Raw genomic sequence first — 144,179 nt, 5'->3', positions numbered from 1 at the left:
AAGACATAGCAAAAATACGCTGGGGCCAGATAATCGCTATTGTGCAACGTATGCGCAATTTATCGAATACCTTGTGTGAACAAAAAAAATAGTGATCAACTCGGAATGACCCCCTTAGGGGGTAATTCAGAGTTGATCGCAGCAGCAAATTTGTTAGCAGTTGGGCAAAAACATGTGCACTGCAGGTGTGACAGATATAACATTTGCAGAGAGAGTTAGATTTGGCTGGGTTATATTGTTTCTGTGCAGAGTAAATATTGGCTGCTTTATTTTTACACTGCAATTTAGATTTCAGTTTGAACACACCCCACCCAAATCTATCTCTCTCTGCACATGTTACATCTCCCCCTCCTGCAGTGCATATGGGCCCTCATTCCGAGTTGATCGGTCGCAAGGCGAATTTAGCAGAGTTACACACGCTAAGCCGCCGCCTACTGGGAGTGAATCTTAGCTTCTTAAAATTGCGACCGATGTATTCGCAATATTGCGATTACTAACTACTTAGCAGTTTCAGAGTAGCTTCAGACTTACTCTGCCTGTGCGATCAGTTCAGTGCTTGTCGTTCCTGTTTGACGTCACAAACACACCCAGCGTTCGCCCAGGCACTCCCACCGTTTCTCCGGCCACTCCTGCGTTTTTTCCGGAAACGGTAGCGTTTTCAGCCACACGCCCCTGAAACGCCGTGTTTCCGCCCAGTAACACCCATTTCCTGTCAATCACATTACGTTCGCCGGAGCGATGAAAAAGCCGTGAGTAAAATTACTTTCTACATAGCAAAGTTACTTGGCGCAGTCGCAGTGCGAACATTGCGCATGCGTACTAAGCGGATTTTCATTGCGATGCGATGAAAAATACCGAGCGAACAACTCGGAATGAGGGCCATGGTTTTGCCCAACTGCTAACAAATTTCTGCTGCAATCAACTCTGAATTACCCCCTTAGTAGCTCTGTTGTTGCATTCTCACATAGGGGGTCATTCCGACCCGTTTGCAGTCGCAGCGGTTCTTCGCTGCAGTGCGAACGGGTCGGAACTGCTGCTGCGAGGGGCCCGCATTTTGCACGCGCATCGTTGCCCAGGACCGAAGAAAGCGATCGCAGGCCCGATCTCAAGAAGATTGACAGCGGGTAGAGGATAGGGGCGTCTACTCATCGTTTCCCGGGTGTGGTATGGCGAACGCAGGCGTGTCCAGGCGTTTGGAGGGTGGATGTCTGACGTCACAGCCGGGACCTTCATCGCTGGATCCGTCGCACTGGGTAAGTAGGTGCAGGGTTGGTCTTGTTCTGCACAAAACTTTTTTTAGCATAGCAGAGCTGCACAAGCGATCGCAGCCCTGCTATGCTAAAATACACAACCCCATAGGCGGCGTCAAGTTGATCGCATGAGCAGCAAAAAGTTGCTACGTGCGATCAACTCGGAATGACCACCATAATGTCTAACAGAAAGGGCAGTAAATCAGTGGAATCTCCTGTATCAAACAGAGCATGCTCCAGGGATTTACTAGAGGGGGAAGTGTTATATGACAGTCTGTGTACTAAATGTCATACGCCTATCAGTCAGCCAAAAGCTCATGCAATGGAGCACACTGGGCTGCGTTCACCAACCTAATGGGTACACTGGTGAGACGCATAGTGCCCCCTATGGGACCACTTGTGCACTGCACCTCATATTGTCCCTATGGTTAATCCGCCTTGGGCGGAAAAATTGTCTAACCAACTACAGCAATATATCAGTCTTTGGTTAGTCAGAAACCTACACCAGGTCACTCCCGTGTCTCTGGGTCCTCTAAACAGGCTACTTCCTCCTCGCAATCCAAAATCCTCTCTGATGTTTCACCTGAAGAGGAGAGGGAGCATACAGTCCTGTCAGACACTGAATCCTGTGTTACTGATGAGGATTCTCCCTTGCAGATTGATGTCCCTGCATTAGTGTAGCATTTTTTTCAAAGAGGAGGATTCCACTACTGTGGCAAAGAAAATGGCAACGTTTAAACAGCAGAAGGTGGTTAAAACTATATTAACCCATTCTGATCATTTTGTGGACATCATTTAATCCAGGGAGGAAAACTCTGTCAAAAATGGGGCTTGGCTCACTATCGTCTCCCTGCAGAGATATGTATCAATTGGGAATCTCCACCGCTGGTGGATTCTCACGTCACCCGCCTTGTGGTGTCATTTACTCTGCCTGTCACCTCACTGAAAGAACCAACAGATAAGCATGTGGAGGGATGCCTGAAGTCTGTATACTCCCTTACTGGAGTCATTCATAGACTTACTATAGCTGCCTCCTGGGCTGCAATTGAGGCATGGGTTCGGGCATTAGAGGAAGAGCTGCCCAAGGATATATCTGACAATGCCAGACAATACCTGTCTCACAATACCACCGCCACCTGATACGTTCAGGAGGCGTCCTCTGAGGTGGGTGTATTGGCAGCCAGGCGTCGACCACGTCTGTCTTTGATCGTCGCATACTGGCCCTCATTCCGAGTTGATCGCTCGCAAGGCGAATTTAGCAGAGTTGCTCACGCTAAGCCGCCGCCTACTGGGAGTGAATCTTAGCTTCTTAAAATTGCGAACGATGTATTCGCAATATTGCGATTACAAACTACTTAGCAGTTTCAGAGTAGCTTCAGACTTACTCGGCATCTGCGATCAGTTCAGTGCTTGTCGTTCCTGGTTTGACGTCATAAACACACCCAGCGTTCGCCCAGACACTCCTCCATTTCTCCAGCCACTCCCGCGTTTTTTCCGGAAACGGTAGCGTTTTTATCCACACGCCCATAAAACGCCGTGTTTCCGCCCAGTAACACCCATTTCCTGTCAATCACACTACGATCGCCGGAGCGAAGAAAAAGCCGTGAGTAAAAAAACTATCTTCATAGCAAAATTACTTGGCGCAGTCGCAGTGCGAACATTGCGCATGCGTACTAAGCAGAAAAACGCTGCGATGCGAAGAAATTTACCGAGCGAACAACTCGGAATGAGGGCCACTGTGGTTGAGGTCATGGAAAGTGGACCTGAACTCCAAAAGACCTTGGAGGTATTCCCCTTCAATAGGGACATTATGTTTGGGGTAGACCTACATAAAATAGTGTGTAAAATAGCAGGCGCTAAGATGGCTTTTCTCCCCATTACTAATCCTTCTGCACAGGATAGGTACCACTTTCTGTTACTTTCGGACTCAAGGGAATGCAAAAGTTCAGGCATACCCGAGACAATCTCGTGCTCCCAAAACCACAAAGCCAAGGCCAAACAATCCTGGGCAGCCCGTCAGCCTGCTTCAAAACATGACAAGCCTGCTGGATGAAGGGGCGTGCCTCCCTCTGAGAGGCCAACTTCTACAGGTCACCCAGATCTAGTTACAGACCACTTCAGACGCATGGGTACTGGAAGTTGTCTCACACGGGTACTCTGTCTCGTTCAAGAGATGTCCCCCTCGCCAGTTTTGCACTTCGGCCCTCCTTTCGGATCCGTTAAAGGTGCAAACTCTACAAACTGTGGTGAGTTCCCTCCTGAGTACAGGATTGATTGTGCCGGTACCTCAGTCCCAGAGAAGTAAAGGTTATTATTCAACCCTGTTTCTGTCCCGAAACTCAGTGGGTCCTATTAGCCTATACAAAATCTCAAATCTTAGAACAAGTTTGTGAGAGTGTCCAGGTTTCATATGGAAATTCTGGGCTCCATTGTACTGGCTAGGGAACCCGGAGACTATATGGTATCTCTGGATATACAGGATGCATACTTCCATATACCTTTTGCCATATCGCATCAGCAGTTTCTGCGGTTTGCTAATGGCAACCTCCATTCCAATTCCAAGCTCTGCCATTTGGACTGGCTATGGCTCCTCTGATCTTCACAAGGTCATGGCTGTTATGATGGCTCATCTCCGTCACCAGGGAGTCAGCATCCTGCCGTATCTAGACGACCTGATGTTTCTGGCAAATTCCCATGAAGTCCTCCTCTGTCATCTGCAACTGAAGGTAACATTCCTGCAAGACCATGGGTGGCTTATCAAATGGAAGAAGTCCTCGCTGGTCCCAGCTCAGAGCATGGTGCACCTTGGGGGGCACTGTCAGAAGACTGGTTCTGTCTCCAGAAAAAGTCCTGAAGATTCAGGACAGAAAAAGATGCTTCCTCAGTTTTTCTAGAGTGTCTATACAGTCGGCCTTCGACATGGTAGATTACGCTCAATTTCATTCCCGCCCACTATACAGGTTAATCCTGTCCAAGTGGGACGGCCTGCCTCATTGGATCAGACTTCACATGATCTCTTTGACTCCGGAGATTCGCCTATTGCTGACCTGGTGAATCCAGGACCAGCAAGAACAGGGGCCGTACCTTCAGGGGTCCCCGACTGGGTTCTGCTGACAACAAACGCCTGTTTGAGGGGATGGGGAGCAGTGTTGGAGCAATACTCTTGTCAAAGTTGTTGGATCAAGGAGGAATCACTCCTTCCAATAAATATTCTAGAGCTGAGGGCAGTGTTCAATGCACTATTTCTCGCCCTACCTCTAGTATAGAACAGGTCTGTTCAAGTACGATCAGACAACGCCACTACGGTGGCATACAAAAACCATCAGGGTGGCACTTGAGGCCTCATAGCAATGATAGAAGTGTCACAAATCCTTTGTTGGGCGGAACGCCATCTGCCAGCCATATCGCCAGTGTTCATTCCGGGTGTCCTGAACTGGGAAATGGACTATCATCAGTCACCAGGATGTACACGCCGGAGAGTGGAGTCTTCATCCAGAAGTCTTTCGACTCCTAGTGGACAGGTGGTGTCTACCTGACGTAGACCTTATGGTGTCTCGACACAATCACAAGGTTCTGGTCTTCTGATCAAGGACCAGGGATCCTCAAGCAGTGTTCATGGATGCACTGGCAGTTCCATGGAACTTTAGGCTGCCTTACGTGTTCCCTCCAGTGTCTCCTGCCCAGGGTACTACGGAAGTTCAATCAAGAAGGAATACTACTTCTAGTTGCTCCAGTGTGGCCTCAACGGCAATATCGATTAAGCACCCCCTTCTACTTCCTCAGAGCCCGGACCTCCTCACAGGGTCCTTGTCTCTACCCAGACCTGGCCGAACTGGCCTTGACGGTGTGGCTCTTGAAGCATCACTCCTGAGGGCCAAAGGATTTTCGAGGCGGTTATCCAAACTATATGAAGGCCCACAAATCAGCATATGCCTGGATTTAATACAAGGTCTGGAATTCTTATTTCACCTGGTGTGCTGATAAGAATTATGATGTCTCTACATTCAGAACTTCCAGAATCTGGCTTTTCTGCAACGAGGCCTTGACTTAGGTCTCCGTCTGGCCTCCCTCAAGATTCACATATCTGCCTCGGTTGGTTTCAGAGAAAAATTGCGTCTATACCTGACGTTCATACCTTCACCCAGGGCGTACTTAGGATTCAGCCTCCCTATGTCCCTCTTGTGGCTTCATGGGATTGACTGTTGTACTGAAAGCCCTGCAATCTCCAATGAACCTCTTGAGTCAGCAGTCCTTAAATGGCCCACGGCCAAGGTACTGTTCTTGCTGGCCTATTGCCTCTGCAAGATGGGTGTCGGACTTAGGCGCTTTGTCCTGTTGTCCACCCTATTTGATTTTTCACAGTGACTGGGCAGTTCTACAAACTCGACCGGGTTATTTGCTTAAGGTGGTGTCATTTTTTTCACCTTAACCAAGAGATTGTGGTTCCGGCCTTTATCTCTTCAGACTTGTCTTCCAAAGAGTGTTCTTTGGATGTGGTAAGGGTTCTCCATATTTATATGGAGAGGATTTCCTCTATCAGGAGGTCAGATTCCCTTTTTTGTACTGTTTGGTTTCCACAAAAGTGGCTGGCCTGAGAATAAGTCTAAGGTGAATTAGAATGGTGATGCACAAGCTTATGTGCAGGCTGGACTCCCAGTTCCTGCTGCTAGTAAAGCTCATTCTACTCGGTCTGTTGGACCTTTTTGGGCGGCCCACCATGGCGCGTCCGCAGAGCAATGTGCAAGGCGGCTACATGGTCCTCAGGGAACACGTTTATTAGGTTTTATGCCTTTGAGATTTCCGCCTCCCACGATGCTTTCTTTGGACGCCGGGTTCTCATACCCGCTAAGGCGCGTCCCCTCCATTGAGGAACTGCTTTAGGACATTCCCAATGTTTTCCTGTAGAAAACAATGTATCCTGCTGCAGAAAAGGATAGTTATGGAAGACTTAACAATGTTAACTCTCTTTCTGCGAGGTACATTGGTTCCACAGGGCGAACACCTTGACGCACCTTGCTTCTATGGGCTTGTATGGCATTTAGCCGCTGGTACCTTCTCCTGTCGTGAGAATGTGGTTCTATGTGACTAACAACTGCCTTCTCTCTTGCCTGCTCCTGCATTAGACTGGTTAACAAAACTGAGCTCTCAGTGCCTGGAGGCATGGTTTATAGCGGAGGCACCAATGCATTCTGGGACAGCCTAAAGCTTTAGCCTGTTGGTGCCTCTGGATCAAGATCCACTCTACACCCCAATGTTTTCCTGTGGAACCAATGTACCTCGCAGAACGAGAGTTAACAATGGTAAGTCTACCATAACTCTCCTTTTTTTAACCATAACTTTAACCATGAATAAAAAACACAATTTTTTTATAACCATAACTATTATACTATTATAACTATTACACTATATTATACTATACTATATAACTATTATATTATACTATTACAACGTTGTTGTTTTTCATAACTATTTACATGATTTTTAAACTGTAAAACATATACCTACAATTATTTTTTTATTCATTTTTATCATGTAGTTATGTCTCTGGATAAAAACATAGATTTTGCCACGGGCCTAATTGACTTGTACAGGAGTCATGATTGTCTGGAGGGTCACATCCCATGACTACTCCAATAAATTAAAGAGAAGTGCCGCAATAGAGGAGCTCCTAGACTACTGCAGGCCATTCTATGCCTTGGCGACAACAAAGTGGGTCCGGAAGAACTGCTAAATCTCCGGACAGTGGCCCTCATTCCGAGTTGATCGGTCGCAAGGCGAATTTAGCAGAGTTACACACGCTAAGCCTACGCCTACTGGGAGTGTATCTTAGCTTCTTAAAATTGCGACCGATGTATTCGCAATATTGCGATTACAAACTACTTAGCAGTTTCAGAGTAGCTTCAGACTTACTCTGCCTGTGCGATCAGTTCAGTGCTTGTCGTTCCTGGTTTGACGTCACAAACACACCCAGCGTTCGCCCAGACACTCCTCCATTTCTCCAGCCACTCCTGCGTTTTTTCCAGAAACGGTAGCGTTTTCATCCACACGCCCCTAAAACGCCGTGTTTCCGCCCAGTAACACCCATTTCCTGTCAATCACATTACGATCGCCGGAGCGATGAAAAAGCCGAGAGTAAAAATACTATCTTCATTGTTAAATTACTTGGCGCAGTCGCAGTGCGAATATTGCGCATGCGTACTAAGCGGATTTTCATTGCGATGAAAAATACCGACCGATCAACTCGGAATGAGGGCCAGTGTTCATAAAGGAGCACAAAAAAATGGAGAACTCCAAGAAGTCCGGGCAGGCACGTCTGAGATGTACCAGCCCACTCTGAGGTACTTTCCACAACTCATGTTTCTGGTGGAACAGGAACCTTCCAGATCCGGCTTCTCCTCCCACCCGAGAAGTGAAGCAGTGGACCCTGACGTGGCTGAAGTGTGTGAGGCCGCTTCTGTAAGTACATTGTTTTTTTTAATTCAAGGCCATCACTTGCTTTTAAAAAGGTCCGCTAAAGTTTGTATCACAGCCAGGTCAACTGTACAGTTTCTACTCCCCCACTCCACTTTACCTAATGGCCTCCTCCTGCCAGGGGACCACACCTACCCTGATAAAATAGGCCAGGTATTCCTCCCTGACCAATATGGCACAAGCATTCGCCCTGGGGATGGCTAGAGGTGGTTGCACAGAGGACATATGGACAGCCTCCTCCGGTAGCTCGGAGTCTTCTGGTGCTGCTCCTGTGCCCAATGTCCTATGCTTGGTGGCTTTGTGGCGTAAATAGTTATGTAGGACACAACAAGCGGTCACTACCCAGCAGTGGTGCAAGTAGAAAAAATGTCTTACGGGTACTGTGTGCGCGCGCCGAAGGTGCGCGCGTGCAAAAAATGGGTGTGGCCAAATGCCACATGGGGCGTGGCCAATGAAAATGGGGGCGTGATACACATATGGGGGAGGGGCAGATACACGTATGACCCCAATAGTGTCAGATACACGTTGCCCCACAGTGCCAGATATACATTGCCCCACAGTGCCAGATACATATAACCCCACAGTGCCAGATACACATTGCCCCACAGTGCCAGATACACAAATGTCCCCAGAGTGCCAGATACACATTGCCCCACAGTGCCAGATACACATTGCCCCACAGTGCCAGATACAGAAATGCCCCCAGAGTGCCGTATATTGCCTCACAGTGTCAGATACACATTGCCCCACAGTGCTAGATACACAAATGCCCCCACTGTGTCAGATATACATTGCCCCCCGTGCCAGATACAGAAATGCCCCTACAGTGCCAGATATGCCCCCAGTGCCAGGTATACATGCCCCCCTGTGCCAGATATCCCCCAGTGCCAGGTATAAATGCCCCCCTGTGCCAGATATGCCCCCAGTGCCAGATATCCCCCAGTGCCAGGTATATATGCCCCCCTGTGCCAGATATGCCCCCAGTGCCAGATATCCCCCAGTGCCAGGTATACATGCCCCCCCTGTGCCAGATATCCCCCAGTGCCAGGTATATATGCCCCCCTGTGCCAGATATCCCCCAGTGCCAGGTATATATACCCCCCCTGTGCCAGATATGCCCCCAGTGCCAGATATCCCCCAGTGCCAGGTATACATGCCCCCCTGTGCCAGATATCCCCCAGTGCCAGGTATATATGCCCCCCTGTGCCAGATATGCCCCCAGTGCCAGATATCCCCCAGTGCCAGGTATATATGCCCCCCTGTGCCAGATATGCCCCCAGTGCCAGATATCCCCCAGTGCCAGGTATAACATGCCCCCCCAGTGCCAGATATCCCCCAGTGCCAGGTATACATGCCCCCCTGTGCCAGATATCCCCCAGTGCCAGGTATATATACCCCCCCTGTGCCAGATATGCCCCCAGTGCCAGATATCCCCCAGTGCCAGGTATAACATGCCCCCCCAGTGCCAGATATCCCCCAGTGCCAGGTATAACATGCCCCCCTGTGCCAGATATCCCCCAGTGCCAGGTATATATGCCCCCCTGTGCCAGATATGCCCCCAGTGCCAGGTATACATGCCCCCCCAGTGCCAGGTATAACATGCCCCCCCCCAGTGCCAGGTCTAACATGCCCCCCCCAGTGCCAGGTAAACATGCCCCCCTCCCCTACTCACCGCTGCCGCTGCCGTCGCCGTCCTGTCTGTCATGTGAGGGAAGGAGAGCGCAGCCTGCGCCTCTCGTTCCCCTCAGTCTCCGGCGGGTGTCTCAGTTTAATTCAGCGCCGATCCGTGAGCCAATCAGAGCTCACGGGTGCGAGCTCTGATTGGCTCACGGATCGGCGCTGAAGTAAACTGAAACACCCACCGGAGACTGAGGGGAAGGAGAGGCGCAGGCTGCGCTCTCCTTCCCTCACATCAGCGGCGGTGCGGCGGGGACGGCGTGTGCGGCGGGGAGCAGGGGAGGGAGGGAAGGAAGAGGAGCGGCGGCCCGTCGGTGTGGGTACGGCGTACCCACGGCTAAATTCTTACGGGTACGCCGTACCCACCCGTACCCGCCCACTTGCACCACTGCTACCCAGTCAATTTTTCCCACCTGCAGGTTGATTACAGTATGGAAAATGCAGAAGCGATTGGAGAGTATTCCAAAGGCATTTTCAACAATACGGTGTGCCCTGGATAGCTTGTAGTTGACAAACCGCTTATCCTTAGTCAGATGCCTTTGCAGAAAGGCTGCATAATGTTCTCATGTAGTGCAAAGGCCTCAACCGCCATGCTTGGTTGCCGCCCTAATAGACAACTTTAGGGTCTTTGCGGTGAGACTCTCGTAGAATTTCGTATTCTTCACAGAGCCACAATCTGAAGCCCGTCCATTCTTGCCAACATCGATAAAGATGAACTGGTAGTTGGCATTCGCCACCACCATCAGCACGATACTGAAGTACCCCTTGTAACTGTAGTACATAGATCCACTGTTGGCAGGAGGGGTTATGTGGACGTGCTTGTCATCAATCACTCCCCCATGTCAGGACAGGCTGATTTTGTGAATCTGTTGGACTCAGACCAACCGAAGGATTAGATGCTCCTGAATGCAGGAAACAAGGAGGACGGAGATAATTCCTTTTCATATATTTTATTGACGGCAACAGAACTTAATGTGGCTGAAGTAAGTCAGAGGCTAATGAGTTCAGGGTAGAAAAAAGGTAGTGACTGAGTTCACTGGACTCCTGAAGAATGAGGTTGGTGATCGCAGGGAGGATTTGTTTGTTGGAAGACGAGGAGGCGTGGCTGAGGAACTGTGAAGAGTTGGTTACTGGATGGTATGAAAACGTGAAAGAAGAACGGTAAGGAATGTCCACTGAATGATACGAAGACGTGACTAAAGAACTGTGAAGAATTGTTTACTGGATGGTACAAAGACGTGAATGAAGAACTGTGAAGAAGGTTCTCTGGATGGTACAAAGTTGTAAATGAAGAACTGTGAAGATTTGTTTACTGGATGATGCGAAGATGTGACTGAAGAACTGTGAAGAATGTCCACTGGATGATGCGAAGACGTGACTGAAGAACTGAGAAGAATGTCCACTGGATGATGCGAAGACGTGAATGAAGAACTGTGAAGAATGTCCACTGGATGATGCGAAGATGTGGCTGAAGAACGGTGAAGAATGTCCACTGGATGATGTGAAGACGTGAGGGAAGAACTGTGAAGAATGTCCACTGGATGATGCAAAGACGTGAATTAAGAATTGTGAAGAATGTCCACTGGATGATTCGAAGACGTGACTGAAGAACTGTGAAGAATGTCCACTGGATGATGCGAAGATGTGACTGAAGAACTGTGAAGATTGTCCACTGGATGATGCAAAGACATGAATGAAGGACACAGGCAAAGGATGGCAAACCACCACGGGCCTCCGGGGAATCCGAAGGTACCAGCGGGAGAGCGGTTAACCAGGACCGCACTCTGGGGAGCTGACGGGTATTACGCAGCGAGAGGCGGCTGACAACTCGGAGAACAGAGATGGGACCAGAATGCCTGGAGATGCACAGAGCAAACTGCAGGAGCACAGAGCTAGGGTACAGAGTAACAAAAACAAAGCACTGGCACAGAATGTAAAAATCCCAGCCTACTTATAGGCAGCAGGGAAACAGGATTGGCTGACACTCACCCATGATGCTCATTGGTGCTGCACTTGGTCTCCAACATGGCCAATGCTGCAGACACACAGGGATGCTGCAGGCCACTAGGTCCTCCCTCCTGACTCCCAGAATCCGTCACTTCCACCGCTGTCCGCGCCGCGTCCCCATGCGGCCACACGCTGCAATCAGCTGTGCCGGCAGAGGACGAATCCCGGGACCCGCAGCAGTAAGCAATCGCAGCATAACACTCCACAGTTAGGGAATTGCCACCTGTTTTCAAACTCCTCTGCCATGGCTTGCCATTCTTCCATGCTTGCAGGGAGCTAATAAAAAAAAAAAAAAGTAAAATAATCATTAAAACATGTAATGATAGTGGTTTTTTTTAATCAAACAGATTGAAAGTTGTGAAGTGGATGTCCCTAGCACCCTGGATTTAAGTATGCTTGGGGACAACAAGGAATCCATACCCACCCCTGTGACTACACCGACAGTAGAAACTCCCACAACAGCTCCTTCTGCATGGCCACGTACCCAGGCTACAAGAAGGTGCAGCAGGGAGCAAAAAAACACAGAGGAAGAAGAGGGCATTATATTTGACCAACTGAAACGGTCACTAGCAAAACCACCTGACCGTTTTGATCAGCTTGCCGTCTACATGGCAATCTCGATGAGAGACCAGTCCCTCCAGTCTGAAAGGCTAATGTGGGAAACCACACACAATGCACGGCAAGGACTCCTCAGTGGTCACACCACTTTGAACGAAACTCCCACCCAACTCCAACCTGTTCCTCCTACCCAACCCCAACCTATTCCTCCCACCCAACTCCAACCTGTTCCTCCCACCCAACTCCATCCTGTTCCTACTACCCAATCCCAGTCTACCCCACCACCCACCGACTCCACGGCTATTTATAGTGCCATGTTGGCAGAGGAGGAGGACCTGACGATTATTTATCTTGGTAAATGTCAAATAATTCCCCATAAATATGGTTCGATATGGGTATATGATGTGTTGGTTGCAGATTTTTAACGGTTGGATACACACATGCTGTCATGGGGCCAGGACCATTGACTCTGCACTTTACAGAATGTGTGTTTTCACCCATGCAAATCTGTGACCAAAACACTGTATATCCCACCCAGCTTTGGTGTATACATATACTGCACCATTTTTATTGGGAATTATACAACTTTAAAATACAACGTTCTTTAAATTTATATTTAAAGTATTTCATGCCATGTTGGCAATACAATACACATTTGTTAAGAAAAAATTAACACACACTTCCTGTTTGGTGCTGCATGGAGTAGCAGCTCCCTGAGCCACCTCAAGTGCCAGCCACCTATCTACCTTGCTACACTCCGTTTCCAGGCGTCTAAACACCCCCTTACAGCACCCCATACCTGCCTCAGGTTGCCCCCCCTGTGTATGGATTGCTTTCTGGCCGGGATGCCGGGGAAATCAGCCCGTTCGCGACCCGATCCTGATCGCGGGTCCACATCCAAAATGGCACCTGCCATTCAGCCTGATGCCGGGGACCCTGCCTCTGGATCACAAGCTGACAGACCTGCTTCAAAAAGGTCAGGTAAACAGCCTCCCAACGCTGAGCAGCTCCCTGACCTCCCTCTGTCCTACCAAGATATAGTTAAAGCAGTGAGAGAGACAGTGCAGCCCCTGCTCCAGGAGCAAGCTCAAACACATGCTGCAGCTTTGCAACAAGCAGTTACTGATATAAAGAGTCAGTGTAAACAACTTGCTAAACGTATCTCTCATGTTGAACACACTGCTGGGAAAAATTTCCAAGCTATAGCTGAGATGAAGGAGGGAATGATCAAGTTACATGATTCTGATGCAATGGTGAGGGCGAAGTTGGACGATCTCGAGAACAGATCGATGCGAAACAACCTCCGTCTGATTGGCCTTCCGGAAGCCATCAAAGGACCCGCGTTGTATGACTTTCTGCGTAATACCCTGCCTGATTTATTGGGGATACCTGACATTTGTTCCCGTTTAGTTGTGGAAAGGGCCCACAGGACGGGTCCTGCGCGTTTGTCTTCCTCTGCCTCTGCTAGACCCAGACTGGTGCTGTTTCGATGCCTCAACTTCTTACACAAACAAGACCTGTGGTCTGCATCACGCAAGAAGAAGGATCTCATTTGTGAAGAATCTCGGCTCTTCGTGTTCCAAGACTATTCCCCTGAGCTTACCAGGCTGCGTAAAGCTTTTTCCCATACCTGTTCTAAATTGGCCCAAGCGGGGCGTAAGTTCGCCTTGCTATAAACGGCGAGATTGCGGGTATTTGAAGGTGCCTCATTTAAAGATTTCCCAGTTCCTGAGGATGCAGAGGCATATATCTCTGAAGCAATCGTTCCGAGAATGAGGCTGACTATGTTGACCCAGGAATTTCATGGATAATGTGTAATTTTCCAATTTACACATGATAGCTGTTCGTTTCTGCAGTGCCCTTGTCATTTTATTTTTCCCTAATGTTTTGGATGTGGTCTTGCAGTCATGTACACCTTGTCTGACTCTGGACAGGTCTTCAGACAGGGGCAGTCTCCATACTGTTCTCTCCTTTCCTGTGGTCATATATTTATGTTTGGGTAACCAGTACTCCCTTTTTTGATTATGATAGGTGGTGGTGGCTAGGAGTGAGTACCTCCATGCTGCATAGTACAAGGCCTTCCTTGCCTGCAGTGAAGTCTCTTGAAGAGAGAATTCAGAGTTTTCCAAGCAAGGAATTCTCTGAAACTGTTTTTTGTTTTACTGTTAATATGTTTATGTGTTGTTTTGGTGTGGCTGGGTATGTCTGGTTGTCTTGTGTCCCCCCCCCCCCCTTCCTCAGGTTCCCCCCAGTATTTCCTTACTTTTCTGTTCACAAATTGATATTAGTATTACACTGTTTTATATATTGTCTGTCTATCTTTCTCAATATAAGAGGGATTTATGGCTACTCTTAAAGTAGCGACCTGAAACGTCGGAGGTATATACTCACCGATCAAAAGAAAAAAATGTCTTATGTACCTGAATAAATTGAAGCTAGATTTTGTACTCTTGCAGGAAACACATCTCCTCTCCCCCGAAGCCCAAAAATTGGGTACTTTAGGCTGGCGTGTTCTTGCTGATGCCCCCTATTCCACAAAAGCTAGAGGTGTTATGATTCTAGCCAGATCCCGACTCCCGATCCAGATAACAACATCTGTCCCATACCCAGAAGGCCGGTTTATAGTACTGGAAATTGATGTTTATAATATGAGATATGTTTTCTGTGCCGTTTATGCCCCCAATAAGTACTCTAAACAATTTATCCGCCTACTCATTTCAAAACTTCTCCCGTATTCATCTATGCCGTTAATTATAGGCGAGGAATTTCAATATGATATCCTCGAAAATACTGGATACTAATTCTTCCACACACTCGAGATCCCCCCCCCCCCCCCCCCCCAAGCTTGGTATTCCATATATAATGCAACAATTGAAGACTACTGATGTGTGGAGATTCTTTCACCCTTCGGAGAAGGAATTTACATGTCTCTCTGCCGCTCATCATACATTGTCACGTATAGACTTCCTCCTATTGTCCGAGTCTTTAATCCCCAGTTCGGTGCAGACTAGTATAGAACCTATGGCCATCTCTGATCATTCTTTAGTTTGAGTGGAATTTTCAACTTCTCTGGATGTGGGTGCTTTTAGGAGGTGGCGATTTCCTACTGATTTTGCCTACTCTGTTTCCTTTAGGGAAGGACTTTCAAAAGGAAAATGCTGACATGGGAGGACTTTCAAAAGGAAAATGCTGACATGGCTCTAACTGACCCTCAACTTTTTTGGCAGGCAGCAAAAGCTGTTCTTCGAGGTCGTATAATAGAATTTGTATCTCGCCGCAAAAAGCAGTTTGCTACCACTTTTAAATTAGCCCAACAGACATTGACTGAGACTTATACTACTTTTAAGACGAAACCCACATTATCCTCCAGACGTCTCTACCTTGCAGCTAAAACCCACTTTGAGGCCACTTTAAAAACCTTAGGAGATAGACATGCCTTCCATAAAAATCACAGGTTTCACTGTTTTGGAAATAAAACAGGACGACTGTTATCAAATTTATTAAAGGGAGTTTCTCCAGACTCGCTTATACAGGCGCTTAAACGCCCTGATGCTTCCCTTGCTAGAGAATCTAGAGATATAGCGGCTGTGTTTTTTTCAGTTTTTACTCGGATATATATGCAACCCCCCAGATTGATTTGGATTCTAAATCTTTTTTTTGGCAGTCTCTGCAGTTACCGGTTCTTGATTCTTCTCTGGCTAATGGCATCTGTGCTCCAATTACTCTTCCAGAAGTTGAGAAAGCAATAAGGTCTCTGAAGCCAGTTAAGACTCCAGGTCCCGATGGTTTTTCAGGGGAATTTTATAAAATCCTACATTCTCGCATAGTGACAACCCTGACTGACGTGTTCAACGTTATTTTGTGTTCCCATAAAATCCCACGATACTTTAATGATGCCATGATTCGTCTTCTCCCTAAACCGGGGAAAGACCTTAATCTCCCGGGCAGCTATAGGCCCATCTCACTACGTAATGTAGATTACAAATTATTTTCAAAAATTTTAGCAGACAGATTAAAACCCCTTTTACCCTCTTTAATTCATATAGACCAGACTGGATTTATCACTGGGCAGCACTCCCCTAACAATATTCGAAAAGTCCTCGCTGCGGCACACTGGGTGGGGCTCAGTGGGGACCAGAACCCACACTTTATATTGTCTATAGATGCTGAGAAAGCTTTTGATTTAGTCAGTTGGGATCATCTGTTTACTACGTTATCACACTTTGGGTTTCCGCTGGGCCTCTCCAGTGTGCTGCAGACCCTGTATGCTTCCTCGAGCTCACGTATACTCTGCAATGGCTATCTCTCTGAACCAGTGCAATTGCATAGAGGTACCTGACAGGGCTGCCCCCTATCCCCCTTACTGTTCGCCCTAGCTATAGAGCCTCTGGCTGTAGCTTTGAGAGAACTCCCGCAGTTTTCTGGAATTTCTATCGGTCATCAAGAATTGAAATTAAGCCATTTTGCTGACGACATGTTATTGTTTATTACAGACCCCCACAAATTGATACCAACCATAATGTCCTTGCTATTCAAGTTCGGCTCCTTTGCTGGATATAGAATTAACATGTCTAAATCCGAACTTTTACCACTTAACCCCTCCGCATTACACATGGCCTCCTCTCCTGTACTGTCGCAATTTACATTTAACACTTCCACACTTAAATACTTGGGCATCCTTATCCCTATAGAGCTTTCAAATCTTTATTCAGGTAATTTTTCTCCTATCCTGACTAAGGTGTCGCAATCTTTATTTTCTTGGTCTACTCTCCCTATCTCCTTACTAGGTAGAGTAGCTGTACTAAAAAGCATCATATTCCCTAAGATTTCTTATGCTCTTCAATTATTACCTCTTCAACTTAACAAGGCTGATCTTCTTGCTAATGACAGACTATTCACAAAATTTTAATGGAGTGGAAAACGATCCCGCATAGCCCTATCCAAACTCAAGCTTAAGAAACCCAATGGGGTCTAGTGGTACCGGATTTAGCAGCGTTCTCCAGGGCAGTTTCTTTTAGATACCTTTCAGATTGGCTATTAGAGTCTTCCACCTATGCTAACTATGATATTGAACAAGCCCTTGTGGCACCGTATGATCTGCGTGCACTGATACATACCCCCAAAAATCTGTTACCCTTAAGTGTCAAGAACAATATACTATTTTGGGATACTTACCAAGCTTGGGGGACCATAAATTTTGCCTTAGATAGACATCCTGGGCAATCTAGATGTTACGTTCTCTGTGCTTAGAACGTGAGTTATTGAGTTGATAACTCCCAAGCACAGGAACGTGATGCTATAGTTAGGACAAGGAATGACAGTAACCCCTAGGACCCTACCTCTGTTGTTTCACCCGCATGATCAGTTTACACCTGTGAGACTATGTGTTCTTTGGCCTACAGCAGCCGCGTTTGAAGGCCGGATTAGGTCTGCCCAATTCCGATGCCCCCAGGTCTTGATATGAGACAAGGCGTAAACCGAGACGGGATGATAACAAGGGGACCTCTAACTAAAGCAAACTCAGAGCTAGGGGCTACTAAAAAACCTAAAACTAAACGTATGTGCGGCACGCCGCCAAAGGAAAAGGACAACAAATGTACTACTGTCCACACCCTACATGGCACCGTCGTGTACCAGGGAGGACAGTTAGGGCAGAACCCTCCGCAAAACACCAGTAACTAGTATAACTAAAGAATACAGCGGCCTAGGCCGCAAGACGCGGCAGAAGCCGCTACTCACGACATCGGGAGAGTAACCCAAATGAACGAGAATCCCGAGATGACAGGCACTGGTAACAGTCGACTGGAGAACTGGAAAGATTCCCACAACCGGCTTCTGAACACCAGGACTCAGGACCACAGGGAACAGAATCGACCAGATAACAGCACGCTTGGACAGGGAATACTGCAGGGCAGGAACAGCATACAGGAAGCTATCACCGGCGTCTGTGTCAGGCACTAAGGGAGAATATAAAACAGAGTGTCCCCAGCGCAAAAAAGGATAATGGAAACTAAAAAGCTTTGATTGTCCAATGAATGTTTTATTAATAAATAAAATATTGGTATGATTCATGCATTAAAAATAACTATATGTGAACAACCTATTACCGGTAAACATGAACAAAGACAGACTACAAGCAACATGTATTATTGTGTGTAGTAGTGGGCAGAATACCACAGGATACAGTACTAGTGGATATACACACTTTATATGGTAACTACCACAACAAGAAAAGGGGAGAAAGGCACTGTGTAGCGACTTATTTCCTCTCCTATATTATTTTAATCCCAATATTTATTGGGGAATCCACATCAGGTGATCTTCAAGGATATTTATCTAGATCAATGTCCCATATCTGATGATTCCAAAAAAGGGGACTGAGAGTTGTGCACAGTCATAGGTCAATTAGGACCGCAGGGATAATTCCGTAAGTCTTACAGTAGCAACTGTCAATACCTTATAGGGTCTCTCCACAGCAGTTAAAGTGTATGATGTCCGTGCTGATGGTGTCCCAAAGATGGATCTGGTACGGAGTCCGCCGGCGGATACCCTTACACGCCGCTCTTAGCCAATCCTGACGAAGCCTGACCAAGGTGAAACGCGTAGAGTGCAGAACACATCGATCCCTCACAACGCTGCTTAGCGCTAAGAGCGGCGTGTAAGGGTATCCGCCGGCGGACTCCGTACCAGATCCATCTTTGGGACACCATCAGCACGGACATCATACACTTTAACTGCTGTGGAGAGACCCTATAAGGTATTGACAGTTGCTACTGTAAGACTGGCGCGGCGCGGCAGCCGTGATGCACCGGGACCGTTGCCTAGGCAACGGTCGGGCGCCGGCGAGGACCGCCACACCTAACAGTACCCCCCCCCGTTGAGGAGGGGTTAAGGAACCCCTATATCCGGGTTTATGAGGAAACTCCTGAAAGAACAGCCTCTTAAGTCTAGGGGCATGTAAATCCTTGTCCAGGACCCAAGAAAATTTGGAATCTAAGACCTTCTCCACTAGGAATTCTTGCTGACCCTGAACATCCACCAGAGGACTTCCCTGGAAAATTCTCAGAGGAAATCTCCTGGAAAGGACACACGGCTTCAACAGAGAACAATGAAAAGTGTTGCCAATTTTAAGTGACCTTGGCAACCGTAACCGAAAAGCCACTGGATATACTTTTTTGACAATAAGAAATGGTCCAATAAATCTAGGTCCCAATCTAGCCGAGGGTTGTTGGAGCTTAATGTTGCGGGTTGACAACCACACCTTATCCCCTACCTTAAATGTACACGGGCGTCGGAACCTATCAGAAAAAAAATTCTCCTGAAAAGCAGCCTTCTTAAGGGCAAGGTGTACTTTTTTCCAAATAACTCTGAGACGGGAGGTTAAGGACAAAGAAGAAGCCGGATAATGGGAAGTAAAGGAATTGGCTCTAGGGTGAAAGCCCAGGACCAAAAAGAACGGAGACTCCTTGGTGGATGAATGGCAAGCGTTATTGTAAGCGAATTCGGCCAGAGGAAGAAAATCTGACCAATCATTCTGAAGTTTGGCAGTATAAAGACGTAAATATTGTTTTAATAACTGATTTACACATTCAGTCTGCCCGTTAGACTGTGGGTGGTATCCAGACGTTAAACAGAGTTTCATGTTTAATGAGGCACAAAAATGCTTCCAAAAACGGGCAATAAACTGTGGTCCCCGGTCAGAGACTATATTCACGGGTAAACCATGAAGCCTGAAAACATGGCGGAGAAACAGAACTGCCAGAGCTTGGGCGTAGGGCAATCGGGGTAAAGCAATGAAGTGGGCCATTTTGCTAAAACGATCCACAACTACCCAAATTACCTGGAACCCGGATGAAAGAGTGAGATCCACCACGAAATCCATGGAAATGTGTGACCATGGTTTGAGTGGAATAGTAAGAGGCATGAGTTGTATGATTGGCAAGGACCGGGACACCTTGTGTTTAGCACAATCCTGACAGGAAAGGATAAATTCCTTAACGTCCTTGGAAAGATTAGGCCACCACACCGAGCAAGAGATTAATTCCAAGGTTTTAGCAATACCAGGGTGACCAGTAACCTTACTATCATGAAACTCTGCGAGGACACTGCCTCTCAAGCGCTCAGGAACAAAGAGACGACCAACAGGAGTATCACTAGGAGCCTGCTGCTGAACCTGGACAAGTTGTGTGAACAAATCCTGTGTGAGACCGGCCCGGATGACGGATGTTGAGATAATGGGAGTTGCGGAAGTGTGGTTATTGTGAGCAGGTAGAAAGCAAAGAGACAGGGCATCAGCCTTGGTATTCTTAGAACCGGGCCTGTAGGTGATGGTGAACTTGAAACGTGTAAAAAACAACGCCCAACGCGCCTGCCGAGCATTTAGGCATTTAGCTGATTCAATATACTGTAAATTCTTGTGGTCCGTGAACAACGTAATGGTATGCTTTGCCCCTCCAAGCCAGTGCCTCCATTCCTCAAAAGCCCATTTGACTGCCAGCAACTCTCGATTACCAACATCATAGTTGGACTCAGCGGAGGAGAATTTCCTGGACATGAAGGCACAAGGGTGTAACAACAGAGACTTGGGGTCTTCCTGAGAGAGAATGGCTCCCACTCCAACCTCTGAGGCGTCTACCTCAACAATAAAGGGAAGGTCAGGGTTGGGGTGTCGGAGAACTGGAGCAGAGACAAAGGCCTGTTTTAGAGCCCGAAAGGCAGACTCGGCTTGAGGCGACCAGTTGGACGGATCGGCTCCCTTTCTTGTTAATGCCACGATAGGAGCGACTAAATCTGAAAAGGCGTGAATAAAATGCCTATAATAATTTGCAAAACCCAAAAACTGCCTTCAGGTTAGTGGGTTGTGTCCAGCTTAAAATGGCCTGGAGTTTCTTAGGTTCCATATAAAACCCCCTTTGGAGAAATAATATACCCTAAAAAGGATACCTCAGTGATGTGGAAATCACACTTCTACAATTTTGCATACAAATGGTTCTCCCGCAACCTTTGAAGCACTTGCCGCACATGGACAACATGCTGTTCAGGAGACTCAGAGTAAATTAAAATGTCGTTGAGATAAACAACCACGAACTTCCCTAAAAAGTCGCGGAGGACATCGTTTATAAGATCCTTAATACCGCAGGAGCGTTAGACAGCCCGAACGGCATCATAAGATATTCGTAATGTCCGGACTGAGTACTGAAATCCGTCTTCCACTCATCCCCAGATCTTATTCGGATGAGGTTGTAGGCTCCCCTGAGATCGATTTTGGAGAAAATAACCGCAGTGCGGAGTTGATCAAACAACACCAAAATCAATGGCAAGGGGTAGGTGTTTTTAATAGAAATCTTATTCAAAGCCTGATAGTCTATGCACGGTTTTAGGGATCCGTCTTTTTTCTCAACAAAAAAAAACCCTGCACTTAACGGAGATTTCGAGGGCCTAATAAACCCCTTCTTCAGGCTTTCCTGTACATACTCATCCATGGCCTTAGTCTCGGGGCCAGATAATGCATATAGTCTCCCTTTAGGCAGAGTGGCACCAGGAACAAGGTCAATAGCACAGTCGTATGAGCGGTGGGGTTGCAGGATATCAGCGTTATCCTTAGAGAAAACATCAGCAAAATCTTGATATACTGAGGGTATGAGTTCCGGACCCGGACTGGACGAGAAATACATTCTCTAACACAGAAGGAATCCCTGCGGGAAATCTCCCCAGACCGCCAATCTATAGTGGGATTATGAAGGGCAAGCCAGGGGTGACCTAAGACGACCGGCACAGTCGGACAATGAGTGAGATAGAACTAAATTTTTTCAGAATGTAAAGCCCCCACTGTCAGTTGTACTGGAGGGGTCTGGAGAATAATTACACCATTAGAGAGTGGACCACCGTCTAATCCGTGCATAGTGATAGATCTGTCTAATTGGAGCTGCGGAACTCCCAAAGCTTGAGCCCAAGCAACATCCATAAAGTTCCCGGCAGCTCCGCTGTCAATGAAGACTGAAACAAATGAACAAAGACTTCCAAAAGAAATTTTAACAGGAATTAACAAGGAATCATTTGAGGAAATTAACTGCAGACCCAAGTGAACCCCCTCACAATTCACTTGGACTGAGCGTTTCCCTGTTTATTTGGGCAGTTACGCGCAACATGTCCCTAGCCACTACAATATAGGCAGAGCCCCGAATTTAGCCTTCTGGCTCTTTCCTCTGGAGACAGCCGGGAGAGACCCACTTGCATGGGCTCCTCGACATCCTCAGGGAAAGCATACACACATGGACTAGACCTGAAATTAGCTCCTCTTTCAGCCCTCCGTTCTCGGAGACGACGATCAATTTTAATAGCAAGCTCCATGAGTTTATCTAAAGTCTCCGGAACTGGGTACTGAAGGAGACTATCTTTGATTACTTCAGATAGACCGAGGCGAAACTGACTGCGCAGGGCAGGATCATTTCAGCCACAGTCGTTCGACTAACGGCGAAATTCAGTACAGTATGCCTTCGCGGGATTTTTACCTTGTTTAAGTGCACGCAGGTGGCTCTCAGCTGACGCTTCCCTATCTGGGTCATCATACAAAAGGCCTAAAGACTTAAAGAAGGCATCTACTGTTAGCAAGGCTGCGTCGTCGGATTTAACCCAAAAGCCCAGGTTTGTGGATCACCTTGAAGCAAAGACGTCACAATGCCCACCCGCTGAGACTCAGTACCTGAGGAACGGGGCCTTAAACGAAAATAAAGCTTGCAAGCTTCCTTGAAATTAAAGAAATCCTTTCGGTTACCCGAAAAGCGGTCAGGAAGATGTATTTTTGGTTCAGGAATCATACACGGGGAGGCTCGTAAAAGATCTTCCTGCGATCTCACCCGAAGGGTAAGATCCCGAACCATCTGAGTGAGTTGCTGAATCTGATTGGCCAAAAGCTGGCTGGGATTCGGTCCTAGTACTGCCGGTTTCATGAGGACCGAATTTCAAGGCCACACAAAAACAAAATTAACTTTTTTGTGTGTGTGTTGTGGCTGGTGATAATGTTACGTTCTCTGTGCTTAGAACGTGAGTTATTGAGTTGATAAGTCCCAAGCACAGGAATGTGATGCTATAGTTAGGACAAGGAATGACAGTAACCCCTAGAACCCTACCCCGCGTGATCAGTTTACGCCTGCGAGACTATGGGGGTCATTCCGAGTTGTTCGCTCGTTGCCGATTTTCGCAACGGAGCAATTAAGGCTAAAATGCGCATGCGTATTTTACCACAAAACTTAGTAGATTTACTCACGTCCGAACGAAGAATTTTCATCGTTGAAGTGATCGGAGTGTGATTGACAGGAAGTGGGTGTTTCTGGGCGGAAACTGGCATTTTCTGGGAGTGTGCGGAAAAACGCAGGCGTGTCAGGGAAAAACGCGAGAGTGTCTGGAGAAACGGGGGAATGACTGGCCGAACGCAGGGCGTGTTTGTGACGTCAAACCAGGAATGAAACGGCCTGAGCTGATCGCAATCTGTGAGTAGGTCTGGAGCTACTCAGAAACTGCTAAGAAATTTCTATTCGCAATTCTGCTAATCTTTCGTTCGCTATTCTGCTAAGCTAAAATACACTCCCAGAGGGCGGCGGCCTAGCGTGTGCAATACTGCTAAAATCTGCTAGCGAGCGAACAACTCGGAATGACCCCCTATGTGTTCTTGGGCCTACGGCAGCCGCGTTTGAAGGGCGGATTAGGTCTGCCCAACTCTCACAGAGGTGGAGTGTTGATTTTTCCCGGGATGTAGCTTGGACAGATACCTTTAAAGTTGTACCAAATGTATTTAAAGAGTTACACTCTTCCCAACTGCAGGAAACTCATTACAAGTTTTTACACAAGAGCCTATATATCGCTGGGAAGGCGGAAACATATGGTTCCTGCGGAATCAGGCAGGTGCCCCAAGTGTAAGGCACCAGATGCCTCCTTTATGCATAATTTCTGGCATTGCCCCAAGATAATGAAGTTTTGGCACAAGGTACAATGGTACATAAGCCACACTTTTGGTATTAACATCCCCCTGACTCCGGATTCCTTTCTGGGCATGTTTGTTTCGACCTGGAACTTACCTCGCTCTCACTCAAATTTTATTCCCCTATTATGGGTGATTCTTACAGTTGGGAAGAAACTGATTTTAACTCAATGGATCTTTGCGTCCCCCCCAAGGTTGGAAGTTTTGAAATCCTCTTTGATAACACTATTATACTTTGAGAGGCAATCCACCTTGCCAGATTTAGGTACCAAAGTAACCCACTTTTATAAGAAATGGGGCCCCCTGGTGGAATCCTTAGCTCCTTTGCAGCGCACTCATATATTACAACTGTTTGATGGCCTTTCGTTGATATCTTACAAAACTGTGTCTGATGACTGATCAATTTGTCTATTTGTTCTGTTATTGCCCCAATATATGTTTATAAATAATAAAAAAAAAATTACTCTCTTTTTGACTACTGGTAGGGGAGTCCTGATCTCCCCCCCCCCCTTCCTTTTTTTTCCGTCTGTGTGTATTGTGGTATGAATGTGTGGTTGAATGTTCTTTCGAATCTGTTTATTTTATTGGTTTGTGTATTACCATTCTTTATATCTCTGGGGAGTTGTTTGAAGAATACGTTTTTGAGATGACGGTTTATGATCCCCTCCATCTTGTCACATTCTGATTTGTACAATTCTTATGCTACATGGCTTTTTGATACCGATTGTATGTTTGTATTCATTATTGAAAAATTGTCAATAAAAACATTTTCCAAAGAAAAAAATAACACTTTTACTTTATATAAACAGTTTTACTATTTAACTAAACAGGTGTGACGTGTATTTGCCTTTAAAAATTGTTTCTGCAGCACCTTAACGATAACCTTGCAGGTGTCAGGGGTGATACGCCCCAAAGCCTGAGCAGAGATGAAAGCCTTGAACTTCAGATCTCAGTGACCGCCCTCTTGGGATGCCCCTATGCAGCTTGGTATCTTGCCTCTCTATGTACAGAGTCACCATTCGCAGGTAGTTGCGAAATCCCCTCGGGGTTGTTCTCCCTAATTTTGGTCAGGAGCGACATATGAGAGAGAGTCCCTCTCTTCAGCAGCCACTCCTTGGTCCAGCAGGACCTCACCCTCTTCCGTTGCTGATCCCTCTAACGTCTCAACTTCAGAAAGCCATAGGCTTGCAGAAGGTGATAGCAATAAGGATCCATCACAGAACAGGATAAAGAGCACTTTGTTCAGAGAAACCAAACAAAGCAAATCACGGTAGAAATGTGGAACGCTCAGCAGGTATAAACCAGCCTCACTAATCACAGAGCAGAGTGTGCACAGAGTTAAAATGGCGCCTGCTTTATATAGCACTGTTTAGGCCACCCCCCTAGCATCCTGAAGGCCATCCCAGCAGATATATTGCATGTGTATGCACTGAAATGGCACATCAAGTACCAAATTGGATAGAAGCACTCCTGGGGAGCTGCCGGGGGAGTTCAAGGGAAATCGGATCAGACTTGTGCCTCAGACAAGTCACAGTAACGTATGTGTGCCTTTACTCTCTGAGTTTTGAAATACCAAAGTCAATATAAATTCCAGATCCACTTTCAGATTTCTATTCCATTATCAATGTTGGTGGATCGGATCCACAAAACTCCTCCAGTTTCCTCCTCCCTATTTCACTCACAGAGGTAATATGTAGACATGAAGGACAAGGCTGTAACTAGGTGTGGGCGGATGGTGCTTTGCACCATCCGCCCAAATCCCTATATCAGTACATAGCAGCAGCCACTCACCCCCATCACAGTGCCGTGGCAAGTGGTATCCCCCCCTCCCTAGATCACACACTCAGCGCGCGGCAGTTCTTTCTCCCTCCTCCCAGCCTTCACACAGCACAGGTCCCAGCAGACTGTCAGCGCATTTGTTGAAGTGTGACAGCTGCCGGGTTACGGGTGCCTGCTCGACTTCCAGCTCTCTGCTCTCCAGTCCACTGTGCATGACTGCGTGAGCGAGGAGGAGCCGCCGAGCAGGTGCTGCGGTGCGCAGCCCGCTGCCGCCCCACTCCTGAGTCCTGACAGCACACGTAGTATGTTGAGTTAAGTATGCGCTATCTTCACTCACCGGCCTCTGGGGGGATGGGAGGGGGTGGTTGGCGAACAGCGCTTGCCCTATACAGTATATATATATATTTTTTTATATGCTATTTTTTACTTAGATTACCTAAGTAACCAGGGAATGGATTATCCAAAACTGTCATTTTTATTATTTCTCCATTTATTTTAATAAATTAAGGTTTATGAACTAACTAAACAAACATTACTGTTTTGATACATTCACTTCCAGAAGTTCCAGTACAGTTCTCTTATAATAGATCACACCTGCCTTTTTTAGCGGGCAAATGTGTACAAGCTGCACGCTGATACTCTAAACTGCCATCATCTTTAATGTAAGGAGCAGGTATTTAGGAGCACCTCTATCTTCTCATGAGCATTGCTGTCTTGCATGTGTGGGATTCCGGCACTTGGTATACCGTTGCCGGAATTCCGACACTGCTTGGAATACCGACGCCGGATGCCAACATGGATCGCAATGCAGGTGCCGGAATACTGAACAGGATCCCAAATGTAAGGGATGAGGGTCAGGCTGCGCGGGGGTTTAGTTTTAGGCTGCAGGGGGATGGGTTAGGGTTAGGCTGCAGGGAGGGGGGGGGTCAGGGTTAGGCACCACTGGGGAGCCTTAGGCTATGGGGAGAGGGAGTTAGGCACCACTTGGGAGGATTAGGGTTAGGCTGCGGGGGAGGGTTGGGCTGCGGTGAGTAAGGGTTAGGGTTATGCTGTAGGGTCGGGTGGGTTAGATTTAGGCTGCGGGGGGGGGGGGAGTTGGGGTTAGGCAGCACCTGGAAGGGTTAGACTGGGGGGGTTAAGATTAGGCTGGGGGAGTGGGGAGGGTTAGGGGAGTTGGGTATTAGGGTACTTATCTAACAGGTGTTGGGATCTTGCGCGTCAAGATGCCACAGTCAGTGTTAGTACTGCAGGCATCCCAAGCGCTGAGATCCCAATACCATCCCGCATGTGTGATACTCCAGCAGATTTTTTTTGGTTGCTGTGGGGACAGTCACCAACATTCACCTGCCACTAGAATGTGATGTGTGCATATGGTGCAGATCTATTATACAATTATCCACTAGTCCTGACAGCACACTGATCCATCCCCCTATAACCACTTACAGCACTCTGACCCATTCCTGTATAGCACCACATGGCACACTCACCTATGACCCCTTATAGTGCACTAGCATACAAACACATCCTTCCCTAACCCCTCATAGCACCCCTATAGTACACTGCTCCATCTTTCTGTACCCACTTATAGTATACTGACCCTATCCCTCTTACAGCACAGGGACATCCCCATGCCACCACCATGGCTGTCTGCACTCCAGCCATAATCACATAGGTACCGCTGTGTGTCTTCCCCCTCTATCTCTCTCCTCTCCTCCTCCCACCACTCTCTCTCTGTCACTCTACCTGTCACCTTTCTTTCTCTCTCCCTCCCTCCCTCTCTCTCGTAACTCTACCTGCCGTAATGTGTAACAGGGGACTCTACCTCCCATAATGTGTAAAAGGGAACTCTTCCTGCCTTAATGTGTAAAAGGGGGCTCTACCTGCCGTACTGTGTAAAAGGGGACGCAACCTGCCGTACTGTGTAAAAGGGGACTATACTTGCTGTACTGTGTAAAATGGAGCTCTGTCTGCCGTAATGTGTAAAAGCTGCCGTACTGTGTAAAAGGGAACTCTACCTGCCGTACTGTGTAAAAGGGGACTATACTTGCCGTACTATGTAAAAGGGGATTCTACATGCTGTACTGTGTAAAAGAGAGCTCTACCTGCCGTACTGTGTAAAAGGGGACTCTACCTGCCGTACTGTGTAAAATGGAGCTCTGTCTGCCGTAATGTGTAAAAGCTGCCGTACTGTGTAAAAGGGAACTCTATCTGCTGTAATGTGTAATGTGTAAAAGGGAGCTCTGTCTGCTGTACTGTGTAAAAGGGGGCTCTACCTGCCGTACTGTGTAAAAGGGGACGCTACCTGCCGTACTGTGTAAAAGGGGACTATACTTGCCGTACTGTGTAAAATGGAGCTCTGTCTGCCGTAATGTGTAAAAGCTGCCGTACTGTGTAAAAGGGAACTCTACCTGCCGTACTGTGTAAAAGGGGACTATACTTGCCGTACTATGTAAAAGGGGATTCTACATGCTGTACTGTGTAAAAGGGAGCTCTACCTGCCGTACTGTGTAAAAGGGGACTCTACCTGCCGTACTGTGTAAAATGGAGCTCTGTCTACCGTAATGTGTAAAAGCTGCCGTACTGTGTAAAAGGGAACTCTATCTGCCGTAATGTGTAATGTGTAAAAGGGAGCTCTGTCTGCTGTACTCTGTAAAAGGGGACTCTACCTGCCGTAATGTGTAAAAGGGAGCTCTGCTTGCCGCAATGTGTTTAAGTGGGGCTACTGTGCAGCGTAATATGAATTTGTATTATTTTGTGGTCACGCACCTTCCCCATGAAGCCATGACCCTATATTTTTTGCATGCACCTTCAGCATGCACTGGCCCTATTTTAAATGTGGAGGGTGGGGCCCCGATACTGTTTCTTGCACACAGCGCTAAAATGTCTAGTTACGGCACTGATGAAGGAGAACAAGATAAAGCAATACCTTTTGATAAAGGATACACTTTTTATTCACAACAATGCACTCACATTTAAAAAAAAAAGAAAACAGGCATATCTACCACACAAAGGTGGCGTTCTCCTTAGGTATTAAGGTGCTGGTATAAACTCCCTCCTGGGCCAGAGGGTATTGGTCCACTGCAGAACACAAAAAGATCCCTGAAACCTTTTCATACTGCCAAAGAGAAAGTCCCATAAACATCAGGACTCCTTCACCAAATATTGGTCAGCTGCTTAATGCATTTCAAACCAAGTAGGTCCTTCATCAGAAGCATGATGAATGACCTACTCGGTTTGAAACGGGACTTCCTCTTTGGCAGTAAGATTAGGATTCCAGGACCTGTGTGTGGTAGATATGCCTGTTTTTTTTTTTTTTTAATGTGAGTGCATTGTTGTGACTAAAAAGTTTGATACATGATATACACCTAAAAGTAGGCTTACCACATACCTCGCAACTGTTCCACCCGCGTGCTGCAGTACTCAGCTAAGAGGCCGGGCTGACTGACAAGGCACTTGGTGGGCGGAACTGAGGGGGCGGCAGAGTGTTCTCAGGGGGTCATTCCGACCTGATCGCACACTAGGTTTTTTTTCTGCGCTGCGATCAGATCAGAACTGCGCATGCGCATGCACTGCAATGCACAGGCGCGTCGCACGGCCACAAAGCGGATCATTGCTGTGCAATGGGATTTATGAAGAATCCATTTGCACGGATGATCGCATAGAGATTGACAAAAAGAAGGCGTTTGAGGGGGTGTCAACTGACCGTTTTCTGGGAGTGTTTGAAAAAATGCAGGCGTGTCCAAGCATTTGCAGGGCGGGTGTCTGACGTCAATTCTGGCCCCGGACAGGCTGAAATGATTGCAAGGGCTGAGTAAGTTCAGAGCTTCTCAGAAACGGCACAATATGTTTTTGCACAGCTCGGCTGCACATGCGATCGCACACTTGCAAGGCTAAAATACACTCCCCTGTGTGCGGCGACTATGCGTTCGCACAGCTGTTAAAAACAGCTCGCAAGCGATCAACTCGGAATGACCCCCTCAGTCAGCCGGCTGTGCTTCTGCGAGGCCGGCCTGACTGAGGAGGCAATCCGGAGAGAGGCAGTATTAATTTGCAGTGCAGACTCAGGGGGTAAGGTGGGAAGTACCACTGACAGAGACGCCTGCTGGTGCTGGTGGCTGTAGCTTGCTTCTCACTCACAGACAATGTAAGAAACAGCTCAGTATCATCAGCGCCAGTATCATCTGTCAGTCGGTTTCTCGGAAACCGAACACACCCGAACTTCACCCTTTTTACACGGGTCCGAGGCAGGTTCGAACCTTCCCGCCTTGCTCGGCTAACCCGAGCGCGCCCGAACGTCATCATCCCGCTGTCGGATTCTCGCGAGATTCGGATTCTATATAAGCAGCCGCGCGTCGCCGCCATTTTCACTCGTGCATTGGAGATGATAGGGAGAGGACGTGGCTGGCGTCCTCTCCGTTTATTGTTGAAGTTGATTGGTTTATTGCTTAATTGTGGGGAGGACTGGGGAGCAGCTGTTAGGAGGAGTACAGTGCAGAGTTTTGCTGATAAGTGACCACCAGTTTTTATCCGTTCTCTGCCTGAAAAAAACGCTCCATACCATATCTGTGCTCAGTGTGCTGCATGATATATCTGTGCTGAGTGCTCACACTGCTTAATTGTGGGGACTGGGGAGCAGCTGTACTATATAGCAGGAGTACAGTGCAGAGTTTTGCTGACAGTGACCACCAGTATACGTTGTCTGCCTGAAAAACACTCCATATCTGTGCTCAGTGTGCTGCTTTATTGTGGGGACTGGGGACCACCAGTATAATTAATATTATATAGGAGGAGTACAGTGCAGAGTGCACTGCTGTACCTACCTCTGTGTCGTCATCCATTAAGTATACTATCCATCTACATTCTATACCTGTGGTGCATTTTAGTTTTGCAGTTTGCTGACACAGTGTCCACCAGTATACTATATATAGCAGTACGGTATGGAAGGCCACTGCTGTACCTACCTCTGTGTCGTCATCCATTAAGTATACTATCCATCTACATTCTATACCTGTGGTGCATTTTAGTTTTGCAGTTTGCTGACACAGTGACCACCAGTATACTATATATAGCAGTACGGTAGGCCACTGCTGTACCTACCTCTGTGTCGTCATCCATTAAGTGTACTATCCATCTACATTCTATACCTGTGGTGCATTTTAGTTTTGCAGTTTGCTGACACAGTGACCACCAGTATACTATATATAGCAGTATGGTAGGCCACTGCTGTACCTACCTCTGTGTCGTCATCCATTAAGTATACTATCCATCTACATTCTATACCTGTGGTGCATTTTAGTTTTGCAGTTTGCTGACACAGTGACCACCAGTATACTATATATAGCAGTACGGTAGGCCACTGCTGTACCTACCTCTGTGTCGTCATCCATTAAGTATACTATCCATCTACATTCTATACCTGTGGTGCATTTTAGTTTTGCAGTTTGCTGACACAGTGACCACCAGTATACTATATATAGCAGTACGGTAGGCCACTGCTGTACCTACCTCTGGGTCGTCATCCATTAGGTATACTATCCATCTACATTCTATACCTGTGGTGCATTTTAGTTTTGCAGTTTGCTGACACAGTGACCACCAGTATACTATATATAGCAGTACGGTAGGCCACGGCTGTACCTACCTCTGTGTCGTCATCCATTAAGTATACTATCTATCTACATTCTATACCTGTGGTGCATTTTAGTTTTGCAGTTTGCTGACACAGTGACCACCAGTATACTATATATAGCAGTACGGTAGGCCACTGCTGTACCTACCTCTGTGTCGTCAAGTATACTATCCATCCATACCTGTGGTGCATTTCAGTTGTGCGCAATAAATATAGTAGTAGGCCATTGCTATTGATACTGGCATATAATTCCACACATTAAAAAATGGAGAACAAAAATGTGGAGGTTAAAATAGGGAAAGAGCAAGATCCACTTCCACCTCGTGCTGAAGCTGCTGCCACTAGTCATGGCCGAGACGATGAAATGCCATCAACGTCGTCTGCCAAGGCCGATGCCCAATGTCATAGTAGAGAGCATGTAAAATCCAAAACACAAAAGTTCAGTAAAATGACCCAAAAATCAAAATTAAAAGCGTCTGAGGAGATGCGTAAACTTGCCAATATGCCATTTACGACACGGAGTGGCAAGGAACGGCTGAGGCCCTGGCCTATGTTCATGGCTAGTGGTTCAGCTTCACATGAGGATGGAAGCACTCATCCTCTCGCTAGAAAAAAGCAAAGACTTAAGCTGGCAAAAGCACAGCAAAGAACTGTGCGTTCTTCTAAATCACAAATCCCCAAGGAGAGTCCAATTGTGTCGGTTGCGATGCCTGACCTTCCCAACACTGGACGGGAAGAGCTTGCGCCTTCCACCATTTGCATGCCCCCTGCAAGTGCTGGAAGGAGCACCCGCAGTCCAGTTCCTGATAGTCAAATTGAAGATGTCACTGTTGAAGTACACCAGGATGAGGATATTGGTGTTGCTGGCGCTGGGGAGGAAATTGACAAGGAGGATTCTGATGGTGAGGTGGTTTGTTTAAGTCAGGCACCCGGGGAGACACCTGTTGTCCGTGGGACGAATATGGCCATTGACATGCCTGGTCAAAATACAAAAAAAAATCAGCTCTTCGGTGTGGAATTATTTCAACACAAATGCGGACAACAGGTGTCAAGCCGTGTGTTGCCTTTGTCAAGCTGTAATAAGTAGGGGTAAGGACGTTAACCACCTTGGAACATCCTCCCTTATACGTCACCTGCAGCGCATACATCATAAGTCAGTGACAAGTTCAAAAACTTTGGGTGACAGCGGAAGCAGTCCACTGACCACTAAATCCCTTCCTCTTGTAACCAAGCTCCTGCAAACCACACCACCAACTCCCTCAGTGTCAATTTCCTCCTTACCCAGGAAAGCCAACAGTCCTGCAGGCCATGTCACTGTCAAGTCTGACGAGTCCTCTCCTGCCTGGGATTCCTCCGATGCATCCTTGAGTGTAACGCCTACTGCTGCTGGCGCTGCTGTTGTTGCTGCTGGGAGTCGATCGTCATCCAAGAGGGGAAGTCAGAAGACCACTTGTACTACTTCCAGTAAGCAATTGACTGTCCAACAGTCCTTTGCGAGGAAGATTAAATATCACAGCAGTCATCCTGCTGCAAAGCAGATAACTCAGGCCTTGGCAGCCTGGGCGGTGAGAAACGTGGTTCCGTTATCCATCGTTAATTCAGAGGCAACTATAGACTTGATTGAGGTACTGTGTCCCCGGTACCAAATACCATCTAGGTTCCATTTCTCTAGGCAGGCGATACCGAAAATGTACACAGACCTCAGAAAAAGACTCACCAGTGTCCTAAAAAATGCAGTTGTACCCAATGTCCACTTAACCACGGACATGTGGACAAGTGGAGCAGGGCAGACTCAGGACTATATGACTGTGACAGCCCACTGGGTAGATGTATTGCCTCTCGCAGCAAGAACAGCAGCGGCGGCACCAGTAGCAGCATCTCGCAAACGCCAAGTCGTTCCTAGGCAGGCTACGCTTTGTATCACCGCTTTCCATAAGAGGCACACAGCTGACAACCTCTTACGGGAACTGAGGAAGATCATCGCAGAATGGCTTACCCCAATTGGACTCTCCTGGGGATTTGTGACATCGGACAACGCCAGCAATATTGTGCGTGCATTACATCTGGGCAAATTCCAGCACGTCCCATGTTTTGCACATACATTGAATTTGGTGGTGCAGAATTATTTAAAAAACGACAGGGGCGTGCAAGAGATGCTGTCGGTGGCCCGAAGAATTGCGGGCCACTTTCGGCATTCAGGCACCGCGTACAGAAGACTGGAGCACCACCAAACATTCCTGAACCTGCCCTGCCATCATCTGAAGCAAGAGGTGGTAACGAGGTGGAATTCAACCCTCTATATGCTTCAGAGGATGGAGGAGCAGCAAAAGGCCATTCAAGCCTATACATCTGCCCATGATATAGGCAAAGGAGGGGGAATGCACCTGACTCAAGCGCAGTGGAGAATGATTTCAACGTTGTGCAAGGTTCTGCAACCCTTTGAACTTGCCACACGTGAAGTCAGTTCAGACACTGCCAGCCTGTGTCAGGTCATTCCCCTCATCAGGCTTTTGCAGAAGAAGCTGGAGACATTGAAGGAGGAGCTAAAACAGAGCGATTCCGCTAGGCATGTGGGACTTGTGGATGGAGCCCTTAATTAGCTTAACCAGGATTCACGGGTGGTCAATCTGTTGAAATCAGAGCACTACATTTTGGCCACCGTGCTCGATCCTAGATGTAAAACCTACGTTGTATCTCTCTTTCCGGCAGACACAAGTCTGCAGAGGTTCAAATACCTGCTGGTGAGAAAATTGTCAAGTCAAGCGGAACGTAACCCGTCAACATCTCCTCCTTCACATTCTCCCGCATCTGGGGGTGCGAGGAAAAGGCTAAGAATTCCGAGCCCACCCGCTGGCGGTGATGCAGGGCAGTCTGGAGCGAGTGCTGACATCTGGTCCGGACTGAAGGACCTGCCAATGATTACTGACATGTCGTCTACTGTCACTGCATATGATTCTCTCACCATGGAAAGAATGGTGGAGGATTATATGAGTGACCGCATCCAAGTAGGCACGTCAGACAGTCCGTACGTATACTGGCAGGAAAAAGAGGCAATTTGGAGGCCCTTGCACAAACTGGCTTTATTCTACATAAGTTGCCCTCCCTCCAGTGTGTACTCCGAAAGAGTGTTTAGTGCAGCCGCTCACCTTGTCAGCAATCGGCGTACGAGGTTACTTCCAGAAAATGTGGAGAAGATGATGTTCATCAAAATGAATTATAATCAATTCATCCGTGGAGACATTCACCAGCAGCAATTGCCTCCAGAAAGTACACGGGGACCTGAGATGGTGGATTCCAGTGGGGACGAATTAATAATCTGTGAGGAGGGGGATGTACACAGTGAAAGGGGTGAGGAATCGGAGGATGATGATGAGGTGGACATCTTGCCTCTGTAGAGCCAGTTTGTGCAAGGAGAGATTGATTGCTTCTTTTTTGGTGGGGGCACAAACCAACCAGTCATTTCAGTCACAGTCGTGTGGCAGACCCTGTCGCTGAAATCATGGGTTCGTTAAAGTGTGCATGTCCAGTTTATACAACATAAGGGTGGGTGTGAGGGCACAAGGACAATTCCATCTTGCACCTCTTTTTCTTTCATTTTTATTTGCATCATGTGCTGTTTGGGGACAAATTTTTGGAAGTGCCATCCAGCCTGACACTGCAGTGCCACTCCTAGATGGGCTAGGTGTTTGTGTCGGCCACTTGTGTCGCTTAGCTTAGTCAAACAGCGACCTTGGTGCGCCTCTTTTTTTCTTTGCATCATGTGCTGTTTGGGGACAATTTTTTGGAAGTGCCATCCTGTCTTGATTGACACTGCAGTGCCACTCCTAGATGGGCTAGGTGTTTGTGTCGGCCACTTGTGTCGCTTAGCTTAGTCACACAGCGACCTTGGTGCGCCTCTTTTTTTCTTTGCATCATGTGCTGTTTGGGGACAATTTTTTGGAAGTGCCATCCTGCCTGACACTGCAGTGCCACTCCTAGATGGGCCAGGTGTTTGTGTCGGCCACTTGTGTCGCTTAGCTTAGTTAAACAGCCACCTTGGTGCGCCTCTTTTTTTCTTTGCATCATGTGCTGTTTGGGGACAATTTTTTGGAAGTGCCATCCTGCCTGACACTGCAGTGCCACTCCTAGATGGGCCAGGTGTTTGTGTCGGCCACTTGTGTCGCTTAGCTTAGTCAAACAGCGACATTGGTGCGCCTCTTTTTTTCTTTGCATCATGTGCTGTTTGGGGACAATTTTTTGGATGTGCCATCCTGTCTTGATTGACACTGCAGTGCCACTTCTAGATGGGCCAGGTGTTTGTGTCGGCCACTTGTGTCGCTTAGGTTAGTCACACAGCGACCTTGGTGCGCCTCTGTTTTTCTTTGCATCATGTGCTGTTTGGGGACAATTTTTTGGAAGTGCCATCCTGCCTGACATTGCAGTGCCACTCCTAGATGGGCCAGGTATTTGTGTCGGCCACTTGTGTCGCTTAGCTTAGTCAAACAGCCACCTTGGTGCGCCTCTTTTTTTCTTTGCATCATGTGCTGTTTGGGGACAATTTTTTTGAAGTGCCATCCTGTCTTGATTGACACTGCAGTGCCACTCCTAGATGGGCCAGGTGTTTGTGTCGGCCACTTGTGTCGCTTAGCTTAGTCAAACAGCCACCTTGTTGCGCCTCTTTTTTTCTTTGCATCATGTGCTGTTTGGGGACAATTTTTTGGAAGTGCCATCCTGCCTGACACTGCGGTGCCACTCCTAGATGGGCCAGGTGTTTGTGTCGGCCACTTGTGTCGCTTAGCTTAGTCACACAGCGACCTTGGTGCGCCTCTTTTTTTCTTTGCATCATGTGCTGTTTGGGGACAATTTTTTGGAAGTGCCATCCTGCCTGACACTGCAGTGCCACTCCTAGATGGGCCAGGTGTTTGTGTCGGCCACTTGTGTCGCTTAGCTTAGTCAAACAGCGACCTTGGTGCGCCTATTTTTTTCTTTGCATCATGATCTATTTGGGGACAATTTTTTGGAAGTGCCATCCTGTCTTGATTGACACTGCAGTGCCACTCCTAGATGGGCCAGGTGTTTGTGTCGGCCACTTGTGTCGCTTAGCTTAGTCACACAGCGACCTTGGTGCGCCTCTTTTTTTCTTTGCATCATGTGCTGTTTGGGGACAATTTTTTGGAAGTGCCATCCTGTCTTGATTGACACTGCAGTGCCACTCCTAGATGGGCCAGGTGTTTGTGTCGGCCACTTGTGTCGCTTAGCTTAGTCAAACAGCCACCTTGGTGCGCCTCTTTTTTTCTTTGCATCATGTGCTGTTTGGGGACAATTTTTTGGAAGTGCCATCCTGCCTGACACTGCGGTGCCACTCCTAGATGGGCCAGGTGTTTGTGTCGGCCACTTGTGTCGCTTAGCTTAGTCACACAGCGACCTTGGTGCGCCTCTTTTTTTCTTTGCATCATGTGCTGTTTGGGGACAATTTTTGGGAAGTGCCATCCTGCCTGACACTGCAGTGCCACTCCTAGATGGGCCAGGTGTTTGTGTCGGCTACTTGTGTCGCTTAGCTTAGTCAAACAGCGACCTTGGTGCGCCTCTTTTTTTCTTTGCATCATGTGCTGTTTGGGGACAATTTTTTGGAAGTGCCATCCTGTCTTGATTGACACTGCAGTGCCACTCCTAGATGGGCCAGGTGTTTGTGTCAGCCACTTGTGTCGCTTAGCTTAGTCACACAGCGATCTTGGTGCGCCTTTTCTTCTTTGCATCATGTGCTGTTTGGGGACAATTTTTTGGAAGTGCCATCCTGTCTTGATTGACACTGCAGTGCCACTCCTAGATGGGCCAGGTGTTTGTGTCGGCCACTTGTGTCGCTTAGCTTAGTCACACAGCGTCCTTGGTGCGCCTCTTTTTTTCTTTGCATCATGTGCTGTTTGGGGACAATTTTTTGGAAGTGCCATCCTGCCTGACACTGCAATGCCACTCCTAGATGGGCCAGGTGTTTGTGTCGGCCACTTGTGTCGCTTAGCTTAGTCAAACAGCCACCTTGGTGCGCCTCTTTTTTTCTTTGCATCATGTGCTGTTTGGGGACAATTTTTTTGAAGTGCCATCCTGTCTTGATTGACACTGCAGTGCCACTCCTAGATGGGCCAGGTGTTTGTGTCGGCCACTTGTGTCGCTTAGCTTAGTCACACAGCGACCTTGGTGCGCCTCTTTTTTTCTTTGCATCATGTGCTGTTTGGGGACAATTTTTTGGAAGTGCCATCCTGCCTGACACTGCAGTGCCACTCCTAGATGGGCCAGGTGTTTGTGTCGGCCACTTGTGTCGCTTAGCTTAGTCAAACAGCGACCTTGGTGCGCCTATTTTTTTCTTTGCATCATGTGCTATTTGGGGACAATTTTTTGGAAGTGCCATCCTGTCTTGATTGACACTGCAGTGCCACTCCTAGATGGGCCAGGTGTTTGTGTCGGCCACTTGTGTCGGTTAGCTTAGTCACACAGCGACCTTGGTGCGCCTCTTTTTTTCTTTGCATCATGTGCTGTTTGGGGACAATTTTTTGGAAGTGCCATCCTGTCTTGATTGACACTGCAGTGCCACTCCTAGATGGGCCAGGTGTTTGTGTCGGCCACTTGTGTCGCTTAGCTTAGTCAAACAGCCACCTTGGTGCGCCTCTTTTTTTCTTTGCATCATGTGCTGTTTGGGGACAATTTTTTGGAAGTGCCATCCTGCCTGACACTGCGGTGCCACTCCTAGATGGGCCAGGTGTTTGTGTCGGCCACTTGTGTCGCTTAGCTTAGTCACACAGCGACCTTGGTGCGCCTCTTTTTTTCTTTGCATCATGTGCTGTTTGGGGACAATTTTTTGGAAGTGCCATCCTGCCTGACACTGCAGTGCCACTCCTAGATGGGCCAGGTGTTTGTGTCGGCCACTTGTGTCGCTTAGCTTAGTCACACAGCGACCTTGGTGCGCCTTTTTTTCTTTGCATCATGTGCTGTTTGGGGACAATTTTTTGGAAGTGCCATCCTGTCTTGATTGACACTGCAGTGCCACTCCTAGATGGGCCAGGTGTTTGTGTCGGCCACTTGTGTCGCTTAGCTTAGTCACACAGCGTCCTTGGTGCGCCTCTTTTTTTCTTTGCATCATGTGCTGTTTGGGGACAATTTTTTGGAAGTGCCATCCTGCCTGACACTGCAATGCCACTCCTAGATGGGCCAGGTGTTTGTGTCGGCCACTTGTGTCGCTTAGCTTAGTCAAACAGCCACCTTGGTGCGCCTCTTTTTTTCTTTGCATCATCTGCTGTTTGGTGACAATTTTTTTGAAGTGCCATCCTGTCTTGATTGACACTGCAGTGCCACTCCTAGATGGGCCAGGTGTTTGTGTCGGCCACTTGTGTCGCTTAGCTTAGCCATCCAGCGACCTCGGTGCAAATTGTAGGACTAAAAATAATATTGTGAGGTGTGAGGTGTTCAGAATAGACTGGAAATGAGTGGAAATTATGGTAATTGAGGTTAATAATACTATGGGATCAAAATGACCCCCAAATTCTATGATTTAAGCTGTTTTTTAGGGTTTTTTGAAAAAAACACCCGAATCCAAAACACACCCGAATCCGACAAAAAATTTTCGGTGAGGTTTTGCCAAAACGCGTCCGAATCCAAAACACGGCCGCGGAACCGAATCCAAAACCAAAACACAAAACCCGAAAAAACTTTCGGTGCACATCACTAGTAAAAAGGTGGCTTGGAGTAGTTCTGCTTCCTCTCCTGACTTCTTATGTTGCCACATCCCAAAGTCCCTGACAGCTCCTTCCTTATCCCTTGCCTTCTGCTTCCCCTGACTGGGCTGGATGGCATGCAGTTACAATGCTGTTAGGATTGCGGAGGTCAGGATACCAATGCCGAAATCCCGACAGCCAGAATCCCAGCGCACCAGAATCACTCGTGAATGTCCACAACACCCGCAGGGGCTGATGTATTAAGCCTAGAGACGGCATAAGGAAGTGATAAACCAGTGATAAATGCAAGGTGATAAACGCACCAACCAATCAGCTCCTAACTGTTAATTCACATATTGGAGCTGATTCGCTGGTGCCAATCAAGACAGACATGTACTAAGCAGTGATAAAAGTGGAGAAGTGAGCCAGTGGAGAAGTGGCCCATGGCAACCAATCAGCTGCTCTGTATACTTTTATAGTATGCAAATTATAAATGTTACATCAATGCTGATTGGTTGCCATGGGCCACTTCTCCACTGGCTCATTTCTCTACTTTTATCACTGCTTAGTACATGTCCCCCACAGACAGACACCTGTCAGCTGATTGGTCAGCACGGCAGGATCCCCCACAGGGGCAAATGCAGGATTTAGTCAGGGGGGTTTCCGTGGGGTCTACTGCGGCATACCGGCGCTCGGAATCCCGGCGGCTGGCATACCGGCGTCGGTATCCCGACCGCTGGTATGCCGGCAGCGGGGCGAGCGCAAAAGAGCCCCTTGTGGGCTCCCTCCACTTGCCACGCTGTGGGCACGGTGGCGCGCTACATGCGCCACGCTATTTATTCTCCCTCCAGGGATATTGTGGACACCCCAAGAGGGAAAATAGTTGCTGGTATTCCGGGATTCCAGCGCCAGTATGCTGAGCGCCGGGATCCCGACAGCCGGCATATGAAGCGCCACCCGTTTCCGTGTGTGTATGTACGTATATATGTAAACTGTATGTTTTTATATATAGAGCAAGTGAAAACAGCCCGGCACTCCACTCCTAATAGTCACAACTGCTGAGGTGCCTTCCCAGTGGGGATGCATGCAATCCCAGATAGATAATGTGGATATTATGGGCGGCACTCATGCAGACTCCACAGCGTGTGAAGAAGAAGATACTTTAATCATTTATAGATAGATAATTATATATACATATATATTATATATACAAATATATAGCACATAAATTCATACATACACACATACATACATACATACAGACATAAACAAGCACACAAACACACATACTTAAATACATACCTACAAATACATACAAACACGCAAACTTCATATACAGTATACATACTGTATATGTTATACATACCAGGCACCAGGGTCTGGGAGGCAGGAGCACACTAGCGGCAGTCACTGTGAGGACGGAGGGAGCACATGCTCAGCCAGCAGCTCCCCCCCCGTCCCCCCCCCCCCCCCCCCCGGACATTCTCTATGCAGAGAGATACTGTACGTAGCTCTCTGCTGCAGGAGCAGTTCCGTGGTCGCGATTGCGGCTTTTACTGAGACGGAGACAGCAGTGTCACGTCTCAGAAATAGAAAGTTTTGCCCATCGGAGGGGGGGGGGGGGGGAGGGGGTTCCAGGTACTCGGACCCCCCCCCCGCGTGCACCACTGCCTCATCCTGTGGTTGCAGACAATAGCTGCGACGGGGGAAATGTAAACTAACGCCTCCCCCTAATGTGTACCTTGTGGCTGTGAATGAAAGTAGCGATGGTCGAGATGTCTCCGATGGTGCCAACTGGTGTTTCGATGTTTGGAAAAATGTGTTTTTACAAATATAAAAATTAATATTCTTTCCTTTTTTATAAAAAAATACAATCATTTTGGATAAGTTTAAATACATGTTCTTCACCTAATTCACGCATTAAGTACACAGAGCCGGCCATATGCATAGGCAAACTAGGCAATTGCCTAGGTCATTTGATATGCCTAGGGGCATCAGCAGCTTCTGCTGATTAAAATGATATGCGGCATGCCTATATTCTGTGTGTAGCATTTCATATGCAGATACAGCCACAGTCTCACAAAGTATATAGGCATGCTGCATATCATTTTAATCAGCAGAAGCTGCTTGTGCATCCTAGCCACATAGCAATGCAAATAAGATGCATTTTCATCAAAAAAAGGTGCCAGATGTTAGCATTGAGGCAAGATTTATAAGGACACATCTGTATCTGTATCCAAGCAGAGGCAGAGGTCAGTGTTAGAGGCAGTGTGAGTGCTGTGTGTGTGTGTGTGTGTGTGTGTGTGTGTGTGTGTGTGTGTGTGTGTGTGTGTGTGTGTGTGGGTTGGTTGTGCAGTAGTGTTCGGAATATGTGTAAGGAGCATTATGTGTGTCATGTAAAAATGCATTAATAATGTGCAACATATGTGTAAGGGGCAACTATGTGTGTCATTATGTGTATAAGGGCATTAATAATGTGTGGCATATGTGTAACAGGGTACTACTGTATGTGTGTCATTATGTGTATAGGGGCACTAATAATGTGCAGCAAATGTGTAGGGTGCACAATGTGTGTCATTATGTGTATAAGGGCATTAATAATGTGCGGCATATGTGTAATTGACATTATGTGTAAAAGGGCATTAATAAAGGTTGTCATAATCTGTAAGGCGCATTATGTTTATAAGGACATTAATAATGTGTGTCATATGTGTAAGGTGCATTACGTGTGGAATCATGTGTATAAATGCATTACTAATGTGTGGCATTATGTGCATAAGGTGCTCTACTATGTGGCATTGCGTATAGAAAGGGCACTACTGTGTCGTCTAATGTGAATAAAGAGCAATAGGGTGTGGTGTAATTTGAATATGGAGCAATTCAGTGTGATGTAATGTGAATAAGGGGCTCTACTGTGAGGAGTAACGTTTATAAGGTAAAGTGATACTACTGTGGGATGTAATGTGAGTTATGGACACTATCGCATGATCAAATGTGAATAAAGTTGCAGTACTGTGTGGCGTAATTGGAATTGGGGTTACTGTTGTGTGGCCATGCCCCTTCCCAGCAAAAACACACACCTTTTTAGGCTGTGCGCCGAATGTGTGAACTGTTCCTATTTAAAATATAGGGGGTACAAACACCAAAATAAGGACTGCTATGGGTGAGGGGTGATGGTGCTGGGAAAGAGGTGCAGGGTCAGAGGCGGAACCAGCGGTGGTGCTAGGGGGCACCAGCCAAAATCTTGCCTAGGGCATCATATTGGTTAGGGCCGACTCTGTAAGAACATGAAAATTTTTGAGCATTTTTCAGCCAGCCACAGAACCTGTGTAATAACTTCAGCCTTGTTGTAATTCATGAATGTCCCAGTTTAAAGGGGTCTACTACAGTATGCCGGAGCTCGGGATCCCAGCGCCCAGCATACCGGCGCCGGGATCCCAACCGCTGGTATACCGGCAGAGGGGCAAGCGCAAAAGCGCCCCTTGCGTGCTCGCTGCGCTCGCCACGATGCAGTGCGCCACGCTATTTCGTTTTTTTTTTAATTTATTTATTTATTTATTTGTCGGTATGCCGGCTGTCGGGATTCCAGCGCCGGTATGCTGAGCGCCGGGATCCCGACAGCCGGCATATCAAGTGCCATCCAGTTTAAAGCGATAGTATAGTAAGCCTGCCTATAAGCAGTGTTAAGTGGATGAGCCGCCCTAATAATTTTTGCGCTGTACTTGTTCTTGGTAGCGACCAGGGAATCGTGCTACTGCTCAGTGACTGCTAGGCAGGTAAGCTTACATTTGTAGTCACACATCGGACTTTCTGTCCTGGAGTGTAGTGTAGGTTCAGCCCATACATATGTGTCAGTGCTGGCGTGACTCCTGTATGTGTAATGCTGCTTAGCATTTAATTGAAAATGGGAATATAAATGATGGTGACTCTATCTATAATGTGTCAGCTGTGTTACAGCCCGTCTCCTCTTACAGACCGGACAGCACCAGGAACAGGAAACTAGTAGATTACACTGACACGTGGAAAAACAGATTCTCGGTGGTGTGGAAGGGAGAAACCTTAATCCCTCCCCTTCATCCTGCAAAGTACGGGTCTGACTCTAGCACATAGCAGGACGTGGGGCCGGCCTGGAGGAGTAAAGATCCCCAGCAGCAGGGAGTCAGACTGTCTGCATGCCTGTGTAAAATGTCTCAGTTTGCCAGCCTGGTTTAGGCAAGTCCCCATCTGTTACTGAATGGCCTCTGTTGGGGGCAAACATGTGTACAGGAGTGACTTGGTGCGCCTACTGCAACAAGATGATAACCTACAGCCCCAACTCAAGACCCCCCAACATGTGGATCGAATGAAGAGGAGTGGTGACCCTTACTGGTCCAGGTCAGATAAGTGACTGTTCTATTTCTGTAGCCTAATTTACACTGCACATATCTTTCTTCTGTGCTAGATCTGTGGCAGGGCTCTCAGCATGCCTTGTCTGTCTTTAACTAGCATGGTATGCTGGGTCTTGCAGTTCCACAAAAGTGGGCACCCCACAGGATGCCTCAGCTTGTTCATTGTAATGTTTATGTCATTTTACATCTTTGACAGTTTTGTATTGGAAATGTACATTAACCTCAAAACTTAGGAATGTTGACTGAAACTTTGACAACTGCTGCAAAATCCAAATGCAGTCTGCTTTTTCTAAAAATATCTTGGGCCATTCAAAAAAAAAAAAAATATTTACAAAATCTCTTTATCACCGCCTCATATGCTGACTGTTGGGAGATTTTGTAAATTGGCTGTGATGTAGACAATGCTACGTATTAATTCTGAAATATATATATATATATATATATATATATATATATATATATATATATTTTAAAGTACAAACAAAAAAATGTTGCAAAAAACGTATCTGCAAACTACATTGTACACAGGCTCAGTGGCGAAAAAATAGTTTTTATAGCTTATTGGAGAAGCGTCCCGGTATCTGAACAGTGATGCATTGCTCCATACTGCATAGATTATCGCTGCTAATAGTGTCAACAAGAGATGTTAGTTACTAGGGAACATTATTTAAGGTCCAAAGGGAATATCATATAGGGCAGTGTTTTTCAACCACTGTGCCGTGGCACACTAGTGTGCCCTGAGCAGTCTCCAGGTGTGCTGCCATAGAAGCACAGCCAGGCCCGTCAGTATTTTGCCGCTAATGAGGCCCTGGAACAATCAATACTGGTGGGTTTACTGGTTGCAGAGCTAGTTCTAATTTTGGGCCCGGGCAGTGTTGGACTCTTCTGGCTTTCTCAGATGTGGCTCAGGTGTTACCTATGGAGAAGCTGTGACATGACATCCTAGGACACACAACTGCACCATGCATCACTATTATATATGAGTGTGCCTTGCAATATTTAAATCTTGTTCAGTGTGCCGCGAGTTGTAAAAGGTTGAAAATCTCTGATATAGGGTCTTAAGTACACAATATACTTTATGTCTAGTGTTTCATATTTTTTTATTTAATAAGTCTCACCAATATTTCTGCTCCTGCAGTTTCTGGAATAGGTGCTGGTAATTTTTAGATGTTATTTATCTACACCACATGGGACACAATGGTTTGACCCTATTTATCACACATTTTTCCAATTTAGAGTAATGCTGGATGAAAGAATTAATTTTAAAGTATTTTAAGAATTAGCATTAGTGAATTATGACGGTTACTAAACAAAAACCAAAACTTAAAATTCGATGGAGCCGATTCTTTTTTTTACCCCGCAGCTGCCTCCAGGGGGCGCAGAAGTGTGTGTTGTAGTTTTTCAGTTGCATACGTTCTTTGTTCGTCTGTCATGGCAAAAAAAACATTTTGTTTTTCCTTGGTCTCTTCACCTTAGCTACCCACTGGAAGGATTAGATAAATATGCTGAAAAGCTCTGATTGCGGTTATATGCCTGATTGCTGGCCATTGGAAATACCCAGACTATCCTTACCGCCAACAGCTCCTGAATAAAATTTGGTACGCGGCATACATGGAGAAAATCTCTGCTTATTTCCATATTGCCTCCAGTTCCTATGGAATTGGTGTGATTGATTTATGTGTAATAGCTCTGTGCCCTACAGAGCACTGCCAGGTTTTCAGACCTCTTCCTTTAATTTAGGGCTTCTCTCTACCGCTACTTTCTTTGAAAAAAGCTCTTTCATTCTTCGCTGTTGCATACTAGGGTCTCTGATTAGGCCTTCTTTCCTCTACACCCACCCACCTTTCCTTCTACTTACCTCTTCCTTCTCTGTATCTTGTTACACATTTGTTGTTTTCATTACTTTTACCCTTCATGACATGGGTCACGTATACGGAATGCTTATTCATGTCCTCATGTCGGCTATTGTTTATTTCCGCAGTGTGAGTGTTCTCTTACGTTTGTGTAGCTATATTTGTTATTTTATCTTTTTGATTATGGTGCGCCTTGTGCCCTTCCACGTATTTTTGTGTATAAACAAACAAACTTTAAATATGTTAAAAAAAACGTGTTTTCTAAGTAGATGTCACAAATCAAAATGGCAACAATTGGTAAATGACAGCTGCTAGCCACATCAAGGGAACCTTCCATCTTTTATATTACTGCTAGCGCTAGAGGTGGGGTTAATGGCTTCTTTATTCCCACTACTATCAACCCTCTTAACGTCAGTTTTTTAATAATACATTATCTGTAATCTTTGTGGTGATATATATATATATATATATATATATATTATTACTACTACTATTTATTATTATTTTTTTTTTAATATATGGTCTCTAGTTTCCCATACATGCAGTGTTTTGAAACATATTTCGGCAAAGGACTAGCTGTTAAATTATTTTTGAGTAGTGTGATACTAAATATGCGGGAATGATTGAAGTCAAAAGTTCCCTGTTTGCATTCCATTATCCAGGACATCCTGTAATGTAATGTATGTGTTTGTCGGGTGTGTCTGAGATATCTAATGTTGTCTCAGTAAACATGTCCTTGTTTAAATTAAGACAAATACTGGTTATTATAATATACATACAAATCATTGCACTGATATATGCTAACGACACATAGAGCTGTCAGCTAGGGTGATTTTCATTGCATTCCTTTTTGTTTGGCTAATACTAACTGTGGCTCTGTCTGTACCTCCTGATGTTTAACCCGTAATGGAACTACTGCTGGAGAAGGCCGTGTCAATGCTTAGCCTAGTGGTTTCCAAACTTTTTTGAATCACGGCGCCCTAGAATATAAAAAAAAAATTCACGGCACCCCTAGGCCAAAAATTTCTTATTGAGAAATCTAGAAATACATATTACATTAAGTAGATCGCGTTTATATGTCATCCTTAGGGTCAGTTGTGTGGTGAGGGACAAGATTTGCTTCTGTTTGGCCACATATTTTATGACTGGCAGCCACCAGCACTGGTTTTGCCCATTATATTGACCATGAATAATTTGAATTGGTCCTGGACCACCAACCCAGGGCACCCCTGCAAGTATCCCGAGGCACCCCAGGGAGCCGCGGCACACAGTTTGGGAACCTCTGGCTTAGGGGCACAGCAATGGAGACCCCAGTTCTGGTATTCTCTACATGTGTGGTTGCTGATACATGCACAGTGAACCCCAAACTTGGACTTTCAGTTCCTGATCTAAAAGCTCACATGGAGCTTATCTTGAATTTGAGGATGCTGAAGATAGTGTTTCTGAACAGAAGGGTCGGGAAGTTCTAGCTATGGTGCACGTTGAGTCAAGAAGCCTAGACACGTGACTTTGCATAGTTAGTAAATGCTAAAGTCATGTTACCCATTTTGTACAAAATGGGTTCCAATGTATACGTCAAAAGGGCGACCCCATGTGGTCAAAAAGCCAACCGGTAAAAGGTAGACAGTGCTTAAGGTCGACATGCCAATAGTCAACACAAGTCTTTTGGTTTTTTTTCCAACTTTTGCCTAATTTACTATCCAAGTGGACTACAACTGGGAATAGTAACCTGTGGCATGTGCAGCGGCAGCAAAGCGACCCACCTAGCCCAAAGCCTGGCGAGTGAAGTAAGCCTATGATAGTACATGTTTCCACACTAATTGTGCTTGGATATGGTTAAAAATACAAAAGGACGGCAAAAAAAACAACTTGTCTCGCCCCTTTGTACATGTCAAACTTACCCACTGTCAACCTTTTGACCCTGTCGGCCATATGTGGTTGAGCTAAAATATAAGCTACTGTAATTTATGGGGACATTTACTAAGCAGTGATAAGAGCGGTAAAGTGAGCCATTGGAGAAATTGCCCCATCAACCAATCAGCAACTCTGTATAATTCTATAGTATGCAAATTATAGATGTTACTTCAGTGCTGATTGGTTGCCATGGGCATTTCTCCACTGGCTCACTTCTCCGCTCTTATCACTGCTTAGTAAATGTCCCCCTAAGTATCCTATACGTGTATTTGTACAGTGTTATTAATGCCAAAGTCACACAAACTGGAAATCTTAACTACCACGGTCTGTATGCAAATATCAATGAAGTTAAATAAGTAATGTGAATAGATATCAGCAACTTCATATAATAGAGCCGCTTCACTATTGACTTATATACAGTGGGGAGGTGTCCATTCGCAATCAGAAGTGGCTGCCATTCGTTATCATAATCTGTGCACAATTTGCACCAGGGTTTGAGCAACTGCAAAACACAGGCACATAAGCATCCAGGTCTACCTCAGTTGTATTTTACATGAACGCTGTTCTCTGCAGGTGTGGATCATTAGGTTGACCAGAATTGGGTTGACAGTCAGTAGATCGACCCCTTATGGTCAACACACGCAAAAAGTCAATGTGGAAATGGACACAAAATAGGTCCACTCAAGTTGGTGGTTTTTTTTGGTGTCCTTTTTGTATGTCTGACCATGTGTGACCTCAATTAGTGTACCATGTGGCTCGCTTTGCTTGCCGCTGACTACTGCGGGGGTGCACAAAAAGAGCATACTTACTAATGTTGATGAGGTATTTTTCCAATCTGCGGTGGAACGATATATCGCTAAGTGTGTACTCAGCTAAAGATGAATCTGAATCTACATAAAGATGCAAGCTTAGGGGTTGTTCCTTTTTTTTTAGGGGGGGGGGGGGGGGGAGGAGAGCATGTGTGGCACTTGACTGATTATTTTAATAATTATTAACCCACCCCCCAAAAAAAAAACAACGTACATACACTCTGTTGGTTTGGTTAAAAAAAAAAATTACTAATTATGCAAAGCAGACTCCTGGTGGTGGATTATAACGCATTATGACAAATAGCATATGTAAGATAGCAGAGGTAACTGTGGAGAAGGGGAGGAGAAGAATGGAGAAAGGAAAAAATGTGCATGTTGTAAAATATAATGGGGTCATGGAGCCTCATTTGGAATTTGCAGAAGAGCCACAACATGGTATTGAATAATTTTTTGATTACCTCACATGTGTTTGCTCATGTGCTCCTAGATTTCTACCAAATTGCATGGGTTTGCGGAACAGTATGACCAGCATGTGTATTTTGTAGAAGCAGGTCGTTACTTCCATCTGGGAGCTAATGGCGATTGTAGGATTATGCACAGAAAGTATCCCTGTGATTAAATGAACACATGCACATTCTGGGGTTCTCCAAGAAGATGTCTTGAAGCTTTGGAACAAACATATGGACATTCTGGATTAGTCTATGTTTCTGTCTGGCTGGGTCACACTTTGCTAAACTGGTGGATGTTGGCAGAAAAACTAAGCAAGCGAGTTCCCTATATACAAGGGATAGTAAAACAGATGGCCGCAGTCAGAAATGGGGAACACACATGTAAAGAATAATATATCAATAACAATGGAAAAATAATCAGAAAAATACAAACCAGAAAATCTCTCTTCAAATTATAGAGATCAGCCTGAATTACGTTCCTCTTAGTCCTTTAAGGTCTGCATTAATGGCTTGTACCATGCCACTGTGCAGTTTTACATCTCGGCAAGCAATGTAAAAGTTGTAATTCATTTAGGGAGTGAATTAAAGTGTATAATAAAGTAGATCTAGGAATTGCTGTCGCTGTGCACCAAATTTTTGTGCAAAGTGCACTAGTGCGAGTCAGAATACACACTCGTGACCGGCAGTAGGGATGCCGGCGGTCAGAAGACCGACTGCGGCATCCCGAAGGTGAGAATCCTTATGACGGGTTTGGTAAGTATACTTACCCTACCCCCCACAGCCTAACCCGAAGCCTTCCTGGTGGTGCCTAAACCTAACCCACCCTCCGCAGCCTAACCCTACCTGGTGGTGCTTAACACTAGTCCCCTTCCCCAGTGCCTATACCTAACCCGACATACTTGCGATCGGGATGCTGACTGTCGTGATATAGTGTTGGCATGTTGACTGATGTCGGGATTCCATGGCTGTTCTTCTGGTTATGTGTCGGTATTCTGGCGCCAGGATTGCGACTGCCGGCATCTTGAACACATCCCTGTGAGTCGTGTCCTCATTCTACAATAGAGTTGGGTGATTATATATGAAAAAAAAACCTAGAGCCTCAAAAAGATTGTTCTTTTACGTCCTAGAGGATACTGGGGTCCACATTAGTACCATGGGGTATAGACAGGTCCACTAGGAGCCATGGGCATGTTAAGAAATTGATAGTGTGGGCTGGCTCCTCCCTCTATGCCCCGCCTACCAGACTCAGTTTAGAAAATGTGCCCGGAGGAGCCGGTCACGCTTGGGAAGCTCCTGAAGAGTTTTCTGCATTTGTTGTTTTCAGGCAGGTCTGGTTGGCACTACACTGCCTGCTTCGTGGGACTTAGGGGCGGGAACGGCACAACCTCCCTAGGGTTAATGGTCCCGTTCTCCGCTGAAAGGACACTGAGCTCCTGAGGTCCTATTCGCAAGAACCACCACGGCGAGTGTACAGACCCGCAGCACGCCGCCACCCCTAACAAAGCCAGAAGACTGAAGAGTGGTGAGTAAGTAGCTAGCGTCCCGGTTAGTGGATCGCCGGCGGTAATGGCGGCACAAGGGTAGGAGCGCAGCGTGCATACAGGCTTCAGGCACACTGTGAAACCGCTTTGAGGGGCGAGCTGAAGCCACTTCTATTACCCACACTGGCACTACACTACAGGGGTTTTAACCCACTGTAGACTACATTATTCACCTTAGCCAGTATAAAAAAATGGGAAGACCACGCGCCATTAAGGGGGCAGGGCTTCACTATTAGCGGATCCAGCAGCTCACCAGCGCCATTTTCCCTATGTAACTTGACTCAGGCAGACTGGCAGGGAAGAGCAGCTCCTCCACAAGGACTCCAGAGCACCTCAGCGGTACCAGTGGGTCATAGCAAAGGGGAGGGGGGGTAGCAATATATTGGTGTACTAAATCCTACTAAGGGTACTTAGTTTGCGACCCAGCTAAACTTGCACTTTAGCTATAGGGGCGCTGTGTGGCTGGCTCCATTTTACTCTGTGTCTCCCTAGAAGGACTCTGTGTGGGTTAACTGTGTTTTAACCTATTCCTGTGTGTGTGTGTGTGTGTGTGTGTGTGTTCTCTCACATTTTACTATGTCGAAGGAGTGTGTATCTTGCACAGCACAGTGTTTTTCTGAATCTGGGTGCTCACTGCCGTATACTCAGGATAGTATACATTCTCAGGCTAGTGGATCTGAACCAGTATGGTTAGATTCATTAAAAGGAATGATTTCAAATATTTCTAATAAATTATCCCAAAATGAGAAGGAGATGCAATATTTAAGGCAATCTGTTGATGACCTGATGAATAGAGATTCAGTGGTGATAATGTCGATTATCTTACAGGAAAGAAAGCTATACCTTATACACACTTAGAATACACTTTACCATGGAGCCGCTGCGGCCACTAAACTTAGTACACACGCTACGTACTTTATACACTGTTTGCGTACGGAGTCCCGTATCACTGTACAGACTTAGCGTACAAACGCCGCGCTGGGGGTACAAAGTACACACAGCGCGCACACACCCAGAGATACACTTTAAACCTTTACAGTAATGCAATGCAATGCAATGCTATTACACTTTAAACCTTATGCAGCAATGCAGTGTGATGCTATTACACTTTAAACCTTATGCAGCAATGCAGTGTGATGCTATTACACTTTAAACCTTCACAGTAATGCAATGCAATGATAAAACACTTTAAACCTTAGCAGGGCAATGAAGACACGACACCAATTGTGATTTAACCGCTGGGTTCCGACACCACAGTGGATTATTGCTGAAAGGGGGTTACAATACAAATAATACAATACAATATAACAGAGTAAATGGCTACAGTCAATGTTACATACATGAGTGGATTCGCTTGCGCTACCCGGTCCGGTCCTCCGCCATTTGATAGATAACGTTGTGAGCCTTGTGTCTGACCAGGCTAGAAGCAGGCTCTCTTTATACACTTCTTCCAAAAGCAATACAATAGATACTGTAATCCCTTTGTCCACTGGACACAGGAATGCACTTTTACAGTACAGGAGAGGTCATAGGTCTGTTTGAATAGGTGGGCGATGTCTATTTTCACTGCTCTTGTGGGTGGTCTCCTCTGGATTCCCGCCGCATACATAATGTACAGTAAATACAGTTTATATCTATAGTCTGCTCCTGCACATAACTATCCGCAGGAACATGCGATCTACCGCGAACCAACACTGGAATGTTTCCCTTAAAATACCCTACAGCTGGATACCAAACATCTCCTTATGACCTTGTTCTGTCCCCTCAATTCTGTAAACCATGTTCTGAAACCATGTTCTGAAACCATTTAAACTGTTGTTATTTTCTGGTGTGGTGCAGGAGGACTATGTGTACATTATGCACTATTTGGATTAAATATGTAATGTGTTTTGATAGCTCTCCATGTGTTCACAACTCTACCGTAAATACCCATACCACGCACTGATGCGCACGACCGCGGGAGCGACCATACGCAAATTACGAATATGTGCACGCACAGCAGAACAAGTACACGCGCGGAGGCCATCTGTGTGTAGTTCGTACGTGATGTGTGTACTGCAATATTTTTCGACTTTGACAGTGGTCATTCCAGTGTCTCAGACCCCTGCCGTTTGTCCACAGAAGCGTACTGTGGCCCAAATCATGCAGGCTGATACCGATGATACATCATCAGGAGGGTTAGGTGGACTCGGGAGGGGGGAAGCAGCTTTGTCACAGGGAATACAGGCCCTATTAGAAACGTCCTGCACATTCCTGATAAGGTGTCCGAGGACGAGGAGGAATCTTATTTTAATGTGAAATAGAAATCCTCAACTACTTTCCCTGCATCTAAGGAATTCAATTCCCTATTTGAAGCAACTTTGGTTAATCCTGACAAGAAGTTTCAGGTCCTAAAACGGTTACTTACATCCTTCCTGTTCTCTCAGGATGATAGGAAAAAATGGGAAAACCCACCAATGGTTGACGCATCGGTTTCTAGGCTGTCTCGTAAGATAGTTTTACCTGTTCCTGGGGCAGCTTCCTTGACGGATGCTGTAGATCACAAGATTGAGACCACTTTCAAATCTCTGTACACAGCTGCGGGGGTGGCGATGACCCAGAGACCCACTATAGTTTGTACATTGATCTCTAGGGCCATTGCAAAATGGTCAGGTAATCTAATTGACGGGTTAGATTCCTTATCCAGGGGGGAGATAATTTTACTCCTACAGCATATATAGGATTCTGCTGACTTTATGGTAGAGGCCATAAAGGAAATTGGATTACTCAATGCACGCACCACTGCCATGGCAGTGTCCACACGCAGGAGCTTGTGGCTACGCCAGTGGACTGCGGATTCCAGGAAAGGCGTGGAAAATCTACCTTTTGCAGGTGAAGCCCTTTTTGGAGATGAACTGGATACGTGGATATCCAAGGTTACGGCGGGTAAGTCTACATACCTTCCTTCTGCAGCTCCCCCGGCTACAAAATCCTACACTGCTCCAACTCTGCAGTCCTTTCGGACAGTGAAGTTTAAAAACAAAACCAAAGGTTCTTCTACGGCCTTCAAAGGCAATAGAGGTAAACCCAGAAACTGCAGGTTCACAGGAACAGAACCCCGGTTCTTCTTCCTCTAAGCCTTCAGCATGACGGGGGCCGCACTGCCTGGAAAACAGGCATGTGGGAGCCCGTTTGCATTTCTTCAGACACATATGGGCAACGTCATGCCAGGATCCCTGGGTCAAAGATCTTATAGCCCAGGGCTACAGACTGGAATTTCAGGATCTCCCACTTCACAGATTCTTCAAATCAGGCTTACCAGCTTCTCAAGAAGCAAGTATGACTTTACAGGAAGGAATTCAAAACTGGTACAAACTCGGGTCATTGTTCCAGTTCCACTTCAGCTGCAAAACAAGGGTTATTATTCCAACCTGTTTGTAGTTCCGAAACCGGACGGTTCGGTAAGACCCATTTTAAATCTCAAGTCGTTGAACCCGTACTTACAGGTGTTTAAGATGGAGTATCTGAGAGTGGTGATCTCAGGTCTAGAGGCGGGGGAATTCTTGGTGTCTCTGGATATCAAGGATGCGTACCTTCATATTCCGATTTGGCCGCCTCATCAGGCTTATCTAAGGTTTGCCTTACAGGACTATCACTACCCGTTCCAGGCCCTGCCATTTGGCCTCTCTACGGCACTGAGGATGTTCACCAAGGTAATGGCAGAAATTATGTTTCTCCTCCGCAAACAGGGAGTAAACATAATACGGTACTTGGACAATCTGCTGATAAAAGCACCTTCCAGGGAGAGGTTGTTAGTCAACATTGCCCTCTCCGTTCCTGAGGATGATACTGGATACGGAGGCACAGAAAGTGTTCCTTCCGTTGAAAAAGGCATTGGTGATCCAGTCGATGGTGCGGGATGTTCTAGGACAAACCCGGATATCTGTGCATCTATGCATTCGCCTTCTGGGAAAGCGGTAGCCGCTTACGAGGCGCTGCAGTATGGAAGGTTTCATGCAAAACCCTTCCAGCTGGATCTGTTGGACAAATGGTCCGGATTGCATCTTCACATGCACCAGAGGATCCGTCTGTTGCCAAAAGCCAGGATTTCTCTACTGTGGGGGCTTCAGACTTCTCACCTGATCGAAGGACGGAGGTTCGGGATTCAAAATTGGATTTTGCCAACCACAGACGCAAGCCTCAGAGGTTGGGGAGCAGTCACCCAGGGGGAACAGTTCCAAGGAAAATGGTCAAGTCAGGAAGCCATTCTTCCGATCAACATTCTGGACCTAAGGGCCATATACAACGCCCTTCTACAGGCATTGCATCTTCTTCAAGATTGAGCCATTCAGGTTCAGTCGGACAATGTGACGGCGGTAACATACATACAACGACAAGGCGGAATGAAGAGCAGAGCAGCAGTGTCATAGGTAACAAGGATTCTCCTCTGGGCAGAAAGACACACTGTGGCATTGTCCACGATCTTCATTCCGGGAGTAGACAACTGGGAAGCGGACTTCCTCAACCAACACGACCTACACCCAGGAGAGTGGGGCCTTCACCCGGAAGTGTTCGGTGCTTGACACGTCGGTGGGGAATTCCACAAATCGACATGATGGACTCTCTTAACAAGAAGCTCAGGCGGTATTGTTCCAGGTCGAGGGACCCACAAGCAGTGGTGGTGGACGCTCTGGTGACTCCATGGGTTTACCAGATGGTGTATGTGTTTCCACCACTCCCATTAATCCCAAAGATACTCAAAAGAATAAAAAGGGAAAATGTTCAAGCAATTCTCATTGCTCTGGACTGGCCAAGAAGGGCCTGGTATGCGGATCTACTGGAGATGCTCCTAGGGGATCCGTGGTCTCTACCTCTTCGTGAGGACCTTCTTCAACAGGGGCCGTTCGTCTATCAAGACTTACCATGGCTACATTTGACGGCATGGAGGCTGAGCGTCAAATTCTAGCCCGGAAAGGTATCCCAAATAAGGTTATTCCAACCCTGAACCAAGCCAGAACGGGGGTAACGTCTAAACATTACCACCGTATTTGGAAAAAATACGTCTCTTGGGGCGAGAACAGGAAATTTCCTGAGGTGGAATTGCAATTGGGATGTTTTTTCTCCTTTTTCTGCAATCAGGTTTGGATGTGGGCCTATGTTTGGCCTGCATAAAAGTCCAGATTTCGGCCTTATCCATTTTCTTCCAGAAACAATTGGCTTCTCTCCCTGAGCTTCAGACATTTTTGAAGGGGGTTCTGCACATCCAGCCGCCCTTTGTGCCTCCTACGTCACCTTGGGATCTCAACGTGGTGTTGCAGTTCCTGCAATCGGTATGGTTTGAGCCTTTACAGGACGTTGACGTCAAGTTTCTTACGTTGAAGGCCGTCACACTGTTGGCCTTGGCTTCTGCAAGGTGTATGTCGGAGCTGGGGGCGTTGTCTCACAAAAGCCCCAATCAGTTCTGCAGGAACCTCGGCACTCTCCCACCCGGTTTGGGAGCTTTGGTGCATTCCCATGGTACTAATGTGGACCCCAGTATCCTCTAGGACGTAAGAGAAAATAAGATTTTAATTACCTACCGGTAAATCCTTTTCTCGTAGTCCGTAGAGGATACTGGGCGCCCACCCAGTGCTTCGTTTCTTCCTGCACTGTTACTTGGTTAAGTATTGTTGGTTCAGTGGTTGCTGTTCCTGGTTTAAAGTTGAGTTAGCTTGGCTTTACTCTACTTTGTGTGTGCTGGTTCAGAATCTCGCCACTATCCTTTTTATAACTTCCTCTCAAAGTATGTCTGTCTCCTCGGGCACAGTTTTTCCTAGACTGAGTCTGGTAGGAAGGGCATAGAGGGAGGAGCCAGCCCACACTAGCAATTTCTTAAAGTGCCCATGGCTCTTAGTGTACCCATCTATACCCCATGGTACTAATGTGGACCCCAGTATCCTCTATGGACTACGAGAAAAGGATTTACCGGTAGGTAATTAAAATCCTATTTTTTTATTTATTTATTTATTTTTCCAGGGAAGGGTAGGAGCAGAGGACCATTTATAGTTGCCTACTTTGGGGCAGTTAATGCTCATTTCTGCCAGCACCCTCCAAAGATGAGCAGGGCTGGTTTATATGTCATGTAGGCCGGGGGCTGAAAATTATCAAGAGCCTATTGTAACAAGGGGAGGAGCTGTGTGGGTGTGGCCAGTGCTACGTGGGCATGTTCACCCCCTACACTATCAGCGCCAATGTCTACCTAAATAGGTAAAAGCAAAACTTGCATAATTTTAATAGAAAAACAGAAATACAATTTTAATACTTGTGATTCATGGCCAACCATGTGGCTAGCCATCATTATACTGTCATAATGGGCTTGTTTTTGGGATCCGGTCTGAAGATCGACAGTGTCTAGGTCGACAATGTTTAGGTCGACCACTATAGGTCGACAGTCACTAGGTCGACATGGATGGATGGTCGACAGGGTTTCTAGGTCGACATGTGCTAGGTCGACAGGTCTAAAGGTCGACATGAGTTTTTCACATTTTTTTTTATTTTTTCATACTTAACTATCCACGTGGACTACGACTGGAACGGTAAAGTGTGCCGAGCGAAGCGAAGGCACCATGCCCGAAGCTCGCGAGCCATGCGAGTGGACGCGGTGCACTAATTTGGGATCCCGGTCACTTTACGAAGAAAACGACACACCAAAAAAAAAAAAAAATCCTCATGTCGACCTTTAGACCTGTCGACCTAGAAACCCTGTCGACCCTCCATCCATATCGACCTAGTGACTGTCGACCTAGATACTGTCGATAAAACGAACCACACCCCTTGTTTTTATGTGGTAGCCTGAAGCAGTAGTCCCACACATCCCTGGAGGCCAAGTTGTGCTTTAGCATTGAAGCTATTTTCTGGATGCACTTTGCACAGTATGAAAGAGTGCTTAAAATACTAAAGTGCCATAGGTTACCAAGACAGTCCCAGCATCCCCTCACTCTCATGTCCCATTGCTTGTTTTTGTAACTGCATTTCATAAGATGTCCTAGTCTCGAGACAATTTTAATTGCCATTTCTGTGTTTAAAGATTGGATTCCCGTGTCTGGATAGTGACACTCCTGGTGGGAACATGTCTCTTGTATTGTGCCCGCGCCAGTATGCCGATCTGTGCCATGTCATTGAGCGAACACTTTGGCTGGGACAAGAGGGACTCTGGAATCGTCCTGAGCAGTTTCTTTTGGGGGTATTGCTTGACACAGGTAATCGGTGGACATCTGAGTGACAAGTGAGTACGCCAAGGGGACACCTGAGTGACACACGTGATATTGCCCCTGCTGTGCAAAACATCACCATGAAAACTAACAGGAGAAATAGTTTCTACACATGAAGTATAACTTTGTCCTGCCTTGTGAGTGATAGCCTGGAGCCATTAAAGTTTCTTTATGAGAAGGGGGTGGGGTAGGGGTGGCGCGAGCTAGTCACGTAGTGCTCGAGTACACTTCTCATGCCGTCCGGCAGAATAATATGACCTGTTGTACTACTCTTAGTATGGTGCTGCTGTTCTGTTGCGGGACTACATCAGACATGCTCCTGCTCCTCTTCTCTCCATGGGTCGCCTTTCACACTGGGATTTGGATTTGCACTAGTACATGATAAATAAATGTCATTAGAGTTATAATTCAAAGAAAAATGGCTTTATTCATCACTATGTATTAGGTATTAGTTGCCTCCCATTGGTGTAATTTAATTTTCTTTTTTTCTCTAGGGTGGGTGGAGAGAAGGTTCTTCTCCTGTCAGCTCTGTCATGGGGTTTTATCACAGCAGTGACCCCTCTGGCTGCCCACATAACCACAGCCCCCCTCCTCCTGATCAGTCTTCTGCGCTTCCTGATGGGACTTCTGCAAGGTAACTCTGGGGGTGGGGGTGCATAGAGCTGCTACATATATATATATAATATATATGTATATAAAAAATATCTATCTATATCTATCTATCTATATATATATATATCTATCCGCCGTATTTTTCGGACCATAAGACGCACCTGACCATAAGACGCACCTAGTTTTTAGAGTAGGAAAACTGGAAAAAAAATATTCTGAACCATTTCTGCTTTATCATCCTTGCGCTGCCTCCCTAGTTTTCACCAACCTCTAAGAGATATTTCTGTGTGATTTCTCAGACTCCTACAAGGATTCTGCACAGTGCAGCCTTCTGTCAGAGCCAGCATACAGAGACACACACACATCAGAGCCAGCACACACACACACACACACACACACACACACACACACACACACACACACACACACACACTGACAGTACCAGTGGTTCCCCGCGTCCAGGCTCTCAACTAACGCTGCCCGCGGTGCACTCCTGAGGAGGGAGGAGGTGGGGGGGGGGAGCGGGGGAGTCACATGATGCCGGCTCTGCTGCTGAGATGCGGGCGCTCTGCTGATGACGGCGCAGCATCCAGGAGCCGCCGGTGCTACCCGCAAACAAGTCTTATTCGCTCCATAAGACGCACATACTTTCCCCCCCACATTTTTGGGGAGAAAAAGTGCGTCTTATGGTCCGAAATATATAATATAGGAATGTGCATTATATTTAATATATAACTTACCCTGAAGTGACCATCAGAACTTGCTGTTTATTAACATCCACAGAGTTATAGTTGTAGCAATGAGACTGTTAGATAATATGCTACAGTTTAGAGAAAATCTTTTCATGGTCTAATAGATGCTGGTATAATTAAATTGGAACTAAATATCAGGATACATACATTATATATTTATTCTAAAACTGCATTTCAGAGACCTCTGTTGCTATAGGCAATTTTTTTTATTTTTTTATTATTTGTAGTATCTCACTACTGTAGGTAAGAAAATGTACCAACCAATGCTTTCCGAGTGTCCATGATTATTGTAGTGTATTCTACCATGGTATCCTTTTGGATGGTCGACCATGTTACGGTCGATAGTCATTAGGTCGACCACTATTGGTCGACATTGACATGGACACATAGTCGACACGTGAAAATGGTCAACACATGAAAGGTCGACATGAGTTTAAAAAAAATTTTATTTTGGGGAACTTTTCCATACTTTACGATCCACGTGGACTACGATTGGGAACGATAATCTGTGCCGAGCGCAGCGGTAGCGGAGCGAGGCACCTTTTCCGAAGCATGGCGAGCGAAGTGGTGCACTAATTGGGGTTCCCCATCACTTTACACAGAAAACTACACCAAAAAAAGTAAAAAAAACTCATGTCGACCTATCGTGTTGACAATTTTCATGGGTCGACCATTTGTCCATGTCGACCATGCCAATGTCGACCAATAGTGGTCGACCTAATGACTGTCGACCATAACATGGTCGACCATTCATACCGGAACCTTCTACTATATAATAGGTGCAGATCAATTGAGATGACAGATGCCTATAAAGAATGTCATTTGTATGTGTATCTGTGTCTAAGATCCAAAGGTAGAAATTAAATCTTACTGCTGAAAGGTACTTTATGGATCACAAAGTATGTATGAGTGTAATATGGGTCAGGGACTGCTGCGATTGCTAAGTTAATTATGCATGGTGTATATATAAACAATAATAATTGTAGAGATGCACTTAATTGTCCAATGCTTACATAAAAATGAGCACGCCCTCATTACAGGTACAGTATTAGACCTGCAACCATAGAAACGCTGTGTTTTTTGCTGGGACCACCTTGAGATGTGTATGGTAGAGACAGTAAAAATAAGAATTTACTCACCGGTAATTCTATTTCTCGTAGTCCGTAGTGGATGCTGGGTACTCCGTAAGGACCATGGGGTATAGACGGGCTCTTCAGGAGACTGGGCACTCTTAAAAGAAAGATTAGGTACTATATCTGGTGTGCACTGGCTCCTCCCTCTATGCCCCTCCTCCAGACCTCAGTTAGGGAAACTGTGCCCGGAAGAGCTGACATTACTAGGAAAGGATTTGGAATCCAGGGTAAGACTCATACCAGCCACACCAATCACACCGTACAACTCGTGATAACTATACCCTGTTAACAGTATGAACAATAACTGAGCCTCTCTCAACAGATGGCTCATACAATAACCCTTTAGTTAAGCAATAACTATATACATGTATTGCAGTGAGTCCGCACTTGGGACGGGCTCCCAGCATCCACTACGGACTACGAGAAATAGAATTACCGGTGAGTAAATTCTTATTTTCTCTGACGTCCTAGTGGATGCTGGGTACTCCGTAAGGACCATGGGGATTATACCAAAGCTCCTAAATGGGCGGGAGAGTGCGGATGACTCTGCAGCACCGAATGAGCAAACTCAAAGTCCTCCTCAGCAAGGGTATCAAACTTGTAGAATTTTGCAAAAGTGTTTGAACCCGACCAAGTAGCAGCTCGGCAAAGTTGTAAAGCCGAGACCCCTCGGGCAGCCGCCCAAGAAGAGCCCACCTTCCTCGTGGAATGGGCTTTTACTGATTTAGGATGCGGCAGTCCAGCCGCAGAATGTGCAAGCTGAATGGTGCTACAGATCCAGCGAGCAATAGTCTGCTTTGAAGCAGGAGCACCCAGCTTGTTGGGTGCATGCAGGATAAATAGCGAGTCAGTTTTTCTGACTCTAGCCGTCCTGGAAACATAAAGTTTCAGGGCCCGGACTACGTCCAGCAACTTGGAATCCTCCAAGTCCCTAGTAGCCGCAGGCGCCACAATAGGTTGGTTCAAATGAAACGATGATACCACCTTAGGGAGAAATTGGGGACGAGTCCTCCATTCTGCCCTTTCCATATGGAAGATCAGATATGGGCTTTTACATGACAAAGCCGCCAATTCTGACACAAGCCTAGTCCAAGCTAAGGCCAAAAGCATGACCACTTTCCACTTGAGATATTTTAGCTCCACGGTCTTAAGTGGCTCAAACCAGTGGGATTTTAGGAATCCAACACACGTTAAGATCCCAAGGTGCCACTGGAGGCACAAAAGGGGCTGAATATGCAGCACCCCTGTAACAACGTCCGAACTTCAGGCAGTGAAGCCAGTTCTTTTTGAGAGAAAAAGGGATAGGGCCGAAATCTTGGCCTTTATGGATCCTAATTTTAGGCCCATAGTCACTCCTGACTGTAGGAAGTGCAGGAATCGACCCCCCTGGAATTCCTTTGTAGGGCCTTCCCGGCCACACACCAAGCAACCTATTTTCGCCATATACAGTGAAAGAGTCTTGCTGTCACGTCTTTCCTAGCCTTTATCAGCGTAGGAATAACTGCATCCGGAATGCCCTTTTCCGCTAGGATCCGGCGTTCAACCGCCATGCCGTCCAACGCTGCCGCGGTAAGTCTTGGATCAGACAGGGTCCCTGTTGCAACATGTCCTGACTGAGAGGCAGAGGCCATGGGTCCTCTGAGAGCATTTCTTGCAGTTCCGGGTACCGAGTCCTTCTTGGCCAATCCGGAGCAAAGAATATTGTTCACACTCCTCCGTTTATTACAATTCTCAGCCCTTGGGTCTGAGAGGAAGAGGAGGGAATATATAGACCGACCGGTGTTACTAGTGCGACCACAGCTATCGCCTGAGAGTCCCTTGACCCAGCGTAAAACCTTTTTTATCTTTTTATTGAGGTGGGACGCCATGTAGTCAACCTGAGGCAGTTTCCATCAATTTGCAAAACTGCGTGAAGACTTCCTGATTAAGTCACCACTTTCCCGGGTGGAGGTCGTGTCCACTCCCGGAATGAAAACTGCTGACAGTGCGCTTACTTGATTCTCCGCCCAGCGAAGAATTCTGGTGGCTTCTACCCTCTCCACCCTGCTCCATGTGCCGCCCTGGCGGTTTACATGAGCCCCTGCGGTCTGACTGGATCAGAACCGGTTGGTCGCGAAGCAGGAACTCCGCTTGACTTAGGGCGTTGTATATGGCCCTTAGTTCCAGGATATTGATGTGAAGGCAAGTCTGTTGGCTTGACCACAAACCTTGGAATTTTCTTCCCTGTGTAACTGCCCCCCACCCTCGGAGGCTTGCATCCGTGGTCACCAGGACCTAGTCCTGAATGCCGAATCTGCGGCCCTCGAGAAGGTGAGCACTCCGCAGCCACCACAGGAGAGACACCCTGGCCCTGGGGGATAGGGTGATTAACCGATGCATCTGAAGATGTGATCCGGACCACTTGTCCAGTAAGTTCCATTGTCCTTGCATGGAACCAGCCGAAGGGGATGGCCTCGTATGATGCCATCATCCTTCCCAGGACTCGAGTGCTGTGATGCACTGACACCTGTTTTGGTTTTCAATGGATTCCTAACCAGTGTCATGAGCTCCTGAGCTCTCTCTATCGGGAGATAAACCCTCTTCTGGTCTGTGTCTAGGATCATGCCTAGGCGAGGCAGATGAGCTGTAGGAACCAACTGCGACTTTGGAATATATAGAATCCAGTCGTGTTGCCGTTTCACTTCCAGAGAAGGTGATACACTGTCCAGCAACTGCTCTCTTGATCTCGCTTTTATGAGGAGATCATCCAAGTATGTGATAATAGTGACACCTTGCTTCCGCAGGAGCACCATCATATCCGCCATTACCTTGGTGAAATTGGTAATGACAATCCCGTACCGCAATTCTGAGGTACGCCTGATGAGGTGGATAAATGGGGACACGAAGGTATGCATCCCTTATGTCCCGATTAATTTCAGGCATGCAATGACCGCTCTTAGCGATTCCATCTTGAACCTGAACCTTTTCAGGTATATGTTCAGGGATTTTAATTCAATATGGGTCTAACCGAACCGTCTGGTTTCGGGATTATAACATGGTCGAATAATAACACCCTCTTGTTGAAGGAGGGGACCCTTGACCACCACCTGTTGAAGATACAATTTACGAATTGCAGTTAACACTGGCTCCCTCTCTTGGGGGGAAGCCCGCCGGGTCCTCGGTGAGGGGGCATCTTCTCACAGTCCAGCCTGTATCCCTGCGATACAATTTCTATTGCCCAGGGATCTAACAGGGAGTGAACCCACTTGTGGCTGAACTTACGAAGGCGTGTCCCCACCGGGCCTAGCTCCGCCTGTGGAGCCCCAGCGACATGCGGTGGATTTTTGTAGAGGCCGGGGAGGACTTCTGTTCCTGGGGACTAGCTGTGTTGTACAGCTTCTTTCCTCTGCCCCCGGCTCTGACAAGAAAGGACGCACCTCAGACTTTCTTGTTTCTTTATTTGAAAAGCTGCATTTAATAATGTCGTGCTTTCCTAGGCTGTGCAGGAATATAAGGCAAAATATCAGAATTACCAGCTATAACTGTGGAGACCAGGCCCGAGAACCTTTCTCCACACAATCCTCAGCCTTCCATATGCCTCTTAAGTCTGCATCATCTGTCCAATGTATATTCTACAGGACACGTCAAGCAGAAATCGACATAGCTTTTGTCTCTAGGACCCAGTATACTCATGTCCCTTTGGGCATGCTTTATAATTATATATCTATCACTTAAGACAGCATCTTAAAATATTTATATGCATACTAGGGTCTCAATCTCTGCTGATAAGGTACCTGTCCACGCTGCCACAGCGCTATAAACCCATGCCGACACAATCGCCGGACTGGGTAGTATACTAGAATGTGCACGCTATCTGCAGGATCCCTGAGAATAGCTAGTGCAAACAGGACACCCAAGGGGAAGATTCTCAACACATCCTGGCCCTAGTGGGGAAAGGATACAGCCTGAGAATTCTCTTGTGGGAAGCTGCCGTCTCTTGTCTGGAGATTCCCGCTCTTTTTCCTCATGAGAGGAGGGAAATTTACCTCCGCATTCTTCCCCATAACATGTGTACTCTCGTATCAGGGACAGATGAGTCATCAGTGATATGCAAATCATCTTTTATTCCAATAATCATATATTGAATATCTTTTAGCCCTCTTGGCTGTAACTTTGCATTATCGTAGTCGACAGTGGAGTTAAACTCCGTGTCGATACTTTGTTATTTTGGATAGTGAACATAGAGAGACTCTGAAGGTCTCTGTGACATAGAGACAGACCAGGGTAGATTTCCTTTCTGTTCCCTAACCTTTTGTGCAATAATTTTACCTCAGCACTTACACATATCCAAACAGGTGTCGGCGTTGTTGACGGAGACACCCTCCCACACACTTATCCGCTCTATCACCTCCTTAGAGGAGCCTTTTACCTCAGACATGTCGACACACGCGTACCGACAAACCACACACACAGGGGATGCTCTATTTGAAGACCGTTCCCCCACCAGGCCCTTTGGAGAGACAGAGAGAGAGTATGCCAGCACACACCACAGCGCTATATAATACAGGGATGTACACTATACTGAGTGATTTTTCCCCTATAGCAGCTTATATACACAGTTTTGCGCGTAAATTTATGTGCCCCCCTCTCTTTTTTACCCTTTGTGTACCAGGATACTGCAGGGGAGAGCCTGGGGAGCTTCCTTCCAGCTGAGCTGTGAAAAGAAAATGGCGCCGGTGTGCTGAGGAAGAAGGCCCGGCCCCCTCAGCGGCGGGCTTCTGTCCTTTTATGTACTTTAATGGCGGGGGTTAATGCACATATACAGTTTATCAGACTGTATTATGTGCTTTTCGCCAAGTAAGGTAATCTAATTGCTGCCCAGGGCGCCCCCCCCCCCCAGCGCCCTGCACCCATCAGTGACCGGAGTGTGTGGTGTGCTAAGGGAGCAATGGCGCACAGCTGCAGTGCTGTGCGCTACCTTAATGAAGACCGGAGTCTTCAGCCGCCGATTTTCAACTTCTCTTCGTTCTTCTGGCTCTGCAAGGGGGACAGCGGCGCGGCTCCGGGAACGGACGACCGAGGACTGGGCCTGTGTTCGATCCCTCTGGAGCTAATGGTGTCCAGTAGCCTTAGAAGCCCAAGCTAGCTGCAAGCAGGTAGGTTCGCTTCTCTCCCCTCAGTCCCACGTAGCAGTGAGTCTGTTGCCAGCAGATCTCACTGAAAATAAAAAACCTAACGAATACTTTCTTTTCTAGGAAGCTCAGGAGAGCCCCTAGGGTGCATCCAGCTCTGGCTGGGCACAGATACTAACTGAGGTCTGGAGGAGGGGCATAGAGGGAGGAGCCAGTGCACACCAGATATAGTACCTAATCTTTCTTTTAAGAGTGCCCAGTCTCCTGCGGAGCCCGTCTATACCCCATGGTCCTTACGGAGTACCCAGCATCCACTAGGACGTCAGAGAAAGGATCATTACAAAGTCTACGTGCAGTCACTTTATCTCCATCCAGATTATCTCTCTCCAAGGCTTAGTACATAGATCTCTAAATGTTGTATTCTCTCCTCCCTGCAGTGGGTTAGGGGGTGTTAGGGTAGCATGCCTACCCGACCCCCGTCGGAATTGTAACTGGCGGATGTCGCTGCATTTCAGTCCCAACCAACTGTAAATGTTGCTGTTTTCCCAACTCCACCCACTTAACACAAAAACTGGAACATATGCGCACACACAGGGAGATAAGATCAAGCAGATATTAATAAAGTTACATCTAATCAATTTCTGTCAATATACAGGTTGTGGGGCAGATGTACTTAGCCTTGGAGAGTGATAAAGTACCTGACAGTCAGCTTCTAACTTTCATTTTTCAAACACATCCTGTGACATGGCAGATAGGAGTTGGTTGGCTGGTACTTTGGGGTAGATGTATTAGATTGTGCCAGTATAGCTCTTCCTGCTCGTCTCTACGGAGGCGAAGCAGGAAGCACAAACAACGTGATGTATGAATATCTCATTTGGGGGAGTGAAAACTCGCCCCTCTGGCAATCCCAGCTTGACCACCCACAAGGTCGGCAGTCCCCTGCCCTCCCGGCCAGCTGCAGTGTGTATACGCAAGATCACACAGCCTGGAACCCGGCAGACGACAGTGGCTGTAAATGGGCAATGACACCTGCAGGTGTCTAAACGGTCAGTGTCTTTGACCATTCATACATTGCACCTGCAGCGAGTATAATCGCCCCTGTCATTTAGCTCAGACCGGCACAGTAATATATGGGGGAGAAGCAGTTTCAGTGCACATAATGGGAGTAATTCAAATGTTTGAAAAGTCAGTTGGGTGTCGGTTTTTTCCTGTCTATTAGATAGGAAAAAAGACACCCAACTGACTTTTCAAACAATTGAATATCCCCCAATGTGTGCTGATACCACCTCTCCGCCATAACCGCAGATAATACATCTGCCCCTTTTATCTCTCTCCACTTTATCATTCCCCAAGGCTTAGTACATCTCCCCCGTGTTTAACGAATAACAGATGCTGCCTGGTTGGTAGTTTGTCTCTCCGAGGTTTGATATATCACCCCCACAAACAGGCTGAAACACTGCTTACAGTGTGGAAGGAGTATTGTTGCATTTTTCTACATTTATTCCAGAATAGTTAGCTCCATCACAAACACTATAAATTAATTATTATGGCTGTACATTAGTCTTGTGTAGTTGGTTGGAACCTGACTGTGAAGTTTCTGCTTTATAGCCTCTAGTCTGCTATGGTTCTTAAGTAGTGTGATCTGTGTGCACTCAGTGTATACTTTATACATCATCCCCTTTATCTCCATATTAGGTGTACACTTTCCTGCTTTGGCCAGTCTGTTTTCCCAGCGTGTACGTGACAACGAGCGAGCGTTCACATGTAGCGTTGTCGGATGTGGATCTCAGCTTGGGTATGAGAAACACTGTTTATTAATGTACTGTAGCTGTACAATTTGTCATTAGCTGCTCCTTTTCTTTTGCTTTTATATTGTGCAGAGTGTTCATTTGCAGGTCAGTCAGTATAATGGGCCTTATTCAGATGTGGAAGTAGTGCCATCCGGCGTTGCAAAGTACAAATTATCGGTACTCTGCGCAGGATGCACAAACTGGTCCTGTGACGCAGGACAGTAGTAGACTGTCGGTGACTGACAGTCTGTTGCCCTTTTGTGGGGCAGGGACGGCCTCCATTTGTGAAAATAGAAGCATGTTGCCGCCGTTTGGGGGGAGGGTTGAGGCCAGCGATCCCCGCCACAAGCTGCCCGATGGTGCTGGGGAAGATCCAATACTGCTTCCTTGTACGCAGATCAGTATATTAGTGATGTCGCTGCTGCTTCTATATAAACAGCAGCGATAGCACATCCAACCACATCTGAATTAGCCCCAATGTACTGTATGGTAAACTTTTATAATATAAGTGCCGCATTGCGCTGTACATCTTTCCTTGTGGCTGTAAGGTACTATGGTTTTATAATTTCTTTTCTTATTCTTTTAAAATTTTTATATATACTTAAACAAATTCAGATTTAAAATATATACATTGCTTTACACAATAGAAGCAATTACTTTTATGAAAATGCAATGGATCCTTTGACATCAGTAAGGTAAAATGCATGAATATTCATAAGACTGCCGTCTAACCATTTATTAGCAGCTAGTGACCTCATTGTGCCTCACACCCCTATGCTGTCGCTAGTTCATTATGCATTGATAGACTGGATTCTTGTGATTAATGGCTCTGCCCTAAAATAAACTAGATTCCTCCATGTTGTGGCTCAGTGATATTAATGGTTCCAATAGAATTCATGGCATGCATTCTCTTGTACCTTGTAACAATGTAGAAAAAAGGTGACTGTATGGAGGCGACTGGTACACTTTAATATTACACAACCTAAAAAATGCTCCTTTAATTAGGGTATTTCTTTAAGGGTCTTACTTTGTCCTTTTATTGATCTGTTCCAGGACATTGCTGATTGGAGGGGTTGGTTCTCTATTGCTGGAGTGGTATGGGTGGGAGACTGTATTCTATTTTGCTGGATCTCTTACTCTGGTCTGGGGATACTGTTTGAGCACTTACCTACTAAAGGAGAGAGGTAAGTTACCACTGTTTGTTGTTTGCTGGTGTTCACCACCTCCAGGTTTCTCTAGCTGCAGAAGGCAATGGCGCAGAGTGTAGTTTGAATTACAAGTGATTGGACATGGCTTCCCTACCTACCACACTTCCTTTTGTATATGGGTTTGTTTATTGCTTTTGCGCTGTCTCCATGATATATGGGTACACAGTGCCCAGGGCTGGTCATTGTGTAGTGTGCTCAGTGGAGCATAAATGAAAGTTACACTGAGTCACCTACAGTATTTCTCAGTCCTGACAATGCAGATAAATTAGTCATAATAATGTTAATCTAAGTAAAGTTAAGACTAAAGGAATATGAAAATCTTCTTAAGGATGTCTTTGCAAATACACATTTGAAACCAAAGTTTATCAAGAAAGTAATTATACATAATGTTGTTATGCTGTCTTTGTTTTAACAGTCGAGATTCGGGAACTGTAATGAGGTGCACCGATTTCTGTGTAACAGTCGGGAACCATTGTGAGTGGTTCCTGACCTGCAAATTACTCTCTGCACAGCATCCAAACACTGTGCAAGGGAGTTGGACAGATTTGACTTATACTGTGTGTGTATATGTATATGTATATGTATGTATGTATGTGTGTATATGTATATGTATGTATGTATGTATGTATGTGTGTATATATATATATATATATATATATATATATATATATATATATATATATATATATATATATTATATGTGTGTGTGTGTATATATATATATATATATATATATATATATATATATTAGTACTTTTGCACAGTACTAATATATACAGTACTCAAACGTTTTAGGCAGGTGTGGAATAATGCTACATAGTAAGAATGGTTTCAAAAATAGTAGTGTTAATAGTTTTTTTTTTTTTTTATCAATTAACAAAATGCAAAGTGAATGAACAGAATAGAAATCCAAGAGATCCAAATCAAATCAATATTTGGTGTGACCACCCTTTGCCTTCAAAACAGCATCAATTCTTCTAGGTACACTTGCACACAGTTTTTGAAGGAACTCGACAGGGAGGTTGTTCCAAAAAATCTTTGAGAACTAGCCGCAGATCTTCTGTGGATGTCGGCTTTCTCAAATCCTTCTGTCTCTTCATGTAATCCCAGACAGACTCAATGATGTTCAGATCAGGGCTCTATCATCATTCCAGGACTCCTTGTACTTCTTTACACTGAAGATAGTTCTTAATGACATTGGCTGTATGTTTAGCTCCACTGTCCTGCTGCAGAATACGTTTGGACCCAATCAGACGCCCTCCTGATGGTATTGCATGATGGATAAGTATCTGCATGTATTTCTCAGCATTGAGGACACCATTAATCCTGACCAACTCCCCTACTCCATTTATTGAAATGCAGCCAGAAATTTGCAAGGAACCTCCACCATGCTTCACTGTTGCCTGCAGACACTCATTATTGGACCGCTCTCCAGCCTTTCAGCAAACAAACTGCCTTGTGTTACAGCCAGATATTTACAATTTTGACTCATTAGTCCAGAGCTCCTGCTGCCATTTTTGTTGCTATGTTTTCATGCATAGTTGAGTCGCTTGGCCTTGTTTCGACTCAACTATGCACAAAAACATGTTGGCATGCGTCATATAATTTTAAGAGTCTGCTTGTGCGTCCCATTTGCATAGTGATGTGAATAAGACACATTTTTAGCAAGAAAAGATGCCCAACGCTAATGTAGTTGCACGAGACTTGTCAGCTCAATCACGCCAGACATGATTAATAAAAATGGACAGATGGAGACAAAAAATGTGAACTCCAGGTGCCTTAATAAAAGTGTTATATAATCCATGGCCTAGACTGCACTTACGGAGAAAGAAGCGATTTAAGTGCCGTCTATTCCATATGTAAGTCGCTTTAGTCGGCTATTTCGCACAGGTGCTCATAAATGAATATGCATGGGTGCGGTTCTGTCTCTTTATGGCAATGAGCTGACAGCCTTCAACCCAGAAAAAAGGTGTTCTAAAACCTGTGGCAAATGATACAGTCAGTGTAGTGACTCGCCTGAAAGGGGAGAACGTGATGTGGTTGGCCAGCTTGTATAAAGAACTCGCCAGCACTCCACTGTAGACTAATCACACGACATCCTTTGTATTAAAGTCCCATGACCGCTACCTGCTTATTTTGGATATACTTTAGTATGGATTATACCTGGTGGGGGGAACCCGGTATAATCCATAAAAATGTGTGTTTGAGTGAGTATATGTATTTTTGTTCTCATGCACATGCATTTCCACACTGAAACAAAAAATGCTAGAGCCTACTACTGTAAGTGACTTGGCATTTGATTGTCATACTGTTCTGCAGCTTCAATGTTTTGTATTTGACAGAAAGAATCTTGACTTTTGAAGATCTGGGAAAAGGTTTCTCACTCTCTGCCCAGACCAATGTGCCCTGGAAACGGTTATTTAGGAAGGCTCCTGTGTGGTAAGTATGTTTTTAATGATTGCGAAAGGGTCATTTGCAAACACATAAAATTGCATCACTCGTAAGTGCATTATATTGTACCTTTGCAAACATTGTGTATTTTTTTTATTATTATTATTTTTTTCTACAATAAAGAATTATGTATAAATGATAGTAGATAGAACTTGGTACTTTTATGCCTGTGATTAACTGCAAGCCCAGTCATTACTCAAATTAAGCTAACTGCATCCTGTTAAGGCCCATATAGACGGGCCGATGTGGGAGAGATGTGTGCTGAGCGAACCGCTCAGCACACATCTCTCCCGCCGCTCAGCACAGCGCGATCTGTGCTGAGCGTGCGGGGGAGACAGGGGGGCCGCTCATTTCACCCACTGCAGGCCAATCTAGCAGCAGCGATATCGATGCGCGGGGCTGCGCATCGCTATCGCTGTAGGGGGTACACACGGAGCGATAATGCTCAAATTCTAAGCAATCTAGTCAGATTGCTTAGAATATCGCTCCGTGAGTACCCCCCTTAAGTGTCATTTATGCAAAAACAAAAAACTTTTTTTTTTCTTTCTCAGGGTTTATAAATGACCACTTCCCAGGGACCGTAACAAATAATGTACACTGACACTGATAGCGGGAAAATGTTTCACTTTACACCTGAATGATATTTAAACACAAATTGTGCATTTTTATAAATGTCCAGAGCTGTAAGTAGACTTTTTGGTGCCCTTTGCCAGAAAGAGAATTGCAGTGCCCCCTATTTTTCCAATTGGCGCACGCCTCGTGGACAAGGGGCATGACAAAAATAATCTCAGAGAAAGCCCATTCTATGATGCCTATATATCTCTGTCTGTCTATCTATCTATCTATCTATCTATCTATCTATCTATCTATCTATCTATCTATCTATCTATCTATCTATCTATCTGTGAACTGACTCGGCTAGTCTTTTACTCGCCTGCATAAAGTCCTGTGAGTGCCGCCTTTCAAATATTGGCTGTACTGGGGATCACTAGACCTGGGAGGGCACCAGGGCAAGTAAGATTTTCTAGCAAGGGAGTGCTGGCACCTGTATCCAAGTGTGTGTGTGTGTGTATATTTTATAGAGGAAACCGACAGCGGCACTCCGGGTCATGTAAGTGATGAAAAAGCTGTATTCAAATAAGTCACGTCAAATATAAACCAACGTTTCGGGGCTCGTAGCCCCTTTGTCCTCACCTTCGCAAAACGTTGGTTTACTTTATATATGACGTGACATATTTGAATACAGCTTTTTCATCACTTACAAGACCCGGAGTGATGCTGTCTGTTTCCTACATATTAACCTGTATTACGAATGGCACCTGGGCATTATTGACAGGTACAGAGGAGTGCCGGGCTACTCACAACAAACAAAATAAATATAAATACATACACACTTATTGGATACAAATTCTCTTTATATCGCATTCATGCACTCAACCCGATAAACAGCCACAAAACCCCTCACTAAATAACACATTTCAATATACTGCCACACCCAGGACTCAAACCCACAACCTGCTGCATCCCAGCCAAACACCCACCCACCGAGCCACTTGATCCTGCATGAAAACTGAGATTTATAACTATATGTAGCTACCTGTACCCTATAAAAACAAAAAACAAAAACCCAACACCATAATCTGAGATCCATGCAATGTGCAGCCACACATCCAATCCCTTGCAGCCACACAATGCATAGATTTACCCAACCGCAGCGCTAATCGCGCCTTTACAAAATGCAAGGTAAGCTTCAAATAGTTAAAACTCTCCAGCTTGAAATTCTCTAGCTTTCTATGCAAGGGCAGATAGCTCAATGAATAGAGTGTCTGACTGCAATATCATATGCAACGGGTTCGATTCCTGGGTACATTTGCATCCCGAAATGTAATAAAGGGCAGTGCAACTGAACAACAAAGAGCTATCAAGTCAAGTCCATAAATGCTGTATACGTATTAGCGACAAAAGGGGTGGGGGTAGGCGACAGGGACGGTCAGGAGATGCTGAGCTTCAAAAAGGGGGGAAGCTGCAAATGAAAGTAATTAGATAATTCATAATTGACAAAAGCTGCCAACAGTGCCCCCTACCCTGTAGCACTATGCGTAGAGCACACTCCGCACACACCTAGTTACAGCACTGTAAATGTAACTTACATTTTACTTGCACAATTCTCTGCTGACATGTAGACTAAACTGTATGGTGCCACTTGTCACATCTTTTAACCATAACTGCTTTGGTAACTGTTGATCTGCATTTGCTGAAAAAAGTTTGAAGTAGTGGATGATGTACTAAAATTATATATTTTGGTATTTGGGTTTCCAATTTATTTATTTTTGCATTAGTGTTTCTATGTTTTCTTTGTTTTGATAAATAGCACTAAAGTGTCACTGATAGGTTGTGATGTAACAGTGGAAAAAGCACAGTGTAAACAGGCAACTATCATTTTCTATCTGATTTGACAATTCTAGGTGCAACAGTATTTAAATGTGTGTATTCAGCTTGTAGAATAACTGCTTAAATCCTATGTCTGATACACAACTTATCCAGTCATATGTTAACACATATAATTATAGGGCAGTGATTATCGCCCAGCTTAGTGTTGCCAGCACAGCATTCACCCTCTTCTCCTGGCTGCCAACATATTTTAAAGAAAAATTCCCAGATGCCAAGGTAAGAAGTTCAACGCTATTACACACAATATCATTTTGTTGTGCTCTGAAAATTATTTCTTCCTATGATCACATCGTGCCACCTACTGGCAAAATAGGAAAACTGTTTATCTCTGATGCAGATGTGTGACATGGCATTCATTACTGTTACAGTTTATGTAGCACCACCATATTATAAAGCACTGTACAGCATCTGTAAGGCTGATGTCAGATGGACTCAATTGCTATTATGATGAAATATTGAAAGCTTGTATTCCATGAGACTGAAGAAACACGACGGTATACCGTTGTTACTGGTTCATAATGGATTAAAAGCTGCCTAGATATTGGTTCTGACTTATATATTTTACATGGGGTGTTCAGCTTCTGTGATCTGTTTCTCTCAAGTGTATATTCACATACTAATATGTGGCGTTTCACAAAAATTAACAAGTGTGTTCTCACAGTAACCCTAAAATGCATTCACAGCATGCAAAGGTCATAAATATGCTGTAACCCATGGCAAACAATTATATAGCTGCTTTTAGCAGTATAGTGTCAGAGCTCATATCTCATTAGTTATGGCAGTCCAGTGCCGTTTCTTGCGGCGGGCGAGCCGTGCAACCGCACGGGGCGCCCGCCGCGGCACTTCTTCAAACTTTGAAACCCCCTTCTCCCTCCTCCCGAGTGCCCAGCTCGGGGGGCGGGGTTTCGCGGAATGACGCGATTGCGTCGTGACGTCACGACGCAAACGCGTCATTCCGCGAAACCCCGCCCCCCGAGCTGGGCACTCGGGAGGAGGGAGAAGGGGGAGCCGCGCAGACGAGGAGGGAGAGGCGGCTGAAGAGCGGCGAGAACCGCTACAAATGTAAGTCAGCCCCTCTCCCTCTCTCTCCCTTTCTCCCTCCCCACCACCTGCAGTAATGTGTAAAATGGGGACCTGTCTGCCTTAATGTGTAAAATGGGGACCTGTCTGCCTTAATGTGTAAAATGGGGACCTGTCTGCCTTAATGTGTAAAATGGGGACACCTGTCTGCCGCAGTGTGTAAAATGGGGACACTTGCCTGCGTACTGTGTAAAATGGGGGCACGTGTCTGCCGCAGTGTGTAAAAATAAGAATTTACTTACCGATAATTCTATTTCTCGTAGTCCGTAGTGGATGCTGGGGACTCCGTCAGGACCATGGGGAATAGCGGCTCCGCAGGAGACAGGGCACAAAAATAAAGCTTTAGGATTAGGTGGTGTGTACTGGCTCCTCCCCCTATGACCCTCCTCCAAGCCTCAGTTAGGATACTGTGCCCGGACGAGCGTACACAATAAGGAAGGATATTGAATCCCGGGTAAGACTCATACCAGCCACACCAATCACACCGTATAACTTGTGATCTGAACCCAGTTAACAGTATGACAAACGTAGGAGCCTCTGAACAGACGGCTTACAACAATAACAACCCGAATTTGTTTGTAACAATAACTATGTACAAGTATTGCAGACAATCCGCACTTGGGATGGGCGCCCAGCATCCACTACGGACTACGAGAAATAGAATTATCGGTAAGTAAATTCTTATTTTCTCTAACGTCCTAAGTGGATGCTGGGGACTCCGTCAGGACCATGGGGATTATACCAAAGCTCCCAAACGGGCGGGAGAGTGCGGATGACTCTGCAGCACCGAATGAGAGAACTCAAGGTCCTCCTCAGCCAGGGTATCAAATTTGTAGAATTTTGCAAACGTGTTTGCCCCTGACCAAGTATCAGCTCGGCAGAGTTGTAATGCCGAGACCCCCCGGGCAGCCGCCCAGGATGAGCCCACTTTCCTTGTGGAATGGGCCTTGACAGATTTAGGTTGTGGCAAGCCTGCCACAGAATGTGCAAGTTGAATTGTGCTACAAATCCAACGAGCAATCGTCTGCTTAGAAGCAGGAGCACCCATCTTGTTGGGTGCATACAATATAAACAGTGAGTCAGACTTTCTGACTCCCGCCGTTCTTGAAATATATATTTTCAATGCCCGGACCACGTCCAACAACTTGGAATCCTCCAAATCGTTAGTAGCCGCAGGCACCACAATAGGCTGGTTCAGGTGAAACGCTGACACCACCTTAGGCAGAAAATGAGGACGCGTCCGCAGTTCTGCCCTGTCCGTATGGAAAATCAGATATGGGCTCTTATATGATAAAGCCGCCAATTCTGATACTCTCCTGGCTGAAGCCAGGGCCAGTAGCATGGTTACTTTCCATGTAAGATACTTCAACTCCACCGATTTGAGCGGCTCAAACCAATGGGATTTGAGAAAATCCAAGACTACATTAAGATCCCACGGTGCCACTGGGGGCACAACCGGGGGCTGTATATGTAGTACTCCTTTTACAAAAGTCTGGACTTCAGGAACTGAAGCCAATTCTTTCTGGAAGAAAATCGACAGGGCCGAAATTTGAACCTTAATGGACCCCAATTTGAGGCCCATAGACAATCCTGTTTGCAGGAAATGTAGGAATCGACCCAGTTGAAATTACTCCGTGGGGGCCTTCCTGGCCTCACACCACGCAACATATTTTCTCCAAATGCGGTGATAATGTTGTGCAGTCACCTCCTTCCTGGCTTTTACCAGTGTAGGAATGACCTCTTCCGGAATGCCTTTTTCCCTTAGAATTCGGCGTTCAACCACCATGCCGTCAAACGCAGCCGCGGTAAGTCTTGGAATAGACACGGTCCCTGCTGAAGCAGGTCCCGTCTTAGAGGTAGAGGCCACGGATCCTCCGTGAGCATCTCTTGAAGTTCCGGGTACCAAGTTCTTCTTGGCCAATCCGGAGCCACTAGTATCGTTCTTACTCCCTTTTGCCGTATAATTCTCAGTACTTTTGGTATGAGAGGCAGAGGAGGGAACACATACACTGACTGGAACACCCACGGTGTTACCAGAGCGTCCACAGCTATTGCCTGAGGGTCTCTTGACCTGGCGCAATACCTGTCCAGTTTTTTGTTGAGGCGGGACGCCATCATATCCACCATTGGTTTTTCCCAACGGTTCACAATCATGTGGAAGACTTCTGGATGAAGTCCCCACTCTCCCGGGTGTAGATCGTGTCTGCTGAGGAAGTCTGCTTCCCAGTTGTCCACTCCCGGAATGAATACTGCTGACAGTGCTATCACATGATCTTCCGCCAGCGAAGAATCCTTGCAGCTTCTGCCATTGCTGTCCTGCTTCTTGTGCCGCCCTGTCTGTTTACGTGGGCGACTGCCGTGATGTTGTCCGACTGGATCAACACCGGCTGACCCTGAAGCAGGGGTTTTGCCAGACTTAGAGCATTGTAAATCGCTCTTAGCTCCAGTATATTTATGTGAAGAGACATCTCCAGGCTTGACCATACTCCCTGGAAGTTTCTTCCCTGTGTGACCGCTCCCCAGCCTCTCAGACTGGCATCCGTGGTCACCAGGACCCAGTCCTGTATGCCGAATCTGCGGCCCTCTAACAGATGAGCACTCTGCAACCACCACAGAAGAGACACCCTTGTCCGTGGCGATAAGGTTATCCGCTGATGCATCTGCAGATGTGATCCGGACCATTTGTCCAGCAGATCCCACTGAAAAGTTCGTGCGTGGAATCTGCCGAATGGAATCGCTTCGTAAGAAGCCACCATCTTTCCCAGGACTCTTGTGCATTGATGCACAGACACTTTCCCTGGTTTTAGGAGGTTCCTGACAAGTTCGGATAACTCCCTGGCTTTCTCCTCCGGAAGAAACACCTTTTTCTGAACCGTGTCCAGAATCATTCCCAGGAACAGCAGACGTGTCGTCGGGGTCAACTGAGATTTTGGAAAATTCAGAATCCACCCGTGTTGTTGCAGCACTAGTCGGGTTAGTGCTACTCCGTCCTCCAGCTGTTCTCTGGACCTTGCCCTTATCAGGAGATCGTCCAAGTAAGGGATAATTAATACGCCTCTTCTTCGCAGAAGAATCATCATTTCGGCCATTACCTTGGTAAAGACCCGAGGTGCCGTGGACAATCCAAACGGCAGCGTCTGAAACTGATAATGACAGTTTTGCACCACGAACCTGAGGTACCCTTGATGTGAAGGGCAAATTGGGACATGCAGGTAAGCATCCTTTATGTCCAGGGACACCATAAAGTCCCCTTCTTCCAGATTCGCTATCACTGCTCTGAGTGACTCCATCTTGAACTTGAATTTTTGTATGTACAGGTTCAAAGATTTCAGATTTAGAATAGGTCTTACCGAGCCGTCCGGCTTCGGTACCACAAATAGCGTGGAGTAATACCCCTTTCCCTGTTGTAGGAGGGGTACCTTGACTATCACCTGCTGAGAAAACAGCTTGTGAATGGCTTCCAATACCGTCGCCCTGTCTGAGGGAGACGTTGGCAAAGCAGACTTTAGGAACCTGCGAGGGGGAGACTTCTCGAATTCCAACCTGTAACCCTGAGATACTACCTGCAGGATCCAGGGGTCCACCTGTGAGCAAGCCCACTGTGCGCTGAAATTCTTGAGTCGACCCCCCACCGCTCCTGAGTCCGCTTGTAAGGCCCCAGCGTCATGCTGAGGGCTTTGCAGAACCCTGAGAGGGCTTCTGTTCCTGGGCAGGGGCTGCATTGCTGCCCTCTCTTACCCCTTCCTCTGCCCCGAGGCAGATATGACTGTCCTTTTGTCCGCTTGTTCTTATAGGACCGAAAGGACTGCGGCTGAAAAGACGGTGTCTTTTTCTGTTGGGAGGGGGTCTGAGGTAAAAAGGTGGATTTTCCGGCAGTTGCCGTGGCCACCAGATCCGATAGACCGACGCCAAATAATTCCTCCCCTTTATACGGCAATACTTCCATATGTCGTTTGGAATCCGCATCACCTGACCACTGTCGCGTCCATAAACTCCTTCTGGCAGATATGGACATCGCATTTACTCTCGATGCCAGAGTGCAAATATCTCTCTGAGCATCTCGCATATAAAGGAAAGCATCCTTTAATTGCTCTATAGTCAATAAAATACTGTCCCTATCCAGGGTATCAATATTTTCAGTCAGGGAATCCAACCAGACGACCCCAGCACTGCACATCCAGGCTGAGGCGATGGCTGGTCGCAGTATAACACCAGTATGTGTGTATATACTTTTTAGGGTAGTTTCCAGTCTCCTATCAGCTGGATCCCTGAGGGCGGCCGTATCAGGAGACGGTAACGCCACTTGTTTTGATAAGCGTGTGAGCGCCTTATCCACCCTAGGGGGTGTTTCCCAGCGCGCCCTAACCTCTGGCGGGAAAGGGTATAATGCTAATAACTTTTTTGAAATTAGCACTTTTCTATCTGGGTTAACCCACGCTTCATCACATACATCATTTAATTCCTCTGATTCAGGAAAAACTACAGGTAGTTTTTTCACCCCCCACATAATACCCCTTTTTGTGGTACTTGCAGTATCAGAGATATGCAAAGCCTCCTTCATTGCCGTGATCATATAACGTGTGGCCCTACTTGAAAATACGTTTGTTTCATCACCGTCGACACTAGATTCAGTGTCTGTGTCTGGGTCTGTGTCGACCGACTGAGGTAAAGGGCGCTTTACAGCCCCTGACGGTGTCTGAGACGCCTGGGCAGGTACTAACTGGTTTGCCGGCCGTCTCATGTCGTCAACTGATTTTTGTAATGTGCTGACATTATCACGTAATTCCATAAACAAAGCCATCCATTCCGGTGTCGACTCCCTGGGGGGTGACATCACCATTATCGGCAATTGCTCTGCCTCCACACCAGCATCGTCCTCATACATGTCGACACACACGTACCGACACACAGCAGACACACAGGGAATGCTCTTATCGAAGACAGGACCCCACTAGCCCTTTGGGGAGACAGAGGGAGAGTTTGCCAGCACACACCCAAGCGCTATAATATATATATGGGAACAACCTTATATAAGTGTTGTTCCTTATAGCAGCTTAAATATATCAAAATATCGCCCAAAAATGCCCCCCCTCTCTGTTTTACCCTGTTTCTGTAGTGCAGTGCAGGGGAGAGTCCTGGGAGCCTTCCTCACAGCGGAGCTGAGCAGGAAAATGGCGCTGTGTGCTGAGGAGAATAAGCCCCGCCCCCTATTTCGGCGGGCTTTTCTCCCGGAGTTTTAGATATCTGGCATAGGTTAAATACATACATATAGCCTCAATGGCTATATGTGATGTATTCTTTTGCCATAAAGGTATTAAATATTGCTGCCCAGGGCGCCCCCAGCAGCGCCCTGCACCCTCCGTGACCGCTTGGTGTGAAGTGTGTGACAACAATGGCGCACAGCTGCAGTGCTGTGCGCTACCTTCATGAAGACTGAAGAGCCTTCTGCCGCCTGTTTCCGGACCTTCAATCTTCAGCATCTGTAAGGGGGGTCGGCGGCGCGGCTCCGGGACGAACCCCAGGGTGAGACCTGTGTTCCGACTCCCTCTGGAGCTAATGGTGTCCAGTAGCCTAAGAATCCAATCCATCCTGCACGCAAGTGAGTTGAAATTCTCTCCCCTAAGTCCCTCGATGCAGTGAGCCTGTTGCCAGCAGGACTCACTGAAAATAAAAAACCTAAAAACTTTTTCTAAGCAGCTCTTTAGGAGAGCCACCTAGATTGCACCCTGCTCGGACGGGCACAAAAACCTAACTGAGGCTTGGAGGAGGGTCATAGGGGGAGGAGCCAGTACACACCACCTAATCCTAAAGCTTTATTTTTGTGCCCTGTCTCCTGCGGAGCCGCTATTCCCCATGGTCCTGACGGAGTCCCCAGCATCCACTTAGGACGTTAGAGAAATGGGGACACTTGCCTGCGTACTGTGTAAAATGGGGGCACGTGTCTGCCGCAGTGTGTAAAATGGGGACACTTGCCTGCGTACTGTGTAAAATGGGGGCACGTGTCTGCCGCAGTGTGTAAAATGGGGACACTTGCCTGCGTACTGTGTAAAATGGGGGCACGTGTCTGACGCAGTGTGTAAAATGGGGACACTTGCCTGCGTACTGTGTAAAATGGGGGCACGTGTCTGCCGCAGTGTGTAAAATGGGGACACTTGCCTGCGTACTGTGTAAAATGGGGGCACGTGTCTGCCGCAGTGTGTAAAATGGGGACACTTGCCTGCGTACTGTGTAAAATGGGGGCACGTGTCTGCCGCAATGTGTAAAATGGGGACACCTGTCTGCCGCAATGTGTAAAATGGGGACACCTGTCTGCCGCAATGTGTAAAATGGGGACACTTGCCTGTCGTACTGTGTAAAATGAGGACACTTTTTCCTGCCGCAATGTGTAAAATGGGGGCACGTGCCTGCCACAATGTGTAAAATGGGGACACTTGCCTGCCGTGCTGTGTAAAATGGACACTTTTTCCTGCCGCAATGTGTAAAATGGGGACACTTGCCTGTCGTACTGTGTAAAATGGGGACACTTTTTCCTGCCGCAATGTGTAAAATGGGGGCACGTGCCTGTCGTACTGTGTAAAATGGGGACACTTGCCTGCCGTGCTGTGTAAAATGGGGTAGCGTGCCTGCTGTAATGTGTAAAATGAGGACTTTTTTTTTTTAATATCCTGTGGTGGCCGTGTTGATGAGATCAGATGAGGCCACGCCCATCTTAACAAAACCACGCCCATTTTAATGAGGTCACGCCCCCTTGCCGGGAGCGCGCGCGCCTTCGGCGCGCGCATGCTTTTCCTCTTTATATCTATGGGGGGGGGGGGGGGGCGCATTTTTAAATCTCGCACTGGGAGCCAAATTGGCTAGAAACGGCCTGGCACGTATTCCACGTGCATCATGTCTGTTTGAAAGGGGGTACTCCCCTTTTAAGGATGCCCTCATCTGTCTAGTTGCCATGTTGGGGAGATAGAAGGACTTAAATTCCTCCTCCCTTTTTTTTTTACATTTATTTTATTTTTATTTCACATCCTTTTCCTTATTGGTGGCTGACTGGTCGTTAAGACTGGAGTGGGAAGTAAAAACTTTTTAAGACCATAGATTTTTCTTATTTTGCTTTTACAAGAAAAATGTTTTCAGCTGTATATTATCTGTTTTACATTGCTCATTAGCAAATGTATGTCATCTACTGTCTGGTCGCATCTATTTTTCTCTCATCGCTCTCTTTATTTCTTTCTCTTTCTGTCTTTGTGTGTCGGTGCTTCCTTGCTATGTATATGGTAAGTGATAGTGGTCTATATTTCTCTCTTATGCTGGGGTCTATATTTCTATGGCCAGTCTCTGATTTTTCATGTCTGTTATTTATGGTGTTCTGGATCCTTCTGTTTCTGATGAGCTTTTTGTTTAATAGGGATGGGTATTTAATGTCGTGCCATGGTTTGTAGCTATCCCTGCAGCCATCATGAGTGGGTTACTGTCTGACTACCTCATCACACAAGGTAAGGAACTGGCTAATTATACATGTAGCAATATAATTGACCGATTTTCTTTGAATTCCTCATTTAAAGTGTACCCATGGCCTATGCACACAATGGAGGCCCATTTTATGGGAGAATTTCTATTAATAAGACAGACTATCAATTACATTGCATTCTTGTCAATATTTTTGTAGTTGCAAAAAGTAGCTGCGTCCACCGTGTGTGTGTGTGTGTGTGTGTGTGTGTGTGTGTGTGTGATAGGTCACTAGTACCTTTTTTTTTAATTTTCATTTTCTTTAACAATGACTGAATATAGTAGGTGGTGGTGTTACGGTCTATGAAATGATTCCAATATGGCAGGTGCTGTTCAAAATACAAATAAGGGAAATTGAGTGAGCCCCACACTAAGCTGTGTATGGACATGGAAACCAGCTTGGAGACAGTGATCAGCTGAGCCCTGATATGCACCAGTCTCTGAAATCTTCAGCTGGGATACGTTTAATACACCTATAATTTAAATGTAACGTTGTATACAGTCAACTGGGAAGTGAGTGTCTGTGGTGCTTTTCTTACAAAGGGAACTTAAATAACCCATTTTTTTGTTTGTTTTGTTTCCGTACTATCTCAGGATATAAAGCAGTCTGGGTCAGGAAGCTCATGCAGGTAAGGGAGCATCTTTAGTTGCATTATGTGCGGTGTACTGACTAGGCCTCTATAGATCTCTTTTTACCAATAATCTTATTGCATTATCTCTACAGGTTTTTGGCATGGGGCTCTCCAGCATTTTTGTCCTTTGCCTTGGTCACACAACTAGTTATTGCCAAGCTATTACTTTTGCCTCCGTGTCAGTGGGGCTGCAAACTTTCAACCATAGGTAAGGTTCCTCTCTCTATCTCCCTGATTCTGGGAAGGTTACATGGTTGAAAGGGCAACATACGTTTCAGCACGGCCCACTTGTCTACTATCCAATCCTGTACAGCTGAAGTGAATAGGGGAAAGGAGGCCTCTTCTTCCCTTCCTCAGTGCTTGTACTCTAGCTGCCAGTCAGGCTTCTCATATATAGTTACTCCAGGAAGGAAGCTCACAGTGATCAGTGAGGACCAGTGGCGGCAGCTGCGTTTTGGCTGCAGAACAAACCACAAATTGCACAGGGGTGGGGGAGCGGTTAACACATATACACATACTTGTAATGTTGTATGAGATATGTTCGTGTGGGTGTGTGTGTATGTATGTGTATAGATGTTTGTTTATGCTTTTTTCCACGTTGCACTTTATAGCATAGCACCTTGACAAAAACGCCGGTCGGGCGTTGAAACGTTGGTGGCTTGCACTATGCCTGTTTGAAATATTTTGCACCTTTATCTAATACAGTTTTTTTTTGGTCTTTAATCAAATTCCTGGAGTGCCGCCTGGTTCCTTTCATGCAGCTAGGGGACATGCTGTTATAGCTGAAGGAACCCTCCATTGTTATATATTTGTTCTGACTCCTCTCTCTCTCTCTCTCTCTCTCTCTCTCTCTCTCTATATCTCTATATATATCTATATCTCTATATATATCTATATCTCTATATATATCTATATCTCTATATATATATATCTATATCTCTATATATATATCTATATCTCTATATATATCTATATCTCTATATATATATATCTCTCTCTATATATATATATATATATATATATATATATATCTCTATATATATATCTCTATATATCTCTATATATATATATATATATATATATATATATCTCTATATATATATATATATATATATCTCTATATATATCTCTCTATATATATATATATATGAGTCATCCAACATCGGTACAAACGGCACTCACAGGGTTCTAAATATGCAAAAAACGCTGGTCTATTTATTGTAACGTTTCGGAGCAAAGCTCCTTCCGGTGCTGTCTGGAAGAAGGAGCTTTGCTCCGAAACGTTACAATAAATAGACCAGCGTTTTTTGCATATTTAGAACCCTGTGAGTGCCTTTTGTACCGATGTTGGTTGACTATGTGCTATAGGATTCAGGCACCAGGGGACGTTGCTGCTTTAATTGAGTGCCGACTGATTTGGAGGAATATATATATATATATATATATATATATATATATATATATATATATATATATATATATATATATATATATATATATATATATATAAAATAAATATATATATATATATAATATAATATATATATTTGCAAAAGAATGCTGCGCCACTTGTGATACTACAATTCCCAAATTATTCAATAAACACTCCCAGTTATTTGGGCGTCAGCTGTCCCCTAAAGAAACGGCAATGGTAGGTTGCCGCAAATGAGAGATAGGAATACCAGATAGGGGTTCTAAGCGACCTAAGGTGTTTGCATATGACCGAATAAAGTATGTCAATATATTTAAATATGTCTAAAAATTCGTTTGTAAAAATGTTTTGTTTTTGTTTTTTACATTTTTATCTCACAACACTAAAAAATATATTAAAAAAATACAGTACCAATAAGTATAACACAATAAAAATACAGTTTCTCTAAAAGATGACTGTTTTTTTAAAAAGGGAAATGGATATGAATAAAAATCTCAAGTAAAGTGCAGATAGTCTGTGCAAAATACGCTATTCAAAATGTGAGAAAAGTTTTAAGAGTCTTAACTGATGTAGCAGGAGGTCTCTGGGTAAAGGCCCAACGCGTTTCGTCTCTAGGACTTCTTCATGGAGAAGTCCTAGAGACGAAACGCGTTGGACCTTTACCCAGAGACCTCCTGCTACATCAGTTAAGACTCTTAAAACTTTTCTCACATTTTGAATAGCGTATTTTGCACAGACTATCTGCACTTTACTTGAGATTTTTATTCATATCCATTTCCCTTTTTAAAAAAACAGTCCTCTTTTAGAGAAACTGTATTTTTATTGTGTTATACTTATTGGTACTGTATTTTTTTAATATATTTTTTAGTGTTGTGAGATAAAAATGTAAAAAACAAAAACAAAACATTTTTACAAACGAATTTTTAGACATATTTAAATATATTGACATACTTTATTCGGTCATATGCAAACACCTTAGGTCGCTTAGAACCCCTATCTGATATATATAATATATATATATATATATATATATATAATATATATATATATATATATATATATATATATATATATATATATATATACACTGCCTGACCATGGGATTCCACAGCGCTGCTGTGTGTTTCACAGGGGCTACTGCTGTACTCGGGTTGCAGCCCTCAGCTTGTACTTCCTCTAGAAGCCTGTCTTCCAGACTCCTGTGAAACTAGCCAATGGGAGTCTGGGCGGCAGGCTTATAGTGGAAGGATATGCTGAGTGCTGTGTCCCAAGCACAATCTGTATCTGTTGCAGACCGCAGTGTACTGCAGTCCCATAGAATTCTGGGGCTGCAATATACCCATATGCTTCAAACTCCAGAACCTTGTGCCCATTAGGCAACGCTATCTATAGATGCTGTTGCATATAGAAGTCTATGGGCTGCTTACCACAATGAATCACCTAGAGTGGGATCCTCAGGATACTCTCCTTCCTCCCACGGGTCACACATTTGCTGCCTGAGGGGCATGCATGCGCAATAGAAAACCCGGAAGTCGTTACTTCACGGTACGGCTCTACATCGGAAGAGTTCTCACAGGAAGGAAGAGATCATCATGCATACCGGCTTTAATAAACGCATGCAATAAGGGGAAGGATGTATTATAAAGTATATGTGATACTTGTGTCCCCTGCAGGTTAAAATCACATGGAATGTGACTGAATACATTTTTTGCAAACCACTAACACAAGAATAAAAAAAAAATAGGTTCTAGAGGCATAACAGTATCTGCTTTATTTAGTATGAAGAGTTGAAAAAATTACTTTGCTAACACCTTTTCTCTTGTTCTTTCACAGTGGTATAACGGTCAATGTTCAGGACCTCGCTCCTTCCTGTGCTGGCTTCCTTTTTGGTAAAGCTATAATAATTATAGTACATTTTATCTCGCTTTGGTACTATCTCGCCCAAGTATCACTTCCAAGTATGTTATGATTGTTGGGCACCTTTTACTGGGATGTGAACAACTATTGAATCGGGTTTATTCTCTGTTTCTCTTTTTGCAAATCGCTTTGAAGCAGACTGTACAGTACTAAAACCAACCTGTTTATAGGGCTGGATCAATCTATAGTAAATAAGCGCACTAGAACATGTACAATACTAGACCAATATATTCCAGCCAGAGCTTTATAGTGATTAGTGACTAGATCAGCTTGTATCCAACTGGAGCATTAAAATACTTTCAGAGCTGTAGCAAATTGAGTTTTTAAATGGGATGGTATCATGATCCTGGTGTTTGGGATGCCGGCAGTCAGAATACAGACAACTGCATCCCAATGCGCAGAATGCCAACACATGGTAGGTAAGTAGTCTAACCCTCTATCCCTCTAACCCTCCCTCCCTGCAGCCTAGTCCCAACCCTCCACCCGCAGCCTAACCCTAAACCACCACGGTATACTTACTTTCAGGATGCCTGCAGTCAGGATCTCGCCGTTGGCTTGAAACACTTGCAGCTTAATCATTTAGTAGTAAAGTTAGCATTACAACAAAGGAATATTAGAATGCTAACAGGAGTAACCCAACCTTTTAGCCACTTGGAGCATCAAAAAGGAGATCTATGGTAAGAACTTACCCTTGTTAAATCTTTCTGCGAGGTACACTGGATTCCAGAGGGAATACCATCGGGGTGTAGAGTAGGATCTTGATCCGAGGCACCAACAGGCTAAAAGCTTTGACTGTTCCCAAGATGCTCAGCGCCACCTCCTCTATAACCCCGCCTCCGTGCATAGGAGCTCAGTTTTGTCAACCAGTCCAATGCAGTAGCAGGTAAAAGAGACAACAACAGTTAGTAGCCACAGACACCACGTTCTCACGACAAGAGAAGGTATCAGCGGCTAATGCCATACCAACCCAAAGAAGCTAAGTGCGTCAGGGTGGGCCCTGTGGAATCCAGTGTACCTCGCAGAAAGATTTAACAAGGGTAAGTTCTTACCATAAATCTCCTTCTCTGCAGTGGGGTACACTGGTATTCCACAGGGAATAACATCGGGGATGTCCTAAAGCAGTTCCTTATGGGAGGGGACGCACTGTATTTGGCACAAGAACCCGGCGTCCAAAGGAAGCATCCTGGGAGGCAGAAGTATCGAAGCCATAGAACCTTATGAACATTTTCACTGAGGACCACGTAGCCGCCTTGCACAATTGTTCAAGGGTCGCACCACGGCGGGCCGCCCAAGAAGGTCCAACAGACCGAGTAGAATGGGCCTTGATAGTAGCAGGAGCTGGAAGGCCATCCTGTACATAAACATGTGCAATCACCATTCTACTCCATCTGGCCAAGGTCTGCTTGTGAGCAGGCCAGCCACGTTTGTGAAAACCAAACAGTACAAAGAGAGAATCAGACTTCCTAACGGAGGCTGTCCTCTTCACATAGATACGGAGAGCCCGTACCACATCCAAAGACCGCTCTTTGGAGGATGAATCCGGAGAGACAAAGGCTGGAACCACAATCTCCTAGTTAAGGTGGAAAGAAGACACCACCTTAGGTAGATAACCAGGGCGCGTTCGAAGAACTGCCCGGTCACAGTTAAAAATCAGATAGGGGGACCTATAAGACAAGGCATCCAAATCTGATACCCGTCTAGCAGAGGCAATAGCCAGCAGAAACAAGACCTTGAAGGAAAGCCACCTAAGGTCCGCAAATTCAAGAGGTTCAAACTGAGACTCTTGCAAAGCCTCCAGAACCAACAACAAATCCCAAGAAGCCACAGGTGGGACATTTACTAAGGTGGGAGATTTTTTAGAACTGGTGATGTTGCCCATAGCAACCAATCAGATTATATCTATTATCTGCTAGAAGCAGCTAGATAAATGGTAAGTAGAATCTGATTGGTTGCCATGGGCAACATCAACAGTTTTCAAAATCTCCCACCTTAGTAAATTTACCCCCCTGAGTGAATGTATGAACATCAGGCAGAGTCTCAATTGTTCTCTGAAACCATACCTACAAGGCAGAAATATGAACCTTTCTGCCTTGTAGTCCAGGCCCTGTTGTAGGAAGGCCAAAAGTTTGGCAGTACTAAACTTGTAAACGTCATGATTGTTAGATGCGCACCAAGCAAAGTAAGAATTCCAGACCCTATGGTAAATCCGAGCAGAAGCCGGCTTACGGGCCTTCAACATAGTTTGAATGATCGCCTTAGAAAATCCTTTGGCCCTCAGTACAGAAGCTTCAAGAGCCACTCCGTCAAAGCCAGTCGGGCCAAATCCTGGTAAACACAAGGGCCCTGAACGAGGAGGTCTGGTCGTTGCGGAAGCAGAAGAGGACGCTCTAGCGAGAGACCCTGTAGGTCTTAGAACCAATGCTGTCTGGGCCATGCTGGAGCTATTAGAAGAGGGATTCTTCCTTCTTGCTTGAACTTCCTCACTACCCTGGGCAGGAGTGACACTGGAGGGAACACGTACGGCAGCCAAAAGTTCCATGGAATTGCCAGTGCATCCACGAATGCCGCTTGAGGATCCCTTGTTCTTGCGCCGAAGACCGGAACCTTGTGATTGTGTCGAGACGCCATCAGGTCTACATCTTTAGGCCCCACTTGTCCACTAGGAGTTGAAATACTTCTGGATGAAGGCTCCACACTCCGGCGTGTACGTCCTGACGACTGAGGAAGTCCGCTTCCCAGTTGAGGACCCCCGGAATGAACACTGCCAATATTGCTGGCAGATGGTGTTCCGCCCATTAAAGAATCTTTGACACTTCCATCATTTCCATGCGGCTTTGAGTGCCGCCTTGATGATTTATGTACGCCACCGTGGTGGCGTTGTCTGACTGTACTTGAACAGGCCTGTTCAGTACCAGATGCTGGGACAGTTCCAGAGCATTGAACACTGCCCGCAATTCCAGAATGTTTATCGGGAGGTGAGACTCCTCCCTGGTCCACCGACCCTGAAGAGAGTGTTGCTCCAACACCGCGCCCCAACCCCTCAGACTGACATCCATCGTCAGAAGGACCCAGTTGGAGATCCAGAAGGGACGACCCCTGCTTAATCGTTGGTCCTGCAGCCACCAGGTCAGTGACAGACAGACCTCCGGAGACAAGGAGATAATTTGAGACCTGATCCGGTGAGGCAGGCCCGTCCCACTTGGCAAGAATCAGTTTCTGCAGAGGGCGGGAATGAAATTGAGCATACTCTACCATGTCGAAAGCCGACACCATGAGGCCTAGTACTTGCATCGCTGAGTGTATCGACACGCAGATCAGAGAGGAAGCAACGTATCTTGTCCTGAAGCTTCAGGACTAACTCCTGTGACAAAAACAACCTCTGGTTGTGTGTGTCCAACAATGCTCCCAGATGCACCATGCTCTGGGCAGGGACAAGGGATGATTTCTTCCAGTTGATGAGCTACCCGTGGTCTTGCAGAAACTGGACCGTCAGATCCAAATGACGGAGGAGAACTTCTGGGGAATTGGCCAGGATCAGCAGGTCATCCAGATATGGCAGGATCCGGATGCCCCGACGGCGGTGTGAAGCCGTCATAACTGCCATGACCTTGGTGAAAATTTGCGGAGCCGCGTGGTCAGACCAAACGGTAAGGCCCGGAATTGGTAATGGAGATTGCCAATAGCAAACTGCAGGTATTGCTGATGTGACATGGTAATAGGGATATGCAGGTAAGCATCCTGTATATCCAGGCATACCATATAGTCCCCTGGTTCCAAAGCCTGGACAATAGAGGGAAGGGTCCCCATACGAAACTTGGAGACCCTCACAAACTTGTTCAAAGATTTGAGGTTGCGAATGGGCCGGGATGAACCATTCAGATTGGGGACTAGGAACAGCGTTGAATAGTACCTCTTGCCCCTCTGAGCCAGAGGCACCGGCACTACCACGCCGGTGTCCAGGAGGGATTGTACCACTAAACGGAGAGTTGTTGCCTTCACCTGATCCGAAGGGATGTCCATCAGGCAACAGCGAGGAGGGGGACGTGTCTTGAAGGATATAGCGTATACGTGAGTGATGACTTCCCGTACCCAAGCGTCTGAAGTGGTCTTCAATCATACCTGAGTGAACTGTAGAAGTAGGCCTCCCACCCTGGGATCCCCCAGGGGGAGGCCCGCCCCGTCATACCACAGGCTTGTCAGATTTGGAAGCCGGCTGACGGCAGCCCAGGCACGTTTAGGCTTGGGCTTGGTGGTTTTGGAAGTGCGAGACTGTTTCGGGTACGCCTGACCCTTTGCTTTACCCGGAGGGCGAAAGGAAGTACTCTTAGCCTTCGGGGCCGAAGGAGTAGTACTAGGTAGACATGCAGTCTTAGCAGACAATCTTGTCAGTGACAATCTTGTTGAGATCCTCACCAAAGAGGATGTTTATTTTAAATTGGAGCACCTCCAGGGAAGTCCACCGACCAGGACCGCAACCAGAGAATACGGCGAGCCAAAATGGATGTCATAGCAGCCTTGGCCACCAGAACACCTGCATCTGAAGCTGCTTCTCTAATGTAATGAGATGCCGTGACAATATAAGAGAGACATTGTCTGGCATGTTCAGAAAAATTGGACGGAAACTCAGCCCCTATTTCCTGAGCCCACGCCTTAATGGCTTCTGCGGCCCAAGTAGCCGCAATGGTGGGTCTATGCACAGCCCCTGCATGGGTATAGATAGCTTTTAAGCAGCTCTCCACATGCTTATCCGTCGGCTCCTTGAGAGAAGTGACGGTAGTGACAGGCAGAGCAGATGACACCACCAGCCGAGCGATTTGAGAGTCCACCGGCGGTGGCGTTTCCCAATTTTTACTCAATTCTGCCTCAAGGGGATAGCGGGCTAGCATCTTCTTGTGCGGGGTGAATTTCTTTCCTGGGTTCTCCCAGGATCCCTGACGTGTGTCAACCAAGTGGTCAGAATGAGGTAAAACCAATTTAGTAACCTTCTGACGTTTGAACCTGTCCGGTTTCTTAGATGTAGTAGCAGGCTCAGGATCATCATCAATCTGAAGAATGAGCCTGATAGCCTCTAAGAGATCAGGAACATCCACCTGTGAAACAGATTCCCCATCAGAAACGTTATGATCAGAGTCTGTGGGGTCAGTATACACGCCATCTTCATCGGAAGAGGTATCCGGAACATGCGTGGATTGAGAGGAAATAACAGCCCGCTTAGAGAACTTCTTAGGTTTAGTCTTAGGCGGGCGAGGGTCAGGAATACGTTTATCCAGAGAGTTATTCAAGTTCTGTAACTGAGTGGACACAGCATCTGTCCATGGCGGATTAACCGAAGGGACCATATAAGGCTAATAAGACACAGTATGTCCCATAGGGGGTGCAAATCTAGTTACCAGTGATAAAGCTGAATATTTATCGTATATAAAACACTTTAAGAGGTCTAAGAACACTATACGCTATCTACGTAAGAAGTACCGTAAGGGTACGCAAGTTGCGTAGCGATCGCTCAGCCGTAGTCGAGACGCTCAAGCGTCACGTTCGCTTACGGCCCAGTGATCACAGGCAGGCACGCTATTGGCTGCCGACTAACGTAATGATTCGCTATAGCGTAGCGTACGCTCGGGACCACGAGGAGATCACCAGCGGTGCGGACGCTTACAACGTTAAACCTTTATATCTATACCTTCAACAGTGAGATACACAGTATACCTTAGTGTAGAGACAGAGTGTAAGTGCAACCTGGTGTAACCTGATTAACTACAAAGCTGCTTGAGCGTCACCGACGCTCAGAGAATACTTAACACTAAAAAGAATACACAGATACCTGGGCTTAGGGTCCGAAACCTATTATATGTATTATGACTATTATACTTGCAAAAAGAATCACAGTACAAAGCATACACTACAATATAACATAAACCAACTAACCAGATAACTATACAGGAAATACAATACAATACAATTAAGTCTAATCAAGGGAAAATACGAGAGAAAGAGAAGAGAGGGAGAGAGAGAAATGGCTCACAGTAAGACAATATGATTACGGAGAGAACTTACGCACAAGGGGAACGATCGCATGCGCCTCGATATCCAGCTCCCGATTATCAGCAATGAGAACCGTTGAAGAGAGTGAAGTTGGATATGGTCGGCCTGCTATTTATGCCCCACACACAATACAATTCAATGGTCCCTACAATCTCATTGTTCATTGGACACAGGAATTCGGCTTCGCATTATAACAAAAGGTCATAGGTTGATTCATACAGGTGGGCTGTGACTATTTCCAACTGCTCAGGTGGGAGGGAAACTGGGTTTCCCGCCGCATGGGTAATAAAGTGCAAATAAAGTAAATGTTCATAAACTTCTCATGTCCATAACTATTCGCACGAGCGATTGATCTGCTTCAAACCAACACCGGAATATTTCTAATTAAATATTCTTCCGATGGATACTAGACACCCCTGTGTTACTCCTATCTGACCCTTCATATCAAACAAAGAGGGATTCCTCTGTTCATAAACATTCTATATTAACCAAACTTTCAGAATCTATCAAAGGGACCATGATCTATAAAATACATTATTTGTGAAAAATGTGTAACGATTGAGTCGCACGCTACGACTACACAAACTTTACCGTAAATACGCATACCGTGCACCAGCGGGTGCACGCAACAGCGGGTATGCGCCTTCACGGGAGAGCGCACGCATGCGCAGCGTGGACCAGTGTGAGGTGCAAATATGGCAGTGTGTATAGAGATATTTTTCTGACTTTGACAGTCCACCCTTTGGCAGTCAATAATAACTGCCACCTTCTAAAACATTTCAAAAAGGAGAAAAATATATGTCAGGGGTTAATTCATTTCCATGGTTGGGTGAGGGAGGAGAGAGGAGTAGGTGTGAAGAAGGTATGACCTAGTGTGATAGCAGAAGCATGTGTGTATGAGTCCATGTTTGGGGGGGTCATGTATCATCGTGCCGTACGTGTTGTAAATCAAGCTTCGAGGTATTGCGAAGTATACATTTGAATTCCTTCTTATCCCGTGGTACAGGTCTGTGGATGGGCTGTCAAACTTTACCGAGCTCTTTTCGGATTTTGAACAAAATGGGGAGCACATTTTAGTTGATGATACATGAATGGGGGAATATGTGATTGCTGATATCTGTGCCTGTATTCCCTATACTATGTGTGTCATTACCTGAGGGTTGTAGAAATGAAGAAAAGACATAATTACGGTAAATGCGGTGGTATTCTATGTCAGGTTAATGTACATCTGTCGGTTGAAGTTTTGTTCGGTATCAGTTGAAAGTCGTCTTCTTTGCGCTGTTTTGCTCCTTAAGCGTGAGCAATAAGCTTTGTCAATGCCATTAGATTTACAAAAAATGTTGGGCTAGCGTAATTTTAAGAATTCTAGGGAAACTGGGGATCCATGGCAAAGTTCATCAAGTGTCCATATCTCAAGTGGTCAAAACTTCTTCTTTGGTCTATCCGTTGTCTGTATAGCGTCTCATCAACTTCCTCGTCCAAGGGGGTCTTGTTATCTTGGAGAAAAACCAGAAAAACAGGTGAAAGAAACGGACCGTAGAAATCGCATTTTCATCACATCATTGTTTCTATCGTTGGGTCGTAAATCAAATCCAGATTAATTACAGTTTCCTCACTCCTCAAACTCATCACTCTGGTACTTTGTTTGCACCTCATTAAAGCCTGACCGCATCTAAATATCAAACCGATCGTTATGATAACACCTAAGATACATAGGAGAAACTTCCCAACATCCATTATGACTCCTTGAGCCCAGTCTCCCAAACCGGAGAACCAATTTCGCGGGTTCAACCATGACACCCAACCAGTCAGCTCATTACCTACAGCAGCAAGAGTGAGATTGTATTTTCGGCGAAATTCCCACTTTAATTGGAGAATATCGTCCATCTTTTGGTCTATGACCTCTACCGGATCCTCGGTGCTATTTGTGATATACGTGCAACACTTCACGCCGTACTGTGTTGCCAATGTAACACAATATCCGCCTGTCACTGCTGTGAGGTAATTAAGAACCATTCTATGCTGTACCAGTTCTGTTTTATAAGCTTGAAGTTCTCTTCCAGTGTATCTAAACGTGTCATCATACATTTCAGTGATATTATCTAACAAATTGGCGAGTGCGGAAATGTATCTATAATTCATCACTCCTCGAGCGGTGCGAGTGAAATCTAACGCCACCAGAACCTGAATCCCGGTGGATTCATGGATCAGATCAGAGGCCGGATGCTCTAACCTTTCTGACAGTTGTCTTTTAACGAGGTGCTCGTAATGAGTGTGAGTATAAGGAGCTTGGGCACCACGGTGTATGTCTTTCATTTTATCATGAGTTACAGTCATTACTTCAGGCAATACTCTTCCAATATAACACAATCCTTCAGAGTTTGGGGCAAGCCACTTGTACGCCTTTCTCCCGCATATGAAATATGCATCATCGGGGAGAACATATGGGACGGAGAAGGACATAACCATATTACACACCTTCCAGGTGAAATCTCCTAACCCTAATTCTTCCATCTGCTTAATACACGTATCAGGTTGTACGATATGTGCACAGTATCCTGGTGATACTTCTCCAACTCTCGTAATCCTATTTCCTAAGGTGTACCTATACCGGAAAGATTTTCCTCTACTGGCTATGTGGCGTACAAGCTCTGTATCTGTAGGCATTCTATCTGCTCTATGTGAAAAGGTCATGGTGTGGTTACTCCATGATACTTCCCAATTTCCCGGCTTTCTGGGATTGGAGATGTTAAAACATAATAGGGACCTATCCACGTGGTATTGGTGGAGCTTCAAACTAGGAGGGCTGGAGATATTAAACCTCCGGTCCACCGGTCTCCCACCATTTAACTCAAGTACCTCCCCTATCGTTAAAGGAAATGGTACTAGCCCTGATTTGCTATGACCCTGAGGTACTTGAGAGCATACCCAACAATCTGTTTTGTTTAATACATTACCCACTAAGGAGTGATAATCACTCAATGGATGCCGGTCCATATGGATATTAAAACTGGATTGGCATTTCTTAATGCACCCATCTTCAATGACATTGTTACAGAGCCTACAGATACAATTTTCTTCAGCTAACAATCCGTCACAATTTCTTCTATGGTCAATGCTATCGGATCGTTTTCTGATACTCGCCTTTGCTAGTTGGTTAGGTTGATCTTGGAAAACTACGCCTCCATCTTTATCATCAGAACTCATTCCAGAACCTCTATCGACCTCCATGGTACTCTCGCCGGAACAGACTGCTCTGGTCAACATCATGGTCAACAGGAAAATCCGGATCACAGTCTCTTGGGGCCAGTCCATCTTTGAGGAGGAGACGAAGAAGAATGAGAAGGAGGAAAAATACATTTGAGGGAGAGGGGATGGGAAGTGGAAAAAAAACAATAAAAGGGAGTGGGGAGTCGACAACAGCTCTCGGTCTTCAAGGCTCAGGTGCCGCCTCAGTCCTCCTGGAACAGACACTCCAGTGATACAACCTCTACCGTCTGTTCCTTATCACGGGACTTCTCTGGATCAGCAACCTTCTTGCAGTGGGATGAATGGACCCACGTCTCTCTCTCGGCAACTTGCAATGCTGTAGTGCTAGTCAATAAGACCTGGTATGGTCCTTCCCATCTGTCAATAAGGCAACCTGAGCGTAGAAAATTCCGTATCATTACATAATCCCCAGGTTCAATGTCATGACAATTACTATCAGGTAGATCAGGAATCACCAACTTCAGACTATCATTTTGATTCCTTAACTGTTTACTCATGTTAATCAAGTACTTTACAGTTACTTCATTGTTACATTTCAAATCATCCTGAGGGTTAATCATGACATGCGGTTGTCGACCAAATAAGATTTCAAAGGGGGACAGATTAAGAGGGGACCTGGGAGTGGTTCTGATACTGTACAATACAATGGGTAAAGCTTCTGGCCATGTCAATCCTGTCTCTGCCATCACTTTACTCAATTTATTTTTAATAGTGCTGTTCACTCTTTCGACCTTCGCACTCGCCTGTGGATGGTACGGAGTGTGCAGCTTGCTATCAATTCCCATCAACTTACACATTCCTTGAAAGACATCACCTGTAAAATGGGTACCCCTATCACTTTCGATTATTCTAGGGATACCATATCTACATACAAATTCCTGCACAATTTTCTTAGCTGTAAACATAGCGGTATTTGTAGCTGCAGGAAATGCTTCGACCCAATTCGAGAAAACATCTATACAAACAAGTACATATTTCAAATTCCGACAAGGGGGTAATTGAATGAAGTCAATTTGTATTACCTGGAAAGGGCCGCCGGCAGGTGGGATATGGGATGGTTCTGTAGGTATTGCCTTTCCAATATTCTTTCTCAGACAGGTAAGGCATGACATTGCTCTTTTACTCGCATGAGAGGAGAATCCTGGGGCGCACCAATAGGCTCTTACCAATGTGCACATTCCCTCCTTGCCTAGATGAGTCAGCCCGTGAGCTGCTTCAGCCAGACATGGAAGATATGCTCTGGGGGCCACTGGTTTACCATGTCCATCCGTCCAGAGTCCTGAGGACTCTTGGCCACATCCCTTTGCCTTCCAGACCGCTCTTTCCTGTGTGGAACACAAATTTTGCATTTTACACAACTTCTGTGTGTTGATGGTATTGAATACCATCAGTTGTGTGGTGTCTGTCTGTATGGGGGTAGCAGCTGCTAACTTAGCAGCTTCGTCTGCTCGGCTGTTACCAAGTGATACTGGGTCTTGGCTATATGTATGTGCTTTACATTTGATAACAGCCACTCTGTCGGGTTCCTGTATCGCTGTTAGAAGCCTTTTTATGTGAGCTGCATGCGCTACCGGTGTACCAGCTGCCGTCATGAAATTTCTGAGGCGCCATAGGGCTCCGAAATCATGGACTACCCCGAATGCGTATCTAGAATCGGTGTAGATATTGGCTGACTTACCCTTAGCCAATTCACATGCTCTGGTTAGGGCGACCAGTTCAGCAACCTGGGCTGAGTGAGGTGGGCCTAGCGGTTCCGCTTCTATGGTGTCTTGGTCATCTACGACTGCGTATCCAGTACACAAGTCTCCCGAGTCTGACTGTCTGTGACAACTACCGTCCGTGTAGAACGTGAGTTCTGCATCTTCCAGTGGGTTGTCACTGATGTCAGGCCTTGCGGTAAAATTTTGGGTCAAATATTCCATACAATCATGTGTATCTTCCTTTGTATTAAATCCTCCTTCCCCATCACTCTCACCTTCCACCCTTTGTGCCTGACCAGGCACACCTGGGAGATATGTTGCAGGATTTAATGCACTGCATCTCCTTATGGTGATGTTTACGGGGGCCATTAGTGCTAATTCCCATCTTGTAAACCTCGCTGATGAGACGTGTCTGGTTTGGGCAGAATTCAATAAGGCTGACACTGCATGTGGTGTATGGATTGTGAGGTTGTGGCCTAGCACGACATCTTCGCTTTTTGTCACTAGCAATGCTATCGCAGCAACGCTTCGCAAGCATGTGGGGAGGGATCGCGCTACCGTGTCTAGCTGAGCGCTGTAGTATGCAACTGGCCTGCTGGCATCACCGTGTTTTTGGGTTAGTACTCCTGCCGCGCAACCAGCATTTTCTGTTCCGTATAGTTCAAAGGGTTTCCCATAGTCTGGCATACCTAGTGCTGGTGCCTGCGTTAGGCACTGTTTGAGTCTCTCAAATGCTGTTTCGGACTCGTCTGTATGCGAAATCCTATCAGGTTTGTTTGAGGAGACCATTTCCTGCAAAGGTAACGCTAAAATGGAAAACCCTGGGATCCAATTACGGCAATACCCACACATTCCTAAAAACGTTCTGATCTGTTGCTGGGTTTGTGGCAGGGTCATGTCTCTAATTGCTTGGATTCTATCAGCGGTCAGGTGTCTCAGTCCTTGTGTTAGACAGTGTCCCAAATATTTTACCTTAGTTTGGCATAATTGCAACTTGTCTTTGGACACCTTGTGTCCGGTGTCTGAAAGATGAAACAGGAGCTGTTTCGTATCCTTCAGAGATGCTTCCAGTGAATCTGAACACAGTAATAAATCGTCCACATACTGTATCAATACTGATCCACTGTCTGGTTGGAAAGACTGTAAACAATCATGCAAAGCCTGGGAAAATATACTTGGACTATCTATGAAACCTTGGGGCAATCGAGTCCACGTGTATTGGACTCCTCTGTATGTGAATGCAAACAAATATTGGCTGTCAGGGTGCAGAGGTTCCGAAAAGAAAGCGGAGCAGAGGTCAATAACAGTGAAAAATTTGGCAGTGGGAGGGATTTGCATTAGGATGACAGCTGGATTTGGCACTACGGGGAACTGACTCTCAACTATTTTGTTAATCCCCCTTAGATCCTGCACTAGCCTGTAACCCCTCCCCCCACTCTTCTTAACAGGGAAGATGGGACTATTGGCAGTGCTGGACGTTCTTACCAGAATGCCCTGTTGTAGCAAGCGCTCTATTACTGGGTAAACTCCTAACTCCACCTCCTGGCTTCAGAGGATACTGTGGGATTTTTGGAGCTATCCTACCATCTTTTACTTGTACAACTACTGGAGCTACGTTTGCCATTAATCCAGTGTCCTGTCCGTCTTTTGTCCAAAGTGACTCTGGTATCTGAGATGTCATTTCTTCTACTTGGGATGGATTCCTATTTGTCATAATGGTATGTGACATTAATTTTGATGGGGAGTCTAACATGTCTCGCACTTCCTGAGCGTGATTCTCAGGTATGTCCAAGAATACACCTTCAGGAGTACAATAAATGACGCACCCCATTTTACACAGTAAGTCTCTTCCCAGGAGATTGGTTGGTGCCGATGCAGCCAGCAAAAAGGAATGCTTGGTATGCAAAGGCCCTATGGTAATCTCGGCTGGTTTGCTAACAGGGTAGTGCTGGACTACTCCTGTTACTCCCATGGCTGGAATTGTCCTACCAGTGGTTCTCATGCCCACTGTCGAATTTATCACTGACTTGGCCGCCCCTGTGTCTACAAGAAAGTTTAAAGTTTTACCAGCTACATTAATTGCGACCTCGGGTTCACTTTCAAGGTTGGCAATCAATTTCACTGGCTGCAGATTACAGGTATGGCCACACCCCTATTGGGTATGGTGACCTCCCTGAATCCCGCTGGCAGCAACTATTTGTGAGGGAGATAGTTGGGAACTACCAGAGGCATGCCAGTCTCTGTTTGGGGGATATCTTTTTGTTTCCCCTGTATGTGGCTCATAACTCCGTTTCTGCGGACCTTGCTCCCAATGTCGTGTGTCGTGTCGTTGTCTAGGGGGTTGGTATGATCTTTGCGAATTTTTCGCTCTACAGTCTCGTGCATAGTGTCCCTGTCTTTGACAAGAATAACATGTTATCATAGTTGACTTACCCACAGGGTTGGATGGTACATACGCAGGCTGCTTTGTGGTCAGAGCCTGTATACTTACTGACATTAGCTTATCACTCTGCGACTCCCTGTGTCTGGTGATGTTTCGGTCGTGATCAATAGCAGCCTCTCTCAAAGTGGACACTGACAGACCTCGCCAACATGGTTGCGTGGTCTGTACCCTTGCCTTTAATGTTTCCTTCAAACCATCCATTAGTACAGATACTGCTACTTCTCGATGGTTTGGATTTGTCCTAATGTCCTCTATACCAGTGTACTTTGCCATTTCTAATAGTGCCCGGTGAAAATATTCTGCAGCTGTTTCTGACTCTTTTTGTTTAATGGAAAATATTTTGTTCCATTTAACAACTGCTGGGAAATGCTCCTTTAACTGTAAGTTTATCCTTCTTACGTTATCTTTGTTGTACACATCTGTAAGAGGTACATCCAGATCTAGTCCACAATCAGCTAAAAATTGAGCTGAGTCGACATTGGAGGGTAAACAAGCTTTTAGCAATATCTGCCAATCTTTATTATTGGGCTCTAAAGTGTTTCCTAAGTCTGTGATGTATTTTTGGCTGGCAACTAAATCTTTTCTAGGGTCAGGGAATTCAGACACTATGGTCCTTAATTCCATTCGGGAAAATGGGCTGTACATGGCAATGTTCCTTATGGGAGTGGCTCCTGATACATCTGTTTTCCCATTGGGAACTGCTATTACCCTAACAGGAGTAATTCTAACAACCTCATTCTGTGTAGATTCTACAGCTTGTGGTGAAATAGTCTCAGCATAATGCATGGTGCCGTACTTACCAGTTGATACGACCTCACCTATCCCTCCGCTAGGGGCCTTTACTAATCTCGTGGGTGTTGCTGTGCCTACTGTGGTCTCTGCTATGGTGGCTGCTAGAGAGAGCGCTGAAATCGTTGTCGCTTCGTCCTCTTGATCACACTCCTGAGGAAAGTTCAAAACAGGGTACAACTTGCACGGGTTAATACTTGCATGGGTTAATGGGTTAACATTATCATTAACATTTACACAGTTACTAAGTGATTTTGTGTTACACTTTAGTGCGTCTTTCTCCGTAATCAACTTCTCTCCTGATATATATGGTGGCGGCGGGGCCGTGGCAATCAGTTTTCTGTTAGAGCCAGATCCCGCCGCCTGAGCCAAACCTCTCTGTATCTCACCTTCCTGTTGCCACAACTGTAAATAATCATAATGTTGAACTCGTCTCTTTGTTGATTTTATGAGACATATCCTCCTCCTTAAATTTTGTAACACCTCTGGGCTGAAGCTACCTATTCTTGGGAATTTCTCCCGGTCTTGTACCGTCATTCTCTCCCATTCATCACATAAAACCTCTGTGTGACTTCCATATTTCTCACACATGATATACCTGGCCGACCCAATTGGTCGGACCACTGAATCAACCCGAACCGAGGTTGATCGCCCCCTACCTGAACAACTGGCCCCCATAACTCTGCAGGCGTTGCTTGCTCTACCTCTGATCTCTATATCAAGGTCTTCAGCGAACCCTTACAGAAAACCAGATTGTTCACAATAGGCTGACGGTGGCGGTTTACCGAGTACCCCACTCACTCGCCCACGCCGACCAATGCGACCTGATCACACCGATATGGTGCTGGCGCACTCGACCCAGGGCACCTATGAAAACCGTTGTTTACTGGAACATGCGAGGGTTATCCGCAGAACACTTACTCTTTCCAGTAAAGGTGAGGTTTGTCAGATAGTTCCTGAGTGACCAGCGAACTTCCCTTCTTGAAAAATAAAAAATTACACAAATCACGTCAGAATGTACAAATAGCGTTTGTGACCCCTTTACTCTAATAGTACTAGGTCAGATTACTAACTACTGTACACAATTACGTGCGGTCCAGTCGTTCAGTACACAAACAACTAAGCTTGTGTACGGAAAGACCAATGGAATCGAAACTTACGACTGCGAATTCCTTCAGCCAGAGCTTGTACGGCCTATATGGGTCTTGCACCAACCCTTCTCTTGGTGTTGTGCCTCTGAACTGTATAGCGGACTTCCCTGTTTACTGTACCTGGACCTGCTGGTCTACTATGACCTCCTGGTCTTGTTCTGTACGACCTCCTGGTCTTGTTCTATACTGGTCCGCTATACTCTAATGCTCAAATATTATGTTTAACCAAGGATGCCTCCCTAGCCACCGTGCACGTCACTTACACGCGTGTACCTCACGAGTACTCGACTTTTCTTGTGGTTCAACCTTTAAGTTATATAAACTTATGTAATACAAAAACACTCACTCATCACATGTACACTTTTGCTTCTATTTCTATTTCTGCGCAGAAATTTTTCTTTAGCCCAACTGTGTTACCAATTAGGAGCAGGATCTGTTAATTTAAATTTTGGATTTCCAAAAATAGACTTGCGTTATTTATCGCCTGTGGCGCTATTTACCGCTTTGCGTTACTTACCGCGTTGCGTTAAAAATCAACTTATCGTGACTTGAGCTACGTGGGCGTAACCGGACGCTCCGTTGCGTAACGTACGCTGCGTGCGTCGGTCTTTGGATTGCGTACGCAAGTCTTTGTTAGAGACACGTATACGCAAAGCAAAGATCCACCGTAACACAATTTATATTTTTATCAATGTAGATGATCCCTGGTCATCTACCACACAACACACTGACTTCGCCTTATCTCCCAGGCAAAACTGTGTGTTTGTCTATCTTTTAACTATATTACCTTTACTCTTAAACTATGAAATAACAGCAAATCTCTTTTGGCACTTTTTTTATCAACTATAAAACTGGCAGACAGGAGAATGATATACGAAAATGAAACGGAAATGCAGATATATATGTGTGCGTGCGTGTGTACGCAAGACAGAAAAATAAACAGTTTTAAAAGACACTAGCGTTTTGTTCTTACCTCCGGTTCCCGGATTCCTTCAGCACTCTTTTATCTAAGCGAAGCAGACGCTTATCCCGTCAGCACTACGAGACAACCTCCCGCCCTTTGCTGAGGGATAATGTCTGCTGATCTACCTAGTGCAGATATGTGAAGGACAGGACGAGCCGCCAATTGATAAAGCTGAATATTTATCGTATATAAAACACTTTTTAAGAGGTCTAAGAACACTATACGCTATCTACGTAAGAAGTACTGTAAGGGTACGCAAGTTGCGTAGCGATCGCTCAGCCGTAGTCGAGACGCTCAAGCGTCACGTTCGCTTACGGCCCAGTGATCACAGGCAGGCACGCTATTGGCTGCCGACTAACGTAATGATTCGCTATAGCGTAGCGTACGCTCGGGACCACGAGGAGATCACCAGCGGTGCGGACGCTTACAACGTTAAACCTTTATATCTATACCTTCAACAGTGAGATACACAGTATACCTTAGTGTAGAGACAGAGTGTAAGTGCAACCTGGTGTAACCTGATTAACTACAAAGCTGCTTGAGCGTCACCGACGCTCAGAGAATACTTAACACTAAAAAGAATACACAGATACCTGGGCTTAGGGTCCGAAACCTATTATATGTATTATGACTATTATACTTGCAAAAAGAATCACAGTACAAAGCATACACTACAATATAACATAAACCAACTAACCAGATAACTATACAGGAAATACAATACAATACAATTAAGTCTAATCAAGGGAAAATACGAGAGAAAGAGAAGAGAGGGAGAGAGAGAAATGGCTCACAGTAAGACAATATGATTACGGAGAGAACTTACGCACAAGGGGAACGATCGCATGCGCCTCGATATCCAGCTCCCGATTATCAGCAATGAGAACCGTTGAAGAGAGTGAAGTTGGATATGGTCGGCCTGCTATTTATGCCCCACACACAATACAATTCAATGGTCCCTACAATCTCATTGTTCATTGGACACAGGAATTCGGCTTCGCATTATAACAAAAGGTCATAGGTTGATTCATACAGGTGGGCTGTGACTATTTCCAACTGCTCAGGTGGGAGGGAAACTGGGTTTCCCGCCGCATGGGTAATAAAGTGCAAATAAAGTAAATGTTCATAAACTTCTCATGTCCATAACTATTCGCACGAGCGATTGATCTGCTTCAAACCAACACCGGAATATTTCTAATTAAATATTCTTCCGATGGATACTAGACACCCCTGTATTACTCCTATCTGACCCTTCGTATCAAACAAAGAGGGATTCCTCTGTTCATAAACATTCTATATTAACCAAACTTTCAGAATCTATCAAAGGGACCATGATCTATAAAATACATTATTTGTGAAAAATGTGTAACGATTGAGTCGCACGCTACGACTACACAAACTTTACCGTAAATACGCATACCGTGCACCAGCGGGTGCACGCAACAGCGGGTATGCGCCTTCACGGGAGAGCGCACGCATGCGCAGCGTGGACCAGTGTGAGGTGCAAATATGGCAGTGTGTATAGAGATATTTTTCTGACTTTGACACCAGTAAATTAGAAAAGGCAGACCAAGGCGGGCCCTGATGTGCCCCCGTTGTTACAAACTGACTGGGGGGTACAGAACTCCCAAAACCTGAACTCTCCGCAGCCATGTTATCCCCAAATGCATCTGGGACATCATAACTGCGCACGGCGGAATCAGCCCCAGACCCATCACCCCCTGTAGCTGACATGATATGAAAGCGTAAACCACGTGCGACACAGTACGATATCGGCAGATATAATACCTAACGCAAATCCCCCCGTGCAGTGTGACGGCACAAACCGAGGATTTCTGAGGTAAAATGTGACTGAAAAACACAGAGAAAAATACAAAATACGTATATCCTGTGAAATACCTATATTATCTAATAACCCTGACGCACGGAGCCCCCTCAGGTTACAGAATATAGGGATAGCAGTAGGAGTGAGATACATGGAGTAGAGATCACCCATCAGCTATATGCACACACACACACACAGTCACATGTACAATGCAGGAATTATGACAAACAATAAAACTGCACTGGACTAGCAATACTATTACAGAGTAAAGCTATGTATATAAACAGATATATCAATGCACGGTAAAAACTGGATGAACATCACAGGGTACTTGTACTAAATAACCCTGAAGTATGCACTTGTTCTAAACTAACACTGTCTAAACGACATGTAGAATACTTAAGTGTCCTGTAAATGCACAGCACTGATGATGCAGGCGGCTTTACAGAGGAGGCATCGCCCAGCAGTCCCAGAATCAGCGCAGCCGTGTGTAATGGCACCCAAACGCTGACAGGGAGTGAGGGAGACAGAGAGATGCAGCTCCAGGGTGGGAACATTTACTCTAAATGGCGCCCAGGGGCTGGGGGGAGGGGCTAGAGGCCAGAGCCTTATCCCCTTGCTGGACTTCACCACCGAGTGCTGCAGGCCTTAATAAAATGGATTATAGCCTAATCCGACCTGTGCCCTTGCCCTGGTGGTCTAGTGGGGTCCCTGTACGGCCACAGTGTCCACACCAGCGCGCGCGGCCCGCCTCCTAATGGCCGCGCCGGATCGCGATTGCCTGTTAGCTGCCTGCTTACAAACTGAGCTCCTGTGCACGGAGGCGGGGTTATAGAGGAGGCGGCGCTGAGCATCTTGGGAACAGTCGAAGCTTTTAGCCTGTTGGTGTCTCGGATCAAGATCCTACTCTACACCCCCGATGTTATTCCCTGTGGAATACCAGTGTACTCCGCTGCAGAAAAGTTCTTAGAGCTAGAGAAACCAGCATCAATTGGAGCATTACAAATTTCACAGGGCTTGATCAACTTGTAGCCAATCAGAGCAATAAGATATTTATAGTGCTGGACTTCAACAGTAGAATGTTCAACGAGACTAGTTGAAGTTTTAACCAATAACAGTATTAGAACATGCAGAGTGCAAACGTTAACCAAGATAAATGCAATAAAAATTGCAAGAAACTTTGTGTATGTGCGTCTGTGTTGTTCTACTGTGGTAACAACTCATCTCTACTAAATTTATAGGTGTGGCTAACACAGGAGGTGCTTTACTTGGTAAGTAATAAACTGGTTAGTAACTCTTCTAATTTCTTTTTTTTTATGCTTGTTTAGTTTCATGGCCGAATGAGGCTCTGTCTGAAAATAAGATTTTAAACCTACCGGTAAATCTTTTTCTCCTAGTCCGTAGAGGATGCTGGGGACTCTGTAAGGACCATGGGGTATAGACGGGCTCCGCAGGAGACATGGGCACTCTAAAGAACTTTAGAATGGGCGTGCACTGGCTCATCCCTCTATGCCCCTCCTCCAGACCTCAGTTAGAGAAACTGTGCCCAGAGGAGATGGACAATATGAGGAAAGTATATTGTTAATCTAAGGGCAAGATTCATACCAGCCCACACCATCCACACCGTATAACCTGGAATATACGCAACCAGTTAACAGTATGAACAAAAACCAGTATCAGCTAAAGACTGATCTCAACTGTAACATAACCCTTATGTAAGCAACAACTATATACAAGCCTTGCAGATTTTGTCCGCACTGGGACGGGCGCCCAGCATCCTCTACGGACTAGGAGAAAAAGATTTACCGGTAGGTTTAAAATCTTATTTTCTCTTACGTCCTAGAGGATGCTGGGGACTCCATAAGGACCATGGAGTTTATACCAAAGCTCCAGACCGGGCGGGAGAGTGCGGACGACTCTGCAGCACCGACTGAGCAAACGCAAGGTCCTCATCAGCCAGGGTATCAAACTTATAGAATTATGCAAAAGTGTTTGAACCTGACCAAGTAGCTGCTCGGCAAAGCTGTAAAGCCGAGACGCCTCGGGCAGTCGCCCAAGAAGATGCCACCTTCCTAGTGGAATGGGCCTTTACTGAATTTGTTAACGGCAATCCCGCCGTAGAATGAGCCTGCTGAATCTTGTTACAGATCCAGCGAGCAATAGTCTGCTTCGAAGCAGGAGCGCCAACTCTGTTGGCTGCATACAGGACAAACAGTGCTTCTGTTTTCCTAACTCGAGCCGTCCTGGCTACATAGATTTTTAAGGCCCTGACTACATCCAGGGACTTGGAATCCTCCAAAGTCACCCGTAGCCACAGGCACCACAATAGGTTGGTTCATATGAAATGAAGAAACCACCTTAGGTAAAAATTGAGGACGAGTCCTCAACTCTGCTCTATCCACATGGAAGGTCAAATAGGGGCTCTTGTGAGACAAGGCCGCCAATTCGGACACCCGCCTTGCAGATGCCAAGGCCAACAACATGACCACCTTCCAAGTGAGAAATTTCAATTCAGCCGTTTGAAGAGGTTCAAACCAGTGAGACTTCAGGAACAGTAACACCACATTAAGGTCCTAGGGTGCCACTGGGGGCACAAAAGGAGGCTGGATGTGCAGCACTCCCTTTACAAAAGTCTGGACTTCTGGGAGAGAAGTCAATTCCTTCTGAAAGAAAATAGATAGGGCCGAAATCTGTACCTTAATGGATCCTAATTTTAGGCCCATATCCACTCCTGTCTGTAGAAAGTGGAGAAAACGGCCCAGATGGAAATCTTCCGTAGGAGCATTCTTGGCTTCACACCAAGAAACTTATTTCCTCCAGATACGGTGATAATGTTTGCCGTCACCTCCTTCCTAGCCTTTATCAGAGTAGGGATGACCTCCTCCGGAATACCTTTCCCAGCTAGGATTCGTTGTAAAACCGCCATGCCGTCAAACGTAACCACGGTAAGTCTTGGAACACGCAGGGCCACTCTTGTAACAGGTTCTCCCTGAGAGGAAGAGGCCAAGGATCTTCTGTGAGCATCTCCTGAAGATCTGAATACCAGGCCCTTCGAGGCCAATATGGAACAATGAGGATTGTTCTCACTCTTTTTTGTCTTATGATTCTCAATATTTTTGAGATGAGAGGAACAGGGGGGGAACACATAGACCGACTGAAACACCCAAGGTGTCACCAGGGCGTCCACCGCTACTGCCTGAGGGTCCCTTGACCTGGCACAATACCTCCCGAAGCCTCTTGTTGAGGCGTGACGCCATCATGTCTATGTGAGGAATTCCCCAAAGACTTGTTATCTCTGTAAAAACGTCTTGATGAAGTCCCCACTCTCCTGAATGGAGATCGTGTCTGCTGAGGAAGTCTGCTACCCAGTTGTCCACTCCCGGAATGAAGACCGCTGACAGAGCGCTTACGTGATTTTCCGCCCAGCGCAGAATCCTGGTGGCTTCCGCCATTGCCACTCTGCTCCTTGTCCCGCCTTGGCGGTTTACATGAGCCACGGCTGTGACGTCTGATTGAATCAGAACCGGCAGGTCGCGAAGAAGATTCTCCGCTTGTCGTAGGCCGTTGTATGTGGCCCTCAATTGCAGTACGTTGATGTGTAGACAAGCCTCCTGGCTTGACCATAGGCCCTGATAATTTCTTCCTTGTGTGACTGCTCTCCATCCTCGGAGACTCGCGTCCGTGGTCACCAGAACTCAGTCTTGAATGTCGAACCTGCGACCCTCTAGAAGGTGAGCACTTTGCAGCCACCATAGGAAAGGCACCCTGGCCCGGGGTGACAGGCTTATCTTCTGATGTATTAGCAGATGGGACCCTGACCACTTGTCCAGGAGGTCCCACTGAAACGTCCTTGCATGAAACCTGCCGAAGGGGATGGCCTCGTAGGCTGCCACCATTTTCCCCAGAACTCGAGTGCATTGATGAACAGACACTCTTTTAGATTTTAGCAAGTCTCTAACCATGTTCTGGAGGTCCTGGGCTTTTTCCATCTGGAGAAAAACCCTCTTCTGTTCCGTGTCCAGAATCATGCCTAGGAATGATAGTCGAGTCGTTGGAATCAATTGTGACTTTGGCAGATTGAGAATCCAACCGTGTTGTTGTAGCACTCTCAGGGAGAGCGACACGCTCTTCTGCAATTGATCTCTCGATCTTGCTTTTATCAGGAGATCGTCCAAGTATGGGATAATTGTGACTCCCTGCCTGCGCAGGAGCACCATCATCTCTGCCACCACCTTGGTGAAAATCCTCGGGGCCGTGGAAAGCCCAAACGGCAATGTCTGAAACTGGTAATGACAGTCCCGTACAGCGAATCTCAGGTACGCCTTATGAGGAGGATATATGGGGACATGAAGGTATGCATCCTTTATGTCGAGTGACACCATAAAATCCTCCCTTCCAGACTGGAGATCACAGCCCGGAGCGATTCCATCTTGAATTTGAACTTTTTCAAGTACAGGTTTAGGAATTTTAGATTTAAAATGGGTCTGACCGAACCTTCCGGCTTCGGGACCACGAACAGGGTCGAATAGTACCCTTTCCCCTGTTGAACTAGGGGAACCTTGACAATCACTTGCTGTTGATACAGCTTTTGAATTGCAGCTAACACTACTTCCCTCTCTGGGGAAGAAGCTGGCAAGGCCGACTTGAAAAATCGGCGAGGGGGCACCTCCTCAAATTCCAGTTTGTAGCCTTGGGATACAATATCCATCGCCCATGATCCACGTCTGATAGAACCCGGACCTGGCTGAAGAGTCAAAGACGTGCCCCCACCGGTGCGGACTCCCTCAGTGGAGCCCCAGCGTCATGCGGTGGATTTAGTAGAAGCCGGGGAGGACTTCTGCTCCTGGGAACTAGCCGGAGCAGGAGCTCTCTTTCCTCTACCCTTACCTCTGGCGAGGAAAGATGAGCCCCGACCTCTTCTGGACTTATGTGACCGAAAGGACTGCATCTGATATTGTGGAGTTTTCTTTTGCTGCGGGGGAACAAAAGGCAAAAAGGTAGATTTACCCGTGGTAGCTGTGGCAACCAGGTCCGCGAGACCTTCCCCAAATAAAACTTCACCTTTGTATGGCAAAATCTCCATATGCTTCTTTAAGTCGGCATCACCCGTCCATTGGCGGGTCCACAGGGCTCGCCTAGCAGAAATCGCCATGGCGTTGGCTCTCGAACCCAGCAGCCCAACGTCTCTTTGAGCGTCCCTCATATATAACGCTGCGTCTTTAATGTGGCCGAAGGTCAATAAAATGGTATCCCTATCTAGGGTATCAAGGTCAGCTGACAAGGTATCTGTCCAAGCTGCAACCGCACTACACACCCATGCCGATGCTATTGCCGGTCTGAGCAAAGCACCTGTATGCGCATAAATAGACTTTAAAGTAGTTTCCTGTCTGCGATCAGCAGGATCCTTGAGGGCTGCCGTGTCCGGAGACGGTAGCGCCACTTTCTTGGACAGGCGTGTTAAAGCCTTGTCCACCCTGGGTGAGGATTCCCAACGTACCCTGTCCTGTGCAGGGAAAGGATACGCCATAAGAATCCTCTTGGGAATCTGCAGTTTTTTATCTGGAGTTTCCCAAGATTTTTCAAATAACTCGTTAAGCTCATGGGATGGGGGAAAGGTTACCTCGGGTTTCTTTTCCTTATACATGCGCACCCTCGTGTCAGGGACCGATGGGTCATCTGTGATATGCAAAACATCTTTTATTGCAACAATCATATAATGAATACTTTTTGCCACCCTTGGGTGTAACCTCGCTTCATCGTAGTCGACACTGGAGTCAGAGTCCGTGTCGGTATCAATGTCTGCTATTTGGGATAGGGGACGTTTTTGAGACCCAGAAGGGCCCGGTGACCCAGCCGAAGCCGTGGATTTACTCCCTGCTTTTTCCCTGGACTCTGCTTTGTCCAATCTCTTATGTAATAAGGTCACATTTGCATTTAAAACATTCCACATGTCCATCCAATCATGAGTCAGCGTTGCCGACGGAGACGCCACAATCATCTGCTCCACTTCCTCCTTAGCTGAGCCTTCCGCATCAGACATGCCGACACACTCGTACCGACACCCCCACACACAGGGATATAGTTATAAGGAGACAGTTCCCCAATAAGGCCCTTTGGAGAGACAGAGAGAGAGTATGCCAGCACACACCCAGCGCCAACTGACACTGGAAAATAAACTCCCAGATAATAGCGCTTTTATATTAATCACTGTGTTAATACACTCACTGCGCCTTACAAGTGCCCCCCCCCCCTCCTCTTTTCAGCCCTGTGTCACCGTGTTCAGCAGGGGAGAGACCGGGGAGCCAGCTTCTCTGCAGATCTCTGTGGAGAAAATGGCGCTGGTTAGTGCTGAGGGACCAAGCTCCGCCCCCTCCAGCGGTGGGCTTCGGTCCCGCTCAAAGTATCTCAAAACTGGCGGGGGATTCAAAGAATTACTGCCTCCACTGCGGAGGTCCAACCTAATAATGCCAGATATAAAGGTTTTATTGCTGCCCAGGGCGCCCCCCCTGCGCCCCGCACCCATCAGTGCCCGCTAGTGTGTGTGTTGTGTGGGAGCAATGGTAACGCTGCGCGCTTACCTCAGTGAAGATCTGAAGTCTTCTGCCGCCTTGAAGTCTTCTTTTCTTCTTATACTCACCCGGCTTCTATCTTCCGGCTCTGCAAGGAGGACGGCGGCGGCGCGGCTCCGGGACGAACAGCGAGGGGAGACCTGCGTTCCGACTCCCTCTGGAGCTAATGGTGTCCAGTAGCTTAAGAAGCAGAGCCTATCACTTAAGTAGGTCTGCTTCTCTCTCCTCAGTCCCACGATGCAAGGAGCCTGTTGCCAGCAGTGCTCCCTGAAAATAAAAAACCTAACAAAATTCTTTATCGGAGAAACTCAGGAGAGCTCCCCTGTAATGCACCCAATCTCCTCTGGGCACAGGATCTTACTGAGGTCTGGAGGAGGGGCATAGAGGGAGGAGCCAGTGCACACCCATTCTAAAGTTCTTTATAGTACCCATGTCTCCTGCGGAGCCCGTCTATACCCCATGGTCCTTACGGAGTCCCCAGCATCCTCTAGGACGTAAGAGAAATATTTTTACGGATAATCTGCCCTTTTTTCTTTTTTTTTCCATTTAAACCGTGATCATTTTTCTAGGCTCCAGCAGCTCATATGCCAATGCTGTCTGTGACTGACTGTTTTGCCCTACATATGTCCTGGACAGCAACATAATATGTTATGTATACCCCATGGTCCTTACGGAGTCCCCAGCATCCTCTAGGACGTAAGAGAAATATTTTTACGGATAATCTGCCCTTTTTTCTTTTTTTTTCCATTTAAACCGTGATCATTTTTCTAGGCTCCAGCAGCTCATATGCCAATGCTGTCTGTGACTGACTGTTTTGCCCTACATATGTCCTGGACAGCAACATAATATGTTACAAGTCCTTTGACTGTGTCTAAAAAAAATTACCTGAAAAGTGACAGGTTTCCCGTAGATTTTTGGACAACGCTTCAAACTCCCCCCCCCCCCCCCCCCCCAAAAAAAAAGTCCTAAAAACAAACCACCTCCGTCTGTACAGCTTATTTCCACCATAAATCCCCCCCTCATCCCATTACATGAGTTTGGATACGGATACTCACATAATTCATTAGTCAAAAAAAAAGTGCATTACCTTCTGTTTGCATCTTGAAATTGAGCTCTGTTTTAAGCTAATTCTTCTCAACACCCATCTATTTGTTGAATGGAGGGGACATGGGTTTAGTAAAGGATTGTTTTATAGTTCTGTGCATGAGTAATACAGTTGTTTCCCCAGCAGAGGTCTCCATACTATGACAGTTGATCTCAGCCCGTTATACAGGCATGTATTGGGCACAAATGGTCATATATATTTTTAAATAATGATACAATAGAGTTGTATTAATTTCTGCTGAATGTTGTACATGATGACAAGTTTCTGCATCTGGTAGAACGCATTTAGTAGCTGCCGGAGAAACCATTGTCATTCCGTTCTGAGAACTATTCTGGACTAGGTTAATATATTATTGAGTGATTGTATATGATGTAACCGTTCAAATCTTTGAACCTATCATCCAGGGTTTGGTTTATATATTTGCTAGTGTCCCATTCTGAGTGTGTGCAAGGGTTGCCTTCACTTGCACGGTTCCTGCACAAAATGATTTGTGTGTGTATATGTATATGTATATATGTATATATGTATATATATATATATATATATATATATATATATATATATATATATATATATATATATATATATATATATAATTAATTTAAAACTTCTAGTCTTATTATAATGTTTTGCCTCTGTTCTAGGTGTCGTTTGGGTCTATCTGTCTGGTTACCTCATTGAAACCACAGGTTCCTGGGCCCCTATGTTCCACCTGGTGGTCGCTGTGAATGTGTTGGGTTTACTTGTGTTCCTGGAGTTTGCAAAGTCTGAAAGAATGGACGTGGATATGATTCACATCTAGCTGGGAGAGAGAGTGTATTCAGCGTTTCCAAGTGTAAGACCTGGGGAGAGGTGGCACTTTGGACCAGAACTGAGATTATGTTTTTCTACTTGCCCTCTAATACATCTTACAGGGCACACAGAGACTGAAGTTGCTGGGCATCTCCTGCCAGAGGTACATGGCACTTACAGTTGCTAAACTGATCAAGGGAAAAGATAAAGCAGTGACCACTGTACTTTCTGTATTAAGAGACCTAGAAATTAAACCAAAATCTGGTATAAGGTACACAGGAGTCAATTCAAGAAGCAGTGAAAAGTGTGGAGAAGTGAGACCGTGGAGAAGTTGCCCATGGCAACCTATCAGCATTGAAGTAACATTTATAATTTGCGTACTATAAAATTATACAGTGGCTCACTTTCCTACACTTTTCGCTGCTTCATGAATAGACCCCATAGTGGAGACGGTGGAGGAGATGTACTAAGCCTTGAAAAGTGATACTTTTTCACCATGAAATGTATAAGCCAATCGGCTCCTAACTGCCATGTTACAGGCTGGGTTTGAAAAATAACAGGAGCTGGTTGGTTAATACTTTATCACTGTGAAATGTATCCGTTTTCAAGACTTGGTACATCTTGCCTTCTAGAGAATGCTATATACATTTCTAGGGGTTTGCAGTGGAAAACAGAGTTTGCACCGCAGCTTTTTTTTGTTGTTAAGATCTTAATTTATTCAATATTGTAGAGGAACTCCTGACCAGTCACCAATATATCATATCAACCTTACCATCCCAATTGTGTACATTTTAATTTTGATGTGTTTGTATACCATATACATACAACAATATGCATATACATTACAGAAAATACTTGAGCAGTAAATAATACATAAATGCAACTTGACAACCAATTCTTCCCCAGCACATTCCATAATATGTGTTTAATGTCAGTCATACTCTGAAAATCTTAATAAATCTTATTGAGTTTTTACCATTTTTTTTCCTTTTACTGTTCTACATGGAGAAGAGATCATCTGAACAAATATTTGTCTAATAAGCAACCATGGTGGCATAAAAATGCATCTCACGGTTTATATATGTGTACTCATGAACAGCGTTGCACTTACTGAAAGGGCGCTTACATTTGCCAGATCTAAAGTGTGGGTTGGCTGTGCTGAGCACATCCATAGTGCTTTGAATAAAGAAAGATACTGGGCTCAATCATTCTGTTGTCGGCACACCATCCCCAGTCACACTATTTTATGAACCAGCCAGTTCTCTCCCGGCTCTCAGCACTGACAGTCAATGGCTGCATGTGTAATTGTGCAGTGTTCTCTGTAAATAGCATGACTTTTCCAAAGTGGACATCACTTTTAAGGCACTATCTTCATTATATGTATACTTTTTTTATGCTACTTTGTTGTTAATTCTTGATAAAAAGCAATCATGGAAACCAGGTTGGCAGTAAACTTGGCAACAGCATAAAATAACCTGAAGTTGCATTACCAGCTAGGTCAGTAAACCTTTTAAGTTCACCACTTTAGAATAACTTTGGGCCTTATTCAGGTTTTTTAAGCAAACCAAAAAAGCACACTAATGGGCAAAACCATGTTGCACTGCAGGTTGGGCAGATGTAACATGTGCAGAGAGATTTAGATTTGGGTGGGCTGTCAAAATCTGAATTGCAGTGTAAAAATAAAGCAGACAGTATTTACCATGCAAAGAAACCATATAACCCACCCAAATCTAATTCTCTCTGAATGTTACATCTACCCCACCTGCAGTGCTGCATGGTTTTGCCCATAAGTGCTTTTTTGGTTTGCTGTCAAACCTGAATAACCTCCTTTGTTGGGAGTGGCTCTGAGATATAGACGCTGATAGCTCAGTGACTGGTTTTTGGTCAGGACAAACCATGTAATATAATTCCACAAAGCAGCCCCAGGATCTTCGGTACTTGAGTAGGGTGAACTCCTCCATTCCTACGACAACCAAAATATCCCAGCTTCTGTATAAAGCACTAACATGATTCCATTTTGAATATTGTGTAGAACTGTCGACTTCAGAAAATGAGAACAACCTCTCTTTAAAATACTTCACATTCTGAAATTGGAACTAATGTCACGGAAAGTAGACATTATGTATGGGGCAAGGTTGGAGGGAAGGAAAGAGTAAAATAAATTCTTAAAAACCTTCTCCCAAATCTGTCCTACCATAAAACATCAGGTGTTACCTTACAATAAAAAAGGTGACTTTTTCTTGCATTTGTGTCACTCAAGGTACTTTCATTCAATGTCTGAGCACGCTTTTTCACTCTTTGGCTCCTGCTTGCATTTGTCCAGGAAGAAATCGGATTGTCACATTTGAGTCAGGAAATCAATATGTTTTATATAACAGTGGGGTGGGTGTATTTTTTTTTTTTTTTTTCATCCACAGAAATAAATGCAATATCTGTGCTCTTAGTTAGCTAGCTATCATCATTAGGGTGCCTTTGCACCAGCATATACTTTGTGCAAAAGATACACACCTGCAAATGCTGCCAGGCATATTACACATCTGTCCAGCTTTGCATTGCTCACCATTCCATCATTATGCCGTCACAGAACTTTGCCTATGTAAAATTGCCCCATTATAGCCCAGTTACTCCCCCCTTCAGTTACAAATGGAGACACACTTGAGCTGCATGTGTCTCTACATTGCCTATACTAACAGTCTGTCTGCTTTCGGAGCATGCACCAGCAATATAGTATTTGTGTGTGTGTGTGTGTGTGTGTGTGTGTATGTATATACATGCATGCACTCTTTTCTTTATGTTTACAGAGATCTATACATCTCAAAGGTCTCTTCATCCCATGTATAGAGAGATACAAACCTTACAGCTCTCATCATGTGTACACAGACATCTAAACATCACTGGTCTATTCCTCATGTATATAGATCTAAAACCTCAACAGTCTCTTTGTGTGTATGGTGATATGGATACAGTATATCCCACACAGGTCTGTTCCTCATGTTCACAAATCTAAAACCTCACTGGTTTTCTCTTTGGGTGTACAGAGATACATAAACCTCACAGGTCTATTCCTCATATACATAGGTCTAAGACCTCACCTGTCTCTTTGTGTGTACAGGGATATATAAACCTCACAAGTCTCTTCATGTGTACAGATAGAGATATATCTATCTAATACCTCAAAGATCCTTTCATGTGTGTAATGATATATCAACTTTACAGGTCTATTCCTTATGTACACAGGTCTAAATCCTGTGTGTGTACAGAGATATATAAACCTCACAGGTCTATGAGGGGGTGGTCTTCAGTATGCCGACTGACGGGATCCTGGCGCACATTATACCGGCGCCGGAATCCCGACAGCCGGCATACCAACACTTATTCTCCCTCGTGGGAGTAGAGTGGCGAGCGCAGCGAGCCCGCAAGGGGCTCATTTGCGCTCGCCACACTGTCGGTAAGCCGGCGGTCGGGCTCCCGGCGCCGGTATGCTGGTCGCCGGGAGCCCGACCGCCGGCATACCATAGTGAACCCCTATGAGGTATGGCTATTAAATAACGAGACTGATGCTATAATTTACATATATTTATATAACGTACATTTTACCTCCATTCCCCTTCTATGTACTCCCCTTCTGCATCCACACACTACTGTATTCTTATTTTACGTTGGTCAAAACCATGCTGTAGTTCATTATCTGTCAGCTGCCTCAACAGCTCTGTAGTTTTCTTTTTTTACCTCAGTAACTGGTGCAAAACAGGTTCCCTTGAGTACAGATTTGACTTTAGGGAAGAGAAAGAAGTCACACGGTGCTAGTTCTTGTGAGTATGGAGGATGTTCTAGCACTGCAGTCTGTTTCTCAGCCCAAACCGCTTCACAGATACCCCTTTCACACCGCACAAATAACCCGGAATATTGATAGGTCGACGTGGGTCGCTGTGCAGTGTGAAAGGGTTGGTCCTGAATTCCCGGGTCGCCTGGGAATAAAGAAGGGTTATTCCCGGGTCAGGTGCAGTGTGAACGGGTTTTCCGGGTCAATACGACCCGGTACCAGTTCACAGCATAGGGAGAGGCGTCGCAGAGATGATCTCATCTCCTAGCACCGGCCCACGATGACGCCATGCTCCTCTCCCCTGATGGCAACCCAACTCTTCAATATGCCAAATCGGGAAGCCAGTTCTCAGGGTCCAATGCCAGGTCGCATCCGGGAAGGACCCATTTCCAATTCCCAGGTGCGACCCGGCATTAGCGTTCTGAAAGCAGTAAGAGAGAGCTGTGTGGGCTGGTGCGTTGTCTTGATGGTGGATGAAAATAAGATTTTACTCACCGGTAAATCTATTTCTCGTAGTCCGAAGTGGATGCTGGGGACTCCGTAAGGACCATGGGGAATAGACGGCTCCGCAGGAGACTGGGCACATCTAAAGAAAGCTTTAGGACTATCTGGTGTGCACTGGCTCCTCCCCCTATGACCCTCCTCCAAGCCTCAGTTAGGACACTGTGCCCGGAAGAGCTGACACAATAAGGAAGGATTTTGAATCCCGGGTAAGACTCATACCAGCCACACCAATCACACCATATAACTCGTGATAGGAACCCCGGTTAACAGTATGATAACAATGGAACCTCTGAATAGATGGTTCGCAATAACAACCCGATTTGTGTAACAATAACTATTTACAAGTATTGCAGACAATCCGCACTAGGGATGGGCGCCCAGCATCCACTACGGACTACGAGAAATAGATTTACCGGTGAGTAAAATCTTATTTTCTCTGACGTCCTAGTGGATGCTGGGGACTCCGTAAGGACCATGGGGATTATACCAAAGCTCCCAAACGGGCGGGAGAGTGCGAATGACTCTGCAGCACCGAATGAGAGAACTCAAGGTCCTTCTCAGCAAGGGTATCAAATTTGTAGAATTTTGCAACGTGTTTGCCCCTGACCAAGTAGCAGCTCGGCCAAGTTGTAAAGCCGAGACCCCTCGGGCAGCCGCCCAAGATGAGCCCCCTTCCATGTGGAATGGGCTTTTACAGATTTAGGCTGCGGTAGTCCCACCACAGAATGCGCAAGCTGAATAGTGCTACAAATCCAGCACGCTATAGTCTGCTTAGAAGCAGGAGCACCCAGCATGTTGGGTGCATCTAGGATAAACAGCGAGTCAGTTTTCCGGACTCCAGCCGTCCTGGAAATATAATTTTTCAGGGCCCTGACTACGTCCAGTAACTTGGAATCCTCCAGGTCCCTAGTAGCCGCAGGCACCACAATAGTTTGGTACAAGTGAAAACCTGATACCACCTTCGGGAGAAAGTGAGGACGAGTCCTCAACTCTGCCCTATCCATATGGAAAGTCAGGTAAGGGCTTTTTTATGACAAAGCCGCCAATTCTGACACATGCCTGGCCGAAGCCAGAGCCAACACATGACCACTTTTCATGTGAGATATTTCAAATCCACGGTTTTAAGTGGCTCAAACCAATGTGATTCCAGGAACTTCAAAACCACATTGAGATCCCAAGGTGCCACTGGGGCACAAAAAAGGGGCTGAATATGCAGCACTCCCTTACAACGTCTGCACTTCAGGTTGACATCCTTCCTGGCTTTGATCAGGATAAGAATGACTTCCTCCGGAATGCCTTTTTCACTCAGGATCCGGTGTTCAACCGCCATGCCGTCAATGCAGCCGCGGTAAGTCTTTGAACAGACAGGGCCCCTGCTGCAGCAGATCCTGTCTGAGTGGCAGAGGCCATGGGTCCTCTGAGATCAACTCCTGAAGTTCCAGGTACCAAGCCCTTCTTGGCCAATCCGGAACCATGAGTATAGTTCTTACTCCTCTTTTCCTTATTATCCTCAGTACCTTGGGTATGAGAGGGAGAGGAGGGAACACATAAACCGACTGGTACACCCGCGGTGTCACTAGAGCGTCCACAGCGATCGCCTGAGGTTCCCTTGACCTGGCGCAATATCTTATTTATTGAGGCGGGACGCCATCATGTCCACCTGTGGTCTTTCCCAACGGTTTACCAGCATTTGGAATACTTCTGGATGAAGTCCCTATTCTCCCGGGTGGAGTCTGCTGCGGAAGTCTGCTTCCCAGTTGTCCACTCCCGGAATGAGCACTGCTGCCAGTGCTACCACATGATTTTCCGCCCAACGGGGAATCCTTGTGGCTTCTGCCATCGCCCTCCTACTTCTTGTGCCGCCCTGCCTGTTTACATGGGCGAGCGCCGTGATGTTGTCTGATTGGATCAGTACGGCTGGTGAAGCAGGGGCCTTGTTTTGCTTAGGGCCTTGTAAATGGCTCTTATCTCCAGAAAATTTATGTTAAGTGAAAACTCCTGTTTTGGACCATAGTCCTTGGGATTTTATTCCCTGTGTGACTGCACCCCAGCCCCGAAGGCTGGCATCCGTGGTCCCCAGGACCCAGTCCTGTATTCCGAATCTGCGGCCCTCTAGTAGATGAACCCTCTGCAGCCACCACCGCAGCGACACCCTGGTTCTTGCCGACCGGGTTATCCGCTGCTGTATCTGGAGATGGGACCCGGACCATTTGTCCAACAGGTCCCACTGGAAAATCCTTGCGTGGAACTTTCCGAATGGAATTGCTTCGTACGAAGCTACCATTTTTCCCAGGACTCGTGTGCATTGATGTACCGACACCTGTCCCGGTCTTAGGAGGTTTCTGACTAGAGATGACAACTCCTCGGCTTTTTCCATTGGAAGAAACACTTTTTTCTGGTCTGTTTCCAGAATCATTCCCAGGAACAGAAGACGTGTCATCGGGACCAGCTGTGACTTTGGAATTGAGAATCCAGTGTTGCTGTTGCAGCACTTCCCGAGAAAGTGCTACCCCCTTACCAACTGTTCCTTGGACCTCGCCTTTATCAGGAGATCGTCCAAGTACGGGATAATTAAAACTCCCTTCTTGCGAAGGAGTATCATCATTTCGGTCATTACCCATGGTAAAGACCCTCGGTGCCGTGAAGAATCCAAACGGCAGCGTCTGGAACTGATAGTGACAGTCCGGTACCACAATCTTGAGGTACTCCTGGTGAGGAGGGTAAATGGGGACATGCAGGTAAGTATCCTTGATGTCCAGAGAGACCCTGTAATCCCCCTCGTCCAGGATCGCAATAATCGCCCTGAGCGATTCCATCTTGAACTTGAATCTTTTGTTATATGTGTTCAAGGATTTTAAATTTAAGATGGGTCTCACCGAACCGTCCGGTTTCGGTACCACAAACATTGTGGAAAAGTAACCCTTTTCCTGTTGAAGGAGGGGTACCTTGATCACTTGCTGTGAATACAGTTTTTTGGATAGCCACCAACACTGCCTCCCTGGCAGAGGGAGTTGCCGGTAAGGCAGATTTTAGGAAACGGCGGGGGGGAGACGTCTCGAATTCCAGCCTGTACCTCTGAGATACTATTTGAAGAACCCAGGGATCCACCTATGAGAGAGCCCACTGTGCGCTGAAATTTCTGAGACGGGCCCCCACCGTACCCGGGTCCGCCTGAGCAGCCCCAGCGTCATGCTGTGGACTTACCGGACGCAGGGGAAGACTTCTGCTCCCGGGAACTAGCTGTGTGCTGCAGCTTTTTCCCTCTACCTTTTCCTCTTGGCAGAAAAGATGAGCCTCTAGCCCTCTACTTTTCTGGGGCCGAAGGGACTGTACCTGATAATACAGTGCTTACTTTTGCTGTGGGGTAACTTGTGGCAAAAGTTTTGATTTCCCAGCCGTAGCTGTGGAAATGAGGTCTGAAAGACCATCCCCAAACAGTTCCACCCCCTTCTAGGGCAAACTTCCATGTGCCGTTTTGAATCGGCATCGCCCGACCATTGCCGAGTCCATAACCCCCGTCTGGCGGCAATGGTTTTACATAGCGCTTATTAGTGATGCCAGTCGGCAAATATCCCTCTGCATCACGCATGTATAAGACAGCGTCTTTTATATGCTCTATTTTCAGCAAAATATTGTCCCTATCTATAGTATAAATATTATCCGACAGGGAATCTGACCACGCAGCTGCCGCACTGCACATCCATGCCGAGGCAATAGCAGGTCTCAATATAATGCCCGTGTGTGTGTATATAGCTTTAAGGGTAGTTTTCTGCTTTCTATCAGCAGGTCCTTCAGGGCGGCCGTATCCGTGACGGTAGTGCCACCTTTTTTAATAAGCGTGTAACCGCTTTATCTACCCTAGGGGTTATTTCCCAACGTGACCTATCCTCTGGTGGAAAAGGGTACGCTGCTTAGAAATGATCAATTTCTTATCGGGGGAAGTCCACGCTTCCTCACACACCTCATATCAATTCCTCAGATGCAGGAAAACTACTGGTAGTTTTCTGTCACCAAACATAATACCCTTTTTTGTGGTATCTGGGGTATTATCAGAAATGTGTAATACATTTTTAATTGCCTCAATCATGTAACGGGTGGCCCTATTGGAAGGTACACTAGTCTCATCGTCGTCGACACTGGAGTCGGTATCCGTGTCAACATCTGTGTCTGCCATCTGAGGTAGCGGCCGTTTTAGAGCCCCTGATGACATGTGAGACGCTTGGACAGGCACAAGTTGAGCAGCCGGCTGTCCTATGTCGTCAAACCTTTTATGTAAGGAGTTGACACTGTCACGTAATTCCTTCCATAAGTCCATCCACACCGATGTCGACCCCGCAGGGGGTGACATCCCATTCACAGGCATTTGCTCCGCCTCCACATCATTATCCTCATCATACATGTCGACACAGCAGTACCGACACACAGCACACACACAGGGAATGCTCTGACAGAGGACAGGACCCCACAAAGCCCTTTGGGGAGACAGAGGGAGAGTATGCCAGCACACACCAGAGCGCTATATATCACAGGGATATCACCTATAGAGAGTGTTTTCCCTTATAGCTGCATAATATATATATATATATACTGCGCCTAATTTGTGCCCCCCCTCTCTTTTTAACCCTTTTCTGTAGTGCAGGACTGCAGGGGAGAGCCAGGGAGCGATCCCTCCAGCAGAGCTGTGAGGGAAAATGGCGCCAGTGTGCTGAGGGAGATGGCTCCGCCCCTTTTTCGGCGGGCTTTCTCCCGCTATTGTAAAAGATCTGGCAGGGGTTAATAAACACCTATATAGCCCCTGGGGCTATATATGGTGTCAGTTCGCCAGCCAAGGTGTTAATATTGCTGCTCAGGGCGCCCCCCCCCCAGCGCCCTGCACCCATCAGTGACCGCAGTGTGTGGTGTGCATGAGGAGCAATGGTGCACAGCTGCAGTGCTGTGCGCTACCTTGGAGAAGACAGAAGTCTTCAGCCGCCGATTTTCCGGTCCACCTTCTTGCTTCTAGCTCTGTAAGGGGGACGGCGGCGCGGCTCCGGGAACGGACGACGAGGTCGGGTCCTGTGTTCGATCCCTCTGGAGCTAATGGTGTCCAGTAGCCTAAGAAGCCCAAGCTACCACCACTTAGGTAGGTTCGCTTCTTCTCCCCTGTTGCCAGCAGGTCTCACTGAAAATAAAAAACCTAACATATACTTTCTTCCTAGGAGCTCAGGAGAGCCCCTAGTGTGCATCCAGCTCAGCCGGGCACAGAAATCTAACTGAGGCTTGGAGGAGGGTCATAGGGGGAGGAGCCAGTGCACACCAGATAGTCCTAAAGCTTTCTTTAGATGTGCCCAGTCTCCTGCGGAGCCGTCTATTCCCCATGGTCCTTACGGAGTCCCCAGCATCCACTTCGGACGTCAGAGAAACTATTTTTCTACATCTCTGACCTATTTCTTCTGATTCTTTCTTGTAAAGTTTCTAGAACATTTTTGTAGTAATGTTGATTCACTGTTACGCCATCTGGTATCCAGTCTGTCAAAATAACACCCTTGATATCAAAGGAAACCATTAACATGACTATGAATTTTGATTTCTCTAACGTCCTAAGTGGATGCTGGGACTCCGTAAGGACCATGGGGAATAGCGGCTCCGCAGGAGACTGGGCACAAAAGTAAAAGCTTGAACTAGCTGGTGTGCACTGGCTCCTCCCCCTATGACCCTCCTCCAAGCCTCAGTTAGATTCTTGTGCCCGAACGAGAAGGGTGCATGCTAGGTGGCTCTTCTGAGCTGCTTAGAGTAAACGTTTATTTTAGGTTTTTTATTTTCAGTGAGTCCTGCTGGCAACAGGCTCACTGCATCGTGGGACTAAGGGGAGAAGAAGCGAACTCACCTGCGTGCAGAGTGGATTGGGCTTCTTAGGCTACTGGACATTAGCTCCAGAGGGACGATCACAGGTTCAGCCTGGATGGGTCCCGGAGCCGCGCCGCCGTCCCCCTTACAGAGCCATCCGGTGAAATCGGCGGCAGAAGACGTTCCTGTCTTCAACTAAGGTAGCGCACAGCACTGCAGCTGTGCGCCATTGCTCTCAGCACACTTCACACTCCGGTCACTGAGGGTGCAGGGCGCTGGGGGGGAGCGCCCTGAGACGCAATAAAAACTGAAATACCTTAGGATGGCAAAAGAAATACATCACATATAGCTCCTGGGCTATATGGATGTATTTAACCCCTGCCAGTTTTCCAGAAAAAAGCGGGAGATAAGGCCGTCGTGAAGGGGCGGAGCCTATCTCCTCAGCACACAAGCGCCATTTTCCCTCACAGTTCCGCTGGAAGGACGGCTCCCTGACTCTCCCCTGCAGTCCCTACAGAATCAGGGTAAAAACGAGAGAGGGGGGGCACTATTGGCAGCTAAATTATAAACAGCAGCTATAAAAGGGAGTAACACTTATATAAGGTTATCCCTATATAATAAGATTTTACTTACCGATAAATCTATTTCTCGGAGTCCGTAGTGGATGCTGGGGTTCCTGAAAGGACCATGGGGAATAGCGGCTCCGCAGGAGACAGGGCACAAAAAGTAAAGCTTTTCCAGATCAGGTGGTGTGCACTGGCTCCTCCCCCCATGACCCTCCTCCAGACTCCAGTTAGGTACTGTGCCCGGACGAGCGTACACAATAAGGGAGGATTTTGAATCCCGGGTAAGACTCATACCAGCCACACCAATCACACCGTACAACCTGTGATCTAAACCCAGTTAACAGTATGATAACAGCGGAGCCTCTGAAAGATGGCTTCCTTCAACAATAACCCGAATTAGTTAACAATAACTATGTACAATTTATGCAGATATTCCGCACTTGGGATGGGCGCCCAGCATCCACTACGGACTCCGAGAAATAGATTTATCGGTAAGTAAAATCTTATTTTCTCTATCGTCCTAGTGGATGCTGGGGTTCCTGAAAGGACCATGGGGATTATACCAAAGCTCCCAAACGGGCGGGAGAGTGCGGATGACTCTGCAGCACCGAATGAGAGAACTCCAGGTCCTCCTTAGCCAGAGTATCAAATTTGTAAAATTTTACAAACGTGTTCTCCCCTGACCACGTAGCAGCTCGGCAAAGTTGTAATGCCGAGACCCCTCGGGCAGCCGCCCAAGATGAGCCCACCTTCCTTGTGGAGTGGGCCTTTACAGATTTAGGCTGTGGCAGGCCTGCCACAGAATGTGCAAGTTGGATTGTGCTACAGATCCAACGAGCAATCGTCTGCTTAGACGCAGGAGCACCCATCTTGTTGGGTGCATACAATATAAACAACGAGTCAGATTTTCTGACTCCAGCTGTCCTTGCAATATATATTTTTAATGCTCTGACAACGTCCAGTAACTTGGAGTCCTCCAAGTCACTTGTAGCCGCAGGCACTACAATAGGCTGGTTCAGATGAAATGCTGACACCACCTTAGGGAGAAAATGCGGACGAGTCCGCAGTTCTGCCCTGTCCGAATGGAAAATCAGATATGGGCTTTTGTAAGATAAAGCTGCCAATTCTGATACTCTCCTGGCAGAAGCCAGGGCTAGAAGCATGGTCACTTTCCAAGTGAGATATTTCAAATCCACCTTTTTTAGTGGTTCAAACCAATGAGATTTTAGAAAGTCCAAAACCACATTGAGATCCCACGGTGCCACTGGAGGCACCACAGGAGGCTGTATATGCAGCACTCCCTTAACAAAGGTCTGGACTTCAGGGACTGAAGCCAATTCTTTTTGAAAGAAAATCGACAGGGCCGAAATTTGAACCTTAATAGATCCCAATTTGAGACCCATAGACAATCCTGATTGCAGGAAATGTAGGAATCGACCCAGTTGAAATTCCTCCGTCGGAGCACTCCGATCTTCGCACCACGCAACATATTTTCGCCAAATTCGGTGATAATGTTGCACGGTTACTTCCTTCCTTGCTTTAATCAAAGTAGGAATGACTTCTTCCGGCATGCCTCTTTCCTTTAGGATCCGGCGTTCAACCGCCATGCCGTCAAACGCAGCCGCGGTAAGTCTTGAAACAGACAGGGACCCTGCTGAAGCAAGTCCCTCCTTAGAGGTAGAGGCCACGGATCTTCCGTGATCATCTCTTGAAGTTCCGGGTACCAAGTCCTTCTTGGCCAATCCGGAACCACTAGTATCGTTCTTACGCCTCTTTGCCGTATAATTCTCAATACTTTTGGTATGAGAGGCAGAGGAGGAAACACATACACCGACTGGTACACCCAAGGCGTTACCAGCGCGTCCACAGCTATTGCCTGCGGATCTCTTGACCTGGCGCAATACCTGTCCAGTTTTTTGTTGAGGCGAGACGCCATCATGTCCACCATTGGTCTTTCCCAACGGGTTACCAGCATGTGGAAGACTTCTGGATGAAGTCCCCACTCTCCCGGGTGTAGATCGTGTCTGCTGAGGAAGTCTGCTTCCCAGTTGTCCACTCCCGGGATGAACACTGCTGACAGTGCTATCACATGATTCTCTGCCCAGCGAAGAATCCTTGCAGCTTCTGCCATTGCACTCCTGCTTCTTGTGCCGCCCTGTCTGTTCACATGGGCGACTGCCGTGATGTTGTCCGACTGGATCAACACCGGTTTTCCCTGAAGCAGAGGTTCTGTCTGGCTTAGAGCATTGTATATTGCTCTTAGTTCCAGAATGTTTATGTGAAGAGACGTTTCCAGGCTCGTCCATACTCCCTGGAAGTTTCTTCCTTGTGTGACTGCTCCCCAGCCTCTCAGGCTGGCGTCCGTGGTCACCAGGATCCAATCCTGTATGCCGAATCTGCGGCCCTCCAATAGATGAGGACTCTGCAACCACCACAGAAGAGACACCCTTGTCCTTGGAGACAGGGTTATCCGTAGGTGCATCTGAAGATGCGACCCTGACCATTTGTCCAACAGATCCCTTTGGAAAATTCTTGCGTGGAATCTGCCGAATGGAATTGCTTCGTAAGAAGCCACCATTTTTCCCAGGACTCTTGTGCATTGATGTACAGACACCTTTCCTGGTTTTAGGAGGTTCCTGACAAGCTCGGATAACTCCTTGGCTTTTTCTTCCGGGAGAAAAACCTTTTTCTGAACCGTGTCCAGAATCATCCCTAGGAACAGCAGACGAGTTGTCGGCATTAACTGGGATTTTGGAATATTCAGAATCCACCCGTGCTGTTTTAGCACTTCTTGAGACAGTGCTAATCCCATCTCTAGCTGTTCTCTGGACCTTGCCCTTATTAGGAGATCGTCCAAGTATGGGATAATTAATATGCCTTTTCTTCGAAGAAGAATCATCATCTCGGCCATTACCTTTGTAAAGACCCGAGGTGCCGTGGACAATCCGAACGGCAGCGTCTGAAACTGATAGTGACAGTTTTGTACAACGAACCTGAGGTACCCCTGGTGTGAGGGGTAAATTGGAACGTGGAGATACGCATCCTTGATGTCCAAGGATACCATAAAGTCCCCCTCTTCCAGGTTCGCTATCACTGCTCTGAGTGACTCCATCTTGAACTTGAACTTCTTTATGTACAGGTTCAAGGACTTCAGATTTAGAATAGGCCTTACCGAGCCATCCGGCTTCGGTACCACAAAAAGAGTGGAATAATACCCCTTCCCTTGTTGTAGAAGAGGTACCTTGACTATCACCTGCTGAGAGTACAGCTTGTGAATGGCTTCCAAAACCGTCTCCCTTTCGGAGGGGGACGTTGGTAAAGCAGACTTCAGGAAACGGCGAGGTGGATCTGTCTCTAATTCCAACCTGTACCCTTGAGATATTATCTGCAGGATCCAGGGATCTACCTGCGAGTGAGCCCACTGCGCGCTGTAATTTTTGAGACGACCGCCCACCGTCCCCGAGTCTGCTTGAGAAGCCCCAGCGTCATGCTGAGGCTTTTGTAGAAGCCGGGGAGGGCTTCTGTTCCTGGGAAGGAGCTGCGTGTTGCTGTCTCTTCCCTCGACCTCTGCCTCGTGGCAGATATGAATAGCCCTTTGCTCTCTTATTTTTAAAGGAACGAAAGGGCTGCGGTTGAAAAGTCGGTGCCTTTTTCTGTTGGGGAGTGACTTGAGGTAGAAAGGTGGATTTCCCGGCTGTAGCCGTGGCCACCAAATCTGATAGACCGACTCCAAATAACTCCTCCCCTTTATACGGCAAAACTTCCATATGCCGTTTTGAATCCGCATCGCCTGCCACTGTCGCGTCCATAAAGCTCTTCTGGCCGAAATGGACATAGCACTTACCCGTGATGCCAGTGTGCAGAAATCCCTCTGTGCATCACGCATATAAAGAAATGCATCCTTTATTTGTTCTAACGACAGTAAAATATTGTCCCTGTCCAGGGTATCAATATTTTCAATCAGGGACTCTGACCAAACTACCCCAGCACTGCACATCCAGGCAGTCGCTACAGCTGGTCGTAGTATAACACCTGCATGTGTGTATATACTTTTTTGGATATTTTCCATCCTCCTATCTGATGGATCTTTAAGTGCGGCCGTCTCAGGAGAGGGTAACGCCACTTGTTTAGATAAGCGTGTTAGCGCCTTGTCCACCCTAGGAGGTGTTTCCCAGCGCTCCCTAACCTCTGGCGGGAAAGGGTATAATGCCAATAATTTCTTTGAAATTATCAGCTTTTTATCAGGGGCAACCCACGCTTCATTACACACGTCATTTAATTCTTCTGATTCAGGAAAAACTATAGGTAGTTTTTTCACACCCCACATAATACCCTGTTTAGTGGTACCTGTAGTATCAGCTAAATGTAACGCCTCCTTCATTGCCAAAATCATATAACGTGTGGCCCTACTGGAAAATACGGTTGATTCGTCACCGTCACCACTGGAGTCAGTGCCTGTGTCTGGGTCTGTGTCGACCGACTGAGGCAAAGGGCGTTTCACAGCCCCTGACGGTGTTTGAGTCGCCTGGACAGGCACTAATTGATTGTCCGGCCGCCTCATGTCGTCAAACGACTGCTTTAGCGTGTTGACACTATCCCGTAGTTCCATAAATAAAGGCATCCATTCTGGTGTCGACTCCCTAGGGGGTGGCATCCTCATATTTGGCAATTGCTCCGCCTCCACACCAATATCGTCCTCATACATGTCGACACACACGTACCGACACACAGGGAATGCTCCTAACGAAGACAGGACCCACTAGCCCTTTGGGGAGACAGAGGGAGAGTTTGCCAGCACACACCAAAAGCGCTATATATATATCAGGGATAGCCTTATAATAAGTGCTCCCTTATAGCTGCTTTGTTATATCAAAATATCGCCATAAATTTGCCCCCCCCTCTCTGTTTTACCCTGTTTCTGTAGTGCAGTGCAGGGGAGAGACTTGGGAGCCGTCCTGACCAGCGGAGCTGTGAGAGGAAATGGCGCCGTGTGCTGAGGAGATAGGCCCCGCCCCTTTTCTGGCGGGCTCGTCTCCCGCTATTTAGAGAAATCAGGCAGGGGTTAAATATCTCCATATAGCCTCTGGGGGCTATATGTGAGGTATTTTTAGCCTTTATATAGGTTACATTTGCCTCCCAGGGCGCCAGCGCCCTGCACCCTCAGTGACCGCGTGTGAAGTGTGCTGAGAGGAAAATGGCGCACAGCTGCAGTGCTGTGCGCTACCTTTAGAAGACTGCAGGAGTCTTCAGCCGCCGATTCTGGACCTCTTCTGACTTCAGCATCTGCAAGGGGGCCGGCGGCGCGGCTCCGGTGACCATCCAGGCTGTACCTGTGATCGTCCCTCTGGAGCTTGATGTCCAGTAGCCAAGAAGCCAATCCATCCTGCACGCAGGTGAGTTGACTCCTTCTCCCCTCAGTCCCTCGCTGCAGTGATCCTGTTGCCAGCAGGAATCACTGTAAAATAAAAAACCTAGCTAAACTTTTTCTAAGCAGCTCTTTAGGAGAGCCACCTAGATTGCACCCTTCTCGGCCGGGCACAAAAATCTAACTGGAGTCTGGAGGAGGGTCATGGGGGGAGGAGCCAGTGCACACCACCTGATCTGGAAAAGCTTTACTTTTTGTGCCCTGTCTCCTGCGGAGCCGCTATTCCCCATGGTCCTTTCAGGAACCCCAGCATCCACTAGGACGATAGAGAAATATATATATATATATAGCGCTCTGGTGTGTGCTGGCAAACTCTCCCTCTGTCTCCCCAAAGGGCTAGTGGGGTCCTGTCCTCTATCAGAGCATTCCCTGTGTGTGCTGGGTGTCGGTACGATTGTGTCGACATGTATGAGGAGGAAAATGATGTGGAAGCAGAGCAATTGCCTGTGTTAGTGATGTCACCCCCTAGGGAGTCGACACCTGACTGGATGGTTGTATTTAAAGAACTACGTGACAATGTCAGCACTTTACAAAAAACTGTTGACGACATGAGACAGCCGACAAATCAATTAGTGCCTGTCCAGGCGTCTCAGACACAGTCAGGGGCGATAAAACGCCCGTTACCTCAGTGGGTCGACACAGACCCAGACACAAATTCTGAGTCCAGTGTCGACGGTGAGGAGACAAACGTAATGTCCAGTAGGGCCACACGTTACATGATCACGGCAATGAAGGAGGCATTGAACATTTCTGACACTACAAGTACCACAAAGAAGGGTATTATGTGGGGAGTAAAAAAACTACCAGTAGCTTTTCCTGAGTCAGATGAATTAAATGAGGTGTGTGATAAAGCGTGGGTTTCCCCCGATTAAAAAAGTGCTAATTTCTAATAAATTATTGGCACTATACCCTTTCCCGCCAGAGGTTAGGGCGCGTTGGGAAACACCCCCTAGAGTAGATAAAGCGCTCACACGTTTATCTAAACAAGTAGCATTACCGTCTCCTGATACGGCCGCCCTCAAAGAACCAGCGGATAGAAGGCTGGAAAATATCCTGAAGGGTATATACACACATACTGGTGTTATACTGCAACCAGCAATCGCCTCAGCCTGGATGTGCAGTGCTGGAGTGGCGTGGTCGGATTCCCTGACTGAAAATATTGATACCCTGGATAGGGACAGTATATTACTAACTATAGAGCATTTGAAGGATGCATTACTATATATGCGTGATGCACAGAGGGATATTTGCACCCTGGCATCAAGAGTGAGTGCTATGTCCATTTCTGCCAGAAGAGCGTTATGGACGCGACAGTGGTCAGGGGATGCGGATTCCAAATGACATATGGAAGTATTGCCGTATAAAGGGGAGGAGTTATTTGGGGCCGGTCTATCGGACCTGGTGGCCACGGCAACGGCCGGAAAGTCCACCTTTTTACCCCAGGTCACCTCTCAGCAGAAAAAGACACCGTCTTTTCAAACTCAGTCCTTTCGTTCCCATAAGTACAAGGGGGCAAAAGGCCACTAATTTCTGCCCCGGGGCAGAGGAAGAGGAAAAAGACTGCCGGACGGCTCGGTGAGACCAATTTTAAATCTAAAATCCTTGAACACTTACATAAAGAGGTTCAAATTCAAGATGGAGTCACTCAGAGCAGTGATAGCAAACCTGGAAGAAGGGGACTATATGGTGTCTCTGGACATCAAAGATGCTTATCTCCACGTCCCAATCTACCCTTCTCACCAAGGGTACCTCAGGTTTGTAGTACAAAACTGTCATTATCAGTTTCAGACGCTGCCGTTTGGGTTGTCCACGGCACCTCGGGTCTTTACCAAGGTAATGGCCGAAATTATGATTCTTCTTCGAAGAAAAGGCGTTTTAATTATCCCTTACTTGGACGATCTCCTGATAAGGGCAAGGTCCAGGGAACAGTTAGAAGTCGGAGTAGCACTATCTCAGTTAGTGTTACGTCAGCACGGGTGGATTCTAAATATTCCAAAATCGCAGCTGATTCCAACAACACGTCTCCTGTTCCTAGGAATGATTCTGGACACAGTCCAGAAAAAGGTGTTTCTCCCAGAGGAGAAGGCCAGGGAGTTATCCGAGCTAGTCCGGAATCTCCTAAAACCAGGCCAGGTGTCAGTGCATCAGTGCACGAGGGTCCTGGGAAAAATGGTGGCTTCTTACGAAGCGATTCCATTCGGAAGATTCCATGCAAGAACGTTTCAGTGGGATCTTCTGGACAAATGGTCCGGATCGCATCTTCAGATGCATCAGCGGATAACCCTGTCGCCAAGGACAAGGGTGTCTCTTCTGTGGTGGCTGCAGAGTGCTCATCTACTAGAGGGCCGCAGATTCTGCATTCAGGATTGGATCCTGGTGACCACGGATGCCAGCCTGAGAGGCTGGGGAGCAGTCACACAGGGACGAAATTTCCAGGGCTTGTGGTCAAGCATGGAAACATCTCTTCATATAAACATTCTGGAACTAAGGGCCATTTACAATGCCCTAAGTCAAGCAAAACCCCTGCTTCAGGGTCAGGCGGTATTGATCCAATCGGACAACATCACGTCAGTCGCCCACGTAAACAGACAGGGCGGCACGAGAAGCAGAAGGGCGATGGCAGAAGCTGCAAGGATTCTTTGCTGGGCGGAGAATCATGTGATAGCACTGTCAGCAGTGTTCATTCCGGGAGTGGACAACTGGGAAGCGGACTTCCTCAGCAGACACGACCTTCACCCGGGGGAGTGGGGACTTCATCCAGAAGTCTTCCAAGAGATGGTAAACCGTTGGGAAAAACCAAAGGTGGACATGATGGCGTCCCGTCTCAACAAAAAACTAGACAGATATTGCGCCAGGTCAAGGGACCCTCAGGCAATAGCGGTGGACGCTCTGGTAACACCATGGGTGTACCAGTCAGTGTATGTGTTCCCTCCTCTGCCTCTCATACCAAAAGTACTGAGAATCATAAAAAGGAGAGGAGTAAGAACTATACTCGTGGTTCCGGATTGGCCAAGAAGGACTTGGTACCCGGAACTTCAAGAGATGCTCACGGAGGAACCGTGGCCTCTACCTCTAAGAAAGGACCTGCTCCAGCAGGGGCCTTGTCTGTTCCAAGACTTACCGCGGCTGCGTTTGACGGCATGGCGGTTGAACGCCGGATCCTGAAGGAAAAAGGCATTCCAGAAGAAGTCATCCCTACCCTGATAAAGGCCAGGAAGGATGTAACCGCAAAACATTATCACCGCATTTGGCGAAAATATGTTGCGTGGTGTGAGGCCAAAGAGGCCCCTACAGAGGAATTTCAACTGGGTCGCTTCCTACATTTCCTGCAAACAGGACTGTCTATGGGCCTAAAATTAGGGTCCATTAAGGTTCAAATTTCGGCCCTGTCGATTTTCTTCCAAAAAGAACTGGCTTCAGTGCCTGAAGTCCAGACGTTTGTCAAAGGGGTACTGCATATACAGCCTCCTTTTGTGCCCCCGGTGGCACCTTGGGATCTCAATGTGGTTTTGGGGTTCCTAAAATCACATTGGTTTGAACCACTCACCACTGTGGAATTAAAATATCTCACATGGAAGGTGGTAATGCTGTTAGCCCTGGCTTCAGCCAGGCGTGTCTCAGAATTGGCGGCTTTATCTTATAAAAGCCCTTACCTGATTTTTCACACGGATAGGGCAGAATTGAGGACTCGTCCTCAATTTCTCCCAAAGGTGGTTTCAGCGTTTCACGTGAACCAGCCTATTGTGGTGCCTGCGGCTACTAGGGACTTGGAGGACTCCAAGTTACTGGACGTAGTCAGGGCCCTGAAAATATATATTTCCAGGACAGCTGGAGTCAGGAAATCTGACTCGCTGTTTATCCTGTATGCACCCAACAAGCTGGGTGCTCCTGCTTCTAAGCAGACGATTACTCGTTGGATTTGTAGTACAATTCAGCTTGCACATTCTGTGGCAGGCCTGCCACAGCCAAAATCTGTAAAAGCCCATTCCACAAGGAAGGTAGGCTCATCTTGGGCGGCTGCCCGAGGGGTCTCGGCTTTACAACTTTGCCGAGCAGCTACTTGGTCAGGGGCAAACACGTTTGCTAAATTCTACAAATTTGATACCCTGGCTGAGGAGGACCTGGAGTTCTCTCATTCGGTGCTGCAGAGTCATCCGCACTCTCCCGCCCGTTTGGGAGCTTTGGTATAATCCCCATGGTCCTTACGGAGTCCCAGCATCCACTTAGGACGTTAGAGAAAATAAGAATTTACTTACCGATAATTCTATTTCTCATAGTCCGTAGTGGATGCTGGGCGCCCATCCCAAGTGCGGATTGTCTGCAATACTTGTATATAGTTATTGTTACAAAATTCGGGTTATTATTGTTGTGAGCCATCTTTTCAGAGGCTCCTTCGTTTATCATACTGTTAACTGGGTTCAGATCACAGGTTGTACGGTGTGATTGGTGTGGCTGGTATGAGTCTTACCCGGGATTCAAGATCCTTCCTTATTATGTACGCTCGTCCGGGCACAGTATCCTAACTGAGGCTTGGAGGAGGGTCATAGGGGGAGGAGCCAGTGCACACCAGCTAGTTCAAGCTTTTACTTTTGTGCCCAGTCTCCTGCGGAGCCGCTATTCCCCATGGTCCTTACGGAGTCCCAGCATCCACTACGGACTTTGAGAAATAGAATTATCGGTAAGTAAATTCTTATTTTTGCTTTGATATGCTACCTTCACTCTTGGTAAAGATGGTGTTTTCCAGTGCATGGGCTGGTGTTTTGTCTCAGGATCCTACCGGAAGACCCATGCTTTTGCTTTTGGTTTTCTTTCTACTCAGCAGTGACACTTGTGTCATGTTAAGATCTTGTTGCAAAACTTGCCTAACCGTGTCTTTGTCTATGTTTACCATTTCAGTACTCATTCAAATGCTGAGTTGACAGTCAAGTCAAACCATTTTGTAGTTTTTTTTTCTTTCTTTATTTTAGTTTGTTTTTGATGTGGAAGATCTTCCAGTATGTTCATCACCTTCGACGTCCTCACGATCATCATTAAATCTTTTGTACCACTCATAGCCATGTGCATGTGACATACTATCTTCCCTGTAAGACTTGGTTAGCATACGGAAAGATTTGGTGGGCGTTTTGTTTAATTTAACTAAAGATATTAACACTCTGCTCTTCTTTTAGACTAAGCATTTTTAGACACACAGGAATAACATAACTTCTTCCAATGCCATGTGGCAACAAACTATGAACACTGTGACAGCAAACTATCTGTGCGAGAGGGGTGAAATTGCTAAACTGTTTTGGGCTAATCCCCCACTACCTTTTAACTCAAGCAGTGTGGGTTGTTTTTTGAACAAGTACAGTCTTGTTATGTAATAGCCACACCTATTGCGTGTGTGCTCAGATCTAAAACCTCACCAGTCTTCAATTTGAAAGTGCAGCGCTATATAAACCTCACAAGTCTATTTCTTGTGTACACAGATCTAAAGGGAGAATTTCAAATGCTGGCAATTCATTGCTAGGCCGAATGTGCGTGGCAGCCTCCGCACTTTACAGCAGCATGAACTCGCACAAAAGTGCTCATTACCCCATAGTGGAGCGAGCAATTTTGTACAAATCTGGCATTCGGCCATCCAGGCGTTTAAATGCTTCACCAATGGTAATTCGTACCCTTTGCCCAAAATTGAATTCCCTACAAAATCTCACTATGTATTGAATTCCCACCCAAATCTCACTATGTCTCCTCTTTATGTATATAGAGGTATTGTTAAAGCAGATTATTTATCTTATATAATACCCTTTATGAGGTCTAAGAACACTGTACGCTAACTACGTATGAAGTACCGTAAGGGTACGCACGTTGCGTAACAATCGCTTAGCCGTGGTCGAGACGCTCAAGCGTTACGTTCGCTCACGGCCAAGAGATCACTGGCAGGCACGCTATTGGCTGCCGACTACCGTAATGATTCGCTATAGCGATGCGACCGCTCGAGACCACGAGGAGATCACCAGCGGCGCATACGCTCACAATGTAAAACCTTTATATCTAAACCATAATACAGTGTATTATGCAGTAAACCCTTTGTGTAGTGATATGGTGTAAATGCAACACAATATAACCTTACTAGCTTAAAAGCAGTTTGAGCGTTACCGACGCTCTGAGAATACTTAACTCTATAAGAAATACACAGATACCTGGGCTTAGGGTCCAACGCCTAATATATATATATTTTGAATGATATACTTGCAAAAGAATTAATACAAATACAAATCATACACTACAATATAACATAGACTAACTAACCAGGTAACTACACAGTAAATACAATACAATTAAGTTTAAGAGAAAAATGAGAGAAAGAGAAGAGAGAGAAAGATATGGCCCATAATAACAAGAGAGAAACAGTATGATTACGGAGAAAAACTTACGCACAAAGGAAACGATCGCATGCGCCTCTGGACATCCAGCTCCCGATTTTCAGCAATGATAACCGTTGAAGAGTGAGAGCTGGATGTGATCGGCCTTTCTATTTATGCCCCACACACAATGCAATTCAATGGTCCCTACAATCTCATTGTTCATTGGACACAGGAATTCCTCCTCGCATTATAACAAAAGGTCATAGGTTGATTCATACAGGTGGGCTGTGACTATTTCCAACAGCTCAGGTGGGAGGGAAACTGGGTTTCCCGCCGCATGGGTAATAAAGTGCAAATAAAGTAAATGTTCATAAACTTCTTATGTCCATAACTATTCGCACGAGCGATTGATCTGCTTCAAACCAACACCGGAATATTTCTAATTAAATATTCTTCCGATGGATACTAAACACCACTGTATTACTCCTGTCTGACCCTTCGTATCAAACAAAGAGGGATTTCTCTGTTCATGAACATTCTATATTAACCAAACTTTCAGAATCCATCAAAGGGACCATGATCTAAAAAATACATTATATAGTGAAAATATGTAATGATTGAGTCGCACGCTACGATCACATAAACTCTACCGTAAATACGCATACCGTGCGCCTGCGGGTGCCCGCGACTGTGAGTATGCGCACGTACGGGAGAGCGTACGCATGCGCAGTACGGACCTGTGTGAGGTGCAAATATGGTAGTGTGCATAGAGATATTTTTCTGACTTTGACAGTCCACCCTTTGGCAGTCAACAATAACTGCCACTTCCTGAAAACATTTCAAAAAGAGAAAAATATATGTTAGGGGTTAATACATTTACATGGTTGGGTAAGGGAGGAGAGGAGATGGTAGGAAAAAGAGTATGACCTAGTGAGATAGCAGAAGCATGTGTGTATGAATCCGTGCTTGGGGGTCATGTATCATCGTGCCGTACGTGTTTTAAATCAAGCTTCGAGGTATTGCGAAGTATACATTTGAATTCCTTCTTATCCCGTGGTACGGGTCTGTGGATGGGCTGTCAAACTTTACCGAGCTCTTTTCGGCTTTGGTTGTAACAAAATGGGGGAGCACATTTTAGTTGATGATACATGAATGGGGGAGATATGTGATTGCTGATATCTGTGCCTGTATTCCCTATCGACTATGTGTGTCATTACCTGAGGGTTGTAGAAATGAAGAAAAGACATAATTACGGTAAATGCGGTGGTATTCTATGTCAGGTAAATGTACATTCGTCGATTGAGGTCTTGTTTGGTGTCTGTTGAATGCAGTCTTCTTTGTGCTTTTGCCCATAAGGTGCAAGCAAAGCTGTCAATGTCCATAGATTTACAAAAGTGTTGGGCTAGCGTAATTTTAAAATTTCTAGGGAAACTGGGGATCCATGGCATAGTTCATCAAAATCTGTGTATCAGGTTGTCAAAACTTCTTCTTTAATCTCTCTGTTGTCTGTATATCGGCTCATCAAATTCCTCGTCCAAGTGGGTCTTTTTACCTTGGAGGAAACGGAAAAACAGGTGAAAGAAACGGACCGTAGAAATCGCATTTTCATCACATCATTGTTTCTACATTTGGGTCATAAATCAAGTCCATTGGAATTACAGTTTCCTCACTCCTCAAACTCATTACCCTGGTACGATGTTTGCACTTCATTAAAGCCTGACCGCATCTAAATATCAAACCAATCGTTATGATAACACCTAAGATACATAGGAGAAACTTCCCAACATCCATTATAACTCCTTGGGCCCATTCTCCTAAACCGGAGAACCAATTTCGCGGGTTCAACCATGACACCCAACCAGTCAGCTCATTACTCACAGCAGCAAGGGTGAGATTGTGTCTTCTGCGAAATTCCCACTTTAGTTGGAGAATATCGTCCATCTTTTGGTCTATGACCTCGACCGGGTCCTCGGTGCTATTCGTAATATATGTGCAACATTTCACGCCGTATTGTGTTGCCAGGGTGACACAATATCCGCCTGTTACTGCTGTGAGGTAATTAAGAACCATTCTATGCTGGACTAGTTCTGTTTTGTAAGCCTGAAGTTCCCTTCCAGTATACCTAAACGTGTCATCATACATTTCAGTGATATTATCTAACAAATTGGCGAGCGCAGAAATGTATTTGTAATTCAACACTCCTCTAGCGGTGCGAGTGATATCTAACGCGATTAAGAATTGAATCCCGGTGGATTCACTGATCATGTCAGAGGCCGGGTGCTCTGTTCTTTCTATCAGGTGCCGTTTAACGATGTGCTCGTAATGGGTGTGAGTATAAGGAGTTTGGGCAACACGGTGTATGTCTTTCATTTTGTCATGTGATACAGTCATTACTTCAGGCAGTACTTTTCCAATATAACACAATCCTTCAGAGTTTGGGGCAAGCCACTTATACGCCTTTCTCCCGCATATGAAATATGCATCATCGGGGAGAACATATGGGACGGAGTAGGACATAACCATATTACACACCTTCCATGTGAAATCTCCTAACCCTAATTCTTCCATCTGCTTAGTACACGTATCGGGTTGTACGATATGTGCACAGTATCCTGGTGATACCTCTCCAACTCTCGTAATCCTATTTCCTAAGGTATACCTATACCGGAAAGATTTTCCTCTACTGGCTATGTGGCGTATAAGCTCTGTATCTGTAGGCATTCTATCTGCTCTGTGTGAAAAGGTCATGGTTTGGTTACTCCATGACACTTCCCAATTTCCCGGCTTTCGGGGATTGGAGATGTTAAAACATAATAGGGACCTATCCACATGGTATTGGTGGAGCTTCAAACTAGGAGGGCTGGAGATATTAAACCTCCTGTCCACCGGTCTCCCACCACTTAACTCAAGTACCTCCCCTAACGTTAAAGGAAATGGTACTAGTCCTGATTTGCTATGACCTTGAGGTACTTGAGAGCATACCCAACAATCTGTTTTATTTAACACACTACCCACTAAAGAGTGATAGTCACTCAAGGGATGCCGGTCCATATGGATATTAAAACTGGATTGGCATTTCTTTATGCACCCATCCTCAATGGCATTGTTACAAAGCCGACAGATACAGTTTTCTTCAGCTAACAATCCTTCACAATTCCTTCTATGGTCAATGCTATCGGATCGTTTTCTGATACTCGCCTTTACTTGTTGGTTAAGTTGTTCTTGGAAAACTACGCCTCCATCTCTGTCATCAGAACCCATTCCAGAACCTCTCTCGACCTCCATGGTACTCTCGCCGGAACAGACTGCTCTGGTCAACATCATGGTCAACAGGAAAATCCGGATCACAGTCTCTTGGGGCAAGTCCATCTTGTAGGAGGAAACGGAGAAGAATGAGAAGGGGGAAAAAAAATAATTTGAGGGAGAGGGGATGGGAAGTTGGAGAAAAACAATAAAAGGGAACAGGGGATCGACAACTGCTTTTGATCTTGTGGTTTTCAATGCTCAGGTGCCGCCTCAATCTTCCTGGAACAGACACTCCAGTGATACAACCTCTACCGTCTGTTCCTTATCACGGGACCTCTCTGGATCAGCAACCTTTTTACAGTGGGACGAATGAACCCAAGTCTCTCTCTCAGCAACCTTCAATGCTGTAGTGCTAGTCAATAAGACCTGGTATGGTCCTTCCCATCTGTCAATAAGGCAACCTGAGCGTAGAAAATTCCGTATCATTACATAATCCCCAGGTTCAATGTCATGACAATTACTATCAGGTAAATCAGGAATCACTAACTTCAGATTATCATTTTGATTCCTCAACTGTTTACTCATGTTAATCAAGTATTTTACAGTCACTTCATTGTTACACTTCAAATCATCCTGAGGGTTAATCATAACATGCGGTTGTCGACCAAACAAGATTTCAAAGGGAGACAGATTAAGAGGGGACCTGGGAGTGGTTCTGATGCTGTACAGTACAATGGGTAAAGCTTCTGGCCATGTCAATCCTGTCTCTGCCATCACTTTACTCAGTTTATTTTTAATAGTGCTGTTCACTCTTTCCACTTTCGCACTCGCCTGTGGACGGTATGGAGTGTGCAGCCTGCTATCAATTCCCATCAATTTACACATTCCTTGAAAGACATCACCTGTAAAATGGGTACCCCTATCACTTTCGATAATTCTAGGGATACCATATCTACATACAAATTCCTGCACAATTTTCTTAGCAGTAAACATAGCGGTATTTGTGGCCGCCGGAAATGCTTCGACCCAATTTGAGAAAACATCTATACAAACAAGTACATATTTCAAATTTCGACAAGGGGGTAATTGAATAAAGTCAATCTGTATTACCTGGAAAGGGCCGCCGGCAGGTGGGATATGGGATGGTTCTGTAGGTATTGCCTTTCCAATATTCTTTCTCAAACAGGTAAGGCATGACATGGCTCTTTTACTCGCATGAGAGGAGAATCCTGGGGCGCACCAATATGCTCTTACCAACTTGCACATCCCTTCCCTGCCCAGATGAGTCAGCCCGTGAGCTGCCTCAGCTAAACATGGAAGATATGCTCTGGGGGCCACCGGTTTACCTTGTCCATCCGTCCAGAGTCCTTAGGACTCCTGGCCATATCCCTTTGCCTTCCAGACTGCCTTTTCCTGTGTGGAACACAAATTTTGCATCTCACACAACTTCTGTGTGTTGATGGTATTAAATACCATCAGTTGTGTGGTGTCTGTCTGTCTGGGGGTACCAGCTGCTAATTTAGCTGCTTCGTCTGCTCGGCTGTTACCAAGTGATACTGGGTCTTGGCTATATGTGTGTGCTTTACATTTGATAACAGCCACTCTGTCGGGTTCCTGTATCGCTGTTAGAAGCCTTTTTATGTGAGCTGCATGCGCTACCGGTGTACCAGCTGCCGTCATGAAATTTCTGAGGCACCATAGGGCTCCGAAATCATGGACTACCCCGAATGCGTATCTAGAATCGGTGTAGATATTGGCTGATTTGCCCTTAGCCAATTCACATGCTCTGGTTAGGGCGACCAGTTCAGCAACCTGGGCTGAGTGAGGTGGGCCTAGCGGTTCCGCTTCTATGGTGCCTTGGTCATCTACGACTGCGTATCCAGTACACAAGTCTCCCGAGTCTGACTGTCTATGACAACTACCGTCCGTGTAGAACGTAAGTTCTGCATCTTCCAGTGGGTTGTCACTGATGTCAGGCCTTGCGGTAAAATTTTGGGTCAAATATTCCATACAATCATGAGTGTCTTCCTTTGTATTAAATTCTCCTTCCCCACCACTCTCATCCTCCACCCTTTGTGCCTGTCCAGGCACACCTGGGAGATATGTTGCAGGGTTTAATGCACTGCATCTCCTTATGGTGATGTTTACGGGGGCCATTAGTGCCAATTCCCATCTTGTAAACCGCGCTGATGAGACGTGTCTGGTTTGGGCAGAATTTAACAAGGCTGACACTGCATGTGGAGTATGAATTGTGAGGTTGTGACCTAGCACGACGTCTTCGCTTTTCGTTACTAGCAATGCTATCGCAGCAACGCTTCGCAAGCATGTGGGGAGGGATCGCGCTACCGTATCTAGCTGAGCGCTGTAATATGCTACCGGCCTGCTGGCATCACCGTGCTTTTGGGTTAGTACACCTGCCGCGCAACCAGCACTTTCTGTTCCGTATAGTTCAAAGGGTTTCCCATAGTCCGGCATACCCAATGCTGGTGCCTGCGTTAGGCACTGTTTAAGTCTCTCAAATGCTGTCTCAGACTCGTCTGTATGCGAAATCCGATCAGGTTTGTTTGAGGAGACCATTTCCTGCAAGGGTAACGCTAGGATGGAAAACCCTGGGATCCAGTTACGGCAATACCCACACATTCCTAAAAATGTTCTGATCTGTTGCTGGGTTTGTGGCAGAGTCATGTCTCTAATTGCTTGAATTCTATCAGCGGTCAGGTGTCTCAGTCCTTGTGTTAAACAGTGTCCCAAATATTTTACCTTAGTTTGGCATAATTGCAACTTGTCTTTGGAAACCTTGTGTCCTGTGTCTGAAAGATGAAACAGGAGCTGTTTCGTATCCTTCAGGGATGCTTCCAATGAATCAGAACACAGTAGTAGATCATCCACGTACTGTATTAATACTGATCCACTCACTGGTTGGAAAGACTGTAAACAATCATGCAAAGCCTGAGAAAATATACTTGGACTATCTATGAATCCTTGTGGTAATCGAGTCCATGTGTATTGGACTCCTCTGTATGTGAATGCAAACAAATATTGACTGTCAGGGTGCAGAGGTACCGAAAAGAAAGCGGAGCAGAGGTCAATAACAGTGAAAAATTTGGCAGTGGGAGGGATTTGCATTAGGATGACAGCTGGATTTGGCACTACGGGGAACTGACTCTCAACTATTTTGTTAATCCCCCTTAGATCCTGCACTAGCCGGTAACCCCTCCCCCCACTCTTTTTAACAGGGAAGATGGGACTATTGGCAGTGCTGGACGTTCTTACCAGAATGCCCTGTTGTAGCAAGCGCTCTATTACGGGATAAACTCCTAACTCCACCTCTGGCTTCAGAGGGTACTGTGGGATTTTTGGAGCTATCCTACCATCTTTTACTTGTACAACTACCGGAGCTACGTTTGCCATTAATCCAGTGTCCTGTCCATCTTTTGTCCAAAGTGACTCTGGTATCTGAGATGTCATTTCTTCTACTTGGGAGGGAGTCCTATTTGTTATAATGGTATGTGACATTAATTTTGACGGGGAGTCTAACATGTCTCGTACTTCCTGAGCGTGATTCTCAGGTATGTCCAAGAATACACCTTCAGGAGTACAATAAATGACGCACCCCATTCTACACAATAAGTCTCTTCCCAGGAGATTGGTCGGTGCCGATGCAGCCAGCAAAAAGGAATGCTTGGTATGTAAAGGCCCTACTGTAATCTCGGCTGGTTTGCTAACAGGGTAGTGCTGGACTACTCCCGTTACCCCTATGGCTGGAATTGTCTTACCAGTGGTTCTCATGCCCACTGTCGAATTTATCACTGATTTGGCCGCCTCTGTGTCTACAAGAAAGTTTAATGATTTACCAGCTACATTGATTGCAATTTCTGGTTCACTTCCAAGGCTTGCAATCAATTTTACTGGCTGCAGATTACAGGTATGGCCACACCCCTATTGGGTATGGTGACCTCCCTGAATCCCGCTGGCAGCAACTACTTGTGAGGGAGTTAGCTGGGAGCTACCAGAGGTTTGCCAATCTCTGTTTGGGGGGTATCTTTTTGTTTCCCCTGCATGTGGCTCATAACTCCGTTTCTGCGGACCCTGCTCCCAATGTCGTGTGTCGTTGTCTAGGGGGTTGATAAGATTTTTGTACATTTCTCGATCTACAGTCTCGTGCAAAGTGTCCCTGTTTGTGACAAAAATAACATGTTACCACATTTGACTTACCCACAGGGTTTGGTGATGTTAACACAGGCTGTTTTGTGGTCAGGGCCTGTATACTTACTGCCATTAACTTATCACTTTGTTGTTCCCTGTGTCTGGTGATGTTCCTATCGTGATCAATAGCAGCCTCTCTCAAAGTAGCCACAGACAGACCTCGCCAACATGGTTGTGTGGTCTGTACCCTAGTCTTTAATGATTCTTTTAAACCATCCATCAGTACCGATACTGCTACTTCTCGATGGTTTATGTTTGTTTTAATGTCCTCTATGCCTGTGTATTTTGCCATTTCTGATAATGCTCTGTGAAAATACTCTGCAGCTGTTTCTGACTCCTTCTGTTTAATGGAGAATATTTTGTTCCATTTAACTACGGCTGGGAAATACTCCTTTAACTGTAAGCTTATTCTTTTTACATTGTCTTTGTTGTACACATCTGTAAGAAGTACATCCTGATCTAATCCACAGTCAGCTAAAAATTGAGTTGCGTCAACATTGGAGGGTAAACATGCTCTCAGCAATATCTGCCAGTCTTTGTTGTTGGGCTCTACAGTGTTACCTAGGTCTCTAATGTATTTTTGGCTGGCAACTAAGTCTTTTCTAGGGTCAGGGAATTCAGACACTATGGTCCTTAATTCCATTCTGGAAAATGGGCTATACATGGCAATGTTCCTCACAGGGGTGACTCCTGATGTGTCAGTTTTCCCATTTGGAACAGCTATTACCCTAACAGGATTAACTCTAACAATATCACTCTGTGTGGGTTCTACAGCCTGTGGTGAAATGGCTTCAGCATAGTGTATGGTGCCGTACTTACCTGTAGATACGACCTCACCTATCCCTCCGCTAGGGGCCCTTGTTACTAATCTCGTGGGTGGAGCTGTGCCTACTGTGGTCTCTGCTATGGTGGCTGCTAGAGAGAGCGCTGAAATTGTTGCCGATTCGTCTTCTTGATCACACTCCTGAGGAAAGTTCAAAACAGGGTACAACTTGCACGGGTTAATACTTGCATTGGTTAATTGGTTAACATTATCTTTAACATTTACACAGTTGCTAAGTGTTTGTGTGTTACACCTTAGTGCGTCATTCTCCGCAACCAATTTCTCTCCCGATATATATGGTGGCGGTGGGGCCGTGGCTATCAGTTTTCTGATTGAGCCAGATCCCGCCGCCTGAGCCAATCCTCTCTGTATGTCACCCTCCTGTTGCCACAACTGCAAATAATCATAATGCTTGATTCGTCTCTTTGCTGATTTAATGAGACATATCCTTCTCCTTAAATTCGTTAACACTTCTGTGCTGAAGCTACCTACTCTTGGGAATTTCTCCCCGTCATGTACTGTCATTCTCTCCCATTCATCACATAAAGCTTCTGTGTGACTTCCGTATTTCTCACACATTACATACCTTGCCGACCCAATTGGTCGGTTCACTGAATCAACCCGAACCGAGGTTGATCGCCCCCTACCTGAACAAGTGGCCCCCATAGTTCGAAAGTGTTGCTTTATCCAGCCAACCCTTACGCAAACCAAATGTCCAAAATAGGCTGACGGTGGCGGTTTACCGAGTACCCGACTCACTCGCCCACGCCGACCAATACGACCTGATCACACCGATATGGTGCTGGCGTACTCGACCCAGGGCCCCTGCGACCTGAACCTCTATTTACTGGAACCTGTGAGGGTGATCCGAAGAACACTTACTCTTTCCAGTAACTATTGGTTGCTGGATAGTTCCTGAGTGAGCAGCGAACTTCCCTTAAAATAAAAAAAAATTACACAAATCACGTTAGAATGTACAAATAGCGTTTATGACCTTCGTACACAAATAGTACCGGTCAGGTTTACTAATGGACACAATTACGTGCGGTACAATCGTTCAGCACATAAGCAACTAATCTTATGTACGGAGCGACCAGTGGAATCGAAAATTGCGGCTGCGAATTCCTTCAGCAAGAGCTTGTATGGCCTATATGGGTGTTGCACCAACCCTTTCTTGGTGTTGTGCCTGTGGACTGTATAGCGGACTTCCTTGTCTGCTGTACCTGAACCTGCTGGTCTGCTATGACCTCCTGGTCTGTTACAGTATGACCTCCTGGTCTGCTACACTCTAATGCTCAAATTGTATGTTTTAACCAGGGATGCCTCCCTAGCCACCATGTACGTCACTTACACGCATGTACCTCACGAGAACTCGACTTTTCTTGTGGTTCAACCTTTAAAATTGTAAAAACAAACACTCATTCACCGCATATACACTTTTGTTTCTATTTCTATTTCTGCGCAGAAATTTCTCTTTAGAC

General features: G+C 46.2%; 1 protein-coding gene across 2 annotated transcripts; it reads left to right on the top strand.

Moving 5' to 3' along the window:
* Positions 1-42,970: 42,970 nt before the first annotated feature.
* Positions 42,971-112,910, top strand: SLC17A9 (solute carrier family 17 member 9). 2 transcript variants are annotated; one of them, XM_063959259.1, is made up of 13 exons: positions 42,972-43,404; positions 57,030-57,227; positions 57,708-57,847; positions 66,517-66,616; positions 67,665-67,795; positions 70,162-70,258; positions 72,841-72,937; positions 81,201-81,288; positions 81,896-81,930; positions 82,026-82,141; positions 85,199-85,254; positions 104,708-104,737; positions 111,785-112,910. In XM_063959259.1, the coding sequence occupies exons 1-13, from the start codon at positions 43,265-43,267 to the stop codon at positions 111,940-111,942; spliced, it is 1,386 nt and encodes a 461-aa protein (XP_063815329.1). In that variant the 5' UTR covers positions 42,972-43,264; the 3' UTR covers positions 111,943-112,910. The 2 variants fall into 2 exon arrangements, with proteins under 2 accessions (XP_063815331.1, XP_063815329.1); XM_063959261.1 differs by lacking the exon at positions 57,030-57,227 and having other exon boundaries at positions 42,971-43,404.
* The last annotated feature ends 31,269 nt before the right edge of the window (positions 112,911-144,179 follow it).

This window comes from Pseudophryne corroboree, chromosome 3 (assembly GCF_028390025.1).
Source record: "Pseudophryne corroboree isolate aPseCor3 chromosome 3, aPseCor3.hap2, whole genome shotgun sequence".
Taxonomy (NCBI): Eukaryota; Metazoa; Chordata; class Amphibia; order Anura; family Myobatrachidae; genus Pseudophryne; species Pseudophryne corroboree.
The sequence above is the reverse complement of the archived record's forward strand: the minus strand, read 5'-3'. Positions and strand labels throughout refer to the sequence as shown.

Excerpts from the sequence above, each read along its gene's own strand:
- SLC17A9 (XM_063959259.1), top strand. The coding sequence starts at position 43,265 with ATGGCCTCTGTTGGGGGCAAACATGTGTACAGGAGTGACTTGGTGCGC. Across the intron at positions 57,848-66,516 it reads CCTGATGGGACTTCTGCAAG|GTGTACACTTTCCTGCTTTG; the intron begins GTAACTCTGGGG and ends TCTCCATATTAG. Across the intron at positions 70,259-72,840 it reads TTTAGGAAGGCTCCTGTGTG|GGCAGTGATTATCGCCCAGC; the intron begins GTAAGTATGTTT and ends ATATAATTATAG.